Here is a 144,179-nt window from a genome sequence, read left to right on the forward strand (position 1 = left end):
CCCCCCGCCCCTTCAAGAAAGGGCCGGAAGGGCACCGGCAGCCCGCTTGCTGTGTGCAATGTCGGGGCAGGCCTCGTTGGAGCCATCCATTGCAGCCAAAGGTCCATGTCTATCTCTCCCTAAACCGCTTGACTGTCCTCAGCCATTCACGCTCTGAATTCCTCGTCATACCTCACCCATGCAAAACCCCCGAAACTCGTGAAAGCCTTCCTAATTACGTCCATATATTTAAGTAGGGCCACACAACACTCAGGAAATTTTTCACAATAAACACTGGCATAAATAATAAATGCCGACGTCCAATTCTCAATGGTCACTGGTACCCTAGGTCGCACAGCCAGTTCCCTCTCCTCTTCTTTAGACCCCTCCTTAGCTCTAACTTCTCTATGGAGCAATTTGAAAACGTCTACAAATTCCCCCGCCTGAATTTTCTCCCTGGTCGCCGCCATCAAGTGCGCCCCCAACGGTTTAGTTATCCCCATGTATGGCAATTTCTTTTCTTTTCCTTTCACCTCCACCTCCTTTTCTTTTCCGCCTTGCACCTCGAGCCCCAATGGCTCCACCACTTTGTCCGTCTGAATTTCCACTGAGCAAATGCTCTTTTCAACCCCCACGGCTCCAATGGCCTGTACCCCAACATCTTTCCTCATCCCTTGCAAACCCGACCCTTCGTTTCCCATCCCCCCTCCTGGGACCCCTCTCTGCCATGCAGATGACCATTCCCTTTCCCGCTCACCTCTTTCTGCACCCAGCCAACCTTTTCCCCTCCCGCTTGCCCCCCTTTCCCCCCTGCACCTGTCTTTCCATATCCCAAGCCCAACTTCTTCTCTCCTCCCCCCTTTCACCCGCCGGCCTATCGCCATCCACCTCCCACTGCCTCACATAATCCTCCAAACCCATTTCATCACCCATCAAATACCATTGCGGCTGCGAGCTCGTGCCCCAGTCGAGTTGCTCATCCTCTTGCGAGCCTGGGGTGTCCACCCCACCACTCCTTCGACGTCTTCTCGGCGGGGCCGTGGAAACCCCTGCCAGGTCCTCTTCTCTCGGGCGAGGCGCTCCGACCTCCACCCTGGGGTCCTCATTGCTATGGGCCGTGCTGCACCCTCTAGGCTCTCCGTACGCTGACCGAGTAGGGGCCGCTCTCAAACCCTCTACTTCCGTTTGACCAGCGGGGGCTGCGCAGCACCCTCTGCCCTCACTCACCCTACCCGGGGGGGCCGTTCCGCACCCTGCCCTATCCACCTCAATTGACGGGGACCTCCCTCTCCCACCAGCACTCTTCCATAAGTATTTCCCCCCTCTTCCCCGCTGCCTTTGCACCCCCTTCTGCACCTCCACCATAGTCCCTCCGTGGTTCCTTTGAGCCACCTCCCTTTGCGCACTCGCTGCTCCCTTAGTGCTATCCCTCATTACCTCCCCACGTGGCTGTCCACCTGAAATCCTTTCTTCCCCGGACGCCCTCCTGTCTATCTCCCTCCTCATTTTTCTGCCCCTGGATTCCCAAACCTCCCCTCTCCCCGCTGCGGAGGCGCAAGCCACCACTGCCGCGAGAGCCCCATCGGCTGCCGCTCTCCGCTGCGGCCTCACCCCACTTGTCTCCCCTTCACCCGTGACCTCCCCCACCACCCCCTCCAGCTGGGCCTTAGTTGCCCTGCTAATTATAGCCAGGGCCTCCCTCAGCGCCCTCGCATCCACCAACCCCTCCCTGCTTGCACCTCGCCCCACCATTGCGCACCCACCTTTCCGGCACCCCAACTATGCCCCTTGCCGCGCCCTGCTACCTAAGCCCCGGAGCCGGGTCCTACCCGAGGACAGAAAAATCCCCTAGCGCAGAGAAACCCCCCCAAACAAAAACGCTCTAACCACTAAATACAACAGGGGATAAAATAACCCCTGCTCCCAAAACAACCTAGTTATCTTACCAAAAATGATTTTTTTTTTAAACCCCCCCCACCTGGCCAAACACCCCCCTGGGCCTGGAGGGAAACCCCCCTACTAGCTCTCTTGCTAACCTGCTAGAGGGCCCCCCACAGGGTCCCCCCCACTCACCCCTGGAGCTGGGAACCCCCCAGAAAACCCCCTACTATCTCTCCTGTTCCCTTTCTGTTATCGTTACGTATTTATTTAAATTTCTTTTTTCTTTTTGTTTTTTTTTTGTGCCCCCCTGTGCCCCTTCCTAACCCTGCAGCCCGCCCCCTGCTGGCCCAACCAACGCACTGCAGCACACTGCCGCTCCCCGAGGGAAAACGGAGCGGTTCCTTTACGAGGACCGCTCCGCCCTCTACAGGCCAAAGCACGTCACCGCGAGCTAGGCCTGGAGAGGCCGATAACAACGGGCTCCGACAAACGGCCACCCACGGCCTCAGCACTGCGCCAGGCCAGCGACAAAGCCCGGAACGAAGAGGGGCCAGCCGGGTCCTCCAACACACCCGGGCCCCCCCTTCTACCTCTCTGATGACGGGTGTCCTTCTACGTCCACCCTGCGCGGCGCTGCTGCTCCCGCCCAAGAAACCCAGGCCCGGGAAGAGACACAGCGGCCCCAGCTGCACAAGCCGCCCGCCCTGATCAACCCCCACCTGGCCCCGGCGGCTCCGGTAAGAGAGGGGGGGTAGCTTATGTACGCTACCCCCAAAATGGCACTGCTAATTTACATGTATTATTTTTTTTTTTAATTATTTTTTTTTTTTTATATATACTAACGCCGCCGACCCTCTTCCCCCTATTGCTATACCCAAACCCCCAACTGTAGCCCTAACCACACCCCTACCTCACTTCTCCACGACACCCTAGGCCCAGCTACAGGGAGGGCTCGGGAGCAGGCGACCGGACTTCACAATCGCCAAGTCCAGCCGTCGCCTGCCTCCCGAACCTTCCCTGCCCCCTTAAATACCCCAGAGGGGCGCTCTGCCCCCCACGGCCACTCGCTGGCCGTGTGCAGCGGCAAAAATTTCCCCGGGGGGGGAAACGCTTCGCGTTCCCCCCGGGGCCCCCCTTTTCATTGGTGCCCGAAACAATTTGATCCCCCAGTCCGACCCTGAGTGCAAGGGTTTATCTAGAGATAATACTAGGCAGTGATTGCTGGTGTATTCAATGTACCAAATTGACAAGCAAAATGTCTATAGTTTTGTTTTCGTTTTAGGGGGGAGAACCCCAAAATTATCCCCAGCTAGCAGGTGGTCAGTTTCAATTATTGGGAAAAGGGGCAATGATGACAGTTGCTTTTGGAGGATCAGAGTAGGCTGGTGACTAGTTGTTCAGGAAAGCGGACTGGTCAACAAAGAGGTGAACCCTGACATAAGACTAACATGGACTTCTATGACCGGTTGACCATGAGAATAGGAGAGAGTCTAATGGGACACAGTTCACAGCAAACAGTAAGCACAGATGAAGGGGGACCTAGTGAGTGGGAGAGAGCCTAATGGGACACAGTGCACAGAGCAACTCTAACCGCAATTGAAGGGGACCTAGAAAAAAGACACAAAAACACCAAGTGCCGCTAACTGCTAAGGGGAGAGCCTACGGTTGCGCAGAGGCAGAGTACGTTATGTCTGACAGTTAGTTGGAAATACACGCAAGACCGGGAAGTTTAATGGAGAGCACTAGTGGCTGTTCCTACTTCCCATACCTTTCTTACCTTTCGGTCGCTGATGGTCGACAGCTGCATCGCACGCTCACACTCTGCGCCGCTACCCCTTTGTCACCAAACACCTATGTCGCACAACACTGCGGACTTGTCCTGCAAGGACTTTGCAGCACAGGGTCCAATCCTCGGTTCTTCAAGGTTTGGATGCGTGAACGTAGGCACAATGTATTACGTATCGACGGGCAGCATCTCCTGCGCACCTGTGTCGCACAACACTGCGGCCAGTGGGTGTGGTATTAGAATATGATGTGCTGGCTTACTGTTTAGGGCATGTCTGGCTTGTAAGAGGTTTGCACAGAGACTGCAGAATTTTAATCAGGGCGAACTTGTCTCCAATAAACGTGATATTTAATCAACAAGGTCATGTGGGAGTCCTGAGGGAGCACGTGCTGCACCGCTTTCCACAAGCGAGGTTTAAGGCGCAACTTGAGTCATGTTATGAATCGTTCATCACAAAGTTCCTGCATGAACTCGAACACAGACATGGACGGAGGGGGGTTGTTTACACACAGCATTCCTATAAGGTTGCCTTGCAGCGTGCATTTATTTTCATGCAACTGGGCTGTATCTGTCGACTGGAGTGTACACAACACTGAGCTTGTCTGGAAGTTATGAGGTTTTCCATTGCAGCTTCCCTGGTTTTGTACATTATTATATATATATATTTTTTTAAGCAGGACACTACAATCTTTTTTGATTGAGGCTACCAGGGAACGGTTACCCCCGGCCTGCTGTCCCTTCAGCGTGCTTTCATGACAGCCCTAGGAAGCCACTTGTAGTGTTGGAAGATGTGCCGTACCCTGAAAAGGCAAACGCCAGCATTACACACACGCACTCGTGAGAACCGCGGCGCAACTGCGGAAAAGAAGAGAGAAAACACGTGTTTGTTCTGTAAATCTCTTCAGCCGCACAATGCCACACAGTGGTTGTCAGTCCTGCACAGCGAGAGTTCAGGGACAAGACAAGAGGCCTGCAAGTTTGCTCATGTGGAAGCGGCCGTTAATCCCGGTGTTCATTCGTGTCGTTTATCTTGCACGCTATCTGCCAGCAGCACTACCTGTAAGTATCTCTTGGCAAAAGCGCGGGCTTTGCAAGTGGCACCCGATGAGAGAAAGGCATGTGTGGCAGCGCGCCATGTTAATCAGCCCCTTGCCATCCCAGTCCTTCCTACAGCACAAACACCCTCAGCGGGATAACAACGCATTCAATGAAAGTGAATGAAAAGTCAGTCAATGTTTTTATCATGTTTACGTTGCCTGTAGGAGATCACTTAACTTCATCGTTTTAAAATCTACTGCCATCCACATCCAAAACAGCAAGGTGCCCAAGTAGGATCGTTTAAATGTAACCCTGATCTACTGCTACCTGAGAATATGTACAACTGTTGAAAAATAATGTCTTTAGCAAAGTGTGGAAATTAAGTAGTCCTTTAATATAGCCTTATAGACTGAGGCAGAGGTCATTATCGTGGGATAATGACCCGCCACCGAGTTATGGCCCGAGGTGAAGCGATAAGGACCCCTGCCGAGGTCTATAGGGCTATTAGTACATGGTAGTAGTAGCAATACATGTTTTGGAGGTGAAGTAAAGCAATTTTACTTCAAGAGTTAGTAAAGTAAATACAGGTAGTAAACTACGTGTCATGTAAAAGTAAACATGTTTCTATAAGAAAGTGACTACGTGTCATGTAAAAGTAAACATGTTTCTATAAGGAACTGAAAGCATCCCCTGTCCCCTGCACTTGCGCGATCTCAATGACACCTGGCATAGTGATATCTTTGTCTCTGTCTTCCCTCTGTTCCCCCTCCCTTGCCTCATAGTGCTTTGAAACACTTGTGTATAGGCGCGTTATAAATACCATATCATATCATTTTCTAATGTTTGAGCTTTTTCTTTTGTGTGTCAAATAGCCTGTATCAGCCAAAAAAAGGTCCTTCCAGAGACGAAGAGTCGTGTTGAAAAGAATATTAGCTGAAAATTGCATTGTTGTTTCCCTGTCTGCTTCAGAAGACAGAATCTTCAGACTGCAGTCCACGCTAGTAGATATTGACTGCACTCTAAATATTCTGATTATCTGAGAGGAAGCCAATAACCATCTCCATGTACTAATGTAGCATTATTGACTTTAAATCCTGTCAATAATAGTAGTGATCTAGCTCACCCACTTTACAGGCCCGAGCTGCAATTGAGGTCAAATATTAAGCGTAAGAGATAGCAGCCCGTGCTAATGGCCAGCTCCGAGGACTTTAATGAAATGTGCACTAACTCCACCTCACCCCGAGCGATTTCTTCCTCATCTGCTGATAATTTGAGTGCTCACTTCTGAGATAGAATCCAAACAAGGCCTATACCACAATGTACAGACTGCAAACTGAGGAATCTAATTGGTTGTCCCACTCTCAACATTCTAGCTAATGTGCTAGTATACCATATAATAATCCGAGGTAAAATAGCCAATAGAGACTCTCTGACTTCATAACTAGGACTGGGACCTTTACCTGCACTCGCATTCCCAACATCTGCAAGCTCCACCCCACCTCACATTCCTCTCTACCAGTTTTATGCAAGGCAAAGCGTCATTGTTTTATGCCACGCCCTTAATTTATTATTTAACAGCAGTACATTGAATACAGAATAAAACAACTGGACTACTTGTCCCATAATTCCTTAGCACAATATTGATATTCCTAGATAGACCGTCCCGCAAGTCCTTCCATATTTGCTGGTCCCTGGCAGCAGCAGGACATCCTCGTTTTACTGCGCATGGCTATAGATTAGTATTTTTATTTTCTTTCATTATCATTTTCAAACTCAGGTAACATGGCGCGTGTCATGTGTGCTGTTTATATTGTATGTTGACAGAGTGGTGCACGGGCCGGTCGGTGACCACTCGCTGGCTCTCCATGTCTCTCTCCTCTTTAGTTATCGCAGCATTCCTTCCTGAGAGGTTTTAGACTGGGCCTCCGGCTCCTACTGCAGGATCCTTACTTCCTTTATGTCTCTACAATCGTGACCATATTCAGGCTCAGTTTTGTTTCAGCATGAAGTCTACTTGGGGGTGCGCGGCGCGGTGCATATGTGTGGTGTGGGAAGCACCTCGTAGTGCATACAATGTAACAGAGATTAATTCATCCTGGTCCTGGGCTGCGGGCGGCTTAAAACTTGACCTGAGTTGTCTGTGAGGTAAGGCAGCTCATTTTTAGTTACTTCCATAGAGTAAGATCATGAATATCTTGTGGAAGAATATCAGGATGATGTAGAGGAGGTCCTTCATCACATTCCTTGGACAGAGGACATTGTGCAATTTATCGGTCTGCGTCTAGATCCCTGTCTGGCCTTCCAGCAGGGTGGTCGGTCAAAATACCGAAAATAAAATCTCGAACTGCAAAAATCTCGAATACAAAATCTCGAAAAACAAAAATATCGAATTATTTATTTATTTATTTATATGTGTTTTTGGGGTCAGGTAAGTAAAAAAAAGTGTTAAAATAAAAAAAAATAGAAAAAAGGGGGGTTGGGGGGGAACCCCCCCATTTCGAGAAAAAAAACGTCATAAAAAACAATTCGATATTTTTTTTTTCGGCCTTTTGTTTTCGAGATTTTTGGTTTCGAGATTTTTTTATTCGGTATTATCACTATAAACCTTCCAGCAGAGATGGGCTGTGTCCCATCCTCCTCATAAGCCCACACGTATGTCCCTGGTAGCGGCCTTCCATTGGCTGTAAGCGATGAGGGATGCTCATACTGCCTCACGTCTACTATCCATGCTAAGGCACACATTTACGCTGAGGATGAGTACTGTCCATGCTTCTGTGCCCTCCCATCCTGGGCGCATGTGGTGGTTGCTCTGAAAATAAAAGGGGTGAATCCCGGTGATGTACTCTGGTGCCAGCCAAGAGAACGTAAGGGGGTCCTGCTCTAGTATCATTGCCCCCTCCCCCCGGGAAGTGTTGCTATCTATTATGATGTCTTAGATACCTATTTCTTTAGTTGAATACAATTCGTCTGAGTCACCCAGTATTTTATTTCCATTGGGATAGTAGAACTTAAGGATGGTGTTATGTGTGATTCTTCTTCAGGTGTACCTTCTAATTCTAATGAATGACTTCCCCCTTCCCACAACACTGAGTATGTTCAGGCCCATATTAATGCCAAGATGGATGCAGTTTCCAGATGCACGAATAGATCTGACTCCCCCAGACTTTGGGCCTCATCAGAAGTCGGCGGTGCGGTACACATGTGGCAGTAATAGCATTACCGCTGCATTACCGCACCACCCAATCACAAATTTGGGGGAAAGTCAGAAGAGTCACCTCCAGCTTTAAGCTGGAGGTGAATGTGCTGACTTCCGGCCATTTTTGGCACAATTACCGCCACACAATTACTGCTGCAGTAATTGTACCGAAAATTCCCCATTGAGTCCTATGGACTAAAAAATATGGGGACTTACCCCGCCAATGGTGATCTGGCGGTAATACCGCCCAACCAAGTGGCAGTAACGGTAATTGCGTTTGGTGGTATTCCAGCAGATTTACCGCCAGGATACCAGACAACTTCTGATGAGGCCCTATAGCTTCTAGATGCATCTGCTGCCACCCCTGATCGTAACATTGGTATGATCTTCTCTATGTTTGGAAAGAATCAGACCCAAATGCAGCATGGAAACGACTACCATGAAAGTGATCTCTGATGCCAATAACATCCTTGACGATAGTCATTTTTGCCTCCTGGTTCTCCCTGAGCTCTCCACAGTGTTTGGCACAGCAGACCACCACACAATCATCAACATGCTACATCGCTGCATGGGAACCAGCAAGATCGTCCACAGCTGGATCAAATCGGACCTTGCTAACCACCACCAGTACGTCCAAATGAATTCCTCCAGATCACAAATTATACCCGTCACCTGTGGAGTCCTGCAAGGAACCATCATTTCCCCTTGATCTTCAGCCTTTGCATGGACCCACTCAGAACCCTCCTGCCTCCACACAACATCCACATCCAGCAGTACGCAGATGACACGCAGCTCTACCTCAAGAAATCCTCCATCAGAAACATCCACAGGCTCCAGGCTTGCCTCACATTCACCCTGTGGTGGATGTCTAGGGCTTCCCTAAAGTTCACCACTCCATGACTGGATTTCTACTGTTGAGCAACACAACTGAACACTCTGACATCAAGACCTGGCCCTTGTCAATGGATTTTGAGGCCTTTACACCCCTGATGACCAAATGCAGAAAGTCTCTTGGGTTCCCCATCAACAGACACCTTTCTTACAAGGATCACATATCAGGAAAGACAAAAACAGCTTGGTACCAACTTCCACTCCTGAGGAAAATCAAGCCTTCATCCCAAAAAATAACTTCAGATCTGCTGTTCAAGCCTTGGTCCTATTCCACCTGGATGGTGGCAAAGCCCTTCTGGAAGACCTACCTTCTAGCAACCTCCATGGCACCCCTGAGATGTGTCCTACATGCTGTAGCATGACTCATTCACTACTATCATTCAATTTCTTTCAAAATTTTAGAAAAGCCGAGGCAGGCACACACCCACCATGCAGATGGTCGAATTCCTCACAGCATGGCAGTGCATGCCGGGCCGGAAAGATGTATCCGATGGTCCAGGTGACAACCCAAGATTTGAGGAGCCTTTAGTACACAGTAGTTCCACAGAGACAATACCATTCAGGAGTGAGGCGAGTAATGGGGCAAGGCCACCATTGTGGATCGGCCTGGTGACAATGGGAGAACAGTATTTCCATGAAGGAAATCAAGGTGCAGTCTTTGGAAGTGATGTGACCTGACCAACTTCGAAATTTGAAATCATAGGTATGTTTGCTCTTGTGGCCAGTGTCCACAACCTCAGGATGCCTCGGGAAGCAAGTTGCCGTTGACTGAAATTGTTCTACCAGGGGCAGGCCTTGATCCAGGTGACCAGGGGCATTAGCGCATATCAACAGTCCTTTGCTCCAATGTTGGAGGCAAACATTTGTATTAGTTTGAACTGGGTGTTTCTGGTCCACCCAGCCATTGCAAGCAGCAGCAAGCAGATGACCCTGCCAATCTCTGTGATTGCCATGATGAAACTATAGCTAGACAGAACAGCTATGTCTTTACAGGAAGGTAACCTATTGTTCCTCTTGCACCATGACACCCGGGGGCTTGAATGCAGTCCCTTCTTTCACTCGGGCCCCCCAGCATTCACAGACGGTGATGCACTCAAGTCCAGATATAGGTCACACATAAAAAATCTTTCTGTGCAAAGCATTGATCCAGGTAAGAAGTCTCTAATACTTTATCGATGCATTAGTGGTGAGAAGGACCAGGTGAGGTCCATTCCATCTTGGCTGTAGGCAGGTTGCACAGGAATGTTCCCTCGTAAATGTTATTATCTGCCACACTTCAATGGAATTGTGAAGGTTAGAAAGTGCCACACCTAGAATTGTGAACACTAGCCTGCGCCGCATCTAGACAGGATTGTGAATGTTACATGTTAAATATCACATAACCCACTAACCAAAAATACTTAACACCTCTACATACTTATCTCACTCAAAAAACTCACACAACCATCTCTCGCACAACAACCCGCACGCACTTCACAACACATAAACCGCACCAACAGCACACGCGGACTGACATCGATCCGATACACGCACCAAAGCTCAGCACCCGGTGTATACCGAGTTGAAGCTGCCAACAGAACACCACTCCTCTCACTATCCTACTCCCTCTTCACCTTACTAAGCCATCCCACCTTCTCGTTTGCAGATCCGCCAGAGCGCCTGGGGACCAACTCCATTGGTGACGGTGCGCGGTACAAATACCTTTAACATTTAACATTTAACATACACTAGATACCCTTGTTGGGCGTTGTGCCTCTTCCCTAAGGGTGCTTTGGACAAACCCTCCTGGCCCATTGAGTGGATAGAACTGAGACAAGCTGTCAGCGCTTGCCAAAAAACGAGCCGATATTATCATGCAGAGCCAAATTGGATGGGTTGAAAGTTTGAGGAGCGGCAACAGGAAGGTGCATTGGGTGGGTCATCTGTATTTCATATGGAGGAAAAGCAAAGGTTCTGTTTGCTGACCCCCTCATGTACATGAGTATTAATGGGAGGGCATCCAGGCAAGATCACTGAGTGTGTGCACACATTTTAGACAATTTCATTTTCAAGTCCCCATTCTGTCTTTCAACGTGACTGATGGACCTGGGTCGGTAGTGGACATGCAAGTTCTGATCGACACCTAAAGTTGTGAGCAGTGTCCATAAGACTTCAGTGACAAAGTGAGCCCCTGTATCACTGTACATTTAATTAGAAATACCCCAGCACAGGATGAAACCCCTTGAAAATATTTTTGCAACTGTGATGGTGTCATCATGGATATACAGATACACCTCCACCCACACATCAACAATCACTGAGAAATATTTCGAAAATGCAACTGGGGGCATGTAGACAAAATCCATCTACAGATTTATGAATGGGCATTATGGCAGTGGGTGAGCCGTTGACCATACCTTCATTTTTCTTCTCCAAAATTGCACTTGTGGCAGATGGGGCAAACCACTGTCACTCTTTCTAATATAGCAATGATACCCACAGCACACCGCTAGTCTTTTAGTTGGAAAGCATTACATCCTTTCGAACATGGGCAACTCCTTTCACCAATCATGCCAGATATGTATGAACGAATTCCGGGACTGCTGGTCTACCATCAGGGTGACTTCCAACTTGAGGCAAGACGAGAGTGCGTCCTTCATTCTTCCAGGCTGACATCTCTCTGTGTGCGACGCATGTCTGGAGTTCAAGAAGAAGATCAGCTTCCTGGGCTGAGGCCATTTTTTTCTGCCCTGCAGCCGGCACAGCTGTAAACCCACCCATGCCACCTGTACCTCCCTGTTTGCTGCCTCTTTTTTAGCCCAATCTGCCATCTCATTTCCATGGGAAATGTACCCCTCCTCATTGGTATTGGACTTTCATTTAATCACTGTCACGTTTGCAGACAAGAATACTGCTTTATTCAAGACCAGAACGCAAGTGGCATTAATAATTGGGGAGCTAGCAGAGATAAGGAATCCCTTTTCCCTCCCTGACACCCCAAAGGCATGATATATGCCAAATGCATATGTACTGTCTGTGTAAACCTTCACTTCCTGTTTATTGAACAAGATTCAGGCTGTGGTTAGCACCACCGGTTCCGCCGCCTGCATTGGACATGGCTGTGGAAGATGTGGTGCTCAAGTATCGCAAAAAAGAATACCCAGCAGATAAAGCTGAATTTTCCTGCAGCCTCATTGATGATCCGTCTACAATTATTGCATTTGGGATTGCATGTTATTGTGAGGTCTGGCCATCCATGTTGGTGGCGTATACCACATTTGTGAAAGAAATTGTTGTGGAGCTGGGATTAACTCTGCAATATCATACCTGAGAGAGCTGAGAGAGGTGCTACGTCTTATTTTTAGAAGAGCATGGACTGAGTGGGGAACACAACCAGTGATGGGGATACCCAATATGATGTTGGTATATTTTTCAATAAGGATCACTGATGCAGCCTTTGAATGTAAGCCTGGGGTTAGTGCTGCTACTACTGGGTCAATGCATTGCTGAAGTAGGCAAATGGTCTTGGAGTGTCCCTGTGTTCTTGTAGCAATACTCCAGCAGCCGTCCCTTATTTTCATTGCCTCCCCCCTCACGGTCTCGTGGAAAGGCTGTACAATAAATTCATATTCTGGGATCCATTGTCACCTGTAATCCGTAATCCCCAAGAAACCCCTGAGTCATTTCTTTGTGAGAGGTGTAGTCATTGAGAATATTGTGTGGATTATCTAAGGTTATAGGGCGCAGTAGCCCTGGTGTATGATGTGACCTTTGTATTTTACTCCATAAGACAGAGTTCCATGTTTTGACATGGACACCTTGTGTCACTGGATTGTGAAGTGAGTGAGAAGATATACTGTGTCCTCCTTGCTACCTAGCAGTGATATAGAGCACAGCAGGAGACCATTAACACACTGGACAAGGAGGGCGGTGTGCAGGAGCACCAGGGAAGCCAGATATTTATGAAAAATTGGTGAGAAGGTGTTAGATGAATCAGCATAGCCCACTGGGAGGTGAGCCCAAGTAAGGTGGAGTGTCCCAAAAGTAAACGTAAAAATGTGCTGGCTGTTACATGCCAAAGGAATTCTGAAAAGTGTACTACAGAGGAGAGAATATTTGCGTGATTCAGGATGACCGGGGCAAGTGACTGTACTACAGTACTGACTGGAAATAGGTCCTGAATAAAGCACTATACCTGGAAATGGGGCTCATTGACCAGAAGAAATGGCATGTTACAGGTGCTTTAATTAGGACAAGAATATCTTGTTCTAGTAAGGGATTGATAACAGAGGGAATGCCTCACTCTGCTGCCAGTGACAGAGGGTACTGCAGCACCCTTTGGAGCGTGTGAGAAACCTGAAGGTTTCTCGCCCGCTAGTCCCCGGGGACATGTGATCCAGGTGGCCAGGACACAGCCATGGTTATTGGGCCCGGTTCCTGGGGGTGGACCAGTGTGGGAGGATCACCTTGATGGGGGGGTCTTTGAGGCACAGAAGTCCCTGATGTTGGTAAAAGGAACTGTAACCGTGTGCTGTACTCGAGTGACCCGCCTTGCCCTGTGCTAAAAACGTGGGGAAGGGAGGCCAAAGGCCTAAACATCTTGACTTAGCATTCTGTGAACACTTCTTCTTTCTTTTTGTGAACATTATCCCACACTATTTTGTAGCATAGCTGTAAGGATTGGCAATCATTTTTTTTGTTAGTATAGGGCCTATTTATTTGCCTAGACTCCACTAGGACTGTATTATTATTATTTGATGGTTGTAGCTTAGTCCCATCTTAGATTTAGGTTTGGATAGGCATTTTCCACTCCCCTGATACAGGTTCAATAAACACCCTTGAACTGTGATCACTTGTGTCTGTCTTACTTTGATACTATGCCTTCCTTACAAGGGCCACACCTGACTTACGTATAATGTGGACTGGCTGTGCCAACTTGAGCAACCATACATCATTACTATCTTATACCATGGCCAGCCAAGAGGCATCCTCAGAGGTAAGGCAGACAGGAACAACGGTAGCTGATGAAAGGGGTGCGACAAGGAAAGTGGGACCTCAATATTGTAGCCAGGAATTTCTAAAGTGCCACCTTCTGGTTTGCAATACATCAACGATCCCACCTTCCCCATACAAATGAATCCCAAGAATGCCTGGGAAAAATAAATAGCCCCAGAGTGACAGACAGTGGATGTGATAGCGGTAGGGAAGATCTTATGCCCTGCAAACCAACTGCCTGATGGGAATTCTGGTAGAGGTGAGGGAAATGAACTCAGCAGCACTGAATGTGCTGTGAGTGGCTCCCATTTCCCTGAGCCGCTTTAGCTGTATGTTTTGTGTGTGTACAGTGAGGTATGGAGCAGGACGCTGGAGGGGAATGGAAACCGCTAAGACAGTGTCAACATGGTGGGATTTGAGGTGCCGAATGGGCACCAGGGACAGGAGTGGGAGGCAAAGGAGGAGGAGGTGCAAAGCTGGGCCAGCCAAGCCCTTGTATTAACTCAGGCGGACCCCATTGCTGGTCAGCATCATTTCGGTAGAGGGAGGGATGATACCTGGCTGCATAGGGTTGGTAGCCTACTTCCAACAAGTAATTAGAGCATTAATTCTTCCAGTGACCATAGTCTTTGCATTAGTTGCCTTGGGAATAAGAGATGCTGGTGCAGTTGGTGGGGGGGGGAGGGGTAGCACGAAAGGCCCAATGTAATTGACATCATGGCTTGGAGGAGCCAGGCCAACCCCAGGCAACACAAATGAAGGGACTTGATAGTATGCCCTGGGACTGGGGCTGAAGTCATTGGTATCTTCCCTAACCTTGTCATAGATGCGCCGGTAATGCTTAGCCTGGGCCAATGTGTGGGTCTTTTGAAGAGAATCCCATTCCACATAATTAGTTTTGTGGTCTGCACTAGCTTTAGAGTGAAAATCACCCACAAACTGAGACACTATCAGTTGATGAGCATTCTACACTGGATCATGCAGCCTGGAATGAGCTACAAAACTTTCCTTCACCCTTTCATTAAGGCCAGCTGGACACTGGCGCGTGCCCTGCTTAAGGAAATGTATGTTGTCCCAATTGGAAGTATAGGATACAATTGCCCGGACCACGGCAACAATGGCATTCTTTTTTCCCTTAACAGGGGTTGGGCTTGAGTCACAACCGTGTCACCTTAGTCATGGTGCTCGTCTTTAATATCCTACGTTATCGAGTTCTGGGGTCCACTGAGCTTCACGGGCGGCCCTGGTTAGTTTGTGAGGGGGCAGGTACATTGATAGGAAATGACAAAGTTCAGATAGGGAAGGATTAAAAGTTCTACTAGACGTTCCAAAGGTGGTCAACAAATACATTTTATTGAGTCCTAACGTATGTTGGGAAATTAGTCTTTTAGGGGTAGGTGTCCAGGCTGCTAAACCAGAGCCATCAAATAAAAAGGTGGGGCGGGTACGTCCTGTTAGTGGGACGACGCAATGGCGCATAAGAATTAGCTACCTCTGGGTCATTCGGTCATTCTCAGAATTGGACGTGTCAGTGGTGTTTGACGTGTCAGAGAAGGGCTTGGTAATAAGTTAGTAATCTTCCCTGTGTGGCCTTTAGGGCCATACTCCATTTTCAATTGTGTCCATAAAGGCCAAATCCTGTTTCTTTCTCCTATCTCCCTGGATAATGGTGACTCTGTTTCATAGCGGTTGCAGAGAGTATGCAAGCATGAGCATGAGCCCCAATCTTTATGCTTCGTGAGTCGTTCAGAAGATGTTAAGTGACTTCCTACTCTTTCCAGAACCCTCGATCCTCAGAGGTTTACTAGTTTCAGCAGGTTAGGGACAGTTGTGACTGTGTTTGTGGGGTGGGTGTGGGCCAAAAGCGAAGCCCCAGGGGGTATTTGGGGCAGTGGGGGTAATACTGGTAATGTTATGTTATGTTAGGACATTTCTTGAGCGCACGGTCACCCTAAGGTATCTTGGCGCTAGAGAGCAGGCACACAACCATAACCAAAAGCCAAAACCACTCTGCCTAAAACAGGGATATCTTTACAGCCTTTCTAAAGGCCAGATTGTTGGGTAGTTTTTTTATTTGCAACGGGAGCTCTTTCCATAATATGACTGCTACTATGGAAAAAGCACATCCTCCAATCTGCATACGCCGGCAGGGAGGCATAACAAGCAGGTCAGCAAATGTGGAATGCAACCGACGATTGGGTAGATAGCGAGTAAACTTTGCTTGGAGTAATTCTGCACCCTGGTTATGCAGCGCCCGATGAGCAATACATAAAGCCTTAAACCTGATGCGATGAGTCACCGGAAGCCAATGGAGGGACCGTAGCACTGGGGAAATGTGGTCTCCATAAGGTGTACCAGTTGCCACACAGGCTGCTAAGTTTTGTAGGCGTTGCAGTCGCTAAATCAGGCCCTTTGGCTGTGCTAGATAGAGAGAATTACAGTAATCTAACCAGGATAGTACCAAAGCTGCCACCACCAGGGGGCGAAGAGGGGCCTAGATCATGGGGAGCACTTTCTTAAGTACTTTGAGCTGAAGTGGCCGGCTTGGCAAAGAGCTGCTACTTGGCTGTCCATGGATAAAGAAGCCGACAGGACTACACCCAGATTTTTCACCCGGGAGTAGGGCAGCCTGATGTGATGGTGTCGGGGGACAGGGACAGTGGGGCCGGGATCAGATCATCTAAAATGTGTGGAATGGTGCTGAGGATTCTATTTGTAGGGGCATGAGCGTTTGAAACTGGGTTTCCTTATCTCATTTCTTCTTCTCATGGAGTTTCTGTTCTAACTTTCTTTTTCCTTTCTTCATGTCCTCTAACGTTTCCCTCATGGCTACATCTTTGGCCACCTCTGACCAATCGATGTAGCCGGCCAATCTGCCTGGGAGGGATGATATGACATCTGTGTCAAGAAGGTCTTCATAGCTTGACTACATCGTTGGTGGAAAGATCCACATAAAGGGAAGACTTTTCCAGAGATGGTAAGACTCATTATTCCACTTGATAACAACGTTGTGCTGTCTGGCCTAAAGCTATGGAACATATACTATGCTAGACAGCCAGGCGGGTAGTTATCTTCTCCTGCTTGTTACCCATTTTAGATCTCCCTTCTGCCCGTTTATTCAGGTGGTTTATTGTTACTATACTCTGTTAGGGGCAGAGACACTGATGGGTGTTAGCACAATAACCAGAGCAACAACAGGATTTGTTTTTGGGAGACAAAGACGGATCAGTGTGTTATTATTAAAGATGTAAAACAGATACGGATCCAGCGGGAGACTTTCCCATGCCATCCAAATACCCTTTTCCAGCCTGATGCTGAGTCAGTCAGAGGCGTTACTGGGGGCTGTGGGGACTATAGCCCTGGGTCTTTTGTCTGTAGCCCTGGATAAAAGCTCAGGAGCTACAACCAAAAGGCTAGCTAGCCCAGAGTCCCGACAGTTCCGACATTGGCCTAGCCCCAGATCTTTTCTAGATCTAGCTACACCCCTGGAGTCAGTTGAACAGATGTGAGAACCAGCACTCCTGTCCGGATGCTTGTACTTTGTAAAGTGAAGGCATATTGAAAGGGGGAGGTGATGATCCTATAATGGAATGAACTTTGCACGTCCATAATGAACCACAATAGGGAACAACACAAGGCCAGAAACGTGCTGTTCGTGCAGATAAGACAAGCACAAAGGTCAAGGACAGGCGAGACAGATAGGAAGAATGTAAACAATACAGATGGTTGGGGGTGTGTTAGTTGGAGAGACTTTCACAGTCTTCTGCAGGGTTGGAGGGTATCAGGTAATATTATCCCCACCAAAAATATCACCATATATATGGTTGTGGGGTAAAGCCATAGGCGATATTATTAGTGGGGATAATCTATGCAGTTATCGGGACCGAAGGTTGCATGGGTGTCCCCTGCTCCATTAAAAACAATTATGGGGGTTGCAGGTTTGTCCCCGTAGGTTCCATGGCTGAATATCACCAGAAAAATATGGCGATATTTTTGAATGGCGATATCTTTGCGGGGATATTAACACGTGGAACCGGGTTGGAGTAGAACAGCAACTATTTAGAGCTACTGGCAGGCTCCTTTGCAATAAAGACATCTGATCCTATTTCAGATGGACAGCACGTCAACGGTAAAGCACCCCAACCAGCTGGGAGGGCACAAATCCAAGAAGCTCTCAGCTTGTGTATTGACTATCTCAATATCAAAACCACTCAGCGATCTGGACTTTTGTCTCAGAATGTATTGCTGATGTTATTCGTCACATATGAATTTCCATTACCACAGTGAAACAGCTGAAGGTTTCGCCACTTCCTCCTGCACCCTAACTCTTCTTGATTTCCCTCCACCCCCACTTTTGAGGTTATATTTTCCTCACCCAACTGTCCTGATGTTCCTGATGTTGGCTCCTTCTTGACTATTCATTTACTACCCCCCCCCCTGTTCTCTTTTCCTCCCTGTTGTTACAACCTGCTCTCTGGTTGCTGCTGCCTGACCACCGTCACCTCTGCCTCCTCCTTCTCAACTGGTGCTGCCTCCTTCTAGTCACTCTCACACTCTGGTGATCCCACCTCCTCCTTACCCTCATACTCTCAACAACGTTATCTATTCTGCACTGCTGCCACTTATCCTCTATCTTCTGTCTCCATCATTTGCTTCTTCCATCGATCTACAGTCTGCAGCCTTCTCCAAACATAAGCCTCCTGTGATTCCCAACAGACATTACACCACAGCCCCTAGCCCCTTCTTTTGACTTTCTCCCCACCGCTATAAACTCTAGCACCTCCCCCCAGGCTGAACTTCCTGTGAGCACTTGCACCAATAACTGCAGTCAGGGTCCTGATTGGTTCAGCTTGACTGGTTCTGGTGTTTTCACGGGGCTGCAAGGGGATGGGCCATACTTATGAAAAGGGGATTCTCAATCTTTGATTTAAAAAGAAATACTCGTCTTTGGACTTCATGTGCCCTGGCACTCCCCACTCCCATGGTCATGTCTGTAAACATGTCTAGTGGTTTATTGGTACTCTGTATATAATGTAAATGTGACAAGGGGACATTCTCTGGAATCTTCGTTTCCCCGCAGTTGTTAGTTTGGCTGCAGCTGTGGAGAAGCCAATGTGGCATCCTTTGGTCTACCAGTGTCTTAGTTTGCCTGTCCCAGAGGTATGTGTTAGGATCCTGGCCTGGATCCCTATGGTGGGATGCTCGGAATCTCTCCCGGTAGAAGGATGTTTGCTGCAGGCCCTCAGGGCTGCTCGCACACAGTGTGGCCCTTGCTTCTTCGGCCCTCTGTGAGCTCTCAGGAATGGCGTCAGGGAAACGTTCAGTTTATGAACTTCACTATGGCAGCTCAGCGTGGCATTCACGTAGCGACTCTCTGAAATTCTCCAACATCAGTCAGTGTCTCTACAGCTTACACTACCACTCTCTCTTCCAGTGCTGCATGGGGACACTGCATGGCCTAGCGACCTTTGGGCTGGTGGGCATTTTGTTACAGTGAATCCCCTCCAACCATGTGTTGTGGACCAAAGTGGGGTTCCCAGGGGACCGTCACCATAACTCCACCAGGTCCACCCACCATCATTGGCTCAGGGTGGCAAAGGTCCCCCTAAGTCATCATATGTGATTGGATTATCCACAGGAACATATGACAGGTGAAGACTGTACGAAAGTCCATTAGATTTGGGTTGGAATCCCCAGAACTAACACTGGATATTTTATTAGGTATTGGAACTGATTGTCAGGTGTGGCCCTTAGGCCCGACCAACCACAGCGTGTCAGAAAAATGAAAACAAGGCAGACAGTGCTTGTTGGTGATAGGATATGTTGGGGAGTTGGGCCATGAGGTTTCCTTTGAATGAACAGAATTATCTTGTGCCGATGGCTGTTGCATTTAGGTTAGCAGTAGTACCGTTCAAGACATTCCTTTTGCACTACCAACGTGCACTAGGATTGTCACCATCCATTGGCCAGCTGAAAGGACAAGGTTGATGTGAGATACTGTTTAATTGATCAACCGTTTTGTTGCACCATTTCTTGAATGTACTCGACATTATGCCCAGGTAGAGCAGGTCTCTGATGTAAGTAGGCAAGCACACATGTATGGCACCGAGAGGGAAGCATACCAGACTGCCACCTTGTGCACTGCTTTTGATAAACTATGCATAGCTATGGAAGCTATCAGAAATCAACCTTTACCTTCCTTGGGAGATGCCATGATTATAATACTTACAGTACAGATTCTTGTGGCCAGCTGGAGATGCAGGTATTGTTTTAATCAAGGTTCAGTTAACTTCCATGCTCTTACTAACAAGCCTAAAAGCCCAATGCCCAAGTAGTCTCTGGCAAGGCCAGTCTCCTACAAAATCTTGACCTTGTTTTTAAATAAATATGGTCATGCAAGAATTGCAAAAGAAGGGTGGTGGGGGTATAACATCCTTCCATTGTAAGCGTTTCTTCTTTTAATTTGGCATGGACATTCAATCGTAGGAAGTCTGTCCTTTGGTCTGCTGGCACAAGGCAAAGTGCTGCGTTTGCTTGGAAGGCCTTGGTGCTCAGAGGCAGTGCCCTTAAGAACAACGGCAACTGTACATGTAATAATACAGGATACCAGGTTTTGGATAGAGTCAGAACGTTCGAGGTGACCGCTGATTCTGGACATTTTGAAACTCTTCACGTCACGTGACGGTGGAAGCTGCAGGTGCACAGGAAAGTGAGGATGGACAAGAAGGAATGTGCTTCCCGAGGCGAGAGACAGCATCTTCCCAGAATTGGCAGCCACTTCAAGGCTAGATGAGTTCATAGTGATAAGACGTTCATTTGCCAACTTTAGAAGCTGTGTATAAATGGGTGATTTGGGGGCGCTAGGGAAGGTTCCTGATTTGGACACTAGAAGGGACATGCTGCTAGTTTTTGCATTGCAGCGTAATAAACTGCCTGTGTTCCTTTCTACTCTTCCAAATTCTAGTTGTGTGTGCTCTGTTTATCTTCCACTATCACTTTTCCCTTCCTCAGGACTAGACTGGGAACTTTGTCATACAGTACATATTATGTTATAGCGCTTTAATCCAAAGCGCTTTAATGGTGAACCTTATTTTGATATCTTGCTCCACAATATGATGTGACTGGGTGGCCTTCTTTCTCTCCAACCATCGGTCTCCAGGTCATGCAACCCAAACGCCTCCTTCCCTGCGCTCCTGCCCATCAGGGACCTTCAAGGAGTATTTCTCGACCTACTCCTCTTCTCCCTTTGCACCCCCTCCATGGGTAAAAAACATCTCGTCCTTCAGTTTCCACTAACCCCACTTCCCTGATGCCACTCAGAACTGCTGCCTTACACTCAGCCTCCAGTGCTAACCATACTCTCCCACCTCCTTCCCTCCTGGCATCCTCATCACATCACCCATGGTTCACAAACGTGGGGTCCTCTTTGATAGCAATGTTAATCTCTATCAGTTCATAGCAGCCACGGCACCCACAGAAAGGATCGTCCTTGTCTACATTAGGAAGAGCCACTCGCACCTCACTCACCACTCAGCTAAAACTCGGGATACGGTCAAAATGACTGAATCCAAATAACCAAGACCACCAAATTACCGAAAATAGATACTACTAAATGTCCTACTGACTAAATGTTCATAAAACATTTTGTAGTATCCATTTGGTGGTATAGGTAATTTTTTTTTGGGCTCGGAACAGCTGTCCCTGCTGCTGACCCGGTTGTGGGGGACAACCGTGCAGCTGACCCAAAAAAGAAAAAAAAAGGACCCTGCGGTGGCGGTTACCGATCACGGAACTGACATGGAACTGGTATCACAGGCACAAGCGAGACTGAAGGAATGGTAAGTAAGGGTGGAGTGGTAGGGGGGGGTAGTTAGGGTTTCTTTAGGTTTAGGGTTGTTTTACCTTGAATGACCGAATGGGGAATGTACGAACAATTTTGCATTTTGTACATTTCTCATTTGGTCATTTCCGTCGTAGTTATTTCTGCCGCAGTGAAACAACCCCAGTTCTAAAACTCTTCTCTCTATGCTGGTGCTCAGCACACTTAATTACTGCTCAAGCCTACTGCTTGGTCTTTCACTCTACTCGTTCACTCTGCTAAACAAAGCTCTTAGCTTTGCTAGACTCACCCACTATAAGCTTTTAGGATCCTCTTCCACGTCAACATACCAGCACCAGAGAAAGGCCCTCCATGAAAGAAAGCACCTCCCTCTTTCCATTTCTACTCCTCATCTTCAAATCCAGCCATGGTCTTGACCCCACCACCTTACTAACTGCATCTCTCTATACTCTCGCTCTCGGTCTCTGCGATCACCTCCTCTCAACAACCTATCTTTCCCCGACCAGTGCACCTACTCCCACTCCTGGCAGCATCACACATGAATGTATATATGGAGATTGCGCGGCTCTGAAATGTCTATCTTATGTATGTCCTGCCTCCTCGTCATTGTCCCCGGTCAATGTTCCTTTGCATTATACTTCTACCACCTGATCCACACTTATCCATGCAACCAATGTACCCTGTAAAGGCACCCTACCTACCCACAGACTGCCTGCGCCATTTGTAATGTATGCTCCCTATGTCTTTTGTGGTAGAAGTGTCATCCTTACTTTTGAATGATGTGATATGATATGGCATTTATAATGCGCATGTACACAAGTGTTTCTAGGCGCGATGAATATTCACCTGTGCCAAAGATATTTTGATCTGATTTGTTCATGAGATGTTGGCTCCAGATACGATTCTGAAATGGAGGCACTCTTCTCTCCTTTTTCGCTTTGGCTATTAGGTGCTGTTGTAAACACTGCCTATGTGCCAAACATGTTTGCATTGAAAATGAAGATAAGCAAGAGATGTGATGTGAAGAGAAGTACATAGCCTGTGTGTGTTTGGCTTTTTATCCACCCATCAACCACCCATGACCATGTTTGCCCCTATCGCCATTTCCACCCACTACATACCCCTCCCCACCCGAACATCCCATCTCTTTGAGCTTTTGCTGAACTCGTAAAGGGATGCCAGTGTTATTCCTAAGCAGTCTTCTAAAAGGTAATGGCTTCACTGCAGCTATAAACCTGCCCCTGGTGTTATACAAATGCCTTATACCAGTGTGCCTTCAGCCAATTGATTTCTAAGCAATATGGGTGCCCTCTCATCTCTTCTTTGCACTGAGTTCCTGTTAAAAATAATCAATGGCAATGCCAACATATATGGCTCTTGTATAAGCATTAGATATACATATGCCAATCACTACTAGGTACTAATGCCATTTGCCAATTGTTGCCATTTTATAGCATGTATGGCAGGCGGTGACTGTACAATGCTAATGCCATGCCTGAGAACAAGCCAAAAATGTTGGTCTGCACTGACCCAAATATATCCAAAAACTGTGTAGAGTGGAGAAAGCGGCAGGCTCGTACGTGTCCGTTTTCATAGATTTATCACTGCCCACTACTCTCACCTCTCTTCCATTTTCATCCTCTTTGCCCTTTTGCTGGCTAGGAAACTGTGAATCACCCCCCACCCCCTTCAAACTCTTTACCTCTTTGGCTTCAAGGAAATCATACTAGAATGGGGGTCACCTCGCTCTCTGACCGCTCAGTCTCCATCACCTGGGACTTCAGTAACTACTCCCTGCCACCCCTTTCCATAGTGCATCCTCAAGGATCAATCCTAGTCCCACTCCTCTTCCCCTTATACACCTTCTCACTCAGAACGTTCTCTTCTTTACTGAAGATACTCGGATATTGTTCTCCTTCCCCTCCTCTGCACCTGCAATTTCCAAACACAGAACCAACAGCTTAACTAGTTCATCAGAGGCACTACCACCTCAGCCAGCCTCAGACTCATAAACATCAGAAATATCTGCCCACACCTCACACACCAATCATCCAAACTTCCTATCCCCCAAGAATACACTAAACCTCCCATCTCACACCAATCCACTAAAACTCCTATCTCTAGTTCTGTGTTCAGCAATCGGGATTACTGAGCAATCCTACTTCTTGCTCTAGCACCCTGCTCTCTTTCTCACTTCAACAAAGTGTCAAAGTTCATCTTTGCAACATGCACCTTTTCAACTCACTTAGCTCCTCCCCCACCTCTAAGTTCCAGCACTACGCTGGATGGCTCTACATGCAAAATCTCTGTTTCTTTAAATTCCTATGACTGGTCGATAAATTATCCACCCCCGGAACCAAACCAAGCCAAATGCATCTTGCTGTATTCTCCCTCGTGTACTCTGCTCTTCTCTTCAGAACATATCAGTCCATCTACACCCCTGCACCTCCTTCCATTTTTGTCAATTTCCCCTACATTCCCCCTTCCACTGGAATGTTCTCCCTCTCTTCAGTAGAACTCTTCAAAGCGAGACACAAACTCCATCTGCTAAGGGACTAAAGAGCTCCAAAGACCCCCCACCCGCATATCCAAACTAACCTCCAACCCATCATCCTGCCTTCTGCCCTTAAGACTACTCTTTGTAGATATGTAAATACTAAATACATGAAGAAGGAAAGCTAACCTAACCAGTAACAAGGATTTCTAACGTCAGGACACACTGTGCGCACTTTGTAACTTTGTAAAAATTGTAATACAATTAAATCAAATAAAAAATAAAAAATACTAAATACTGGTCTCATGCTGTCAATGTCAGAAGTATTGTAAGCCCTCCAGTCCATTATGAGTTCCTGTTCTTACTACTTCACCACCTGTCATTCAATCCAGAAATGGTCTTATGTTCAGGCACCTTACCCTAAAACCTCCTCTGCTCTCTGCTATTGTCAACTTTCTAAGTCATTTCTGTTCAATATGACACCCTGTTCTTAAATACAAAATGCACCTTTTTTTGGGCGTATTTTTACTCTCTTTCTTTTACCTGGAAGCATTTCTTTGTTTTTAGGAAGCAAAAGTGGCTGGTACACCTCTTATCTGCCGGGTTGAGTGCAACCTTGACTCTGAAGACTTGAGCCCTCAAACGAGCTGAGAAGAGGGATTGAGCAAACTAAAGGTTTCCTCAACTATTCAGTAATTGAGGCATTGCTAAGGGCAAACTTCTAGCGGTTCCATGTCATTTCGTTGCCTGATGTTTTTTCACTGTGTTTTTTATCCCGAGTTTTTAACGAAAAAGACCATCGTTTTTTTATTATTTGGGGGGGATCCCCCAATCCTCCATTCCCTTTAATTTTGTATGTATTCCCAAACACCCACACCACATATATATAATTTTCTAACCCACCTTAAAAAATTTGATGGGTTTTTTAGTTAAAAAATTTGCTGTAAAAAACCCAGCGAAAAAACATTGCGCGATGAAAGGACGTCGTACCCTCCTAGCTTATCTTCTACCAGGAGAAATCATAGGTTTTACTTGGAAACTAGGTTTACGGATACATGCTAGTGCTATGCTGTTTTATATTTAAAATGGAGATGCACGCAAGGGGGGGTCATTCATGGTGAAAACGTTAATTGAGTGTTTGAAAGCAATATTGAAGTCCAGGATTTGGAACATTATCGCAACATTATCTTAGAGGTCACATGGAATACAGTTCCTGAAAAGAGCACAGTCAAGTCAGGGAACTTTCTAAACAAGTAAATACGCCCTTGGTTGTTTCTTCTTAACGGCTGGCATATGGATGTTAAACAGTACCAGAATAAGAGATGCAAGGTCCCCCAAGAATGGGGCCGGTTGTCATGGGTGCAGCCTGCCACTTCAAGAACATACTGATGCATTCACATTTCACGAGGATAAAGCTGAGTGCATTTCACTCTACTCAGTTGTTGATCAGCAAGTGATTGACACTGTCTGGATGTTAATTCCGAATTAGAACTGGAGGAATATGAGGTCGTCACATATGATCATGCTGGGCGATACTTATAAGCACTGTAAAATGGTTATAATTATCCATCTCAGTGGCAGGCAGTGTGTCAACTTCAAAGGGTTAGTGGGGGGCTGTAAACAATGATGCTGCCCCGTGCAAATACAGCGTTGGGCTTTGGGACTTTACAATTGAGCTGGATTTGCACTTTGTAAACAAAATGTAGTTATGGTCTCCAAACATAAAGACATTGATCCGGCTGCTTTAACCCGCCCGCTGATGTACTGGAAACTACCCGTATGCCTTAACCTTCTCTTTTTGTGAAATCAATTTGCTTTTGCACCATGTGACTTTGCCCCTGGGTGCTATTTTGTCTTTACAACTTTTGGAAGAAGAACATTGTGGTTTGTGTATTTCTGCATGAATAAATTCTGTGAAAAAACGTAAGCTGCAAGGTAGTTGCGATGAAACAATTCAATGTAAGAAAACCCATTAAATGTGATATGATATGGCATTTATAACGCGCCTGTACACAAGGGTTTCTTGGCGCGACAAGACAAGGAGGGGGAAACAGATGCAGGGCAAAAACATCGATCTTACTAGGCCTTGTGTCATTCAGACCGTGCAAGTGCAGAGGAGTAGAACAGGTGAAATGCAGGGGGGGAGGAATACGTGCAGGTAACTCTATAATTACAGATAGTGTGAGGCTCAAAGGTGCAGAGAGGAGGGACTGTAGGGTTGCAGATACAGACTGCAAGTGCTAGGAGGAGCCTGCAGGCAGTTTGAGGGCAACTGGACATGTTGGAGCCTGGGCCCGAGTTCAGAGGGTAGCCAGGTGACCATTGTGTGGAGCAGTCAGGTACGTCAGCAGGGGAGAAGAAGAGAGAAAGCTGAAGTGAAAAGGAATGTCTAGAGTTGCTTCCGGAATCGTAGGTAGCTCTGCTCAAGTTTGAGAGGCAGGGAGGCTGTTCCAGAGTTAGGCCCCAGCCGAAAAGTGTCTGACCCTCAGAGAGTTGGAGGTGGAAGAGTGGAGAGCTCAAGAAGGGAGATGTTTAGGAAAAGAGTGTTGGAGGTAGTGCAGTCCCAGGCCCCAGAAATCCTTGTGGATAATGCAGAGGGCCTTGATCTTGATCCTTGCTGCCACTGGGAGCCAGTGAAGATATTTCAGAGCTGGAGAGATAAGATCCCTGGGCTTGAGGCCAAGGACAAGTCGTGCAGTCCTGTTCTGGATAGGTTGTAGAGGTCGGAGAGTAGAGGCAGGTAGATTTAGAAAGAGGCTATTGCAGTAGTCCAGCCTAGAAAGGACCAGAGCTCTGGAGACAGTAAGCTTCTGGGGGAAAGTGAGGAAAGGATGAACACCTGTGAGGAGGTGCAGCTGATAGTTTTACTTCTTAGAGACTTCAGAGATGTGAGGAGAGAAGGAGAGGTTGGAGTCGAAGACGGCACCAAGGTTCTTAGCCTCACAGGTAGGAGCAGGAAGAGGGCCCAGAGTGGGTGGCCAGAGAGAGACAGGAAAGGAGGGAGTTGGTGTTCCGATGATGAGGAGCATCTCAGTCTTACTAGCATTAAAGCAGAGATAATTAGCGACCCACCATTCCTGTATTGCGGCCAGACAGTCTGGTATGAAGAAGGGGAAGAGGCAGCTGAGGGGAGCTTGAAAGAGAGCTGCGTGTCCTCCGCATAATACTGAAAGTTGAAGCTGAAAGTAGCGATGCAGTGGGCAAGCGGTGCCAAGTAGTGGTTGAAAAGCCAGGGAGAAAGGTTAGACCCCTTGGGAACACCATAGGTAGAGAGAGAGATAGAGGAGAGGAAGGACCACAGTTGGACCTGAGAGGGTCAGTCAGTGAGAAAGGAGGTCAGTCAGGTCAGGGTCTGATCAGTGATACCCAGGTTATCAAGGAGGCGATTGAGCAGGATGGCATGGTTGACCGTATCAAAAGCAGAAGAAAGATCGAGGAGAATGAGAGCACTGTGCCAATTGTGAGAAGAAAAGCCATGTGACGGTGGCATCTCGGGAGGATAGCTCAGCAGCAACACACTCGCCTTGGAAGCAAGACGACGCAGAACAGATTTGATCCCCAGATCTGTGCTTAGAAACCTCTGGGTATTAAGCCTGTTATAAATAACCAATTATAATTATAATCTGATCCTTGTTTGATGAAATGGCCAATTCTTCTCTCACATTACATGGTAGATTTCTTTTGCATTTTTTAAACACACCATCTATTGATGGTGTGTGTTAAGTATTCATAAAAATGGCAACAGTCCAGCTGATCATAAGAATTGATAGCAGTGACAAGATGGCCACTTGTTTGGGACTAATTCCTCAAAGAGATCAATGGCTATTAGATTCCTAGCCACCGGCTTTGCAGGTACCAGTCAAGGGTGAATGCAAGGTAACATCACCTTGAAGCAAAGAGGACCAACATTATGAACACATGTAACTTTGACACAGTAGTATAGGATTAGTGGAAAGGATGATGTAAGAGAAATTAGGAATAGCATATTGTAACTGAGAACGTTTTGCAAGATTCTGCTTACAAATTAGAGAAACATTGTGACTTTGCACTGCCAACAAACACCGAGCGGTGCAAAGTGTATTTATGCAGTGCAAAGTCACTTTGCGCTCTGCTAAAATATCCATGAATTGGGCCCTCAATCTGCTATGCATTAGGGACAATGTATTGCATGCCGACTTATGAAATGGTGGCCCTCAGTATGAGCGTGGCAGTATTATCCTGCTGGATTCCCTGGTCCAGGACCACGAAGAGCACTGTGGGGAAGTGCTGCAGGTGATTTAGTGAATGTATCCCTCGTTAGACCTAAGATGGCCGCATTGCAGTGACTCCTAAATGTTCAATCACTTCCAAACATCATCCTGGTGATTTGGATGCACCTGCTAAGTATTAGGTTGAGGTGTATCACCATGTATGCAGGAGGAAGTTCATGTGTTGGCGCCTCTGTCTAATCATTGTGAGGACTCTGTTTGGGGCATGGTATACACAGCACGGAGGTCTTTTAGAGAGTGATTGCGTTGAGGTGTGCAGTGCCTCTCGTTAGTTCTTGCAGCTTTCTGTTCACGTCCTCGTGAAGCTCTTCCAGTCACGTGTGTCCATTGTTTGAGAAGCTGGAGCGAGCGGGAGCTGTGGAGGAAGACCTTGGTGGGTAGTAGTGCTGATCACTACCACAAAGTGAGCATCCTTCCATCCATTGGATCAGGCTGTGCTCATCTTTGCAAAAAATGAAAGGTGCTTTTGGCCTCTCGGCATACTGTACTTAATCCATTGTGATGTAATACATCAGGGAAAAATGAACAAACTCAGGGCCCGTCATAGTGTGTTCTTGCGTTTTTTGTTACCATCTAATCAGTCATTTGGCCCACTTACATTACCGAAAGTGAGCAAAATAGGCGGTAAATTCAAACAGATATGTCTGTTCTCGATGCGTATTTTACTGAAATACATGCGGTGATGCTACACCAAACAATTGTATTAAATAAAGTAAGTACATATAATAATTGGAAAAGTTACTCAGTATGTTCGGGCGGGATCATCAGGAAACGACTAGAAGGCTTAATGGGGCGATATTACCAGAGGATCGTCCGCCACCTCGGGCAATGTCGTCATTAGCAGCTGTGTAGTTTTCTACGTGGGTGCTAATGGTTTAATCATTTTTATTTTAATGAATCTTACCTTGCTGGACGGTCGGGCGCTTTGATGTTGTTTCCTCGAGCTGGTTTTCAATGTTGATGACCGTGACGTCAACAGCAATTAAACGGACTTGGGGAAGCATGGGGCGGTGCCAGGCCACGCAACGAGGTGAGAGTCTTTTTTTAATTTATATTACATACTCTTAGCACCTGCATAGGAAACTACGTGGGTGCTAAGAGAGGGGAGGGGAGGAGAGGGGGAGGGAAGGGAAAGTGGCTAGCAGCACCCAGGCTGCTTGAACGCAGACTTGTACCATACAATACAGCCTGCGTTCCGAGCATCCTGATTGGCCAGCACCTCCTTTGAGGGTTATAACGGACAGAAAGTTATCGTTTGCATCTCCTGCAGAGGTAACCCTTTTTTCTGAGTGATGGTTGATACCCAAGGGCTATATCTTGCTCTTGCTCCTCAAATCTTTACTCGGATCCCTATTACAGAGATACCTGTTATTTGTTGCAAGCATCCATGCTTTCTAGCTCAGTAGGTGGAGGGATGAAGGAGGAGAATATCGCAGGTCATTGTGGTATCTGAAAAGGTTGCCCTCTTTTCTAGGGCAATTGTTGTTCTATTGGTCATTTCTTCAAACCAACAGAAGCAGGTAGGAGATGGGGCCTGTGTATCTCCTGCTGTGGCACAGTGGCAGGGAGTTCAGAACCAAAGTGAAAACAGTGCTTCTCAGGGATCCAGGTAACATTTTGGAGTGTGGGGTATTTTACTCCCTATTTTTAGAGGTAAAGTGATATTTGAGGGATCAAAAATGTAATTTACGTTCCCAATGGGGTATTTTTAGGTGATAAATGATATATTGATACCCTACAAAATATACACTTTGTAATCAATCCTACTTTGCGCCCAATAATTCATGCAAATGAAAAAAATGTTTTTAAATGTTCACGTAAGGTCAGAGAGTAATATGTATTATCCCTTCTTCCGCCGGGCGCAGTGCTCTGCTAGCACTGCTAATCCGTACACATTCACGGGACTGTTTGTGTGGAAGTAGGGGGGGGCGGGCTTGTTTGTGACCACCGTTTCTTATTTTTTGATAGGAGTATTTTTGTCCCCTGTTTTCTTTTGTAGGGAGTATTTGCCTATTACAGGGGTTCCATGTGTTAATATCCCCGCAATACTATCACCATACAAACATGTCGCCATATTTTTGCTGCAATATTAAGGCATGGAACCTGCGGGGGACACCCCTGCAACACCTGCATTATTTTTAAAGGAGCAGGGAACACCCCCGCAACCCCTGCACCCAAAAACCCCCAAAATTATCCCCCCCAAAAATATCCCCTATGGCCGTTCTAGACGACCATATATACGGTGATACTTTTGGTGGGGATAATATGTAGTGATACCATTACAGAGCTTGTAGGTAAGCAGGCTGCCAGTGCCGCAGCCCGCAGTGCAAACGTGGTGTTGCAATACACCTACGCAGTTGTGTGCCATTTAACAGAAGTTCATGAATTAATTTCAAATGAGTCCCATTTTCGAATTGCAAAGAATTGTAAAAAGAAAGAGTAGGAAGCAATGTAGAGGGAATTAAAGAGCAAGGGATATATTCTTTTATCGCCCACATTTGTAGAGGTTTGATTTCCTGAATGAAACCTGTTTCGGGTCATGGGCTGCTCATGTTAAAGAAGTAAAACAAATCACACTGTAAAATCTTTATTAAGAATGGAGAATGTTGTCTTCGTTATTAAAATACACTTGACCGGAAGTGCCCTTTGAAATAATTAAAACTCTAGGAAATGTTAACGTTTGCTTTACTTATTATACATTACATTTACAAAACGTGTAAAATACCACATTTCTTACAAACCTTTATTTTTACAATTCAAAATACTTTATTCCCCAGATCAGATGTAAAACAATGTCCACATATTTAAATTTAACTTATTTCTCTTTACAAGTAAACATATACAAACTAGTTCTCCTGAATTTCACCAGCCCTACGCAGGAGGTGGCCATGCCCGGCTGGCGCAATAAGGTCAGTGCACCTCGGGAAAGTAAGGGGTACCTTGCCCTGGATCTGACTCAGAAGCACACATGTTCCTGCAGAACGAGAGCATGTTCCTGTGCTGAGGGCCTGGTGTGAGGGCTGGAGGCCGGGCGACTTCAAATGCACAAATGCTGAGGGTGGTGTGGGGAGCGATAGGGCACTGGGAAGAGGACTTTCCACTGGTGCCAGGCACATTTCTACCCACATTTGAAGTGTAAAGGGGACATTGGCACCGACTAACAGTGCAAAACCGATGCCCACTTGTCAGGCATCAGTGGAAAATTGCTCGGCACCAGTAGAAAATTGCCCAGCACAGGGGAAAACGCATCAGGCATTGTAGGAAAATTGCCCAGCACTGTGGAAAACGCACCTGGCATTGTTGGAAAATTGCCCAGCACTGGGGAAAACACACTTGGCATGGTTGGAAAAATGCTCAGCACTGGGGAAAACGCGCCTGATATTGTTGGAAAATTGGCCAGCACTGGGGAAAATGCACCTGGCATTGTTGGAAAATTGCCCAGCTCTGGGGAAAACACACTTGGCATGGTTGGAAAATAGCTCAGCACTGGGGAAGACGTGCCTGGCATTGTTGGAAGATTGCCCAGCACTGGGGAAAACGCATCTGGCATTGTTGGAAAATTGCCCAGCACTGAGGAAAACACGCCTGGCCTTGGAAAAGTTCCCAGCACTGGGGGAAACAAGCCTGGCATTGTTGGAAAATTGCCCAGCACTTGGGAAAACGCACCTGGCATTGTTGGAAAATTGCCCAGCACTGGAGAAAATGTGCTTGGCATTGTTGGAAAATTTCCCAGCACTGGGGAAAACGCGCCTGGCATTGCTGGAAAATTGCCCAGCACTGGGGAAAATGTACCTGGCATTGTTGGAAAATTTTCCAGCACTGGGGAAAATGTGCCTGGCATTGTTGGAAAATTGCCCGTCCCTTGTGCCAGATATGTGATTTTTCCCTGGTGAGTTGTGCACTAATCCTATACACAAAGGTACTAGCATCATGCCCTCTGAGGTGCCTGGACAGTGATTCTTTTTTCTGCCCCATGGATGAAGACCTCTCTAGTTCCTGCATGTATTTTCTAATTTTTCTTGTAAGTATTTACAATTGAATTTGATCTTTTTTTCTGGTAGATCATCCAGTTTATTGATAAATACAAATGCATGTTCAGCATCAGACGCAGAGGCATATAGTTTCCGTGCACAATTGTGTGGTTTTGTTTTCAGAACTCAGGCCTTATTTAACTCTTCACTGATTTTCACCTGGGAGTGGTGTCTCACACCCTTCACCGTTTAAATGTCAGTGCTTTAGTTACTGCATTGTATCCCAGCTCTCCCACCCTTGCATCCTTGCACTATGCTACACATGGAAGTATAAGTGTCACTTTTGGTCCACCGCCCAATCCTAAAATGTAAGCGTTTTCTATTCGCTCACAATGTTTGGTGAATAAGGGAAGGAAAGCACAAGAAGATACAGTGCTTTGCCAAGAATCACGCAGTTTGGTCAATTGGGGAAAGTGCAATCAGAAGTAAGATCTCATACTTCCAGAGCAGGCAAACTTGGTCACTACAAAATGTGCATTGTGACTGGGTAGAGAGAAGAGTTTTGTAATGCATCAATTGTTAGCAAGCACGGAGAGATGAACCTGCCCTGGTAATTACATGTATGCTAGTCTGTATCTTGCAATCTGAGGGTCTGATGGAAACCTGATAATGTGACATGTGAGGGTATAAGACGGTCCACTCCCTGTGCATTGATCATCAGGTCAATGGGTGTGTTAGGCAAAGGGTCAATGTGCTACAGTTATACGTCCAGTCAACAACTCTTGAGCCATTATGCCCTTTGGTAGAGAACCAAGCTTTGGTCATCGAGTTAAGATGGAGCACCTTTCAGCGGAACTCTCAATATGTGGTTTAGGCCATTCCTCTTAATAGAAATAGCCTTGGTTTTCATCTATAACCTTTGGCCGTCACAGATGTTTGCATCAGCGAAGCAATAGTTCCGACAAGAATGAAATCTCCCATCATGAAACGCATTCTCCCCAACCCTCACCCTAAATGAACTCCTAGCGGTGGAATGGAAGGTATCCATCTGAGTCTGAGTAGCATTTGTATCTGGAAGGGTCTCTGTCTCATGGCTGAGAATGTCTGGTAATGCACTGAAAAGGGGGGGGGGGGGTCACATAAACGTAAAGGGCTTAGGCTAGCCGGGTGAGTAGGGGTGCATATTTAGCGTTGGTATGACAACTGGGTGGTGGGCAAAGAAAATGCAGGATGACATCATTTAGACACTTCTAACAAAAAAAACACACACCGCCTTTATTTTTCTTATTAGAGGCTTCAGAGGTACTCTATTATCTGAGGATAGCCATCATTCCAGCAGAGCTGTGATATGCACATGGATAATCATTCCCCATAGGGGAACACGGCCCAGTCAATTTTCCATCATGCTAACCTTAGCAGTTCCTCACTCCATGTTTGCCTGCATTGGCATTGCTATCCTGATGTTACATGCTATTCATATCCTAATCACAAAGAGAGACTATACAATCAATTTGATTGGTCTGCCCCAGCCAATACTTTTGGCGTTTATAGAGGCAACCACTTCAGGGCATGAGGAGGAAAGATACTGCCAATGCAGGTGTTTTGGGCAGAAACCCCAGCATGTGATTATTATCATGCCCAGGCAAATTACAGCACATCCATCCCCTAATATGAACCTCTCTGCTTGATCCAATGGAGCTCCTCTTCTCCCTCCTCCTAATGGATACAGGTGCGAAATTGTTATTTATTTTTTCAAACAAGCCCACTCAGAGTACAGAAACATTGCAACCTGTTTACAAAAATACAAACATGAAAAGGGCATATGGCTTCACTTTAATCAACAATGTGTAAAAAATAATCACAGAACTCCTGGTGGAAAGGAAATCGGTGTCAGCTCATGGCGGCATTCTTTCTTCAGCTTTCTTATGATTGTCTGCAATATTGAACAGATCTGGGGATTTATGATATGAAAAGATCTGGGGATTTATGATTGTCTGACATATTGAACAGACCTGGGGATTTATGATATTAAAAGATCTGGGGATTTATGATTGTCTGAAATATTGAACAGATCTGGGGATTTATGATTGTCTGAAGTAATAAAGCAGACCTGGGAATTTATGACTGTCTGAAATATGACCTGATATCCTCAGTTATTTACCTAAACATTTTATTCAGTTAATTTACACTAAGAAAACACTTGCACTGACAAGGAAGAAAGACTTCTGCAGTAAATGAAGGCTCCTCGATGGCTGGGCGTTAACAGTCATGTAAAAGGCCTCGCCATCTGCAGCACAGTTAATCCTGTTCTGCTGTAAATCCCACATTGGAATGAAAGCCTATCTTGAAATGTTGATTCAGAAAGTCTACAGACAGTTTTTGGCAACCAAATCCAATGAAAACAAGAAACGCTTAGCAAGCTCCTCCTGACGTGCCAGAAGTCCACTTTCTGCAGTGCGCGAAGCTCCCTCCCAAGGTGTCCTCATAGTGTTCTGCTGCCTTTCAGGGATCAGACACTATCCTATGACTTCATACAGTCACGGGGGGATACTTCATCTGTTCAGGGTTGCTGTGGGGGTAGGGAGACTGCATTTGCCTGTATCCACCTTGCAAACCATCCAGAAATTGTGGCATGGCAGTCATTTGCATTGAGTCATGTGGTACGGCGTAGCCTACAAACTGCGGGTGCAGGTACTGCCCTTGATGTGGCACAAGCTGAGAAGCCTGCTGGCAGTTCATCACGGAGAAATTGGTGGGGATGTTGACATAGACGTTGTTCATGGTCCCCTCTGGCAGGCAGCAGTTGGTTTGGGATCTGGTAGGGGGAGGCCGAGCGGCAGAGTTGGCGCTGGAGCTGGAGCTGGCTGCCGTGCTGGACTGGCGCGAGGAGGACCCGCGGGAGGTACTAGCGCTTTGAATCATGGGAATGGTTTCCATCAGCCGGTTACTTCCAGGGGCGCGGCTCTGCTGAGGCTCCTGCTTAGGGCGCAGACATCGGCAGCAGCAAACAGCCACGAGGGAGCCCAAGATGATGAAAGCGACGAATACGGATCCAACGATAAGGAAGGGCACATAGATGGGCACTGTGGGAAAGAGACATAGATTAATGAAGTGCCCATGTATTCAGATTCATTCATTCTGAGAACAATTCTAAAGATGTGGCATTTATCATTTGTAAGTTTCCAAATATCTATTAAATAAAAATAGAGATAGCAATGTCAATTCATATAGCATCATGGTTGGCAGCTTCACAGAGTTCTTTTAAGCATTACAGTACTTGACAGAAGATTACAAAATCTCATACAGCCCAAAACATGTGTTTTTCATTTTGTTAAGAACCCAGAAACAAGACAGGCAGGAAAGAGACAAACAAAGACCTATGTACCATGCTCCCCTTCCCGTACACATATGCAGCCATTCATTGAACTTCTAACACAGCCTACTACTAAAGTTAGAGTTATTAAAACGTTAGTTTAGGTTTTCTGATAGTGCTAAAAGCCACACCTAGGACCAACCGTAGGCATAGGCGACCTGGACGGCCGCCCAGGGCGACACATCACAGTGGGCAATTCGAGCTGCATCATTTTCCAGTGCATTCTGTGCATTCAATACAAAGTGTGAGTTGGTCCCTCCTCTAGCCTCTATGGCACTGTGAGTTGGTCCCCCCTCTAGCCTCTATGCCACGAGCAGGGAGGCCAGTGAGTCTGATGAGGCTCCAAGAGCGGCTCTCTTTTTCTGCGTGGCCTCCAATTCATGAGTTTACTTTTTAAATGCTGTACGGCCCTCTGGCCAGCCGGGGAGAGGGAGGAGCAGCATTTTTCACCCCATAAATGTGTTGCAATGGAGTGAAGATAAAGTGCATACAGGTGTCCGAAGCCATGTCATCTGTGAGCAGGCTTTTTCAGGAGTGGTCTCCTTTTCCAATGTAAGCTGTACGTCGTCACCTGCATTGAGATCTGGAGTACCCATTATTTCATCATGTTTGTCAACATCAGAAATCTTAATTCACAGCTTTTTCTTTCCTTGCATTTGACATTTCACTTTGTTCCATGCCATGAATGCAGTTCTACTGTTTCAGTACACATATTTTACTGCATTGCCTTTTTAAGATATGCATTGTCTTTTGCGGCCATTCCACCTCTAAATGGGAGCCATGCTTGTGTTACCTAACATGTTTCTATGATGACCTTTTATATGTTGTCTGGTTCACCTATGAGCCACAGTTCTTTTGCAGAAGATTAAAACAAATGACAGGCTACATCCTTTGGTGATTGGGAAAATAGCCGCAGGAAGAGTCTAAACAACACAACAAAGAGAGATGTATGTGTTGCAAACTGTCCGAGGTGACATGCACTGCTGCCCGATGCACAGTATGTCTGTAGGTGGGGGCGTGGCGAGTTTGCTTTATAAACTGGGCTGATTTAGTTATTATCAACTAAAAACCCCTAATTGAATGAGGGGAAAATATAGATGCAGAAATGTAGAGATGTAGCTAAAAGTACATCTCAATTGATGACGGAGCTTGGTGAGGCATCCCTGCTGTGAACTGTTTCCCTCACAAACCCATGTGTTGGCGTTCACATGCCTGCACTACAACCAGACTTTCTTTCGCTGGCAGTAGATATGCTCTTTCGACCAGACTTTCTCTGGCAGCAAATATGCTCTTTCAGTATCAGTTAGATTGTGTGACTTGCATATGGAACTTTTTTCCTTTCTGAATATGGCCTTCCCATGCTACGCAAAGTTTTTTTTTACTTCTACACATCTCTCCTTGTATGATTCAATTTACCGGTCAAAGCGCTCTACCAGGCGGTTGGTTGTATCCCGGTGTTAATTCCCCAGGGATACCGCCAACGCAATAAGCGTTACCGCTACTCGGTCTGGCACAATTTGAAGTAGTAGCAGAGCTGTAATTCCCCATTCCACATTGGGTTCGTTGAACCAAATGGGGGTTTCATGGGGCTATTAGCATCACCACAATTTGTGCCGCGCTAATAGCGCCCAAAACGAGCAGTAAGTGGAGATTTTTACCTCCAGCAAAAAGCTAAACGTGGCAGTAATAGCGTGATGAGGCCCAAAACATAAGGTGCTGCCGTTTCTGGGTGGGACTTAATGTGCCTTAACTCAGGCACGGTTTATGCGCTTTGAGACTACTACTGTGGTCAGCTGACGCGATACAAAAAAACTGAATGATAATATCTTACTTTTTATTGCAGCTGATCTTGACAAGCCCTTTAAGTGCTGTCATGTTTAACTGAGCTCCCAGTGTTGCTGCTTGAAGCCTAGGAATACATTGGTGCACAATACACTCAGCCAACACTAGTGTACCTCATGCACCCGAACAGCCCCTTATGTGCCCTTTGCGAATTCAGTAACTTGCAGGTTTCATATAATTGGGAACTTGAGAAAAATGCATCCTGCACTCTGTTATCCCAATCAGATGACAGCTCTGCCGGGTGCGTGTGTACTCTGCCTTACCCATAGTAGAGGACCTATGGGTGCCCGAGACATAAACCTATCAATGAAAACTAGTGTCTGAAATATCATGTGCCAAACTAGTTCTCTTGAGTTCTCGTTCTCTCTCTCTCTCTCTCTCTCTTCCCCCCTCTCTCTCTCTCTCTCTTCCTCCTCCTCCTCCTCCTCCTCCTCCTCCCCCCCACCCCCTTTCGTGGTACATCGTCAGGTACACATTAGCTAGAAACAGCCCAGTAAAAAAACAGCAACTGTTACAGTGGCACCCCCTGAGGTGGGGGCCGGATAGGTATTTCGAGTCAAACATTGTCAATGTGTGTGTCCTGCAGGCCTGTCCTAATCACACTGAGCGTACTGACGGGTGTGATGGAGATTGTGGATTGGGTCTGTAAGTGCTGCTGTGTTTCCGACCGACCCAGTAAGGGACCAGAGTACCAGTCTGTCTAAAAATGTTTTTCTATTTTTTGTTAATTATTCATGTTTATGCATACTGTAACCAATATATAGGTTCTTCAGCACTACTAACCAATTAGGGGCCAGGGCGCAAAATTAAGCATTGCCTTGGTGCTCACTGAAGAAATAGATCATTGCTTTTAATCGGAGCGAAATGGCATGTGTTCTCTGCAAAAGAAGTTATGAAAAAGGAAAATATTTAATTGCATTCACATTGCAAATATCCCTTTTTTAAAATATGTGCATTTCTAATGATCACTTCCAGCATACGCTGTAATCATAATACAAATGCAAATGTTAGACATGTCTTACTGAGCCAAGCACAGGAGCAAAACCTAGGATAACCGTATACATTATTTTCTGGCTGAAGGTTCTCATTCCAAGATGGACAGTCTAGTAGAGTCCTACTGTACTCTTTCGAATTTTTCCCTATGAGAATGGGGTAGGTGACAAATAGAACTTACAGGGTTTCCTGGCTGCTGGGCATAAAATCCAAGAGCATTTTGGGAACATTAGAATGCCCACAGATGTTTATATTCCATCAATATATCAGTGATACAATATTTGTATGCTTGAAGCACTAAGAACATAACACACACAATGGGCTCATTTCATTTTCTATAACTCTCACCCTGATATTAAAGTGTTTGTAACCATGATCCAGCAATTCTCTCAATGGTGATTTGTTACGTAGGTAAAGCTTTGGTCTCTCACATGAGAGCAGTTTGCACTTCACAGTCTTTGATCTTGCAGGCAGGGCCGACTTAGCCTTTCGTCCATCAGAGGTTGATGGGTTAATGGTCAAGTAGCATAAAAAACGCCTGTTTCTTGAGGGCTTAGAAGCGGGAGAATTCGGGACTGCGGCGCTCCGTATGAACACACTGTTACTCATTCACAAAGCCTCCAGGTTTGGATGTGAGGATACAATGGTTCCAAGAGCTGTCCTTCTATCAGGCTCCAGAGATGCCCGCTTTTCCTCTCCAAGCAGGCTCGGGCTGGCCTATCGGGTAATAGGCCCATTGCCGAACCAAAAACGCAAAATCCTGCTGTGGACCCATTTCTTGGGTCAAAGTGGGCCACTTTTATGGCCAATGTGGGCCAGTTTGATGACTTCACTATGTGGCTAATAGTTTTGACCAGTTTTGCTGAATAGATATTCTTTAAAATGCACAATTTGCATCACATTTTATCAACAACAAAAAAAAACTGCCCCTTGGGTACTATTCAAACAGTGTCACCAAAGGAATGCGTTTTCATTTGCACCTGTGGGCCACTTTTTCCTTGGTGCCCGAGACAAGTTTATGGCTCAGTCCGACCCTGTCTCTAAGGTACTGTTCCTCTGCCATGTGAGGAGAATCTCCGAAGTTTAGAAGAGGAGAGGTTGGGTCTTAGGATAAGGATGCCCGTGTGCGTCAGATATGCGCGTGCCCAGTTACCAATGCCAACGCATGCTTGGAGAAGGAAATACATGGCATTGCTCAAGCCCTTTCAAAGCGTATTGAACTTTCTGTAGGTGTACACAGGCTTTGCCAGTGGGGGACTTGTACAAACAGAGGAGCTACAAAGCAGCTAATCCTTTATTTACAATTGGATTCCAAGAGACGAAAAAGAACATCAGTTCAAAAAACGTTGCTTTGCAGAGACAAGGACCACGCAGCACAAGCATTCATCCACAAAGGGGGAAACCATCGTGCAAGCATCATGGCGGACAACCGGTAAAACGCCACCAGATCAGGAAAGTGCAGCAGGCCGCCGCCAGGCGTGTATGGGCAACGGCTGTGCTTTCAATACACTCCCATCCAGAGCAGTGATGGCTGTCTTTGCTGCCTGGCACGAGGCGTTGTTTCTAAACGATCGCGGCTCGTGGGGGGGAAAGCTGGGTCAGAGACAGCATAGCTGCTTGACAGCCCCCAGGCACCTGCAAAGCCTACACCGATCCCAGTTAGGGCCATGCGGGGAGTGCAATGTCATTCTGGGAATGGAGAAACGATAAGCCACTGGACAGAGGTGGCCAGTTGGCCAAGGATTGTGGCTTGTCATTGCCTCCTAACCAGGGCACATTCCGTAGAAGCCAAAGGTTTGCAAGTGCAATACGGTCCAAACTGAGTGCTTTCTTTATCATAGTATGGGCCTCAATCCAAACGTTCCCGTATCCTGGTAGTAGAGCCGCCAGGATACCAGCATTTGGTACTTACCTTTACCGGCACTCGGTCCGGTGGCATTGCCGCTGGATTACAGTTGCCGGAGTGATGGTGTAAATCCCCATTCATGGAGTCCCATAGGACTCCATGAGGGGATTTTCCATCAATGACGGCTTTTTTGGCTGGTAGGGCGTCTGGCTTACCTCCAGCACTTAGCTGCATGTAACGCAGGTGCCCCACCAGCAAACCCGTAGTCGGATGGTCCAGTGAAGTGCCGGTATCCACAGATACGAACACCTTTTTACCAGAACGCCCGAATCGGAATGAGGCCCAAAGTGCGCACGAGTAAGTAAAGTGGTCTGCATAGCATCCTTCTGCCATGTTCCTGTGGCCTCACGAGATGCATGACAGAATGCAAAGCTGCCCAGCTGCAGGGCTGCTTCTATGGGTAGACTTAAAGCAAAAGTAAAACCCCATTGGAAGCAACATGGAATCACCTGCTTCAGGTCTAACGGCCTTGCCCTGCCGGAAGACGCAGCGGGGCAGGTAAGTAGGCAGAGCTGAGGACCACCTTGCTCCTTAGTTTGACCTGATTTACCTCGACTATAGTACAATGGGGAATGGGAGACTGAAGTAAGGACTTCATTGTTTTGAATGGGGGTTCTAGAGGTAAATAGGATGGAGGAGTGACCGATTACCCTCTAGAACCAACCCGGAAAGGCAGACCTGGATGACCTTTCCATCTCACCCGCCGTCTCTCAAGGAGTCCCCTGGCTGTGACCAGTGCCTGCAGGCTTGCGCGCTGTCACCCGCGTTCTTCTGAATGGATGCTTGCTGTATCCCGCGATATCTTGGCCGACCTGATTGTTTTACCACAAAGACGGACCTGCATTTGGGCATTATAGGAGGCTTCCTGGTCCATCATCACTCACACTTTATAATGCCAGTGCTCTCAGAGAAAAACCGGCGCAGAATTAAATGCCTTCATGCATGGGAGCCGATTTGGGCGCAACATCAATTTTCATACTGAAAGCGCGTGGGTGAACCGCATCATAAAATGAACACCCACGGGAGAGGATCACTCGCAAAGTGGCTCTGGGGAAGACTTGCAGGCTGCTCAACTCTGAGTGCATTCTGAAACTGGTACATTTTCCTGGCACTGATCCTTGGTTCTAGTGCCCAGACCTGATATACCTGCCCAGCTCATGCAACGCAAAAATGATCATGGTGTGAAAAGACATGTGATCAATATAGCTAGACCCCCCCGCCCCCCGAGCAGAGAAGAAGCAAAGGGCCATTACAGGTAATGGAGCCTTGTCACACCGTCTGCTGTCACTACCTGCTATTGCTTTACCAGAGTGGGCCCATCTGCTAGATTCTCTAATTGATGTAGGTTCATCAAATGTCATCATCGATCTGCAGCAATCCTTTACTCTGGGGCTTTCAGGGCGAAGAGCGGAACCTCCCTTTCCCCCCATTAAGGCCTAGGTCAGTAATGTTGACATCAGAGCAGCATCAGCCTGCAAGAACCTTAAGGAAGTTCTTGGACTAACCCTAAGGAAGTTCGTGGACACCGCATGGCTAATCATACCATCGCAGATCAGAAGAGCTAGGTCAATAATGTTGACATCAGAGCAGCATCAGCCTGCAAGAACCTTAAGGAAGTTCCTGGACACCGCATGGCTAATCATGCCATCGCAGATCAGAAGGCCTAAGTCCATAATTCCATACTGTGAACATCAGAGCGGTGCGTGCCATGATTCCGGATCACAGACAACAGATGTTAAAGACCATCAGGTGAGTAGTAAACCTTGCACTGATAATACTGGATTTGGGGAGAACAGAATAGGATTTTCACCTTCCTACGTTATTCCAAAAATAAGACAAACAATCCGACTGATTGGTTTCACATGGGAGTCTGCAGCCTAAGATTCTGAATTGGAATATTGCGGACTACCATAATCAATACCCCGGATAGACCCAAATCACTTGAGTGGCAGAACAGTGCTCTCTCTCTCTCAGGGCTGGGCGAATCCCTGATTGGGGTGCGCCATGCGGCCTATGTTCTTACTATTGTACCTGACCCTGTCCACAGTGTTCTCCTCCATGTCCATGGTCTTAGAAAGTGTGGCCAGGCTCACCATCGGACAACCACATTGTAATGATGTTGCATGTGATATGAATTTACTGACATATGTATTGACTGATGGACTCGTAGAAAGCAAATGGCTCTGTGCAACAGGTGCAAGAACTTACTGAGCTATCTTACTGTATCCTTAAAGCCTCGAAGGGTGTTCAACAATGGTTTGCTGCATGTTGGTAGGGCAGCATGCGGCCAGTGCCATATTATCCTTGGTCACTGGAGAAACTGAATCATGTGGGTTCTATTGGCATCAAGTACCATCCTCTGCGGAATGAAAACTACGCCTGCGCAGTGATTCTTTAGGCCTGTTGGTTTTTAACCTTAAATAAATAGCAGGATCTATGATCAAGAAATTTACACTACAGCACTTACAGTACAACTGTTTCTAAAATAAAATCATCATAGAGCAAGAACTTGCATGGGTTATACTTCCCAGAGGAGATGTGGCATTCTGGGATATATAATGTGGAACATCTCATTAAAGCAGCCAAAAGTATGATTGCCAGGGCCTAAGCACACCTATGACAGTGCAGCGGAGTAAACACCTTGTGCAAAGGACTGAACCATAAAACAGTTCCTTCATGCAGGGCACTCTTAAATGCAGGGATTTTAGTCAACAGGTTCTGCTCAGAACATTTGCAATGGCTGGATTCAGTAGTGGATCTGTATGTACCACTGTAATCTCCAGGCACTGAAGCAAGAACCTCTGCATGCAGCCAGGCTCGGACTGGCCCATGGCCGGACCAAAAACGCAAAAGGCTGGTGTCTGCACGTTTTTTGGGTCCAAGTGGGCCACTTTTGTGGCCAATGTGGACCAGTTTGATGAGTTATTTTACTATGCGGCTAATAGTTTGGACCAGTGTTGCTGAATAAATATTCTTTAAAGTGTACAATCTGCATCACATTTTATCAAAAACCTCCCCCTCGGGTACTATCGAAACTGTGTCACAAAAGGAAGGAATTCCCATCTGCAACTGTGTGGCACTTTTTCGTTGGTGATCGAGAGAATTGTACGCCCCAGCCCGACCCTGCCTGCAGGCCTTGTGCAGAACCACAATGCTCTGTTCCCCTCTGCAGCGCGGCCATTTTATAAAGCACAAGACACGTCTGAACTCACACTTATTCTGGGTCACAGGGTCTGGGGGCTGTTATCGCCCACTTTCAAAAAGGCTGTGTTATCTGAAGGGATATGTCTGTCTCCAAAGACCCTAATCTTAGCAAGATCTGTTTGCTCAAAACTGCCGCTTCTTTGATAAAATTCATTTGATGGCAAATGTCATATTTCGTTTTTGGCTCACGGGTGTTGCTTTACCGATGCCTATTGGAGCTAAACCACGATAAGTCTGGATTACAGTAAAGAGTCCTGGGGGCGCGGGGGAGTGGAGAAGGGGGCAGGTTTGACAGACCCGTGTTTATTTTGCTCTAAGTTTTTTGTTTGAAGTGTGTGTCTGTTTTTGTGTTAAGTGCCTTCACGATCGTTATCACTAGTAATGGCGTGAGCTTTGTTTGCTGGCCTTTAGTTATGGCACTTGCTTATTTTATTTATTTATTTATGTAAGTGTGCTGTCTAAGAATGGGCTCCAAATGCAGCCAGCAACGTGGGATTGGATCTGCTAATGTGAGCAGTTAACTCGATGCTGTTGGGAGGATTATATCGGTAAACCGTTTAATACTGAAAGGAAAGCACTTGATGAAGAAAGAGTGCAATTATAAAGCCCATCTTACTTGTGGGAACTATGCCAGGCTTCTGGTGACATTATTGGGCATATGCTGTCAACACCTCAGATTGGGGAGCTAACTTTAACATATAGCACGGTCTCCAAATTAAGATTGGATGCACAGGAGCTAAAAGCGGCCCCTGGGTAGCAGGCATTACCTGCAGGTGGGAATTGCCTTCAGTGAACCAGGATTGCATACCTTGCTGCAAATCTAACTTCCATATGCCATGCAAACTGTCGTGTTTTGGCCATTATGTGTGCTCCGCCAGGCTTCAAATGTCCTCTAGAAGTGACCGTTATTATCCTTCAAACATATTCCCTAACATAGAAAGTTAATTTCACACAGAGTGTTTGCATGGCACCAGTTGGCTTGGGGAGTCGAAAGTAAATCCTGGTAACAAGTGTTGGCGTGGAGCCAACTAGGCTCTCCTAGGATGCAAGCAGGAGCCCGACAGTTCCCAGCGCCCTGAAGCTTGGAACCCTGCATATAGTCACTACAGTAAGATTATGGTGGCATTATTGATCCGTAAGAGGCTGCATCTGTCACATGATGGCAGCACCTGCCATGTAATACTTTACAGATGGTGACTTATCAGGCACTCGCCTAGCAACATACCAAAACACAGCCAATGGATTCTACCAATCTGCATTCATCAGCACTTAAGGTTTTACATCTTGCATCCCTCTCCTCCCAATCGGTTGCCCAGCCCTTCCTTGAAGGACGAAGAGCCAAGAGGCTGCCAAAGTGCCAGAAGTTGTGCTATGCAAGACCACTTTACATTACATTACAAATGAGGGCATTATCAGGCATTCAAGGCTGCACTTGCTCCCTCTTGGCAGATGGTAACTAAACCAAGCATATGCTGGCATTAATGAGGCATAGAAGCTGCACTTGTCATCTGAGGTTTATGGTCTTTGCATCGAATGCCATTCCATCAAAATGTTTCCATCTAAAAAATGTCCAGCTAACGCATTTATTTTTGGGGGGTCCACTCCCAAACCGCCGTTTTTTCACCCTTTAAAATGAACCTGAACAAACATTAACCCTTTACCCCCCAAAAATATGCATTAGATGGACATTTTCTTAGATGGAAAAATGTAGATGGGATGGCATTAGATGCAATGGCATTCGATGCAATGACCAGATACCGTCGTTTGACATCCAAAGCCCATCGGCTTTGCCAATGCTTGTTTAAGGTGCCAGAATGGATTAGATCCCCAATAATGGGCAATGCTTCAGTGACACCAAATGAACCTAAAAGTCTCAAATTGTTCAGAGAAAAAGCAAAACATGGCCACTAGCCACTGCCCTGCCATCGGTAATCACCCCTTTGTCAAGGCTCCATATTAAGAACACAGCCAGTGGGCCCAGTCAGCTGTCAGGCAGGAACAAGTTAAGTGAAAATCCTGGGAGACTGGCTTAACCTTTTACCCTTCTGTATTCGATAAAGTGTTTGTACAAGATTTTGTACAAGATTTTGATAATGTTTACACTTTTTATACACAGCTCTATACATTCTACATATATTGTTATGCTATAACACTAATGGATTGTTAGTTTACCCTGAAAATATGATATTGATTGCAAAGTTATATTTTAAATGCCTCATATTTTAAAAATGTCACCTGATTAATCCCAGCTCGTAATTAGGCGGCCATTTAACAATATATATTTTTTTAATGGCTCACTTGTACTTTTAACACCCTACTTATAATGAGGCCCTACACGATTGTTACTGGGCAAATACCTGTTCTGCTTACCAGGGTGTGTTTTTTATGTATGCATAGCTTTGGAAGATTGCTAATCAAACATTACCTAATGGAAAGGGCAGGTTTGAGCACTACTTCCAGGGGACAGAGGTTCTCCCACCCTGCCTTTCCTAACTGGGTCTCGGCAGCAAACTAGATGGGGCCGAGGTGGAAGAAGTGCTTGAAAACAGTGTGCAACTCTGCAGAGCAGGGCAGTGTGGGATGCATCAACCCCCTCATCCGAGCCCTGCAGCATCACTGGGCATTGCTGGTAGCAGAAACATCAGAATGGCCACTGGAAAGCATGCTGCTCACCAGAAATCACCAGAATATGCGCAATGAAAACCTGAAAAACAGGCCACCATCCACTTTTGCCTATCTTAGTGAGCACAGGAGATCACTGCCTAAAACCACCATTGGGCTACCCACAAAGTAGCCTGAAACCACTTGGAAATAGCAATGCTGATTGTAAAAGAAACAGAGCTAGTTTTAAAAAAATCAGTTTTATTTGGTGTCAAATTTTCTATATCTGGATAAAGTATACTTTTGAGGATTGCTTGCTGGAAGAAAGCTGTCAAAAATGGGTGCAATACCGGTACTCACCACTACCAGAAGCCGGCGTTTTAAACCATTTCTTTGTAAAAGTTGAACAGGGAACCCCAAACTATGCCAAAGAAAGACTTGCTGAGGGGTGGAGACATTCTGAAATGACTTGACGGAAGCAATTGTTTAATGTATGTATTAAAAATGTGGGTTATATTGTAAGAAGAGACAATTTGTAGACATTGGTTGCAGAGTTAAAAGTTTCCCACACTGGGATCAAACAGATTCCACACCTTTTCCCTGGACGAAATAAGCTTCCTTCTGCCCTTGGCCAAGAGATTGACAGACTGATGTGAACAGGAACTAGCCAAGGCACCCTGGCATGTTGCTCTCAGTCAAGACAATGGATTCTTTGGGATGAATAGGAATATGCTGATTTTGGTGTGACTGATCAACAACTGCTCTGGGAGAAACAAGACATGTGACCCTCTGAGTCAGCCAGCTCTGGGGGCGGAGACAAACCATTGTGGATTCAGGTAGCCCAGCAAATATATGTTTTATAAAATTGTGTATAACAAAGTGTACCAAGCTGACAAAAATATGAAACTTTGGGATTCTTAAAATGAAAAATTCACTCACAATTTAAGACTAAGCTGGACGCTGTGTGATGTTCTGAGACCAAACCCTGGAATTTATTAATATCACAGCTGCAGTGTTGTTGCTATGAACATAAGACCTTACAGTAATATGCCCAGAGAGACATGCATGTGTAAAATGTGGTGCAGAACCAATACTGGGAAACCCACCAAAAGCGCAAATAAGTTGTCATTTCTGAGCTAAAGCTCTTAGGAAGATCAAAGTTGGACAAGAATGTACCTTAAGTAATTTGTGATGTGTATATGTATTATGAACAAGTTGTGCACGTTGGAAATATGTTTGTTATGAAAAACTGATTTTCTAAGTAAAAGCAAAGGGGAGTTTCATCCCTAGATGGTAAATGGCAGCATCATGATGACACCTCATGACATGCTGATCCTTTCTCCAGTCATGGGACAGAAAATCCTCTAACCTATCAAATCCTTAGAGGGTTGGGCATAGAGAATCAGCCTACCCACCCACTTTGGAAACACATAAATAGAGACTGTTTAGGACAGATAGGAAAGACACTTTTTTTCCACTACTCACCGATTCCTGCGAAGCACTCTGCCAGACCAGATCCAGACAATCTCCAGACAGAGACTCCAGACTCCAGATCTAGATCCAGAGACCAGAACTCTAGAACCCAAACTCTAGAACCTTGAAGCAGAGAGGCCTAAACCAAAAGCTGAATCCTTTTCAGCAGGCTTTAGAATCTTTTGCAAACCTGATTCTCACATTCAACAGCCGGGCTGAGCTGTCTGCTTCTAGCTAAGAACCCTGTGCTAGAACCGAGGTCCAGACCCAGAAAGCAGTGCTGTAATCCAAGACCCGTCAGATCCAGTTCAAGAGGCCGCAGACCTCTGTGCAGTGCTGAATGCAGAACCCAGAGGGCCTGAGACCTGTCCGGTGGCGAGAGTGAAGCCAAACACCTTGACCAGATCTTTGACAAGGCCGATTCCATTCCCAAGCCTAGGAGTGAGTATCTAGTCTAGAACTGTCCTTAACCAATCTCTTAATTTAAAGTAATCCTCTTCCATCCATTTCAACCTGTCCAGAACTGCATTATAGAATCTTGTGTCCATCCTGTTGATTCCAAATCTGTAACGCGCAATCTGTCATTCGAAATCGTGACTTTATTTCTGAAAATCTACCTTCACAAAAACCTCTGTAACTTTCGAACTGCACGTCATAATAGTTTTTCTGTGATCGCGATTTACGCACGCAGAAAAATTGCAGCGAATTGCAATTTGGCTCAATTTCATTTTCTGTCAAAATAGCTGTTTCTTGCTTTCCACTGCTGAATTTTGTTTTCAATCTGATAGTCATTCATGAATCATTGCTAGTGTTGACCGGAACCAATCCAAAGTAACTATCACTTAGTCTGAATATCCTTTGGTGAATTAAAATCAATTTGGCATATTTTCCCATTCATTGCAATCACATTCAAAAGTATTTTTGCCTGTTTTAAAATCACACCTGTTTTCTCTAAGCTTGCTGGGGGAACTGGGATTGACTTGCATTGTTGATTAATATTCCTGAAACCTGTGTGCCCTCATTTTCATCTCTTCATATTGCATGGGGGGGGGAGTGAGTAGTCGCAGTGGAAAAAGTGACCATATTATCTTTTGATTGAAATCATATCAAGTCTATTTCTGTGTTGCATTCTTTCCTGTTATTGCATTTCCTTGAACCATAAAAGTATTTGCTGCCACCTTATCCTTCCTATTACTACTCCTAAGTGATTAAAGAGATTGTCAATTTTGTAATATTACCCATTGTTGATTACCGTCCATATTCATAAGTGTGCTATTCAGATATTATTTGGTTCATAAAGTGTGATATATATATTGTTTAATTCTTCAAATAAATCTTTTAATTTGCAAAACAAACCTACTTCTTGGCTCAGTGAGGTCAGGGGGATTCAAAGAGAGGGGCGTTATATAAGGGTTCATCATCCAGATTTTAAAAACTTTGACATAAAAATATATAAATAAGGGCTTCCATTGGGCATCCCAGACTAGGCATTGACTTAGTTGGAGTGCTGAATTGAAGTCACTTACAGCAGTCACCGCCGAGGAGCATTGTGGGAGTCTTGCTTGGAACAGAAAGAGCCCAGATCCTTTCAGGAGCTCCTAATCTGATTCCAGCATCCACCAGCAGAATGATCCAGCAAACAGGGGAGCCACACGTCACAATGTTGGTCTCTGTCCAGGCAAATGCAATGCCAAGCCCTCCCCACCTCAGACTTGTAATACTATAAAAGCCAACATTGACCATGTATGATCTTTCCTGTCCATTAATCATCATTGTCTTTGGGGGTCCTCCATATCTGCGTTGACCCTGCGGGTGGCACCCTGCCGGGATACCGAGTCCTCTTCGGTTATTAGGGGTTTGCTTTCTCTCATCCCACACATTTACTAATCTGTACATGGATCATGTATGTGCCAAGGCCATCCAGCTGTGCTTTCGTGACAGCATATCTGCAAGATGGTTCATTGGCCATCAATAGGCTTCATGCTAAGATGTCCCATGGCTCCCAGCCTAGTTATTCATTTATTTGTTAACATTCTTTGAAGCACGCAGCAGCGCGGGGGCATACCTAGCCTACCTACGTCTAATGCTGATGTGATGCATTACACATGATAACCACGCTGGCATTCACATGTGTGATGAGCTCTAGTTACCTATGATGCATGGAGCTTTGGAATCATCAACAGGATTAATACAAAGAATGACTGAGGGTTACACTATTGCAATTGGACTATATTAAAAAAGCTCAGAATGAAAAAATAACATTGATGTATTATGAATTGAATAATGGAGTCGAATCACTTTCCCCATAATCCCAAACTATTCGTTGAAGTTTGTCCCTTTGCATAGAAGACATTGGGAGTTCTCTAAAAACCTGTGCTTGTGTTGTTGTCCTGGTTGAGCCTTGAAGAGGGTACGGAGTCCTTCTTTTGTCCATGTCCACTTTGTGGTTTTCTTAGCAATGATCAAGCAGGCCTTTGGCTCCTGGCCAATGCTGCTGCTCCCTGCTTTCTTTGGTTTATGGGCAGGCTGGTTTAACACTTCATTTAATAGCACGCTCACCTGCCCCTGCCAAATTTCTATTTCCTCCCCAGCCTGATCACCGTTAAAGCCCTGTCTCTCCCAGGCACCGCAGCAGGAGGTCTGCCATCACCTATGCTTCTGTGAGCTGGGGCACATCTGCGTCCAATGGCAACGGGGTGTCCAATAACAGTCACTGCCATTGGGTGACAAAGGAGCGAGGATGGTGGCGGGTTCAGGGCACAACGGAGTGGGATAAAGCCACTGCAGGGGAGCGCGTGCTTATCACAACCCTCTGCTTCCTGCCTCAGAGAAAGAAGGAAATCCACCACAAAGAAACTCACCAATTAACCCTGCACGCCAGTCCAGCACGCTGCTTCCGTCTTGTCCGACTCCAGGCCTCGAGGGCCGGATCCATGTCGCGTTTTATCCCTCATTAACATTCATGAGATGATTTTGCATACAATGATTCTAAATGTATGCACATTTGTCCTCATTAATATTAATGAGGGATATCTGGAAAGCCCGTCAGGATTTGGCCCTCAGGGCCTGGAGCTGGACAACCCTGGTTAGCACGTAATGGGTCTTTACCTTCATGCTTTTGCATCGTTATACATCTACATCGAAGCAGTAGCATTGGTGCACGTGCATCAGTTTTGCTCGTTTTAAGGGAAACAAGCAAAACAGGTGTAGAAAAAAGGGGGGTGAAGTTAAGGTGGAGGTGGGAATGGGTGAGTGCTGTCATTTGTAAAAAGATATAAGGGCAGGTTTACACCGGTTTTGCTCATTTGTGAGGGAGCAAGCAAAACAAATGTAAAAAATGGATATGGGGGATAGTGAAAACAGGAAGGAGGAGGTAGAGTAGATAAAGGGAGTGGTGGCGTGCATGGGAGCCTCTGCCCCGTTTTTTTTAAACACTGCTCATGCATTGATGCAAATGTATCATTGTAAAGACATGGACGCATCTAGTCATGTCTCCTGGTGCACAGGGCTGCCATTGGGCTGGGATTCGGCAACAACATGTCTCCCCAGATCTCAGAGACACAGAAATCCATGTGCACCCTTCAATTGGTTTAGTCTGGTTCCGCCTGCTTTAAAGGGTGCCAAAGTCAGGATTCGAACCCAGGTCATTAGACCAGGGGCCAGTAAGTACTCACAAGACCACTTCTGGATCTGATCAGGATGCCAGCGAAATCACTTGTTAGGAGTGTACTCTGCAGCAAACACAGCTTTTTAGATTTAAAAGGTGTGCACCTTTTATACTTTGCCAGCAACAGTCTAGAAAACGGTACGCTCTGGGGTTATTTTGTAAGTGTTCATGATTAATCTTCTGAGAGGAAAATGTTTATGCAGGGTGGTAGAAACAATACTCCACCAACAGTAAATAATTACTATTTCCAGCACTGGTGATGCATGATATGAAAGCCATGTCAAAAATGTACAATCACCAACACAAGTATGCATCTCTTGCCCTGAACTGCGGCCCTCGAATGCAGGGGTGCTCTGCTCCACCTAACATCCTCAATTCTGCCTGAAAAGGTGGACTTTGAACAGCAAGCAGGAACAGACAGCCCTGGGCGCCATGGAATGATATGATAGGTTATTTATAGCACGCTTAATACCCAGAGGTTTCTAAGTGCTGACCCGGGGATCGAACCTGCGTTGCTCCATGTCGTCCTGCTACCAAGGCGAGCACGTTGCACCTGAGCTATCCTCCCGAGACCTAATGGAGTTGATTGCAATGGAGTTTGTTGATGGTGAATGGGCAACTGACCGAGGTCTCTTTTTCAATGTATGACCTCTCATTGGTAGAATACGTCCTAAAAGGTAAGGATGTGACTCCACATCGATACACGAGTGTCATGTTGGATATGGGTAGTCAACACTACTCCTATGTTGCTGCTGGTAGCGTATATTCACTGGTTTGCTACCACCGTCATTGGATGTATCTGAATCATTATTTGTGAAAGGTAAGCTTGACATTAGCTTTTTCAAGTTTTAGTAGCTGGGGTCCTGTGTTCTGATATCAGTCACTGCTTATTCACATACTGCAGCCTCGAGATTCAATAAAGCTTGTTTTTAAAAAAATTGACTTGTGACGCCATTGTCAGATCAAGGAGTATGCAATGTCACTCGGACTACCTTGGTGATTTTGAACAAAGGGCGCCACTAAGAGCCCATGAAGATATACTGCCTACAAACATCGACATGGGGAAACAGTCACCTCAACCTAATTTTTTTTTACCACAGAATTCAGAACGGGAAAATGTCCACTTTACTGTTCTTCTTTTAGTTAATCCACCCATAATTACTCATCTAAGACTAGTTAGTAAGAGGAATCACATCTGCTCTATAGTAACAAGACAAATCAATGTACTAGTAAAATGAAAGCTGAGGTTCCCCTTGGCCGCTCTATGTGAATCCACATGCTGCTCAGTCTCCCAGCGGGTAAGTCCTCCCTCGCTGTCTAGCACAGAAGAGACATGAACAAAGAAAGGGAGAGCATCAACTGGCGCCAAGCTCAGTCTCCCAGGGTGAAGTCCTTTCTCGCTGTCTAGCACAGAAGAGACAGGGCCAGAGAAAGGGAGAGCATCAACTGGCGCCAAGCCCAGTCTCCAGGGTGAAGTCCTTTCTCGCTATCTAGCACAGAAGAGACATGGGCAGAGAAAGGGAGAGCATCAACTGGCGCCAAGCCCAGTCTCCAGGGTGAAGTCCTCTCTCGCTGTCTAGCACAGAAGAGACATGGCCAGAGAAAGGGAGAGCATCAACTGGTGCCAAGCCCAGTCTCCAGGGTGAAGTCCTTTCTCGCTGTCTAGCACAGAAGAGACAGGGCCAGAGAAAGGGAGAGCATCAACTGGCGCCAAGCTCAGTCTCCCAGGGTGAAGTCCTCTCTCGCTGTCTAGCACAGAAGAGACATGGCCAGAGAACGGGAGAACATCAACTGGCGCCAACACGGAAGGAAAAAAGTTAGATTACAGTTAGAGCAAGGGGGTACGCATCTGGAGGAATAGGGTAGGTGAAAGACACATGGGTATACGTAACACAGGAAGGGAGAGGAGAAGCAAGGAAAGAAGGGAATGGAAAATGGAGCAAGAAGTTAAAGATGAGGCAGAGCAAGGAGGTTAAAGAAAAGGCTGCGGACAGTGAAGATGGGGAAATGGGGGAAAGGGGGCACCAGGGCAAGAAGGGGAGGACGCGCTGAAGCTACAGATCCAGGAGAAGCAAGAAGAGAGGGAAATCCCGTTTTTCTATAGGAGTGGTTGCACAGAAGGGGACGACGAAGAGCGATGGGTGAGGCTAAAAGATAGAGGGGGTTGGTTGTCCCCCCAATTACCAAGACACACATTGTGGCTATAAAGAAGGGAGAAAGTACACAACAAGTAAACTTAAGTAAAATGACAACTACATTTAAAAGGAAACTATCCAAAAATACATTGCATGCAAAACAGATATGATATGATAGTTCTGCATCTAAGTAACGTTCATCAAATTTATTATGTAACAAAACAATCTGTACTAAGTAATATTCTGCTTGGGCCGAATGCCTGTAACCCTGAATCAAGCCCTCTTACGTTTCCTCATAGCGCCTCGATGCCCATGGGCTGTAGTGCGCTCCACAAATCCAAAAAATAAAAATAAAAATAGTTTATTTATATAGCGTCTATACACAATGTGTTCCAAAGCACTTCACGGCAAGGGAGGGAACAAGGGAAAATACAATGACATTCTTACAGGCAATAAACAACAAGAATGTGAAATTAACTATCGTACTCAGCCTGAAGACATTTCAGATAGTGCAAGAGCTAAGACACAGATAGGAAAGAAATGGGAAAAAGACAGGCGACTACCGTACTAGGGCTGACGACATTTCTGGTAGAAGGAGGAAGGTAAGTAAGTGGGCACCACTTGTTTAAATTCACTTTCAAACAGATCAAAAAAGGTTGAGGTTATAAATCATCTTTCAAAAAATTCACAGGAGCTGGCTACGATGAGTCTGGAGACACCCTGACTCGTGGAACACAAAAATATGCAGAAGACCAGGTAACAAACCTGGCCACACAGCCGCTCTCTCTATAAGCCCTACCAAGGGCAGTGCAATTTGCAAAATTAGAATCAACTAGTAAATGTTCACTGTATTTACAGAATGTAACTCATCCAAATAAATCTCTTAGTCGGATCCAAAAGTAATATGAGTTTATCAAAAAGAAAATTCCAAGTTGGTCACTAATAAAATCTTAGTGAGGCCGCGGCTAACTCATCCCATAATTGTTATAAACATAAAGTGCCAATGCATTTCGGAGCATACAGCTCCTTCATCAGGGCAGGTCTAATTTACACAAAACGCGGTCTTCCACTACCAAACACGGTTGCCAGTTCCTCCTAGAATATTTATGTCGCCACCTTTCATTTAGACTAAGTCGCACCGTTCACGCCCTCGTTCTTCCCACTGCTCAACGACAGCTTTCGGACGTATGGTGCCCGCGTGCCCTCTCTCTTCTCCCAGTAGGTAAATCAGTTCTGGGAGAAGAGAGAGGGCACGCGGGCACCATACGTCCGAAAGCTGTCGTTGAGCAGTGGGAAGAACGAGGGCGTGAACGGTGCGACTTAGTCTAAATGAAAGGTGGCGACATAAATATTCTAGGAGGAACTGGCAACCGTGTTTGGTAGTGGAAGACCGCGTTTTGTGTAAATTAGACCTGCCCTGATGAAGGAGCTGTATGCTCCGAAATGCATTGGCACTTTATGTTTATAACAATTATGGGATGAGTTAGCCGCGGCCTCACTAAGATTTTATTAGTGACCAACTTGGAATTTTCTTTTTGATAAACTCATATTACTTTTGGATCCGACTAAGAGATTTATTTGGATGAGTTACATTCTGTAAATACAGTGAACATTTACTAGTTGATTCTAATTTGACATTTCTGGTAGAGCCAGAGAATTACACGAGGTGAGGGAGAGGGGAGGAGAGTGGAGGGAGAGGAACAAAACAAGCAACTATCGTACTAGGCCTGACAACGTTTAAGATAGTGCTGGAGGAGGGGGGGACAACTAAAGGGAGGGGGGAAGAGGCAAACATGTGTTGCTATCATACTAGGTCCAGGGACAATTCTGATAGAATAAGTGCATAGCAAAAAGTAAAGGAGGGTGGGAAGGGAGAAAGGAGAGGAGGAGAAAACAGAGAATTAAACAGTAAAAAAAAAGTATATATATATAAATAAATAAAACGCAGATGCCAGTGGGTCTGCAGCGCTGTTGTCATCCCAGGCAGTTCCTAGTATAGATTTGAGGAAGTAGTGCAAGCCTTTTAGTCCTTGAATGGCCTTCAAGGCACCAAACCATTAAGAAGCTCCTCCCACATTTGTCCCGCTCTTTTCTGAACTGGTCCAATGAAGATTATACAAGATTATACACATTTAAAATATGGAAGTGTATATTAAAAGTAGCAATTATAAATTACAAAATAAATGATCAGATGCATTTATAGGCAGATAAGGTAAGGACAATGCGACCCTGAACCCTAGTTTATAAAGCTTGGCAAGAAGCCTATCAGAGTAGAGAATAGGCTAAAGTGGCATGTGGGTGGCGTGGACTGACCGGGCTATGCTCCACTCGGGAATACCTCGCCCATGTTATCAAGGTTACTGCAATCACAAATAGAGATTTCAGCCAAAAGGTCTGCAGCGCACCAGCTGTGACCCATGGAGGCTCTCTGGAATTGACCCCCACCTGGTTCCCGTCATGGACACTTCATAAGGCACTGGTTATATGCGGCTGTCATGGACAACAGACCCCCAAAAAGTCTGACTTAACAGTGGACTTCAAAGCATTACCCCCGTTCCTCTAGTTGATTGCAAGACGAAAGTCCAACTCTTGTGAGAACAGGACACATCCATTCTTCCTGTCCAACAAGGATAAACCAAGGTGTTGTATATGGGACTGTTTTTTTTTTTTATTTAGATCATAGTTTGAAAAGCTGTATATATGTGTAGTATAGTGGTGATTACATGCATTCATTTCCACAGTTGTTCGGCTTCGCGTTAATTGTAACCTAGAACCAAACCTTCTTATAATCTCATGCAACAGCGCCTCGATGCCTCTGGGCTGTAGTGCACTCTACAAATCCAAATAAATAAATAAATAAATAGCAATAGCATCTTTTTTACAGGGTATACGGCGCTGTACATTGCACCTTTCTAGGGTTTTGCACACCCATGTTACGGCTATATGAACTTGGCAGCATCTTTTGAAGTTGCTTACCATGAATATATAGTTGCATTTTTGTCTTCAATGCAGTGTTTTCAGCATCTTTTCAACTTGCAGCATAAAGAGAGATCGGAAGAAGCACCATAGAGTGATGTTTCCTCAATCTTTCTTTCTTTCCATCCTGTCCTTCAATGTCATCTCCTTTTTCCCTTCCCCTTTCCTTCAGGGGAGGGTTCCGACCATGCTCCTTCTGCACTACTGTCTCCCCCAACCCTATTCATCCCTTGCTCCACTCACCCATATCTCTGTTTGGTCACTTCCCCACATTCGCAATTAGGGTACATGCTGTTTGTGGATGCACCAGATTCTAACGTGCACCCTACTCAGCCCTCTCGCCAGTGCCGCGCAAAGCCGTGTGAATGGAGCGTCTCACTCGGCCCGTGCTGCGGGCGTGCCTCTACCGGCAAGAGCAGCATATACACCAGTCCCCTTCACGCCCGGAGTGCTCTCGGATATCGGAATGGAGGAGACCATCCATGCTGGCCGATCTCCTTAAGCATCTTCATGTCTAGGTCAAAGGATACTCATAAAACCCAAATCTCTAGTCAGACACTGGCGCTTCCTGAGCCCATCTTTCACCGCAGAGATGGTAAATTGGGGCGTGGATTTCAGGGGCGCCTGGCTGTCTGCAGAACAGTCAGCAGGAAAATGTGCTCAATGTTCCTAGGGTTAATGTGGAAGATTCCCCAGGTACTGTGCCGCTAATCTGAAGTTTTCCGGGAAATCTGCAGGTCCTGTGCCACTAATCTGAATATTGTTGGGAATTCTGCAGGGCCTGTGCTGCTAATCTGAAGTTTCTCTGCAGATCACCAGGTCTTGTGCCGCTAATCTGAAGATTGCCGGGAATTCAGCAGGGCCTGTGCTGATAATCTGAAATTTGCCGGGAGATTAGTAGGGCCTGTGTTGCTAATCTGAATATTGCCAGGAATTCAGCAGGGCATGTGCCGCTAATCTGAAATTTGCCAGGAGATTAGCAGGGCCTGTGCCACTAATATGAAATTTGACAGGAGATCATCAGGTCCTGTGCCACTAATCTCGATACTGCCAGGAATTCCGCAGGGCGTGAGCCACTAATCGGAATATTGCCAGGTATTCAGCAGGGCCTGTGCCGCTAATCTGAAATTTGTCAGGATATTAGCAGGGCCTGTGCCACTTATCTGAAGTTTCTCTGCAGATCACCAGGTCCTGTGCCGTTTATCTGAAATTTGTTGGGAGATCACCAGGACCTGTGCCGCTAATCTGAAATTTGACAGGAGATCACCAGGTGCTGTGCCACTAATCTCGATATTGCCAGGAATTCAGCAGGGCCTGTGCCACTAATCGAAATATTGCCAGGATTTCAGCAGGGCCTGTGCCACTAATCTGAGGTTTCTCTGCAGATCACCAGGTCCTGTGCCGCTAATCTGAAGTTTGCTGGGAGATCACCAGGACCTGTGCCGCTAATCTGAAGTTTGCTGGGAGATCACCAGGACCTGTGCCGCTAATCTGAACTTTCTCTGCAGATCACCAGGTCTTGTGCCGGTTATCTGTAATTTCTCGGCAAATCACCAGGTCCTGAGCTGCTAATCTGAATATTGCTGGGAATTCAGCAGGACCTGTGTCGTTAATCTGAAGTTTGCTGGGAGATCACCAGGACCTGTGCCGCTAATCTGAAGTTTGCTGGGAGATCACCAAGACCTGTGCCGCTAATCTGAAGTTTTGCCAGTAGGCTGTGTTCATACTTTCTCTTCTTGCAGTTCAGTGTTTTCAGATGTTGCTGTTTGGTTTAGGTGGAGGTTCGTCCGTCAGCGAGAGTCTGTAGACCAGCTTCTGGAACTATCCTCAAGAGCAGGGGTTCATTGGGTAACACGGCAACAGGATGTACCTTGCCACTGCATGTAGGGAAAAAGCTCAACTCTGTGTTGTAGGAGGTGGGCTTCGAAGAAGGCCAGTGGACCGCCGAAGAACAGTACGTTTATTTTGGAAGAACTTGCAGCGGTTGCTCAATGGGGGCTCCCCGTGCAGCGTGCAAACTAGCCCAAGAAGGGTCCCCTCTGAACGTATCCTCGCGAGTTGCAGCATGCATGCTGGCTGCCAGTAAAAGGTTTCCACATCTGCTGCATGAATTTGCATCGTGTGCATTCGCCTTGGAAACGCGAGCTGCCAGGCTGTGTGCACCGCCCCTCCTTGGGTTATTTCACTGAATGATACTCTAGGGCATTACTGCGTCTTTTAATGTAGGAAGATTTTCTTTCCCCAATCCAAGATGGAGAAAAAGAATGGCGACAATGATTGGGCAGAACTCGCTTAGAATGTTTAAGGCATGTTAAGCCGCCTTTAGATCCCACAGGGCCAGTTTCAGGAAGGCTCCTTGAGGGCCTATTCGATTTAGAATATAAAGTATTCCTCTAAACTCTTTTGAACAGCACAGCACCTCTGTATCATGTTACCTGTTCCCTTCTTTAGGTATTAATTTTGACGTGTTGATGATGTATTTGGTGCACCGACGTGCTTAGGGGTGTTGTCCAAGCCATCAAGAACGGCGAGAAGCAAATAAAGAGGCAGCTGCCTTGACGTGGCTGCTTTAAGGGCAGGCCAAAGGCATTGACAGCACTTAATATTCCTCTGCGGGTTTTTCCAACCACGCGCTGCTTGCTACATAGCCTTGGGAGCCGCGTCATCGGTGAAGGGCTCTGGGGCGACCAATGCGCAGCAGGGCGCCCCGACGCGCAGCCTCGTGCTCACCGCTACTGGGCGGCGCCTCCTCCCGCACGGGCCTCCGCGGTCGCGTTTCTTGGCTTGACTTCGAGGAGACCCAGCGCGCAGCCTTGTGGTCACCGCTATGGGAGACGCCTCCTCCCGCACGGGCCTCCGCGGTCGCGTTGCTTGGCTTGACTTCGAGGAGACCCAGCGCGCAGCCTTGTGGTCACCGCTATGGGAGACGCCTCCTCCCGCATGGGCCTCTGCGGTCGCGTTGCTTGGCTGGACTGCAAGCAGACCCAGCGCGCAGCCTCGTGCTCACCGCTACTGGGCGACGCCTCCTGCCGCACCGGCCTCCTGGCCGCGTTCGCGTTGATTGGCTGGACTTCATTTCTTCGGCCAGGCTGCCGGAAGTCACAGAGGAAGTGGGAGTAACGTCTGTGAAGTCCAAACATAGCGATTGGGACTTTGGCTGTTTCATGGATTGGATCCCCCTTATTTCAATGTGCAAAGCGCCTTGAATGCAGGCAACTGAAATGTGAGCTGTTCCTCTAGTGATGTTAATGGTGTTGTCATTGATTCACAGCTGAACACCCAGCCAGAATGAGTCTGCATTTTAAATGCACAGAAAACATCAATACAATTGGAGGTCTGGTCTTGTAGGCAGCCATGAGCTGCGGTTACATATTAATTCGGGTAAGCATTCTAGATGCTTCCGGATTTGCTATGCACCATCTGATGTAACATGCAACAGCTCTCCTTTGATCTTTCTGCAGAAGCGCACAGTTATAGGTGGTTTCTGTGGCTTGCTAAGTGCGGCAGTTCCTGCCCCGGGTCTGCCAGCACCATGTGCGAGATTTGCGTGCCCCCCCACCACGACTCACCCTCCCCAACATTCTGACAGCACTGGTCACCTTGCGCTGTGACTGAATTGTACCTACCTGTAACTACCAAATGTGACACACACAGCCCTGCACTGTACCTGATTTTGACCTACCTGTAACTACCAAATGCGAGCATGCACTTTCTGTAAGTAGCGCCTAGAAGCCTCTGGGTTTTGTGCACTGAAATAAATGCTAAATAAATAAGGGGCGGCCTGACTGTAAGGAGGCTTTTCACTGCTTTTTTGGCACGAACAGAACAGAGAGTGTGTTTAAGGGCCACGCCCTGTGCAGCCCGATTCTTTAATAATTGCTGTTTACATGACACTGAGCTGGAGGCAAGGTGCCCTTTATTTACAGCTCAGGGGGGGGGGGGGGAGCGGTCGTCCTTGTGTGACCGCACCCCCTGAGTGCACCTTGAGCCGGGCGCTGAAGCGCGGTCTGCAAATTCAGTACATAATGAAAGACACTCCACTGAAGCTACCTTTGCAGTGGTCCCCACTTTTTCTGAGAGTCAGGATGGAAAGACTGCAACCCCCTTTCACCCACTACAGACGTGCCCACCAGAGAAGGATGGTCATGAGCAGTATGCCTACAGGCCACTGCCTGTGCCTGTTGTAGCTTATTTTGGAACAAGACAGTGTCAATGTGCTTGTGCTTAGGGCAGTGTCTGTGCTGACTCTGGGGGGCTCATTTTCAACATCCCTGTAATTTGACGGCAGGGTCCTGTTACCAGTAGATGTAGCGGCAGAGAACAAAAGGGCAGGGATAAAGGGGGCATAGGCGCATGTGCGCCACCTTTTGCCCTGCACTTTTGTACTCCGTGTGCAAATGAAGTAAACACTGCCTTCCATGTGCGCACAGCGCGTGGCATTTACAATGGATCCAGTGGTGGAAATGGAAAAAATGTAAAGGGTGATCCCCAAGGGCCAGGGTTGGGGTGGAGTTTGGAGGAGGGGGCGGAGTTACGACGAGGCATAGCTGGTACTTGAACTCCACTCAAAGAAAATGTTCAAAATAATTATTTTAGAATGGTGCAATTTCTTTCATGCTGCTTCTTTCCAAACTCCATACTCTAAATTAATTCCACTTTAAATCACTTCCATGGCATTGGTGCACCCAAAATACTGTTGGTAATGCAGTGATTTTTAGTAGATTAAGGGATCCATAGACACGCTCTACAGTAGAAGGCTACCAGGATAGCTCAGCAGGTTGAGAGACTATTGCTGAGATGTTATATATTAAAACACTGGTTGTTAATCATGTGACTTTTTGCAATTCCTTATTAAAAAAAGACAGGTGCTATAAAAATGTATTTGGCCAGAGGATGGGCTGTGCGGGTCGCTTGCTTATATTCAGGGCAGAGGTGGCGGTATTTCTGCCCCTGGAGTGAAAATCAAAAGTTGGCACCCATAAACCCACAGTTTAATTCGCTAATAACTGCTGTCAGCACAACAGAAGCATTTATTTGTGAGTAAGCAGTTTTGACAAGCATATAACATCTTTGTAAATATAACCTGTGATAAAACACAAAGTAAGGGGCACACAAATTACAGGGTATTTGTGTGGTAGCCCAACAAAAAAAATATATATATATTTCTAAGAAAACTAGTGAATGCAATTTTAAGCAGCATGTTTAAGTTTGGAAATTACTTTTTTTCCTCTGAAAGTGTAAGTTGCACATTTGGAAAACAATAGTGTGCCCATCATGTAGGAAGGCTGCGTTTAACCGTGATGGCCCTCGCCCCAGTGATAGTCATGGCCCATTGATTCCCGTGGTGTCCCTTTCAGGCGAGAAGAAGAAAAAGTGCTCAACAAATAGAATCTAAAAACGCATGAACGATGGCTCAGGAAAGGAAGAGAGAGCATGTTATATCACCGAGGTCCCAGCTCCCCTCATCGAAGCTGGGGGCCCGGTAAAGCCTTGTCAAGGCTGCAGTTGGCCGGGTCTGAGATCCGGGCAAGCATCTGATGCCGGATCTCGGACCTGGCAAGAGTCGGCCCAATCCTAGGAGTAATTTTATGGTGGCGAGGGGAGCAATGGCGCACGTTGCGTTCCGCTCCTCCCCTCCGCCATAAAAATGATTGAAAATGGGGCGTGACGTGAATGAGAGGCGTAAAAGCCTTAATCGAAGCTTATATGCCTTACATTTACATGGCACACCTCACCTCACGACAAGGAGCCCCCGTGCAATGCGTGCAGACAGTGAAACATCGGTGAGCTTGCGCAGCCGCAGCAGAGGCTTCACGCTGCCTCTGCTTCGATTGTAGATACTTCATTTTTGGCAAGCTTGCGCTGACATTACCTGCTCTTTGTATAGTTGGGAAATGCTGGTGCACTACCGCGAAAGCTACCTGTGCTTTGTAGATAGTCAAACTTGAAATGCATGCACAGGTGCCCTGGTCTCGCAACCGTTTGCAGCCTGCAGCCACAGGTCTAAATCCCAGCAGTGCTGACTTAGCACTTTATTCATACAAGCTCCATAACATAGGCACCATTACAATGGATAACAATAGCACCGATTGTTACAATGCATGGAAGAAGGAAGAACTTAGCATGAAGCACTATATGGATTGAGATACTATTTAAGCAATAAGCCATGGGGTGGGAGTGGGGCATTACCACCTCGGCATGATTTCTGCGGTGTTAAATAGATTTGACAAATTGCATGGTTGCCGTTTCTCAACTTTAAACTACAAAACAAAATGATCGTCATTGACGCAAGGAGAAGGGGACTACCTGTAGTCCCTTCTCCCTTTCCATGATGGCAATTGGTGTGGAGGGGGAGGTGTGGGACGCAGCAGTGACAGCAAGCGGGCGGTGGGTGATGTGGCTGCAAGTAATTTGAGCCTGAGACAGGATGGTGCGGAATCAAGAGGGGGCGTTTAAGGGGGCACAAGGGCGGACTAAAGGCTTCCGCCAACGGGAGGAAAGATGGCGACCTCCCGCTTCTCAGGAGGCTGGGAAGGCGGTCAGCACAATGAGGTAAAACCTGCCTGCCGAGCTCCCCGATTGGCTTGGAGGTGCCATTTTATCACCTCCTCGGGTGCTAACATCAAACACAGAGAGGAATGCTTGTTTTGAGAAGGTGTCTGCTTTTTTGTTGATAGCACATTAGTGCTTACAACTGTTTCTTTCTCCCTTTGCCTTGCCATGCAGAAATGGAAACGCTCGTAATCTGGGTTGAGGTCGGGTTTGAACATGTTAGTGAGCGTGGCTTTGGCTGCGTCATAGTTGTAGTTTCCGCGGTTCGGGGTAGCGTTGAATAGGCGCAGGGTAGCTGCTCCGATGTTGAGTAGGAGGAAGGTGCGCTTCTTTTTCGCCACGATAATGTCTCTGGCGTCCAGATGCATTTCGAATTGTTGAAGCCAGATTTCCCATCTGATAGCAGCTCCTGTGGTGAATGGGTCGAATGGTGGCATAAATGTTGTCTGTGTTGGGTCAGGGTGATCAGTGGTGAGACTTCTCCTGGAGGATGAGGTTTCGCTGGCCCTCACGGGGCTGGTACTTGGGCTGGACATGTTCTTAGCCGTTTCCGGGTGTAGTCTTTAGGTGGCCGTGTGGCACGTGTTCGATAGGGTGCCTGCGCTGTTCCTGTATGGTCTTCTCCGGGAGATGCATGCGATGAGTTGCGGCCGATGGTTACCCTTGTGATGTGTAACCCCGTAGATATTCCGGCACGTGAATGTGGCTGCAAACGGCGTGTGGTGGTGGGCCGACACACCGCGTAATATGCGGTTCGCCTGGACTTTCAACCGAGGTGCCGGCGGGCCGTGGGGCTGTCACGTGGTTTTGCGGGGTTCAATGTTAGAGGTGTGGCGCTGGTGCGCGGAGGAGGCGCGATTCTGCGTGGCTTCCTCGTGTTGCCGCGCGGCTCTGTGTGTGGAGGAGGCGCGGTTCCGCGTAGATTCGTCTACCGGCCTTCGTCGCCAGTGTGATGATAAGCGTGGCGGTTCCCGCCCGGCGCTGGTATTTGGGCAGGCCTGCCCAACGACGCTGCGCAGGGGCGGGTCGCAGCACAGAAGAGACATGACTCACTCGGGTGGTGCTTAAACCCGGACTGGCGTCATACCACCAGTTCCGGTGATTCCTTTATTTTTACACTGCGTCACGTGACCGTGCCGTAGCCAGGCACGTGACACCACAACCTGGGCTGTATTTCTACAAAGGAAGTTGTGAATACACGTGGCATGACACTGCAAGTGCAATGTTGGTTACGCCTGAGCCGGGGTTACCTCGCCTTTATCTGTATATAGAACTGTGTCGGTGTGCATGTTTGTGGAAAGGAAGGCGGAGGTAGGCCTGCACTGACATGGCCTACACTCACTCTTGCACTGACAACGCCTGAGATTAGCTTGCCCTATGCACTGTATGGGTCGGCTTGCAGTGAAACAGCCTCTTCCTTGTAGCTTTGTGAGTACATTTATTTTGGTGCCGGCTTTGCTTTAAATGACTCAAAAGAGTAGGCAAAGCCATTTTAGGCGTATGCTTTCAAACTAGGACTGACAATACCTTTCTGAAGTTCACAAACGCGAATTGAATTGCACCAGAAGTAAAGCGGCCGATGGGTATAAGCGGGAACTCGGCAGTTCCATTGTAGGGCAGGTGCCTGTGGCAGGGCCAGCGATGGGAGAGTGCAGGAGCAGGTCAAGGTGAGAAATGTTCATTGTTAAAGGTATTTGTACCGCGCACCGTCACCAACGGAATTGGTCCCGAGGCGCTCGAAAGTAGGTGAAAGAAGGCAGAAACGGTCAGAGTACTGGTGAAAGGGGAGTTCAAATTAAGGTAGGGGGTGGGGGGGGGCAGTGAAGGTTGAAGCGATAGGGAGTTGGGCATAAAGTGAAGGAGACCGTACGCGTGAAGGCGGGAGGGCGTGTTTGAGAGTGGAAGCTGAGGTGAAGTCAGCAGGGCTTGCAAAGGTGGGAGGGCCGGTGTAGTTCAGAGGCGAAAAAAGAAGGCGGGACTTTGGGTAAAAGTGCGGGAACGCAGGGATCCACAATGGTGTGTGGCCTGTGTGAGGTTTGTTGCCTTTCACGGTACATTGTGCTTTAAATCATCTTGTCTACATGAAGCTTGCCTGTTTCTTTTTCCTTCCCATGACCATGCTAGTCACACAAGGAAGGATCCGCGCCTCAGGAATCCGAGGCACGCCAGATGTACCACATTAAAGATCCTTCGCAAGTAGCCATTATGTCTGTGGTGGCAGTTTTCCTGGGAACAAGATCCTTCTGCAAGGGCAGAGCTGTGTTTAAAATAACACTACATCAGATGGAGCTCTGGTATAAGAGGAAAGCCTTTGCATGGGAAAAGAGGGCGTGACTTAGAGGACGCACCAACGCCCACTGCTAGCCTACGCAGTTACTCGAGGAAAGGACCACACCTGGATGGGCACCAGAACAGTCAGTCTAGTGGTTACCTGCTGGCTGGGTTTGGAGGGCGAAACTCGGGCACACAATATATATCAAAGTGGTTAAACTCTTAAAAAAAGACAAGCTCTGTTCTTCATCACTGTAACCCGACGTGGATCATATATTCACCTTTATGGGACCAACGAACTGTGCCCAGCAAAGTGTTTAAGTATAGTCCCAAAAAATTCTGAAACTGGGGAAAAGGCAGCACTCAAACCCAGCTAACAGGCCGGCTCCCAAAATCTCTTAAATGACACCTATTCATAGCATTTTTCCAGAGTCTCCACAAACAATGTTTTCAGATAATGCCCGGCCCGTGTAATTAGCCAACCTAAGCCAATGGCATTGCCCCAGGCTCCGGGTCGTACAAAGTACTGCGCGATGAAGGGCCTGGGGGGTTAGGCGAAGGGTGGGGGTGTAAAACGTGCAAAACAAGGGGAGGGGCAGCCAGGTGGCACCCCCCGCCCTGAGTATCCATAGCAGCACTCACCAAATAATGAAGAGGGAGATGGCAAACACTGGGGGGGCCAGGGGAGGGCCCCCCCCCCACTAGAATAACAAAGAGAGGGGGGTATAAGAAAGGGCACAGTATGAGGGGGAAGGCACAGCCAGGTAGGAAGCCCACCCCACTCGGGTAGGCTTCTGAGGTCCTGGAAAAGGGGAAGGAAATTGTTTGCCCACCCAACCCACCCTGCAATGAGGGAAGAAGGAGACGAAACAAGGAGGAGCTGGAACGCCGAGTACTCACTTCGGTACACAGTAGAGGAAAGTCGTAGGCGGCACGTATCCAGGAGCCGATGCCCAAGGGAAGCATAGACTTGCCAAGACGAAGGGTGGCATCTGCAACCCTGGACACGGTGTGCCCAAAAGCACACCTGTTTGGTATATAATTTTGGTTGTGCAATTTCTGTAGAAAAATAAATGCCTATGGCCAATAATTTGTTCCACAACAAAACTGTCTGTACTCATTCCATACTAGGAGGTAGGAACCAAGAGCAGGGGGAGGCCCACACTACTCAGCCTATAAGCGGCGCGATTCCAAGTGATAATGACCACCCTTGAGGCCTACAAGGCTACTAGCACTTTGTGGCAAACGGAAACTAGCTGTACCCGGTGTATCATACGTCAATCTAGCGTGTGTTCTTGCTACGCTCCCTTTCTCTCTCTATTGCTTTTCTTTCTCTCTCTCTTTCTCTTTGGGTGAGTCACACTGCCAGGGGCTCACTTGCTTGAGCCACCCCAGCCATTGATAACAGCAGCAAGGCCACACACACATACACAGCTGCCTAAAAGAGGGCTAGAGGGGGCATTGTTATTTTTATGGTGAAAATTAAAATGGGAGCTGCAATGCGAGAGTCTTCCCTGATGCGGGCACAAGTTGGTATTCAGATAGAAGCATATCCATCCAAGATGGACGGCCGTATACACGCCTACTATTCTCTTTTGAAATACTCCAATGAGAAAGGTGATGGGGAGACAGAGAACCAATGGGGTATCCTGGCTGCTTTGCATAAAACCAAAGGTCATTTTGGAAGCATATGAATGACCACAGATCTCTTTATATTTGACACATATTTCTGTGATAAAAGAGTTGCATACCTGAATCACTAAGTGTATAATGCATAGTGGGGCTTGGTCCTCACTTTACTTTTTCCTAAAGAGTTGCATACCTGAATCACTAAGTGTATAATGCATAGTGGGGCTTGGTCCTCACTGTACTTTTTCCTAAAGAGTTGCATACCTGAATCACTAAGTGTATAATGCATAGTGGGGCTTGGTCCTCACTTTACTTTTTCCTAAAGAGTTGCATACCTGAATCACTCAGTGTATAATGCATAGTGGGGCTTGGTCCTCACTGTACTTTTTCCTAAAGAGTTGCATACCTGAATCACTCAGTGTATAATGCATAGTGGGGCTTGGTCCTCACTGTACTTGTTCCTAAAGAGTTGCATACCTGAATCACTAAGTGTATAATGCATAGTGGGGCTTGGTCCTCACTTTACTTTTTCCTAAAGAGTTGCATACCTGAATCACTCAGTGTATAATGCATAGTGGGGCTTGGTCCTCACTGTACTTTTTCCTAAAGAGTTGCATACCTGAATCACTAAGTGTATAATGCATAGTGGGGCTTGGTCCTCACTGTACTTTTTCCTAAAGAGTTGCATACCTGAATCACTAAGTGTATAATGCATAGTGGGGCTTGGTCCTCACTTTACTTTTTCCTAAAGAGTTGCATACCTGAATCACTAAGTGTATAATGCATAGTGGGGCTTGGTCCTCACTTTACTTTTTCCTAAAGAGTTGCATACCTGAATCACTAAGTGTATAATGCATAGTGGGGCTTGGTCCTCACTTTACTTTTTCCTAAAGAGTTGCATACCTGAATCACTAAGTGTATAATGCATAGTGGGGCTTGGTCCTCACTTTACTTTTTCCTAAAGAGTTGCATGCCCGAATCACTAAGTGTATAATGCATAGTGGGGCTTGGTCCTCACTTTACTTTTTCCTAAAGAGTTGCATGCCCGAATCACTAAGTGTATAATGCATAGTGGGGCTTGGTCCTCACTTTACTTTTTCCTAAAGAGTTGCATACCTGAATCACTAAGTGTATAATGCATAGTGGGGCTTGGTCCTCACTTTACTTTTTCCTAAAGAGTTGCATACCTGAATCACTAAGTGTATAATGCATAGTGGGGCTTGGTCCTCACTTTACTTTTTCCTAACGTTCACCCTATCATTAACGTGTTTGTAACTATGGACCATATATACTCGAGCAGACAGCCTTACAACTCAGGAGTCAGGATTAAATGGCTGCAGGATAAAGCTGTTCTGATTTTTGTTTCTGGTGATAATGTTTCCTCTCGCATATGAGAACCCTGCGCAGAGGTTTAGCGTGCGCAAGTGCAGTCCCTTTTGCATAGACAGAATGATCTATGTAGCATAGTGTATGTATTGTTGTTTAAGCTGCTCCTCATTGTTTTGGTGGGATGTATTCTTGTGATAACCTGCCATCTATGAATCCTGGGGAAATGGGGCATATCCTGCTTTCCTCGCGGGACTATATTGTGTGATTCTGGGCCAGTAACTTTCCTGCCCTCTGCCTCATTCCCCACATCTGCCAACTCTGGAAGCACTGGGAAATTAGCTAAATGCTCGCATGAAGCACAACATAAATAACGGAACATTTTCATTACATCCAAACGTAGAAACTTTCCAGCAATGTCAAGCATTCCCTGATCTCCCATCAAATAGTTACAATTAATGTGCCGTTCCGGGAAGAAGTACCCATCTGCTTATCTGTTATGTAAAGAAAGTGGGAACCGAGCAAATGCGGCAAGACGTTTCCAAAATCAAAACGTTCAAACCAGACTTTTAACAGAGAAGACGTCTTATTGTGTGACATCTGTTTCCCCCTGTCACCCTAACACACTGTATGTATTTTGTGGTCAGTCAGGGTTATTTGCTGGGGATCGATATTAAGACTTATTGGTTTCCCTCTTGTGAATTCGAACACTCACAGAAGATCAGTTTGCTCTTTCAGGAGAGCAGAGGGTTTGCGGATAGTATTTTGACCCAATTACATGATATAATTAGGTTACATCTACATAGTGCTCCTCGGTGTCCATCAGTGACAGCAGACTGGAGCGGAGAGGGATGGTAAGTGGCATTATCTGTGCATATGTGGCACGCTCTGCATGGGTCATGTGTGGGTGTCGAGTGATCCTGCTGCTGTGCTACGGGCACCATCTGCAGCCCACGGGTAACATGATTTACAGGTCGAATGTGGAAACGAGCAGCTGGGATTCAAACAAACCATCCTCTTCTGCCTCTGACCCCAAACCCCGCCAAAGCTCTGAGCACCCCATTGACATGTAGTATGCGTCCTTAGAGCCTGCACCTCATGGCGGTGGTGTATGTGTTGAGGGCAGTGCAGCATGGGCTGCGGTTAAGGCCAACCTGAAGAGCCCAGCTCGCTGTGCCTTCCTGGAAGGCCTTGTTGACTCCCTGAATTTTGCAAATGTTAATTTTTGGCAGCTTCTGATAGGAACTCCTCCTTTCATGCTTGGAGTACTTTCATCCAACCGCCTGCCATGTGAAACCTCTCTTTCGGGGCCAGCAGGCGAGCACAGGGTGTATTTGGGTGGCAGTAAATAGTGTGCCACCGCCATCCTTGCCCTCATGTCTCTTAGCAGAAATGTCTGCACCATGCAAAAGACCAGGGGTGCTGGTGAATGTAACGGAAGGAATGTGATGACATCATGATGGCCGAAAGATGAGCAGGGGGCTGAGCAGTGTTTTGATTTCACACGAAGGAGGCAGGGCTGAGAAATAAGTATGAGAAAATGTCTGAAAGGAGAAACATGGCGACTTCATACCGATGACGAAACAGTGTCTGCGCTGGATTCCATGACCACATGTCGTCTGCCCCGCATGGCTGTCGCTAGGTTAGGAAGTCTTCCGCTGTTACACCAATATCATGACTGTCGGGACTCGGGGCTAGCTAGCCTTTAATTGGAGCCCCTGAGCTTCTATCCGGGCTACAACCGAAAGACCTGGGGCTACAGCCCCCTCAGCCCTAACCCCAGCGAAACCTCTGTAGGGTCTGCGCAGTGGCCCAGCAACCTCATGCCTTGTATAATGCCTTCACCCCGTCCACATTTTTTTTTTGCCAACTGCCCTTTGCATGCTGGCACTCGTAAGTAGGGGGTGGGATAAATTTCCACCAAACGGGCAAAACTCGCCTCTACTTTTACTTGCCGGGTGGGGCAGATTCTTTCCTCATTTTGCCATTTTTGGGCAACTTTGGTGGGCAGACCCTTTTGTAGCGCCCCCAATTCATTGATATATTAATTTGTTTTAGGAGAAAAGTTTCCCAAGAATGGACATTTTGGGTAGAAAATTGGGAAAAATAGCCCATTTTGTTCTGCAGCTAGAGTTTGCCTAGAATTCACCATTTTCACTGTGGAGTGAAATTCTGTAAACGTGCCCATCCCCGCTAGCAAGCGCATAAGTGTAGTGGGGAAAACCACTGCAGGTCAAAGACACCAAACAGCTGATGGCTGAGTCCAGGACTGCACTGGTGGAGGGGTCACCTTCCTCGGGGGCTGAGGGACCAGAACCTCAGTGCAGTCACGGGGGTGGACTGGCGCCTCTTCCGTTTGATGCATCTGTCTGCACCAGGGCTTTTTGGGGCTTTCCTGCGCGCTACAAGTGCCTCAACGCACAGCACGCAAGTACGACAAAAAGCGCCAAAAAAAAAGAAGCACGAGGACACTTAGCAGCTATCCGTGAGTGGTGAATAAGTCATGATCGAACTGTTCTCGCTACACTTCACTCAGGAAGCATCTGACCCTCAGGCAATGTAGGGACCAGAGATTCATACAACAGGTCTGGCTGAACCTACTGACTGACGCAACAGTCCTTAGAGGCTCACACCATTAGCCTGCTTGATTATCAAGAAGAGTCACTTGGGCATGTCATTGGGGGATGGGCTTCATATCATACAGAAGGGGAGTTACCTGAGTGGGCAGTCCCAGGGCTCACACAGCGCAATGATCTACTGTTAAGGCAGAACACGAGGGAGCGCATAATGGGAGAAGCTCCAATTTAGGTGAAAAAGAATCTTGGAAATATGTAATGTTTGCATTGTGTTTCTGCTAAAGGTGGAATTATATAGTGTGACGGGATAGTGGCCAAATAATGATTCATTCCAGATGCTTTGGCAGTTCTGAAAAAGAGTGGGGTGTTTTAGGTTAGTGGGGAGAAATGGAAATGCAAGATAGCTTCACTGATGCGTTGAGGCGTGCAGTTCAGAAGTACCCAGGTTCTAGGGGGTCTGTGTCTAGGGCAGACAGAAATGGTGGGCAAGAGACAGCGCCCAGATGTGCCAGCACACAACTCCTATGATTCTCCAGCATTGATAAGGCCAGCTAGGGCTGATGGGAGGGATTGAATATGCCGGCTAGGGCTGATGGGAGGGATTGAATATGCCGGCTAGGGCTGATGGGAGGGATTGAATATGCCGGCTAGGGCTGATGGGAGGGATTGAATATGCCGGCGAGGGCTGGGCTGATGGGAGACATCTCATCCGCCCTAGCCGGCATAATCAGTGATGGGGGATCATGGGCGTTGTGGGTCGAAGGATCTGGTGGTAGTGTCTTGCCTACCACTTCTCTATGCCCTAGACACAGACAACCTAGAAAGAGATACAGACACAGTACATGGGTCCGCACTGCACACATCAACACAGCACTGTGGTGGGTTTAAAAGGCTTGAGAAACAAAAACTTCAAACGGAAGTGTGAAAGTAGAATTAGCCATTTCGGCCAAGTCACAAACAGCACAGCGCCAGCTAGTACTCCTTCAACGCCGGTTCAGAGCTTGGGGGACTATGCATTTTGGGTATGCAAATTATATCAAATGGCAAGCCGTTGTTCCAGGAAAATGTGTTTGTCTATAGAGCAGTGCTATTTAATGCATAGCATATGACATTTCAGCTAATTTGCATACCTGCCATGCATTGCCCATCTCATCTGACTCTGAGATAGAGTCAAACGTCTAGTGATGGCTTCAGAGTGGCGCTATTCTGTGTGTGACTTAGCTTGAATGGCTAATAAAAAACCTATGAAATTCTGTGAAAAAGGGACGTTATGGTTACAAGTAAAATTGAAAATCCCCAGAAATTCGCCAGGTATGGTAAGCTAAGCAACCATAACTCGCGCCTCCACAGTGCACTGTTAAGACTAACACCCAGGACATCAAAGATAACATCACTAAGGAATTTCTGGGGATTTCGGTTTTACTTATAACCATAACGTCCCTTTAACAATGTTTTTTTTACTGAATTTCATGGGTTTTTTTATTAGTACACCTTAACCATAACCTTCCTTTAACAATGTTTTTTCACTGAATTTCATAGCTTTTTATTTGTGCAACTTGACCATAACGTCTCTTTTCACAGAATTTCATGGGTTTTTACCAGAGCACCTTAATTTACTACAACTTCCTAATATCATACTTACCCTCAATATAGCTGCACTTTTGACAGATGTACAAAGTTTTCACTTAAAACGGTGACATTCCCCACCTCCTAGCAACATTTCTAACACCTCTATACACTTCTTGCAACTTTTTCCATAGTTTTTGTGTTCGCCAATGTTTGTGAACGTTTAATGCCACCGCTGACTTTCTGGACAATGTCACATGAATACGCCTGGGGCATGATGACATTTTCACAAACTTGTCCGCATTTCGCGAACGGGTCCGTGCTTCGCAAACAGTTTTAATAATAATAATAATATTATTAAACTAGTTTTAAACTGCATTTTTAGTTCATCTGGGAATTTTCAATTTTTAAAATGTACCCTTGCACACCTCCTACACCTATTCTTACTGATTATCCATTTGCAATCTAGGACACGGCACATTCTTGGAACAATATTAGCAGAACTGCTACTTATCTTCAAAAATGGCATCAGCTATTGCCATCCCTCCTCCCCAGGAGCCACCACCAGCTGGAGGGCCTAGACAACGGAAGAAGCGCAATAATTAATAAAGCAATTAAGAGGACCAGGAACATGAGGTACAGGAAATATCTATCTCTACCCTCCAGAGAGAATCATGGGTGTGGCAGTTCTTTGCCACCAATTGGGGGTGTACCAAAGGCTAAAGCTACCAATGTAAAATCCACTGACTGCTCAGTCGCGGACAACCTGGGCAGTACTCCTACGGGACCACCTCCATGCACTGCCACACCAAATCCAACCTCCGGGATGCTCTGAGAAAGGCTGTTCCTTTCTCAGGAAGTAGTAGGCTCTCTTCCTCTACCTCCTCTTCCTCAACCAATACTGCCACCAGACAGGCTACTCCTGTGGGGCACAAGATCCCGGCTACCTTGCAAGCTATAAAAGAGGCTGTTGATCCATATCTTTCGAAGACAACAGTACTCTGTATATACTACAACACACCACTTTGCAGGGCGGAGCAGTTTCGCAGTGCTTTCGAGGCTGCTATCAAGGAGCATGAGAAGAACACTGCCCCCCTACCTTAGATTTAATGCACGTCCAACATCTTCCCCTATTTAACTGCCCATCCAGAGCTTTGCTTGCTGGCCCTTTCCTTACTTACCTCCCTGCCTCACCCCCTGGCCTCTCCTACAAAAAATGAATGAAAAAAAGAAATAAAATAAAAAAACACCCAAAAAAGGTTCCTTTAGGAAGCATTTTTCACAGTTAGAAAATAGAAGCACAAAAATATAAGCTTATAGACTCCAGGTACTTTACATTTTTCAGTAAAGTAGTTAGACTCAATAAGATTCTCCAACAATCCCTTTGACATTTTTTACTATTCTAATGGAAACAATGCACAATTGTATACTAGAGAAAAAGAACAAAACACAGAAACAATTTTCTGTCCCACATACTTTTCTCTAGCATACAATAATGACCATAATCCATGGCTTACGGTCAAGGATATGTATTGCAGCCCTATTCTAGATCAGCCGAAGGGGGACAGCCGCCTGTGTCCGTGCTTCCGCGGACACAGGCGGCTGTTCACGGATCCAACATGGCAATTGTTTCCATCCAATAAGCGGACACGTCTGATGTCCGCAATATCACAACAGACACTGACTGCTCCAAGGGGGTGTCCGCGGACTGAATAAGGAAGTGAGTCCGCGGACCGGACCCAGATATCACAAATTCTTTTTACCTTTCAAAATGACTGGACTGATTTACACCAAATTTACAAAAGAATGCTTTCGGGACCAAGCCACTGCTCCTGGCATTAATGATAAAATCCGTCCAGCGCTCTGGGCTGTAGGCATGAGCAAAACATGTTTTCCATTGTGTCAATGAGGATTTCCACACATTTTGGGACCCTGCCTATAACTATGCCCCCCATTGACAAAACCGTGCCAAACCTCGCAGAATCATTCTGGGAAAGCCATATACTTGTTTTGCAAAGTTTGGTGAGGATTCGTCTGGGGGGGGCGGAGTTCTAAACGGCCCAAAAAGTGCTTTTTCTATGAGTAGAGCAACTTAACCATAACTACAAGCAGGCCCTGTAATATATATACACATACATATATATATATATACCTAGCAGAAAGGAGACACGCGCTCGGTTTGCAAGATGCAAATAAAAACAAATAGCGTTATGTAAGCTACTTGCATGTCATTCGGTCTGTAAGTATTGTCTCCCTGATATGTTCATGGTTCACTTCCTAGTTGGAAGCGTCTTGGAGACGTAACAAACATAGAGAGAGAGAGAGAGAGAGAGAGAGAGAGAGTGGGCCTCATTACAACTCAGGCGTTAAGGGTTAACGCCGTCGTTAACCCTTAACGCCTGATTCCAATTTTAACGGCTGCTTTTAGCAGGCGTTAAAATCCATGGCGCTAAACCGCCTTGGTGCTAATTACGGCACCGTAATTTACGGTGCCGTAATTAGCGCCTTCCCCACTCCCATTATGCCCTATGGGGCAAAAATGGGAATGGGGAAGGGGAAATGGGGATTTACCGCCCCACTCACCTTGGAATGGGGAGGTAAATCCGCCATCCATCATGGTGTAAACGTAGTTTACACCATGGTGGTAAAGTTGGTGTACTTACCGCCTGGGTCGTAATGACCCCCAGTGTGTGTGTGTGTATGTGTGTGTGTGTGTGTGTGTGTGTGTGTGTTTATATATACATACAGTTCTTAGCGTGAGAAGAATAGGGTGTGTTCATTCTGACAGTATCACCAAATGAAGAGCGCAGTTTACAGTTTCTGAAGCCTCTCTGGGAACGCGCAACAGGAGATGCTGGATTGGGTTCCTGACAAGCTCCGAGTTGTGTCCCTCTAACGATGAACGATTAAGTCAGGCTATTCTCCTGGCTGGTTCTCAGTGCACACGTGACCCCACTACCAGGGTATGTGGAGTTAAAATCAGAAACGCCACCTGTTCATTGCAGCAGTAATAAAGCGCCCCGGTGTCTGCGCATGCCTGCATTGTTCCTGCAGAGCCTGAGCATGCCTGCATTGTTCCTGCAGTGCATGCGCATGCCTGCATAGTTCCTGCAGTGTCTGCGCATGCCTGCATTGTTCCTGCAGTGCCCGCGCATGCCTGCACTGTTCCTGCAGTGTCTGCGCATTCCTGCATTGTTCCTGTAGTGCCCGTGCTTCCCTGCATTGTTCCTCCAGTGTCTGTGCATGCCTGCATCGTTTCTGCAGTGTCTGCGCATGCCTGCATTGTTCCTGCAGTGCCTGAGCATGCCTGCATTGTTCCTGCAGTGCCTGTGCATGCCTGCATTGTTCCTGCAGTGTCTGTGCAAGCCTGCATGCCTGCATTGTTCCTGCAGTGCCTGAGCATGCCTGCATCGTTCCTGCAGTGTCTGTGCATGCCTGCATCGTTCATGCAGTGTCTGTGCATGCCTGCATCGTTCCTGCAGAGTCTGTACATGCCTGCATCGTTCCTGCAGTGTCTGTGCATGCCTGCATCGTTCCTGCAGTGTCTGTGCATGCCTGCATTGTTCCTGCAGAGTCTGTGCATGCCTGCATCGCTCCTGCAGTGTCTGAGCATGCCTGCATTGTTCCTGCAGGGCCTGCGCATGCCTGCATCGTTCCTGCAGTGCCTGTGCATGCCTGCATTGTTCCTGCAGTGCCTGAGCATGCCTGCATTGCTCCTGCAATGCCTGCGCATGCCTGCATTGTTCCTGCAATGCCCGCGCATGCCTGCATTGTTCCTGCGCATGCCTGCATTGTTCCTGCAGTGCCCGCGCATGCCTGCATTGTTCCTGCAGTGCCTGCGCATGCCTGCGTTGTTCCTGCAGAGCCTGCAACCTCTAATCCGGAGGCTCTGTGAGCAGGTTTGTGTTTTTTGCGCGACGGCTCCTTGAGCAAGCCAAATCCAGGGCAGACGAGATCAAAGGAGGCCTGGCGCACTTTTCATACAGCAGAGTTACAATTGTGACACTCAAAGAAGGGGCCTGTGATAGTTCTACGTGTAAAGACCCACCCAGCCCCCCACACACGCACACCGACCCCTTTGCAAGTCCCCTTTGAGAGAGGGAGAACTGCAGGCCTCTAGCCTGGGAGCCGAGTAAATGCTATGAGGGCCACCCCATGTTCTGAAGCCCCACTTTAACGAGCGGGGGCAGCTGAGCACCCTACCAGCTGCCCACTTAGCGGGCCTACAATGCGGCGCTCGGAGGCCACGCCGGGGTAGCAAGGCTACTTTCCCACAGCCGACAATGCCGCAGCAAGGGCATGGCAAGGTCGCACGCAACACGGCCAAGGTCGCACGCAGCGGTTCCAAAACGAAGTGTGTGCACGGCGCAAAGTGACTTTTCACTGGTGTAAAGTGCCTTTGCACTGCAAAAACACACTTTGCACTGCTCAATGAATCAGGGTGTTTGTTGGCAGTGCAAAGTCACTTTGCACCAGTGAAAAATCTCTTTGCGCCGGGCAAAAAAAAAATCTATGAATCAGGCCCTTAGGGTGCACTGACTGGTGTCTGCAAAAGCACTCTTGCACCCCCCTAAAATCTGTGCAGTGCGCAGCAGCTCGCCGGATTCCAAGCACCCATTGCAACTATCAGACCACCCCAGTCCTGGTGTCCCCTTACCTTGCATCCTGTGTGACGTGTGATCAGTCTTAAAGGCAGTCTACCCTTCTTGTGAAATATCTGCTCTATTCCTGGTCACAATCCCCGCGTGAATTGCCACGAAGTTATATTTCTCACTTCTACTCACTATCTGTCTGAGTCCCGCATGTACACAGCGATTTGCCTGAAAGACGTGGCGTGCGCCTTGTTGCCTGCGTGTTGCCTGGTGCACAGATGAGTTGTCTGATGTGCACAACTCGTGGGCTTGATGGACAGCGCATATTGACTTATCCAGGCGGACATGGGTTGCTGCCTGATGTATAGCGCTTGGTTTGCTGTACACGGCTCATTGCTGGCCTGATGTGTACTGATAGTTGTCTGGAGTATACTGTGTGGCATGTTGCCTGATGGAAATGGCTTGACGCTTAGGGCCCGATTCATGGCATTTGTGGCACGGTTCAAAGTGACTTTGCACTGCTGAAAAGTGACTTTGCACTGCCACACAAACCCTGATTCATGGAACCGTGCAAAGTGTATTTTTCAAAGAGGCTTTCCTATGACCCAACCACACACTGGGAACCTAACAGTCATTATTCTTAGTTAATGACCTATTGAAAAGCTCACATCCCCACTTCCAAAGCAGGCAAACAAGAACCTGGTTCAGCAAGCGGGGTCATGGCACACCCGCCTCCCTGGTGGCGCTAAATGCGTTAAACGGAAGTTGTAAGAGTAATCCAGAGAATACTCAACTTCACAACCCACCGCCAGCATCTGGAGAAAAAAAAAAAGTACTCCTTCCTCAACATGCTTGCCAGCGCATCTAATCGTGCCACCCCTGCGTCTCAATGTAATATGCCGTTAGACAAACTTGCCCCCCTTCAGGGTCCCAAAAATGGAAAGCGGCCTCTCCCACCAAATGTAATTATTCCTACAAAAAAAAACTCCCTGCAACCCTGTGTCACCCAGCGACGAGTAAACATTAAAATCCCCCATGTTCCCTCAAACGCTCAAAACGGCATAGGCCTCCCAAGTTTCTCAAAGTGTTAGCTCCTCCCGCAAGAAAGTCAGGGTTCCTGGCGCCGCAGTGCTTGTGAACTCACGAGTAATACGAGGGGTCGGTCTGCGTCACTAAACTGTCCCGGGCACCAATAAAAAAGTGGCCCACCAAAACAAATGGCAATGTATTTCTTTTGTGACAATGTTTGAATAGTATCGTGGGGGGAGTTTTTTGATAAAATGTGACGCACATTGTGCAATGCAAAGAATATGCAACACTGGTCAAAACTGTTAGCCGCATGGAGAAATAACTGATCAAACTGGCCCACACTGGCCAAAAAAGTGGCCCACAGCAGCATTTTGCATTTTTGTTCGGCCATGGGCCTGTTGCCCTACAGGCCAGTCCGAGCCTATAATGAGAAAGTGGAACTAATGGAGTAGCAGCAGCAGTCGGCGTGCAAAGGTGCTCAGGATCCTATTGGCCTGTGTGTGTCTCATTACATGGAACTAATAGGGTCTGTGGAAAAGCAGACTGCCAAGGTCGAGAGTGCTCTGCATTTTCTGAAAAAATAGAGCCGGAACTTGAACTTCTGCTGCCAGTCAAAAGCTCTGCTACTTCCGGCAACGTTATCTTTCGTCTTGAACCTGCGTACAAATGACAAAACCTCAAAAGTTATCCACACCGGCCAGTCACATTGAAGAGTTTGGCTCAGGGTCTTTCCTAACCAGGACTTAAATGTCATCAAGCCCGTGTGCTTTGCAAGGCCCTGCCCTTTTCCTTTTCTGGTTCCTCGAAACACGACGGACTCGTCTGAAGAGAACAGCCACCGGGGTAGGTGGTTATTTTAATAATTTATTTTAATAATTTTGGTGAGAATACCACCTTGAGGAGCGGTAACCTCAATGGAAATTTAACTGGGTGATATTTCTCTGTGAGGCTTTACCGTGGGGGTTGAGGGGCGGAGGGGGGGGCGGAGGGGATTAGGGTGAAGGATTCTGCCAGTGTTAGTTAATACTATTAGTAGTAAAAAAAATAATTTAAAAAATCAACCTTACTTGATTTTTACCGCAAAAGGATGAAAGGCTGAATCGTCCTGTCAACAAGTACTCAATCCACTGAACCGTCTTACTGAATAAGGTACACATAGGGCAAGATAAATGTATATGGCAGCCTATAAATATATATATATATATATATATATATATATATATATATATATATATATATATATATATATATATACACAGCGAGAGAGAGTGATTGGATGGAGCTGGACGTGCGTGTTGTATAGTTGTGCAGCATTTCCATACTCACGACTGCAACAGCCCCTGCTTCTTCGTGTTAACAGAAAACCCTCCTAGACTGCAGTTAGCCTAGAAAAAGGAACTCGGACGTTCAATCAATAATTTTTACTCGGCCTCCCTAAGTACTGCAGCTGCGCCCTGCTCTGCGAGGCTGTCAGCTTGCACCTGGCCGCCTTCTTAGAAGGCCTGCGACTAATGGTACGCCAACTGTGCCCGAGTTGTCCACACACCACACCGGAATACGTGCGTGCGTGCTCTTCCTGCGCACATTTTTTTTAAAGCGCCTTTGAATTGTCACTTAACCATTCCCAAGTATCCTTCAAGCTGATTGGTAAAAAGTTGCCAGTCCGCGTGGGCGATTTAAGCGAAAACCTGACAGCTGAAACAGCCAAAACGCCTGCAACAGAAGCCATTGCATCCTCGTGATTTTGGAGATCGGCCACGAGGAAGGCGGGGCGTGGGTGCCCCAGCCCGAAGTTGCCTGGCAGGTGAGCCCTCCATTGGTAGAGAGTGGCAGGTGGCAGGCTGCCAGGCACTGATCTGGGCTAATACTGTACAGCTCAAATACCTGCTATGCAATGGCACTCATGTCCATATCAAGACTCGAGGGGGCGTGTATTTAGAGCAATGCTAGAGATGAGATTTGCAGGGAAGCAGAGAGCTTCTGGCAACGGGGTTAGTTTGAGTGGTGGTCTCACCAGGTTGTAGAGGAGAGTAAATGGGACAGTCACTGGCGACGGGACATGGATGGACATACATATATTAAGGCCAATCAACACTAGACATGACCTGTGCTTAATTGGTAACAAAAAAAATCAGTGCCAGATCCCAAATATTTTCTAGCCCTCCTGCGACACTGCGGGTGTGCACCACTGCTGCCGCCACCCATAGCTGCTCCCTACAATGTCGACACATTTGGGGTTACCCTAGAGCTCACAGCTGCTCATTGTGGTTGATGGATGCAGCGACTATCACCACTTCATAATTAAAGTGAGTCTCAGACACTAAGTGCAGGGGCTCAAAAATAGGTGCAAGGGCCGAGCCCTGGAACCCCCCCCCACACCCCACCTCCCACAAATTACGCACTGGACATGACCCAGCAGGGTCCAGCTGGAAAACAATGTGATGAAATAAATGTGATGTCACAAGCGTGTATGGGGCTGCATTTATTCCAGTCCATCGTTTTATAAGGTCGCCCACCCAGCACGCATGAATAGTCCCTTTTTTCTAATTATCAGGATAGTTATTGGCTACAGCCCTAGCTTCAGGAGGCAAGAGCTTGACAAGTGAGTGGGGGGGGGGGGCGCAGAGAGGGGGGGCACTAGTTAGCGCTACTTAGTTCTTATAGGCAGGTGTGTGGGGTGGACATGGTTGGACGCAGCTAACGGGGCGGGCTTCGGTGGAAAGTCATGCTTTTGGAAACAGAAGAATGCTAGGGACTGGCCCCGAGAAACATACCCCTAACTTCCAAATTGGGGATCTACAACACAACTGGGGGTAATCTGTACCGTCAACATTTGGTGTATGTTCTGGTGCTGTGCCTCTCAAATGTCCATTATGTTCCCTTCCCTTTTCTCGTGGGAAGTTAACTCATTGTTCGGACAAGTATCATTTGTAAAAATATGTTCCTCCTGTGTATTGTTCCCATCTGCCCCTTGAGTGCCCTCCTGTGGCCAATTTCCGTATTGCACTAGCTGAATCACTTACCTGCAGCCGAGTCCTGCTCGTCCTTGTCTGGGCGGCCGTGCTCGGGCGCCCCCTGCTGGCGGTCGTTGCTGCAGCTGCCCTGGTCTAGGCGGGCATCACCCGAGGCGCAGCAGTAGCGCAGCACGCAGGTGCCGCAGCAAATGGTAGCGTCCTCGGCGTCGAAGCGCTCTGGGCACTGGAAGCCGTCGCGCCAGGCGCCCTGCGGATCAAGCCAGCCGTGGCAGTACTCCCCGGAGCCAAGGGCCGGCGCCACCAATGAAGTCAGGAGCAGCAGCAGCCCCGGCGCCCATGGAGGCATGCTGCGGGCAGGGTGCCCTGCCACTCCGGGCGAAGTGACCTGCGCTGTCCGGTGCAGGAGGGAGGGAGGGAAGGGGGCGGGGGCAGCTAGCTCACTGTGACAGGAGGTCTCAGAGTGAATCCGACTCTAGAGGCTGTGGTTCAGAGGTGTAGAGGTCCCGGAGTCCACGAAAGAGAAACATTAACGTGTTCACCCAAAGCGTAATGGCTTCTTAGACAAATGACGGTCTCCATGTGTCAGATCCCACGAAAGTCAACAACGGGACCGTTCAGACTGGCCCGGGGAGAGTGCGGGGCGGAGGGGTTGGCATCTGGGGGAAATTGAGGCGAGAGGGCTGGAGGTATTCCCCAGAGAGGTGCGTATTCCGCAGATTTCGAGGTTCACTTTCCTGCAAATCGGAGGTTTGAAGAATGTTCAGCATAACAGTAGCGTTTACTATGTTAAAAGTTAGGGTTTCCGAGTTTGAGCCTCGATTGAAGTCAGTGGGCCCATTAAGACTGTCCGCGTTTCAGGCTTTGCTGGTGGGTGGGGGATTCGGGGTGTGCTGGGTTATCCGTGAGCCACCTGGCACCCCCATGCTGCCTTTACTGAGAATCCATCCCAGGGCTGGGGGCACCGACTAGCGCCAGCACGCACGCACGCACGCCTCCACTCCGCCACTTGTTCCTCCTGAAAGGTGGGGTCTAGGGTGACCCCCCCACCAGGGTCAACAGCCCCCCTGCCGAAGCCTTCCTCCACAGCCCTCTATGCCTCACAGGTTAGCAGGCAACTAGGGAGAGGGGGACATGGGGCACCCCCGCCCCCTCAGTCGCCGGCTCCCGCGGGACATCCCCGAGCAGAGACCCGCTCCATCTCTTAACGTGAAAAACACAGTCGGCGGCAGGAACTTCAAAGCGCCCCCGCCTCCTCCTCGCGAAGTTCAGTCACAGCTTTGCAAGCACTTTCCCCGTGCCGCGGTGGTGGGAAGCACTTTCCTCGGGCCGCGGTGGTGGGCACCCACGCAACGGGCAGTGGAAACTCTCTGTGCCGCAGCCTTTAGAGTGCTGTGTTGGCTATTGCTGCGTCCAGTGTCCTCACTGAGGGGATCAGAGAAACATGTCACGCAGGGCGGTCTTCAGGTGCGCGGGAGAGGGTCCACACACTACTTCTGTCAGTCCAGAAGGAAGGCGCGCGTGTGGCAGCAGCAGCCCACTTGGCGTGTGGGGTGCGGCAGTCTCGCTGCGGTGGCGGCCAGGGGCGCCCAGGTGAAGGTTTCCAGGCCGGGAGCTCGAGGTGTGCAGCCCGGGAGCCAGCAGCAGCGAGTGAGCCAGGCTGAGCAGGAGAAGTGCAGTAGCCGGGGCCGCCTCTCGCCCCCTCGCGTTGGCTCTTCCTCTGCCCCCGCCTCTCTCCCCCCCCCCCCCCCCTGCTCAGGGAAAGTTGCACACACCAGTGGCTCTGTCTGGCTCTTTCCCCTCTGTTATCATAAGCGCCCGGCTGCCCCCTCCGTGGAGGGGAGGGAGGGAGGGAGTCAGCATGCCTGCCCGAGCTTTCAGAGGGGCAGTGGCGGGTGAGATCTGATCTGCTGTGGTCATCGGCGCGGGCAATGCTGCCAGCTTCGCCCATTGCCTCGGATACTTCGGATTTTTAGCCACACGTGTAAAGGTGTGCACCGATTCATTCAATGCAATTCATCAGGAAATCATCACTTACACAATGTCTGTTTAAACTCCAATAAATAAATACGAAGTTGTAGGGTCCACTTTTCCTAAACTTGGGAATCTTGCTTCATGTGTGGAAAAAGGCCTGTGCAATAATCATTGTCTACGCTGTGAGAATCGAGTATACACGAGAGCTGTTTTATTTTGTGTATGTTGTGCGGTGGATTGTTTTTCAAAATACAATCAAACACAACAGCATGAAGTTTGAGTGCACAAGATCGCAAACTTGTTGAAGTTGGCGCTGCAATTCCCCAGGACAGCGGTCATCACACGTTGAGTCCGATGTCTAGAGGTGGGGGTAAAGGGGTGTTTGGGAATGTGCAAGGCTCCGTGAAAAGGTGATATGATCGGGGGGCGGGGGGAGTGGTGGCTGGTGATTTCCTTTTTATTGCAGGGGCGTAAACAGTTCCCATAAATATGGGGGTGTGGCAGCATGCACCAAGGACGACTCAGCCAACCAAGACGGGGTGGCAGGTGGTCTCTTCCCTAAGAAAATAGTTTCAATAATTGTTCAAATGGTGCATTTTAAACCACACTTTCTGTGAAAAATTGGGTAAAAGGCCACCTTTTCCAGTTTTGAATGGTAGCACATGAAAAAATACAGTAGATGCCAAGTCACCAACAGTGCACATGAGCATTTTGCTATGCGCTATCATAATGCCTTTGTCCACAATGTATGCCACTATAAAATATGTTTATTTTCATGCTTGCTATGCCCGTACATGTCCATTCTTGTGCATATCTTGCTTTATTTAATTAGTGTTTTTGCCAAAGCGTTGTACATATTTCCATACAATTATCACCCAACCGAAACTGATACTCATTTATCAACCTTGTAAGGATAAAAGGCTGACTTGGCCTTGCCGGGATTCAAACCTGTAGATCAGAGCAGCAAGTGCTCAACTCGTTGAGCTATTTTACCAGCATAATGCAAGTAATCCCACGTCAGTGCATGCTCATGTTTTCTTTGCCCATAATTACAGTAATGATACTACAAGAAAGCAAGCTCCTGCTGGTTCTGCCACTATGTGCCAGTATTCCCATGTAAGATCATACTCTTGCTAACTTTTAACATTAGTCTAGTAAAACATACAATGCCTCTGTAAGAAAACATGCCTATACTGGCAGCACCACTGAAGGCCAGTATGCACATATAAGACTACTCATGTTGGTTTTGCACATAAAACCAGCAAAAATGCTATGCAACTGTAATAAAACATGTCCACAGTGGCTGTGCCATTCTAGGTCATTATGAGCACATGCAAACACTCAGTCATAGTGGCTTTACGCATAATGTCTGTAAAACATGTCATGCAATTGTCAAAAACATCTCCAAACTGGCTGTACCAATGTAGGCCTTTATGACCACATACGCATCATGTTCACTTTGCAAACAAGTTCATACTCGTTGCACCAATGTAGGCCAGCATGTCCATGCACTCATTATGTTGGCTTTGCCCATAATGCCAGTAAAAATGCATTAGATTGTAACATGAAAGAGTGTGTTCAATGGTTTAAATCATGTAAATATTATTTAATTTGATACATGCTCAGCGAGCTATGTGGATATTTTAGTAATTTGGCACACTGGAGGTAGCATTTCCCATCAAGTATTTCATTATACAAAACTTCATGATATCATTCATAGACATATAAATACTATAGATTTTAAAAGTTTAAAACATCAGAACCTTTAACATAGCATAACAAATTGCACATGATGAACTGTTCAAAGTGCATATTTTATTAAATATCAGGTAAAAATGAATCTACCCAAAATATAAAGGCATCCTGCCATCACATCACACAGAAAAGAATACCTTAACTAGACTATACTACAAATAGTTAAAATACAGTAAGAAACAATGTCCATTCTGGCTGCACCAGCGTAGGCCAGTGTGGCTATGTAAGAACACACATGTTTGGCTGTTGCCCATAATGCCAGTAAAAATTCCCAGGCCACTGTAAGGAAACATGTTCATACTGTCTGCAACAATGCAGGCCAGTGTGCCCATGTAAGAACACTCCTGCTGACTTTGCCAATAATGCTAGTAAAAATGTCATGCCACTGTAAGAAAACATGCCCAGACTGGCTGCACCAATGTAGGCTAGAAGAAGCCTATAAGAGCACTCATCATGTTGGTTTGGCAAGCAAGTCTATATTGGTTGCAGTAATGTAGGCTAGTATGCCCACGTAAGAACATTCATCATGTTGGCCTTGCCCATCATTTTAGAAAAATAATGCGATAACACTGTAAGAAAACATGCCCATACTGGCTGCACTAATGTAAGCCAGTATGCCCATGTAAGGACACTCATCATGTTGGTTTGGCTCATGATGCCAATACAAATGCTATGCCCACTGTAAAAATATATGTTTATGCTGCCTGCACAAATGTAGCCCCAGCCTACACTCCCGTGTAAGAGCACTCATCATATTAGATATCCCCTTCATGCCGTTAAAAATATGTCACAGTAAGAAAAGATGTCCATGCTGGCTGCTGCTGCAACAATGTAGCCCCACTCAATCAGAGGATCACTCTCTGTCCCGGCACATATGAATGCACAAACAGTAACACACACACACAAACAAAATGCACACTGCTCATTCACAAGCTCCCCCTACACTACAACATACATACTGACTACACTTTCATTCATACACACGCATACACAGAATCCCTTGACTGCATGTATACAAACAAATACATAAATAAATGTTTTTTTTATCTGCAGCTCCAGACTCAAGACATCACCTAATATGATCCCACAAAGGCTCTGCCGGTCCTGCACACCACACAAACAGGTACCAGGAAGCAAAGAGGGCTTCCTGGTTATGGATAACCGTGATGGGGCCAGACTGCTACCATTTCACTGCCCAGTGGCCTCTAAATGATTGGGTAGGTGCAGGAGCATCCCCTACACACACTTGGCCTTGCAGTACCCCAGCCAGCATCCCTGACTGGCCATGCAAGGCTGGGAAAGCAAAACAGCCTTGCCTTGCCTTGCCCATGGGGCATACCCGCCGAGGTACTGCATTGCCAAAAATGAAACCACCTTTCCCTGCACAGTTAAAGCCAGCCCAGAAGCACATCCTGAGCTGCAGGGAGTGCTCGGTGGTTCCACTAGCGTGGCTTGGCTTCTCCATAATTGGTGGAGGGTCAGTGCATTATGAACAAGCCAGCACTGGTGTACTTCAATGAGTACATATGCACAGTTGCAGCATTTAGGAGCTTGTCCCGCATTTATTTTTCCTAAAGGGGAAATCAGCATAAAATGTTTGGAGGAGACTGACAAAGGTGACTTAGGTAGTCACTGATTAACCCCCATGAACAAAAAAGTATTAACAAAGCCCATAGTTCTACTCGGTCCTAAGATTTGTCAGGCTATTTGCAGCAATGGACATTAGAGGCCTCCTGATTTGCGTATGTGGTGATATTAGAAAGAACTGCACCGAAAGTGATATCAAAATTGCTGTAACGGAAGTCTCATCACAGTTTCTGATACTTGGGCGTACCCCAGGCAGTGCCATTACAAGAAGTGGAAACAACGCAAGAGTCATTAGTAACATGGAAAAAATGCATGACAATGATAAATGCACTGTTTCCACAGATCATTAAGAGATTAAACATTGTTGTATTAACTACTAAATGCTTAATAATAAAACTGCTCTTTTGTCAGCAATATATTGTTACCAAGCTGTACGTTCCCCATAGGGTGCTGAGGGTATATATCGTTAGAAATGTAGCTGCTAAGACCTCTTTCTGCTTAGTACAGAAATTGAGGTAACCTTTCTGACTCTTGTTTGTACCAACCTTTCAACTTTCCATTGTTGATAAAAGGAGGTGTCATCCTAGCACTAAGAGAAAATTAGGGGGCTCTTTGAAATTACTAACTACTGTGATGATTCGGTCCAACACAAAATCATAGTCACGTAACAAAAAGTTGTAGAGGAGCAGGCAGACTTATTTTCCCTAACTCCTGCCCCCTTACCATCGTCATACTGGAACAGCAGAAGAGCCCTGTGTGAGACTCCATGTCTTATGCCTACACTGTATCGAGTGTATGAGAGACAATTTGCACTCAGACAACCGTATCAAATGTAGCTTTGCACTGAAAGTGTAGAAGGACGCCGTATGGAAGGATGTCAGCACGCACCATTGGACATCATGGAGCGCTGAGTGCACTCTGAAAAGGCCAGAGTGATGTCATAAAGAAGATATACAAAGCCATGATGAAACAATATGAAAGTACTTAAAAGTGATAGTGTAACTGAAGCGATAAGAGAAACAAGTATGAAACGATAAAGTAATCATGAATGTAAAAGCCAAAGTAACTTGCTGACCAATAAGTGTAAATACGCAGTAACGCAAGGTAGAAAAGGTACCTAGAAGCTTGCTATAGAGGAATACATAACGTGGCAAGGACGGCCACAGCTGGAAAATGGATGCCAGCTTGTGTAAATATTAAATTCAACTACCTCAGAAGCCGATCCGGGTTGCAGAGTCAGGAGACGCTGGAAAAACAACTTTGTGTGCAAAACAAAGAGTCAAGGTTGGCTTGGGGTGAAGGACGCTATTTTTAAGGAATAGCTGCAAAGTATTCCTCATTCCTCTCCAACAGACCCTTCCAAGTGCAATTTGGTCATTTTATCTCCTCCCCCTCGCTCTTTACCTGTGGCATCCCTCAGGGCTCTATCCTACCACCATGACTTTTCAACATCTACCTGGCCCCTCTGGCCCACCTGATCTCCACTTTATCCCCTCATTTCCAGTGTTATGCAGACGACACACAGATCTCTTTTCGGCTGCCTTCCCCCACCTCCACCTTCTCCTCTTCCTCCCTCATACCTGACTGCCTGACTGCTATTCCGGCATGGTGCTCTGCCAACGACCTCTGCCCGAATGCCAGTAAGACAGAGATCCTTCTCATTGGGATGCCTGCTCCTTCTTCCCCCCAATCTCTGGCCAGACTCCTTGGGTCCGCTCCCCTCACCAGCTATGAGGCAAAAAACCTTGGGATCATCTTTGACTCCTCTCTCTCTTTCTCTCCACACATCATGGACCTTGCCAAGAAGTTCAATTTGTAGTTTCATCTCCTCAGGGGTATTCTACCTTTCCTCACCTTCCCCCAGAAGCTCAATGTCTCCAGAAGTCTGGTTCTCTCTATGCTTGACTACTGCAATAGCCCCTTACTCAACCTTACTATTTCCTCCCTTTGCCCCTTCCAACTAATGCAGAATAGGACTGCAAGACTTATCCTTGGCCTCAAGCCCAGGGTGTAACGCTCACCTGGTATCCACGGGGACGTCACTCAGCCTGTTCTGACCTCTTACAACCTCAAACCCTTCCCTGGAGGCTATTCGACTGCAGACTGGGCCTGAAACACAGGATTGGTAGAGTTTAACTCCCTATTGTCTCTGTGTGCTTGAACCCCTTCTTCCCGGGGGTCCAACCCTTCCCTTTGATCCACAGCTCACCTTGTTTTCTTGGATAGTGTGCTCTCCATCCTGCTTTCAGCGCAGGGGCGCATTGATTGATGCGGGCTCGTTGCTACCTAGTTACTTCACTGGCAAGAGTCCGACAGGTAAGTATAATGAGTCTTTCGAACAGTTCTCTAACTTTGTTCCTTTCTTTCCTTAGATGATGGCCGGCATCCGGGGATGGAGGCATGCTGCTAAGATGAGTAGCGCTGAAGGTGAGTGAGAGCGCGATGCGCGGTGCACCCCTTTTGTATTTGCATTGAATTGAGTTCTTTTTCTGTGTCTTTTAGGTGCTGCAACGTTTTCATCGTGGATGCTGGTTATGAAGAACAAATGCAGTGGGTAAGCGCGGTATGCAGCGCCTCTAGATGTTTCCACGCTAACCTGGAGTGTCTTTTCCCTCTTGCAGATGGATGAGAAGTTCCGGAGACAGAGTTCCCCCAGAGCGGCTGGGATTGAGGTAAGCATTTGAAGCTCGTACAGTATTTAAAAATAAGCGAAGATTTGCAGAATGCTTACTAATGCCTTTTTTCTGTTCTTTTCCCTTTTCCTTAGGAAACGGCGTGCCGGGATGGGAATGACACCGCCAAAGATGCCCGCAGAACAGAAGGAGCGATGAATGATGGGCAGAAGCACCGCAAGGTAAGGCTGTTCCTAACGGTGTTCTTGATCTTGCAGGAGCTAAGCGCACAAGAAAGATGCATACCTACTGGAGAGCATTCCGAACACGGTGAGTGTCACGCTGCAGGTGCAGAAAATGCAAAGCATGTTTCTCAGCCTGGGTGTGGCTTAAATAGTCTCTGGGTATCCCAGGTGTCTCTGGGTTGAACCACACCCAAAAGACTAGACCGCATATGCAGTTCTGGGAACCGAAATATGTGGGGGCATCCATCTTGTCCCCATCAATGCACTACAAGTCCAATCCCCAATGTTATCCTATGGGAGTGAGTGAGTCTGGTGCCACAAGCGCCAAGTCTGACTCCAAGTGGGTCTTTGGAGGGATGGAGAGGCCCTTGAGGGCCATGTAGGTGATCGTGGCCTGGCTCCAGCCTGACATCCTGGAGGGCTGGGGACATGAGGGGCAGGAATCATGACAGCACCCCCCCCCCAGGGCCCCTCTCAAGGTGGCTCTTCTGTCTGGTCCTGGTTTGGTTGGATGGTTTTGATGAAATCGTCTAAGCAAGCGAGGTGCATGGATGTACTCACAAGGCTCCCATGTCCTGTCTTGTGGACCATACCCCTTCCAGTCTACTAAGTAGTATAATTTGGATCTGACGTACTTTGAATCTAGGATGTCCTTGACTTCGAATTCTGGCTCCCCGGCGACTACTACTGGCTGCGGTGACGTTGCTACCCGGGTCCCAGGTTGAACAGGTTTAAGGAGAGACATGTGGAACACAGGATGAATCTGCATGTTTGACGGCAAAGCTAGTCTGACCGCCACAGGATTTATCACAGAGGTGACGGTAAATGGACCCAGGCATCTTGGACGGAAAGTTCGGGCTCCTTTAATGGACACGTGTTTAGACGCCAGCCAGACTTTTTCTCCCACTTGGTAGTTGGGGGCCTTTGCTCGGTGTTGATCAGCAAACTTCTTTTGGCGATTCTTAGCTTGAAGTAGGTGTTCAGCTGCCCTTTTAAAGGTTTGAGAAATGGTCGTGTGCAAGGTTTTGACTGCTGGCATTTCCAGGGTTGTAGGAACATCCAACTCAGAAGTACGTGGGTGCCTGCCATACATGGTATAAAAGGGTGTCTGCCCAGTGCTGGTGTGTAGGGAATTATTATAAGCATATTCAGCTATCCATAATAGGTCGAACCAGCTTCCTTCAGCTTGGTGTAACATGCAACGCAGATACTGCTCGAGCGTCTGATTTGTCCTCTCAGTTTCACCATCCGTTTGGGGATGGTGAATGGTGGATAGCCGGATGTCGATCTGGGCCATAGAGCAGCATTTTTTCCAGAGGTTAGATACAAATTGAGTACCTCGGTCTGAGACCAAAACTGAAGGAAACCCATGGAGCCATACGATGCCTTCAAGAAATACCTTTGCCAGAGTGGAAGCATTTGGAAGCCCCTTAAGAGGAATGAAATGTGCCATTTTTGAAAATAGGTCCACAACCACAAGAATAGTGTTAAACTCTTGACTGGGTGGTAAGTCAGTAATAAAATTGAGGGAAAACGTGTGCCAGGGTGCTGGTGGGATTTCCAATGGTTGTAATAGCCCAACCGGTTTCTACTTGGATGACTTGTTTTGAGCACACACTCCACAAGATAGGATGAATTGGATAATGTCTTTACACCACGTGGGCCACCAATAATTTCGTTTTACCTTGGCTAGGGGTTTTAGCGATTCCGGGGTGGCTCTCGATCAAGGAATCATGATAACCGGACATGACTTGTTCTCTTAGTTCTTGGTTTGGTAAGAATAAACGATTCCTGAAGTAGGGCAACTGATCTTTTATCATGTAATGTTCTCCTTGTACACTCCACGCTTGTAATTGCCCCAGACTCATCAGGTTTTGGATTTCTTCATGTAATTCTTTCTGAGTTATGGTTGCTGTGATTCCTAGGAGCTTGTCACTCAGGATGATTGCTATTGGGTCAGGGGTCTGATACCCTTGCTCTTCCACCCCCATATGGGAAAGGGCATCGGCCTTCCCATTTTTCACCCCTGGTCGAAATGTAATCATGTAGTCATATTCAGCAAAAAAAAGAGCCCAACGTAGTTGTCGTGAAGATTGGGCCTTTGCCGTTTTTAGGTACTGGAGGTTCCGGTGGTCAGTTATTACGGTGATTGTGTGTCTGGCGCCCAAGAGGTAGTGCCACCATGCCTTAAAGGCTGACTTAATGGCCAGGAGTTCTTTGTCTGTGATCGCGTAATTGAGTTCAGGGGGTGTGAATTTACGCGACCAGAAGGCAACAGGGTGTAACTGGCCCGTTTTGGGGTCCTTTTGTGAGAGGACGGCTCCCATAGCCATGCTTGAGGCGTCCGTTTCCACCAGGTATGGGAGATCAGGGCGAGGGTGGCGTAAGATTGGGGCAGATGTGAATCTTGCTTTGAGTTCCTGGAAAGCCTCCTCAGCTTCTGTTGTCCACTGGAACCTTTTGTTGCTTTTCCTTAGCAATGACGTGATGGGATGCACGATTTGCGAAAATCCTGGGATGAACCGGCGGTAGAAGTTTGCAAAACCCAGCATACTTTGAACCCCCTTGAATGAATTTGGGGATGGCCAGTTCTGGATAACATCTACCTTGTGTACATCCATTCGGATTCCATTTGGGCTGAGAATAAAGCCCAGGAATTCCACCTCGGAAACGTGGAATGAGCCCTTTTCGAGCTTGGCGTAGAGCTGGTGTTGACAGAGTTTCTCCAATACGGATCGGACGTGTTTAACGTGGTCCTGCTTTGATGCAGAATATACTAGGATATTGTCGATGTACACTAGAGCACAGACATCAATCAATTCCCGTAGGACATCGTTCATGAAGTATTGAAATGCAGCAGGAGCGTTGCAAAGGCCAAAGGGCATTACTTGATATTCGTACAAGCCGTATTTGGTGCAAAAAGCGGTTTTCCAATCATCCCACTGTTTTACGCGAACAAGGTGACATGCCCCCCTCAGGTCTAGTTTTGTGTAGATTTCGGCATCTTTGACTTGATCAAGCAATTCAGGGATCAGTGGCAGGGGGTAGTGATTTTTTACGGTAATCTGGTTCAGTGCGCGATAGTCGATGCACGTTCTCAAGTCCCCCTCCTTTTTCGGTACAAAGAATAGAGGACTGGCTGCTGGAGACTTCGAGGGACAGATGAACCCGTTGGCCAGGTATTGGTCAAGATAGGCCTTCAGGTGCTGGTTTTCTAGTTCCGTGAGTGCGTAAATTCGCCCACAAGGGATTTGTGCGCCGGGTATCAGGTCGATTTGGCATTCGTATGGTCTATGCGGTGGCAGGGTATTAGCCTGTTCTTTCTGAAAGACATCTTGAAAGTCCTGGTATTCACTTGGTAGGGTGTCGATTGCCACAGTCAAAAGCGTGGAGGTTCTGGTGTCTATTGGTTGTTTCTCTTGGCGATAACATGTGTGGGCACAAGTTTTGGGAAAGGCCAATTCTTTTGCTTGCCAATCGATTCGAGGATTGTGAGCTACCAACCATGGCATTCCCGAAATCAACCGGAACTGTGGTGCCTTAATGAGGTCGAAAACGATAGATTCTTGGTGTCCATCCTGGCACAGAAGGGTTAAAGCTGCAGTACATTGGGATACTGGACCAGAAGCTATTTCCGTGCCGTCGACAGTGGTAACAGCGTCGGTGATTGATTTAGGGCATAACGGAAGCCCCATCTTTGCCGCAAGATCCTGGTCGATGTAATTCTCAATGGCTCCACTGTCTATGTACGCTCTTACTGCGTGCATCCGAGATGGTTGTTGGTGATTGACCAAGACCACAGATAGTGCAAAATCGAGGTCTGTAGTTCACTTTCTTCGCTCGACAAGTGGACCCCTACACTTGCCGGGCTGGGGAGTTTTCCGATTCCTTGATGGTATCTTCCTTGTCCCTGGCCCCTACCGTCCTCCTCGGTGGCTTCACAGGGCACTCTTTAAGGAAATGACCTGACCTACAGACATAACTGCTGCTGTCTCCTTTTATCCCTTTCCGCTTTAGTCAAGGGGGATCTGACCCCCCCGATTTGCATTGGTTCTCCTGAACCTTCCGTCGTTCGGGCAGTATTGTCCTTTGAACACACATACATAGAGCGAGGGTCCGGTCTGGTTCGATCTGCTCTTCGGTCCTGCAAGCTATGATCCAGTTGAACAACAAGGTCAATGAATTCTGAGCAGTCTTTCGGGGGGTTCACTACTTGTGCGAGAACATCCTTGAGCTCCCCCCCCCAAACCCCCGATCAAATAACGTGGTTCTCTTCTCCACTGGCCATTCTGCTTCAACTACTAGTCTATTGAACGTAGCTATATATGTTAATAGGTCTTGATTCCCTTGGCATAGGGACAGAAGTTTGTTGTCTAATGCCTGCCCATGAGTACGATGGGCGAACAGCTTTTCCATCTCCTGCTGAACCCCCCTGAAGTCATGCAGCAAAGGATTGTCTTGGGCCACAAAGGGTACAGACCAGTCCGCGGCGCTACCACTCAGGTAGGATAGCACAAAAGCGACCCGTGATTGGTCATTTGGAAAGGCCCCTGGCCTACAAAGGAAGTGCAGGCAGCACTGGTTCATGAACGTTGCAAACCTCTTGGGATCCCCGTAAATCGTTTGGGCGGGGCCAAGAGAACTGCCCCAGGAAGGGTTATCTGAACGGGATTGGCTGATGGCGCTGACATCAAGGGCACGCTTCCCGGTAATGGTGCATGCCCTGATTGTGACTGGAGAAGTTTACGGCTTTAATCATCAGTGCGTTCTTTGGCTACTATCAGCTCTCTCCTCAGGGTGTTGGTCTCCTGCCTGGCTGCATGTACTTCGGAACGTAGCTGCCCCGAAATGTGGGCTAACTGGTCGGTTTCTGACGTTTCCATGAAGCCCAGGTGGATTTTGATGGGAGGCTTTGCGTTCTGTAACGCTCACCTGGTATCCACGGGACGTCACTCAGCCTGTTCTGACCTCTTACGACCTCGAACCCTTCCCTTGAGGCTTTTCGACTGCAGACTGGGCCTGAAACACAGGATTGGTAGAGTTGTCTCTGTGTGCTTGAACCCCTTCTTCCCCGGGGTCCAACCCTTCCCTTTGATCCACAGCTCACTTTGTTTTCTTGGATAGTGTGCTCTCCATCCTGCTTTCAGCGCAGGGGCGCGTTGATTGATGCGGGCTCATTGCTACCTAGTTACTTCACTGGCAAGAGTCCGATAGGTAAGTATAATGAGTCTTTTGAATAGTTCTCTAACTTCGTTCCTTTCCCTCCTTAGGTGATGGCTGGCATCCGGGGATGGCGGCGTGCTGCTGAGATGAGTAGCGCTGAAGGTGAGTGAGAGCGCGATGCGCAATGCACCCCTTTCGTATTTGCATTGAACTGAGTTCTTTTTCTGTGTCTTTTAGGTGCCGCAACGTTTTCAGCGTGGATGCCGGTTATGAAGAACAAATGCAGTGGGTAAGCACGGTATGCGGCACCTCTAGATGTTTCCACGCTAACCTGGAGTGTCTTTTCCCTCTTGCAGATGGATGAGAAGTTCCAGAGTCAGAGTTCCCCCAGAGCGGCTGGGATTCAGGTAAGCGTTTGAAGCTCATACAGTATTTAAAAATAAACGAAGATTTGCAGAATGCTTACTAATGCCTTGTTTCTGTTCTTTTCCCTTTTCCTTAGGAAGCGGGTGCCGGGATGGGAATGACACCGACGAAGATGCCCGCAGAACAGAAGGAGCGATGAATGATGGGCAGAAGCGCCGCAAGGTAAGGCTGTTCCTAACGGTGTTCTTGTTCTTGCCGGAGCTGAGCGCAGAAGAAAGATGCAGGCCTACTGGAGACCGATCCAAACACGGTGAGTGTCACGCTGCAGGTGCAGAAAACGCAAAGCATGTTTCTCAGCCTGGGTGTGGCTTAAATAGTCTCTGGGTATCCCAGGTGTCTCTGGGCTGAACCACACCCAAAAGACTAGACCGCACATGCAGTTCTGGGAACCGAAATATGTGGGGGCATCCATCTTGTCCCCATCAATGCACTACAACTCCAATCCCCAATGTTATCCTATGGGAGTGAGTTAGTCTGGTGCCACAAGCGCCAAGTCTGACTCCAAGTCGGTCTTTGGAGGGATGGAGAGGCCCTTGAGGGCCATGTTGGTGATCGTGGCCAGGCTCCAGCCTGACATCTTGGAGGGCTGTGGACATGAGGGGCAGGAATCATGACACAGGGACTGCATCTCTCCAGCCCTAAAATCTCCCCACTGGCTCCTGGTGACTGCAAGGATCCGAATCAAGACCCTTTGCATCAGCCACAAGACTGTCTGGGGTCTGGGACCTCTCTACATCCACCTTTCTCTTCTGAAATACCTCCCTGCCAGAGTACTTCGGTCTTCTGGCTCCAACTCTCTGCTTGTCAAACATTTCTCCAAGCAGAGAGTGAAAGGTAGATACCTTTCCTCTGCTGGCACCTCCCTCTGAAAAGCCTTCCTCCCCCACTTAGACTTGAGCCGGATCCTCTTAAGTTCCGGAAACTTCTCAAGACCTTCCTTCTCTCCTCTTTCTTCCCTCTCCCCCTCTGGTGCTAAACTCTCCATCCTGTCATACAGGGGCCAGACCACCCTCCACCAGCCCCCCATGCATCCCTTGCCAGCACTTGCCCTCGGTCTCCCTTTCCTGGACTATCCCAAATTAGTCCTCCCTGTCCACTGCACTCTTCCTCCCCTCCCCCTCTTTTCCCTGGCACCCGCTGCCTTGACACGACAAGCACTTGCCCGTCCCATCTGTGGGGGTACCCCACCCCTGCACTTCTCCCTCTTTCGCCACCCCCTTTCACTTATCACATTGTCATGCACTTGCATGGTAGGAATGTCACAAGGCCAATATAACCATTCTTTGTTGTTGTATTCTTATGATGTCCCCTCCCCCCTCTTGTCTTGGGGTGCTTGGAAAGACCTCTGTATAGGCGCCATACAAATGTCCAATATAATTATTTTTAAAAAGTACAAAGGGGGGCAGACAGATATCCCATAGATGAGATACATTTCTCTTAGATTAAAGAAGAAGAAAACATCTTCAGGAGCCAAGTATTGGATAATTAGTAGTGTATAACGTCTATACAAGGTAGAGCGAGCAAGTCTCTAGAGGCGAAGAGGAGCAATGGAACCCAGTATAATTAAATCAAATAGCAGTAAATAAGAGGCTGAAATGGACAAATTTGGGTCTATTCATATGTGAGTCAGAAGTAAAGAAAAGGCAATTGTTTTTATTTTAACCTTTTGTTTATTGGCAGAGGGTCAATACAGGTATAGTACATTTGCACGGCGATGCAAAAACATCACAATAGCACAGTTGGGAATTACATCATGAATTGGAGATGGTTCCAGAATGAAGGGGCTATTGACAACTCAAAAGGAGGCAAGGTGTCTAGTGATTATGGCAATGTGCTCGGCCGATCCGGCGGGGGAGGGGGGCCCCAATCAATCTCATCTCTATTGTTCAGGTAAGTGCAGAATTCTGTCCACACATTTTTTGGACGAGATGGCGTGGACAAGGATCCGATATACTCCTCCTCACATGTCTGCACCCAGGTGAGGGCCTCCAGCCACATTTCAAAGGTGGGGGGAGAGCGGCGTTTCCAACCTTGCAGAATGCATCTTTTAGCAACAATAGCACATACATTTAAGACATTTTTTTAGCATTTGCACCAGACCATATCCCGAACAGTAGGGCCAGCGGGTCGGGGTCTACTGGGGACCCTATTATCTCTGTGAGCACATTCGTTACTTCCAGCCAGAACGCACTCAGCGCAGCACAGGACCAAAACATGTGCATATGATCCGCCTCTTCAGAGCTGCATTTCGGGTACCTGTGGGTAGGGGAGCGTGTGAAATTTGCCACTCTGAGCGGTGTGTAACAGTCTATTGAGTAGTTTATATTGTATACAGCGGAATCTAGCATTAAGGGAGACTCTGCACGTGTGCGCACACATGTTGAACCACATGTCATCAGTGATTTCTATTTCCATCTCTCTGGCCCAGGCTTCCCGTGGTTTGAGGGAAGTGTTTTCTCACTTCGTTAGCTGCATTTTATACAAGGAGGACACTATACCCCTACAGCCCCTGGAGTTTGCTATGTACTGGAGTTCGGGTGAGTCTTGGGGTTCATTAGGGTATGACGGCCATATCGCCCGAACCTCCACTCTTAGCCTAAAGTATAGTAGAAGCTCAAGCGCTGAGTTAGAGTGCCCGGGTCTCCATGTTTGGGGGGTAATTAATTTACCATCAGGGTAAAGGTCTGTAAGTGCTTGGTATCCCAGGGCTTCCCAATGTTGGATGAAATGGTGATCATGCACGGAGAAAGACCTGGGAATTGGCGTTGGGGTAGCCATTTGTAATATGGGCAATTCCCTTGCACTGGGTTCAAAATCATATTCCATGCTCGAATCGTGGTGGCAACGGGGTCTGCAGGTGCTTCGGTCTGGAACGTATGTTGTAGCAACAGGGTCATAATGTTAGTCCCGTCTCTCGCCAGTTCTTCCAATTTGACATGTGGAGGTGGGTTTAAGTGTGCTTACCAATGTGTGGCATGATGGGCCTGTGCCGCAACCCAGTACAGGGTTATGTTTGGGGCTGAGAAACCTCCTTTATAATAGGGGGGGGTCATGTGTAGCCACTTTTTGCAGACTGCTCCGGAGTGCCAGAGGAACTGGGCACATATAGCGTGGAGTCTCTTAAAATATTGTTTCCCGGGCCAGATTGGGACATTAGCAAAGATGTAGAGGAGCTTAGGGACATTTTAACTAGTGACAATCTGCCTGCCAGAGACAGAGGGAGGTTGCGCCATTTGAGCAGCTTAGATTCAATGAGCTGTGCCATCCCCCCTAGTTATCAGCCAGTAAGGAGACTTTGGTGAGTGAGACTTGTACCCCTAAGTACCTGATGCCTTCCGGGGACCATCGCAGGTGAAATTCACATGTTGGCTGCTGGGTCGCCGCAGTGAGGGGAATATATCAGACTTAAAATAATTGATGGTAAAGCCAGAGTACGTTCCTATTTTAGTTATGTCCCGGATAATCGGGTTGAGATGTGTGGAGGGGTCCCTGATATATAGGAGCACGTCATCGGCATATAATGAGATCATTTCTGGCTTGCCCTTTAGGCGAATACCTTTGCAAGTATGTCTGTCCCTAACGTGATCTGCCATGGGTTCAATGGCAAGCGCAAAAAGGATGGGGGAGAACGGACATCCCTGACGGGTGCCTCTGTGTAATACAAAGGGGGACGAGACGATGGAATTCACAAGCACCCTAGCACTTGGGTTAGTGTATAACAATTTTATGTAGGAAAGCCTGTTCGGACCTATTCCCATTTTTCCCAGCACGGCCCATAGGTATTTCCAGGAGATCATGTCAAATGCCTTCTGGGCGTCTAGTGTGACCACCACTGCCTCCGCCCTTGGGTCAATCCTGGACATTATATTGAATAATCGGCGGATGTTAAGAGCAGTGGAGCGGCCAGGGTCAAAACCGCTCTGGTCTGCATGGACCAGATGGGGCATAATTGGAAGGAACCTATTCGCAATTATTTTGGCAAGAATTTTCATGTCTGTGTTGATGAGTGATAGGGGCCTGTAGGATCCACATTCGTCTGGGGGTTTCCCTGGCTTGGGGAGAACAGTGATTAGTGCTTCCCTTAAGGAGGGGGGAAGAGAGGCCAAATAAAGGGATTCCATCCAGACCCCCAGACCCCGTGTAGTATGGGGGCTAGGATGGCAACGTGTTCACGGTAAATCTCAGAGGTGAGCCCATCAGGACAAGGAGCCTTATTCCTTGGAAGGTCGGAGATCACCTGGACTATCTCCTCCAGGGTGAACGGGATATCAAGTTGTTCCCTGGTGGCCTGGGAGATAAGGGTCATGGGGATACGTTCCAGCAGGTCATCAAGATCTTGAGCGTTGTGTTCGGGTTGGGGGCCATAGAGCCTGGCATAAAAGCCAACGAAAACGTCCATTATGGCCTGGTCGGACCAAAGTCGGTGTCCCTGTTTGTCTAGGATACTGTCTATTCGGGATCTGCCACCCTCCACACGTACCAGTCTGGCCAGGGTTCTGCCCGGTCTGTCACCCTCACTGTACCATCTGGCGGCCACTAGGTGAGCAAAATAACGCACCTTGCTCAGGGCGTGGGTTTCAAACCTTTCTAGTTCTGCTCTGATTTTGGCCAGGGTGGCCGGGGATGGGGCGGAAGCATGTTGTTGTTCAAGAATTTTGAGTTTCGTTTCAGAGCAGTGTAGGGCTTGCCTTATGGCTTTAAGTACCACGGCCACCCTCGAGATGCACATAGCTCTGATAAAAACTTTAAATGCTTCCCAGCGGGTCCCCTGAGATGTGTCTTGTGTATTATTATTTTCGAAAAGGTGTTTATGTCCGATAATATCTCAGCTTTGAAGACGATGTCAGACAAGGCCTCCCACTTAAAGCGCCAGGCTGATCGGGCGGGCACAGTGTCACCCAGTTGGACCTGCAGCAGCACGGGGGAGTGGTCTGAGATTGTGCGAGGGAGAATCCTAACCTCTGACACCCTACCAACCCGGCACCCCGACAACAAGAACATGTCTATTCGCAAAGAGCTATCGTGCCCTGTGGAATAGAAGGTATAATCTCTGTCCTGGGGATGAAGCGTTTGCCACACATCATATAAGTTCAAGGAACTCATAAGTGTGAGGAGCCGTTTGGCGGCACGGGACACGCCTCTACGAGTCGAGGTTGTTCTGTCCATGTCATTATCGAGGATAAGATTCATATCACCGCCCCATATAATGGGAACTTCCACATATTTCATGATGATGGCAGCTACAGCATCCATAAATCCGGGGGAATCGGTGTTAGGGGCATAAGAGTTCACAAGAAGGCATTCGCTGTTAGCTAGGGTGCAATGAAGGATGACATACCTGCCCTCTGTGACAATGTGGGATGCATGGAGTTTAAATTTCACCGATTTGTGAATGAGTGTTAGGACTCCTCTCGATTGAGTGGAGAATTGGGTATAAAATCTATTGGGTCCCCAGGACAGTGCGAGATTGGATGATAGGAGTTTCTGAGCATGTGTCTCCTGCAACAGGAGTACCTTAATCCTGTGTCTTTGTGCATATGGTGTGATCCTGCGGGACTTTGTAAAATTTGTCAATCCCCGAATATTCCATGTCATCATTTTAATAGCCATGCAGACAATTCATGGGACATCCCAGCTGTAAGAGCTTAAGGGTCTGTGTCTGTTCACCAAGAGATGTGCAGCTGCAGTGTTAATGTGCCACGTTTCAAACCTAGTCAGTACTTTCGTGCCGGTTTTCTTATAACTTCCCACAACATTCCCCCCCCCCCACCCTCACCGCCCGGAGGAAATCAGCAGTGTGATAACACCCACCCCAAATACAACCAACCGCGTACCATTCCCAATTTGGCAACGCTTAACCAACAGCCCAACAGGGGCACAACCTTAAACATTTCGCTCAGAAGACATTGCAGTTGCAGTGGGGGCTACCGCTGCCGATGACCCACAAAGGTTAACACATGTCATGATGGTACATCAAATATATTTTACACGGCTGATGAAACATAGGGTTACAAGGAAGGCAAGTATGTACTAAGGTCTTGAGACCAAGCCATTGCTGGAGTGGTCTGGCGTCTAACTGGTAGGTCAGGGAGGCGAGGTTCAAGACCAATTGGAAGAAGCATAGTTAACCAAATACATAGCAAGGCCAAGAAGACCTGGGTATCAATCATCGTTCATAGGTTCCTCTATTTGGTCGGCTAACAGGATTTGCATCTCAATAAATTTAACTGCTTCATCCGGGACAGTAAAAAAGTATATTTTGTTGCGATGGGTAAATTTTAGGCGACCTGGGAAGAGCATCGCATACTCTATTTTCCTCTCTCTCAGGACCTTTTTGACACCTCCAAATTGACGGCGCTCCATCTGCACTCCCACAGAAAAGTCAGGGAAGATTCTAATTGTTTGTGAGTCAAGCCTAAGTTCCCCTTTCTCTCTGGCCAGGCGCAGGATATGGTCTCTGTCTTTGTAGCTGAGCAGTTTTGCAATTATAGGTCTGGGAAAGTCGCCAGGTTTGGGTCGGGGTGCCAGGGACCGATGCGCTCTTTCCACAGTGAAGAAGGGCGATAGCTCTGGGTTGCCAAGTAGGTCTTTAAGGAGTTGTTCGACTGCTAGTGCCATGCAGCCTTTTAGAGCTGTCTCGGGAACCCCCACTATGCGTATATTGTTTCTTCGCGACCTCGATTCGAGGTCATCACACTTGGCTTTGACCTGCTTCATATCTCTGACGAGCTCTGTGACAGTGCCCTGTAAGGTGTGAACATTATCCTCATTGGTGCCTATTCTTTGCTCTGCCTCTGTGATTTTTGCACCATGTTGGTCCAGTTTGGCTCTCAGGGAGGCTACGTTAGCGTTGATGTCGTCTAGTTTTTCATGGAAGGCTGCAAAGTTTTTGGCCATAGACTCCATCATTACAGTTAAGTCAGACTGGGGTGGATCTGGCAGGGCATCGCCGTCCTCTTGCTCCATGGAGGAGGATGCCTGTTCCAACCTGAGCGCGGCCGTGGGGAATTTGTCCATGGCGCCTTCCTTGTTCGCTCCACGTGCTCTGTTCGACATTGCTGTCTCAGATGGGCAGAGTGGCAGTAAACTCAGTGCCGGAGTGCAGTAGTGAGGGGGGAAGCTGGCCAGTAGTATTGGCGTGCAGATTGAGCGCCTAGTAATATGGGTATTGCCCCAACCCGCAGACAAAGGCCAGCACCGGGGTGGCCAGTAGTGGCGTGTGCACAGAGGAGCGAGGTAGGACAGAGGGTGGCAGTGTAAAAGTGGGGTTAGCAGGAACACCGTGATCGCCGCAGGTGCAGTTGGCGGGGAGAGCTGGGGAGAGGTCTGACGGGCTCCAGGGCAGCCAGGGGCGTCTATGTTGGTGTTGAGGCACACAAGGATAAGATCAATGCAAGAGGTGAGTGTGGAGTCCTCCTGGGTGTAGTGTTGCTTTAGCTACCAGTCGTGGGCACTGCTAGTGAAGGGTGCCTTCTCCCCCCACGGTTTGCAGTGTTATTTCAGCCCTTTGGCTGCATATGGCCCCCAGGTGGATAAGAGGGTCCCCCGGCTTGGGGAGGAGTCGCACGGAGCAGCCCGCAAGTGTCGGCCGCATCCCTCCCGGACCGTGAAGTGGAGCTCCAGCTCTCGTGTGAGGAAGGGCTGGGGGAGATTTCCTGCAGCAGCAGTCTTCGCCGTCTTAACGGCGTTAGGATTTAGGAGAGGCCAACTCCGTGGCCAGCAGGCCCAGCAATCAGCGATCGCCGCCGAGGCAGAGGCGGGCTGCGGCCAGCACCGCAGAGGATCCGGGCACAGGTGCCGGCAGCCACTGAGCGCCGCAACCTCCAAAGGGGAAGCAACGGAAGCAACAGGCAATGTCGGGGCGGAGGAGGGAGACAGGAGCGAGCTGCAGCTGCCTCAGCGGTAGAGCCGGGCCTGCAGGAGCTCTGGCGAGGCAGCGGATGACTAGCGGCGTGTTGGTCCGCCCCTGATGCACTCACCTCCTCCGCCCGTGGTCAGCGGTCCTCACGGTGGCAGTCAGTAGGGGCCCCCAATGCCATCCCAGGGCGGCAGCGCGGCCCCCGCCCGCGGCGGCGGCACGCAAGGAGGCCCTCAGCAGATCTCAGCTCTCGGCCCGGCAGCGGTGCACTTCAACGCCACAGAGCCCCGCTCCTCGAGGCAACAGAGGGCAGGCCCAATGGCCGCACAGGGTAGGTTGGCGCAGTCGGCCATATCTCGGAAGCGGTCGAGACCCAGGCCACAGCTCTCCCACGGCAGACGCTCCACGGCCAGAGGATGTGATTGGAGCAGTTATCTGGGTAGTAGATGTTCGGATTCCGCTGTTGTCCGTCAATACAAAACTGTGGGTCTCAGAGCTCCGTAGCTAAGCGGCCATCTTTTCGGCTGCTCAACAGCACCCCCCTAAAAAAATTTTAAAAAAATGTATTAAGCCTCAGATGTAGATAGTGATGTGCTTTCACTACCTTGAATGTACTAGAACAGAGAACAGGCTATAAGGTTAACTACAGATGGGAAACTTTGGCTCATGGCCGGACTGATGAGAGATGATAGACTCATTGGGAAAGTGGGGAGTAATCTGATGTGATGCAAGCACCTGGGTTTTGGTTTCCTTAGGTGCTGCTAGCTGAGCCAAAAATCCAAGGTTGGGTAAGAATGCCAACCAATATGTGGGTCTATGGGGAAACCTGCTATACAATGTTGCATAGCGCAAACTGCTGCCATTTTGTTCGCTATAATTAGTATTATACATATGTAGAGGTCGTTTGAGGGATGTCTTTCAGATAAGATAGAGCCAATGAAGTACTAACACATATATATTCTATAAGTAGATATGTTCCCCTAACCAATCCCTCCCGCTAATACGTTTTATGGTTTGTCACGTAGGATGATGTCATAGATGACGCATGTTGCGGTATAAAACCCCTGTGTAATCAAGTTTGTGTGTGTGTGTGCAAACATCCATCTGGTGTGTGCCAGTTGACCCTGCTTTATTAAACTGAGAATAAAGTAGTACTTTGCCATATTCCTTGAGTCTCCCCAGTTATTTGGTCTGAGATCTTTATCGGTAATATCATCGAGCACAAGGCACACTTCAAGGTGCTAGAGCACATGTTGGTAGCAGTGCGGATGGTCCGTTCCCTGCAGGTGCCCCATGGACAGAAGGTGAACTGGTCAGTTGAGGGAGAGTCGGTGCCGATAGACTCGAGCTGAGCCACGGACGTAAGTAGAACAGTGAAAATGGGAAAAATAGAGGGAGGGATTGAGTTGTTAATAATGTTTGTATAAAAGTAACTGGATTTCTTGGGGATTATAAAGAAGAGAAGTAGATACCTTGATTCCCGGTTCCAAGGGGACATAAGGGTATGCACTAAAAACACTCCAAATAGGTGTGTTAAGGATTCCTGAGGTTTAGCCAACAAGAAGAGAGTGCATCAAGATCCAAAATGGGGCAAAATGAGATGAGATGCATTTACTAAAGATAGTAAAGAAAGGCTTACGCAGGGGAACATTTATTAAAGTGCACATAGGTGGCGTTATAAATATGTCGGCACAAAGCTTTTGTTGTATTTAAACTGAGTAGATTTATAACAATAGTAAAATATTAAGGTGAATTTTTAGATTTTTTGATCAAGAGATTGATGTCAATCAGAAAGATAAAAATCAAAGGCAGCTAATAAATAAAGAACAGGCTCTTAAAATATCAATGATAGAACAATGAGAGGTTAGAAATTGCTAGAAAGTGTAAAGGAAGGAATAAAAAGAACATTGCTGTGTAGAGTTTCAAAAGCGGATACAATATATTTATTATCGGATGATCTAGCGACAAATGATGGTGCTTGCTCAAATTGATCAGTGTGGTATATTTGTTAACATAAGGAGAAGAATAAAAAATGGTGTAAGTACGAACAGTCGAGATCGATTTGTCATCATGTTTGTTTATGTTTATGTTTATGAATTTGTAATGCGCTCCCGGTACCCGAAAGCTTAAGGGTGCAGACAGAAAACAGCACAAATGAAAAATCATGGGAGATGCTCCTCTTCTACACTTATACTCTTCTACACTTATCGTATTGCCAAGATACACAGCTAAAATAAGGAAATATCATTTGGAATGGGCCTGAGGCACGACTAATAAGACACTCATGCCATGGCCTCAGTAGGGTTTGTTGTCAAAAACAGTACTACAACATGTGAGAACGTATTTGCATGCTACATATAAGGCAAAGAAGTTACAGAAAAGTTTGGCTGTTTAGAGCTATGGAAAATTTATCAGAGTGAGACCGAAGATCCAGCGGAGAAGGAGTGGATGCTTAATCAGCATAAAGGGGAGGATAAAACACCTTTGGCTCTGCTTTCCCCTCCTGAAAACAAGAGCTTACATACAGAGGAGAAGGGATTTTATCTTTTAAAGGAATTAAAAGGACAACATGGAAGAGAGAAAAAGCAGAGAACGCAAATATATTTCGACACATGATCAAAGTAAATAGCTTGATGAGAGGAAGGACAGACAGAATAAACAGATGGAGAGGAAGAAGCAAAGAAGCAGAATGAAATGAAGGGCAAAGCTGAGGGAATAACAATAGTACAGAACAAATGGATGGGAGGACAGATATTACTCAAGCTGGATGATAAGGGTATTGATGGGGTTCGAGAAAGAGAAGATCGGGAAAAGAAAGGAAAGGAAGAAGAGAAGACATATAAAGAAGAGAATGTAAGCAAAGGGAAGAATGAAGAAGATATGAGGCACGGAAAGAAAAGCAGAGACTAGAAGAGATGAGAGGAGGTAGAAGCGCAAAATAAGGAAGAACGCAGGTTGCAAAGAAGGCGAGAGGAAGATACATTAAAGGAGATGAGGAGAAGGGAGGAAGAAATTAACAGGAGCAGGGAACTAAAAGATGATGAGATAGATTATCTATGTCATAGAAGCATAGTGCCGATTGAAGCACAAGAACGATTTGAGGAAGCAAGAGGGTGCCAACAGTCATGCAGGGAGCTGCAGGTGATACCAAGAATACCATCATGGGCAGATGTGTGAGATACAGAAGGTGTAGAGAAAAGGCTTGGGGATTTATATAGGCAAATGAGGGATAAAGAAGGGCATAAAACCCAACAGAACATAGAAGGATCTTTTTTTAAGGAAAGTGGGGGTAGGTCAGATGACATCATAACAGACGAGCATAGAACGCTGTATTTAAGTAGACTAGATCTCGTTGATGAGGAAAAGTATAACATTCATACAAGCTGGGGCATATTAATGTCAGACGAAGCAAGGGAAGAAAACGAAAGAGCGCAAATGGAGGGCGCATGCAGACTTTCAAAAGAATTGAATGTAGAAAAGGGGGTAAAATGGACAGAATTTGAAGACCCCAAAGAGTGAACACCAGAATCAACCCCATAGACTAAGCAACCAGAAGCATGATTGCGCAGTGCAGGGGATGTAGCCCCGCCTTATGTAAGCAGATTAAGGGCACTACCAGGACGCAGACAAACATGCAAGACTAGCCCTGCATGGAAGACGAGAAGTGTAGGCAGGTATGATTATGGACTAGGATTTTCACAATTCCCATTATTAGAGAAAGGGGAGGACAACCACAATATATACTGTGACCACAGATGGATAAAGACAATTTAAGATGTAAATTACAGATTTTAACTTTCGGTACAGGAAAATTGATTTATGAGTTAGAGAGAATGACATCAGGAATGACGTTAGCTATAGGTGAAATAAAAGGCCTGCTAGGAACTATCCTAGGGGAGAGAGCTGACAGCATTTGGAAATTAGCAGGATACGCAGGTGGGACTACACAAAACATGACACACGATAGGGCACCATTTAATAATTGCAGAACAGATGTATGGCCTGCGCTCACAGTGGAATACACCAATACATCAGATATCGGTGCAATTATGACTAGAAAAATGGGGGAGAATGAAGACTCTCTTGCTTACATTCAAGATATTCAAGAGAAATGGCACCTTGAGACGTGTGAACAGTGGGATAAAATGTTAGTATTATTTTACCAAATGTTGTGTCAGGGACTGCCCGAGCCAGTGCAACGGCAATTGAAGAAACAGGTGGGGATGGAAGCGAAGCCATGGCCAGAAATACAATTGACGATTGTGCATCACTGCCAATTGTTACAAGAGAAGAATAGGAAAATGAGTCCAGAAAAAGTTGTCAAAAATAGCAATAGAGGGAGCAGTATTGACGAGTACTGAAGGTGGGGTGACACAGGAAATGCAACCAGTGCAGCAAAATAACGTAGGGTATCCCACAGATCAGAGTGAGTGCAATTTCTGGCCAAGAGGAAGAGGAAATGGGCAGAGAGAAGGACAACAAGGTGGATTTCAAAACCCTCAGGAAATAGGAGGATTTAATGTTGGACAACCGCAACAATGCTGGAATTGCAGAAAAAAGGACACACAGCTACAACATGTAGAAGCAGAGGAGGCATGCAGCAAAATTGGCAAGCTCCACAAAGGTGGCTGGTGGGGTGGGCTATGCTCCACAATATAATACAGAACCACAGGAATATTATGCCCATGATCACACGCAAGTTCAGACATATGTTAAATGTTAAAGGTTAAATGTTAAAGATATTTATATAGCGCACCGTCACCAACGGAGTTGGTACCCAGGCACTCTGGCGGATCTGCAAAACAAGGAGGCAGGCAGGGGATTGGGTTAGTCATGAGGAGAGGGAGTAGGAAAGTGAGAGAGGTGGTGTGCTGTTGGAGGCTTCAGTTCGGTATACACTGTGCTCTGAGCTTTGGTGTAAGTATTGGACCCAGGGCGAGACCTTGTGTGCTGTTGGTTCTGTTTATGTGTTGTTGGTTTGTTGTTGAAGCGGTGTGGTAAAGTGTGTGTGGTTTGCTGGGTGAGAGTTGGTTGTGTGAATTTTCGGGTGAGTTAGGTATGCAGAGATTTGAAGATAGGGTTAGTGGGGTGAGAATCCTGATAGTGGTACCTCTAGTTTGATTTAATTGTATTACTATGGGTGGGATTAGTTGCTACTATCCTTTTCTAACCGTCTGACTGTTGTGGGTGTTAGCGCGGTGCACTCCCTGCTGTATTCTAATGAACTTTGTATAATATGATTGGGTGTGTCTATTCTCCCCATTAGGTATGGGAGCAGGGGTTGGTGGCCCCTATTCCTGGCTATCTATGTGAAATAGGTCTGTTGGAGCTTGGTTGTGGTACAGGGCCCATATTCTATTGATGAATCGTCCAAGTGCTTCCGTCTTGGTCAGCCTACATATTCAGTCTTTAGTGTCCTCCTCTCATGGCCTTCTCTCATTATGTGGTTTGGTATGGCGTGGAGAGTCTTCCTTAGATTCTGTTTGTAGTCGATTGCTTGGTGGGAACCGGGATCAGTATCTTCATTCATCATTGTTTTAGCTGTGTGTGTGTCCCTGTGGCTGCTCTTCTAGTTATGGAGTGAAGAGCCAGGATTTGAGCTGTTTCCTGAATAGTAGGTGGTTTCTTGTGTTCCGTATGTTCTTTGGTAAATTGTTCCAAGTTTTCGGTGCCTGGTGAGAGAAAGAGGATCCTCTGAGTTTTCTTTTGTTGTAGGGTTTCGCTTCCAGGCGGATGTTGTTGCTTGATCTGAGCTTTCTTGTTGGGTGATGTGGGCGTAAATTGTCTCTCAGGAATTTTGCTCCTTGGTTGGGTATTGCTCTGTGCGTGATGCACATTGATTTGATTTTTATTTCATGTTGTATTGGTAGCCAATGTAGTGTTTTTAGCGCAGGTGTGATGTGTTCTCTTTGGGGTAGTTTGAGAAGTAGTCTGGCTGCCGCATTTTGTACGCGCTGTAGTTTTTTTTAGAAGTTGTTCAGGCATACCCAGGTATAGGCTATTGGTGTAACATACTCTGGACATGAGAGCGATGATGGTAAGTGTTTTGTTGGCGAATTACAGGAACGGTAGGATCCTTTTTGCCGCTCGCAGGAGAAAGAAGCATTTTTTGAGTAGAGCGTTTAATTGTGGTTCTAAAGTGAGAACGTTGTCCATCAGGATCCGCAGGTTTTTTACAATCGACGATGGGGCTGGGGTTGTACTGAGTTCTCTTGGCCAAGGGACGTAGTTGTTGTCTCCTCCGTTCTTTGTGACAATCATTATCTCTGTTTTGCCTGGGTTAATTTTGAGGTTGTCTGAGTTCATCCAGTTGAATACATCACGGCGGCAGTTCTCTAGTGTTGTGTTTTCTTCTTGGGTGTCTTGTATTTTGAAGATTATTTGTGTGTCGTCGTCGTAGTTGTAGAAGGTGAGGCTGTGTCATTTGATGATTTTGATTAATGGAGATAGGTAGATGTTGAATAATAGCGGGGAGAAAGATGATCCTTGTGGTACTCTGCATGTGGAGTGCCTTGGGTTGGACTTGAAAGGTTTCATCCAAATGAATTCCATTCTATTTGTTAAGAAGGATTTGACGGTGTCTGTTATTCCCAGTCCTTATAATCTCGTTATGAGGATGTCATGGTTGACTGTGTCGAATCCTGTGGATAGGTCTAGACTTACCAAGGCAGTACTGATGTCAGAGTCTGTGTTTGCTTTTAGGTCATCCCATATTGAGAGGAGAGCTGATTCCGTTCCTCTCATTGGTCTGAAGCCAACTTGTGCCTGGTCTAGTAGGCAATGCTCTTCTATGAATTCTTGGGTTATTTTGTATATGTGCGTTTCAAGCAGTTTGGCTACGTACGGGATGTTGGAGATGGGTCTGTAGTTGGAGAGGTCCTCTATGTTTCCTGCTGTATCTTTGAGTAGCGGCCTGATGTATGCTGATTTGAGGAGTGTGGCACTTTACCTGTTGAGATTGAAAGGTTGAAGACATTCCTGGGTATTCTATGGGGGTTCCTTGCTTGAGAATTGATTTCTATATGTCCGGGGGGCAAGGGTCCTCAGGAGTGCCTGATTTGTTGCTTTGATTTACCAGTTTGACGAAAGTCTCCACTGATAATTCGGGGAAGCTTTGTAGTTTGTTTGGATGATCCTCGTGAGGATAGGTAGGGTCTGTAGTTTGACCGCGTGGTATGCTTTGTATGGTTTGTTGGATGGTAAAGATTTTGTTTTTGAAGTGGTCTGCTAGGTCATTGCATAGTTTCATCGATGGTATTGGCGTGTTGGTGCATCCCGGTTTATTTTTTATTTCATTTATGATTTTGAAGAGTTCTTTTTGGGTGTTTGGTGCTTTGAAGATTCAGTTGTCGTAGTGTCTCCTCTTTGCTTTTTGTATTTCCTTTTTGTCTGAGCAGATATGTTGCACACATTTCAGTTTATTTGCAGTGTTGTTTTTGATCCTCCATTCTAGTTTTAAATTTCGTTTTTTTCTTTTCATGGCACTGAGTACTGCAATTGTTCTTTTACGTGAAGGAGTGAAGGGTTTTGCTTTGGCGATGTCATCTATGGTTGTTACGATCCAGGTGTGGAGTAGGACTACTTTTTTGTCCAGGTCATCTTCTTCCATAACTGTTGCTTGTGGTTTGCTGAGTTCCAGGAGTTCAGTTAGGTTGGAGGTTTTGATGGTTCTCCAGGTTCTTTTCATGGCGATCAGTGGTTTGTCTTGTTGCTTGTTTATTGGAGTGGTCATTGTGATTATGAATGGAATGATGAGGTGGTCGCGCCCGAGTATTTGTATTGGGGGTGTCATGATAATCAGTTCTTTATTGGTGAAGATTGCGTCAAGTGTATGCCCTTCCAAGGGGGTTGCTCCTTTGACTAGTTGTTGTAGATTCATTGCTGCTAGTTGGGCGGTTAAAGATTTTTTGTGTGGTTGTGGTTTCTTCATCGAACCAGATGTTGAATTCTCCGAGGATGATCAGATGATTATGCTTGATGGGTAGGATGGTGATTGCTTCCGTGAAGGCATCTACAAAGGTTGCATCGTAGGTTGGTGGTCTGTATATCAGTATGAATTTCAGGTTTGTTTTGGGGTTTACTGATAAGCAAAGTATTAAAGATTCACATTATTCAATGTTTAGTGGGTCTTCTAGTTTGATAGCCAGGTGTTCCTCGTGGATGATTGACAGTCCCCCCCTTTTGATTTTTCTGTTTGCTTGGATGCATTTGAAGTTTTCAGGTAGGCAGTTGTTGAGGGTGATCTTGTAGTTGTCGTCTAGCCATGTTTCAGTTACAAATAGGATGTTGATACCTCCGTCTGATAGGAGGACATATATTTTGGTTGAGTGTTTGGACATTGACATTGCATTGATGAAATTACAGTGGATTTGTTTGGTGTGGTTTAGTTTGGTGGTTGTTCCTTGTTTTGGTTTGTAGTTGTTCCGTCGTGGTGCTTCTGTATTGATGGGGATTGGATGATGAATTGGATGAAGAACAGCAATGGCTGCTCCTTCATTGAAGCATTACACTAGGTTGATAGCATGGCTGTTCAATCGTGGTGTTTCTCCGCTGATGCCCATTTGTTGAAGATCAGCAATGGCTTCTTCTTCATTGAATCGGTCTGTTAGGTTAATGGTTGGGTTGTTGGTTACCAGGGCTTTGTCGTCTTGTCTGGTATGTTGTGGGGATCAATGGTGCCCTTCTGTCCTTGTGATGCATGGGGTAAGGGGGTTGGGGTCATCCCACTCTCTTATTGCGTGCTCCCATCTTTTTTCTGGTTGTTTGGGGGATTATTTGCTTGTCTCGAGATTTTAGTGCCGTTGAGGTATCGAGGCTCCATGCTTGTCGTGAGGTATGGTGTAAGACATAAGGATGTTTCTCGTACGTAGTTTGTTCTGGTGATAACGGTGTTAGGCGGGGTGTTTCCTGCATTTGAGGCCGCTTCTACTGGGGGCAGTTGGTTTTGTGTATCCGTGTCCATTGTTGCATGATCTTGCTCTCTTTCTCTGCATCCATTTCTGCGTCGGGGCATGTGGTTCTTGGTGCGGAGGTAACAGGGCAAGTGGTCCTCTGTGATGTACTGTGCTAGGACAGTATTGATGTTTTCCTCTAGTCTTGACATGCTTGGATGCTCTCAGGTTCTGTCTGTCCTTCCTGTCAATGGGTCAGGTGTGTTTCCCACAGGTGCACTGTTTGGGGGTTTTGGGGGAGTGTTAGGCGTTCGGCTGTTGGATGGTCTAGGACTCAGTTAAGGAAGGTAACGATGGGTTCTCAGGGGTTTAGGTGTCAGGATAGTGGAGCTTGGTTTCACTGATGTTGGCGGTAGATATTGGCACACTGCGCTTAACACTTCCATTGGGACCTGGGCGGCCAGATAGGGCCGTGTTTCAAACGGTCTCGGGAGGTAGCTCGAATAGCTGGTTTCGAGGCTGCTTCATTACTAGAAGAAGGTCTCGTTTTTAGAACACAGTCATACAACACCCAGATCTGAAACGACTTGACAGCGGGAGAGGCCTAGGCTTCAGATAGTAGTGGTAGAGTATGGGATGTCTAGGTTTAAGGTAGGTATGTTCGTAATCATCGAGATTGACGCACTTTCAAATTCAAAGCACTATCACAGTGTGCACCTTTCTGGATGTGAATCAAGTTAATCTCATGGTCTGTTATCCGGGTACCTAGTGTGCGATGCAGACTAGCCACTACAATGCTATCACAGTATTTAGCAGGCTAGCAGTTACAACACTATCACAGTGTGGAGCAGTCTAGCAATGAAGATACTATCACAATGCAGGGCAAGATAACAATCACAATACTATCACAGTGGGGACCCTTCTAGTACTATCACAGTGTGGAGCAGGCTAGCAATCACAGTGCCATCACTGTGTGGACCCCCCAGATGTGAATCAAGTCAATCTCAACAGATTCCTCAGTGTGCGATGTAAGCTACTAATCACAGACTATGGTAACATTGAGCCGGCTAGCAATTGTAATACTATCATAGTGTGGCCAGGCTAGCGATCACAGTACCATCAAAGTGTGCAGCAGGCTAGCAATCACAATAGTATCACAGTGTGGATCCTTCTAGATGAGAAGTTAGTCTCAGCTGATTCACAAGTGTGCGGCGCAGGCTAGCAGCCACAATACCAATACAGTGTGGACCCTTCTACATATGAATCTAGTTGACCTCAAACCGGTTCACTAGTGTGTGACGCAGGCTAGTAATTACAATAGTATGTCAGTGTAGAGCAGGCTGGTATGTACAATGCTATCATAGTGCAGAGCAGGCTAGCAATCACAGTAATATCACTGTGTGGACCCATCCAGGAGTGAATCATATTGATCTCAACAAGTTGAATGCGAGACTAAACACATACTTGAGAGTCCTGTATAGTGGGAGAGAGGACCATGCCTAACAATGCGATTGAGTACAAGGCTAAACACAGCTAGATTTGAGTACAAGACTAAACACAGCTTGATTACAGAGTCCTGTATAGTGGGAGAGAGGCCCACGCCTAACAATGCAATTGAGTACAAGACTAAACACAGCTAGATTTGAGAGTCCTGTATAGTAGGAGAGAGGCCACAGGAAATGCAGCAAACACCATTACAAATGAAATTGCCACAAGGGTAATCACAGCCAGTACCCCTGCAAGCACAGTAGGTACAAACGCAGCAAGCACAGACACTGCAGGCCATGGTGCCACAATGGAATATGGCTGCAGGAGTTCAGCAAGCACCTGCACCCAAATTAGGGAGTGTGACTGTGGTAGGAGGAAATCCTTTCACAGGTACAGGGATGAATTTATATCACAATAGGACAGCCCACAGAGCGACCTGATGTGTTCTGTACTATCAGTGACACCATACCGCCATGAGCAACCAAAGGTGAAGGTGATGATAGGAGGCAAGACATTTTCATTTCTTGTAGCCACCGGAGCACCTAGTTCCTGTGTTAGTGAAGGGAAATATCCAGTGTCAGGTATTGCAATAAATGTACAGGGATTCTCTTGGGTGATGAGTTTAGTTCCTGTTACAGACAAATGACCAATCTCTATAGGAGAACACAGCATGTCTATGCCATTACCATATTGCAGACAAACGTCAGTTAACATATTGGGGGGTGACTTAATGATGAAACTTAACATAATATATTTGACTGTCGAGGGAATAGTGTGTTCCACTCCAGGGATACATTATATAAATGTGAGAGAGTTTATATTAGCTTTTACAGGCCAGAGAGCATTACGAGGGGTTCCTTTTGACCCCGAGTATTTATGTATGGAGTAACTGTTTTATTATTGTGGTTGCCCAGATTGATAGGTAAACTATTAAGAATACCTGATGAGTTCAGACCAGAAATCCCTATGGATGATGAAGACGGGCAGATTATCCCTTTGGAGTTAGAAGCAGCAGCGGTCAGAGAAGAAAGGGTGGTTCTTCATGGGACAGAGGATGGAGAACAGTGATAGCCCTTAGCAAAGAATACAGGCTGACCTGACAGATTTGACAGATGAGGAGTTATTTAAGGATGAGTACTCACATGATGAATTAGGATTTTGCATAAGTCTCACTTATTGGATAAAAGTAGAGAGTGGAGAAATACCACAGAGAATGGCGCTGGTAAAAAAGACAACGTCATTATTTCAGGAAGATTTAGAGAAAGTTCCAAAGATTTTATGGATAAGTCCATATGATGTAGGTCTATTAAAAGGAGTAGGAGCAGTTAAAATCAAGCTCAAACCAAGTTCACTTTTGACACGTGCAAAGCAATACCCCATGTCCAGAGAGGCGGATGAAGGTATATTCAAGAACATTTCCACTTTGATGAAACAAGGAATATAGCTACCATCCGATTCTGCATGTAACACGGCTGTGTACCCAGTGAGAAAACCGATAGGGGGGTGGGGGGCGTGGAGATTTATTCAGGACATTCACCCTCTAAACAATATAGGCGAAGCTGAGTTTCCTCTAGTTCCTAATCCTGTGACAATATTGTACAACTTCCCATCTAAGGCGAAATATTTTACATTCATAGATTTAAAGAATGCATTCTTTTCAATTTCCCTTCATGAAGACTCACAGGATTTGACTTCCTTATCGTATAGAATGAGCTGCATGAAACATACTAGATTACCCCAGGGGTACTTTCAGTCCCCTTCAATCTTTAATAGAGTCCTCCAGATGGATTTAGGCAATGTTCAGCTAAAAAGTGCAATGGTTCAATATGTGGATGACACTTTGGTGTGCAGGGAGACAAAAGAAAGATGTAAAGAAGATTCCAAGAAGCATATGACTATCCTCTCAGAGAAAGGATATACAGTGGACAAAGAGAAGTTACAATACTGTCAGGAAGAGGTCTAGAATATAGGATAGTTGATTTCTCATGAAGGGAGGAAAGAGATGCCTGAAAGAGCAGATGCACGTATGAAGACCTCACAACCTAAAACAGTGAGGGAAATGCAACAATTTGTAGGCCTATGTAATTATTGCAGGGCCTTGGTTTTTGATTACAGTACTTATATTCAACCAATTTTAAAAAGGCTTAAAGAAGCACATGTGGGTAAAAGTAAAATAATATGGACAGAAGAAATGACTGTAGGATTTGAAGAATTAAATAAGAAGATCAGTATAGCCCTTGTGTTGGGACTTCCAGATTATCATGAAGAATTGTATTTATTTTCTCATTCAAATGGAGTAGTCATGACAGCAGGCCTTACACAAAATATGACATTAGGACATGGACACAAACCATTAGCCTATTATAGTGTGATTTTAAATCCAATTATGAAAGGGAATTATCCTTGTGAGCAGTCTTTAGCTGCTGCTGCTGCTGCATTCGTGATTGAAAAAGCTTCAAGTATAACAATGGGGTGTTTACTGACATTATTTGTTGAGCATGCTTTATTTGCAATTTTTAGAGAAACCCAAAAGTACATTGACCACATAGAGAGCATCAGGATACGAGGTAATAATATTGAATCCTGCGATTAAAATTGTCAGATGCAAGACAGTGAACCCAGCAACATTCATAGCTGAGCCAGCAGGAGTGGATGATTATGTACATTATTGCACAACGTATACTGAGAAAAAGAATGAGAAAATACCCCCAGGATGGGGGAAGTTGTTTTCATTGATGGGTCTTCAAAATTTGATAAAACGACTGCTGAAAGGCATACTGGATCAGCAGAAGAAAAGCTGAACTGAGAGTGTGAATTTGAAGTAGTGACAAGTGCGAGATTGCCTTTGCATTGCTCAGCACAGGCTGCAGAATTAGTGGCGCTTATCGCCGTGCTTCAGAGATTTGAAGATGAGGAAGCGACGGTGTACTCACTCCGCCTATGTGATGTCAACCATACACAAAGGTTTATCATGATGGAAAAGGAGAGGCTTCCTCCGCTCAAAAGGACAGATTTAATTTCTCGCGGAAACAAAGCCGCCCTACTTTTGTCTGTGGCGCCCTCTGTTCCCCTCCTAAATTTTATTCCTGGAAATGCCACCTCTTGCATCTGTCCATACCCTTAGTAAGGGGGGAAAGCAGAGAGAACGCATCAAATTAGGATCCATTGTACACAAAAGGGCAAGCGCTGCAGAGTAACATACTTTTACATACATCTAAAACAATAATGCCATTGAATGTTGTAATACATAATTTTCCAGTGAGGTTGCCATAAGAGAAACAAGATGCAACTGGCTTTGGTTATGTTGGTTGATTGTAAAGCACTTGACACCACTGTCAACGAGCTGAAGGTGGCGAGAAAAATTATATGCCTAGAGACTGCGAGGGGGAAGCACAAATAGTGGCATGTTAGGTGGGTTGTTTTCCCAGCAGTTTACACTCCAATGATGCCCTTTTAAAGCTGTGAGCATGAAGGTCAGGGGGCGGGGGTGAAGTGGGGCCAAGAGAGAGACGGAGATAACTACGTTATTGTATTTGCTTGTAACATTACTTTACAAAACTGCCAAGCTCTCCCAAAGCACAGAGGGAGAAGAAAAAAGTGGGAGAAGAAGTAAGGAGAGGGTGAAACAGAGATAAGGTGACAGAACTATATTAGGTTGTTTGTTTCTTGCACTGTATAGTTCTTTTGCAACTGTAAGGCCACCTCACAGTTCTGAGAACGAAGAAATTTGTTTGGGGGTGCGGGGGTCAGAAGGAACAGTAGTGGAGAGTGCAGCACACCAGAATAAGAACTGGTGAGCCAAAAAGTCTGCACTGGGACTCCACATTCCCAGTGGCTTCTTTACTCATGAACACCCAGACCCGGGAGAACTGGATGAACCTGAAGACACTTCCATGTAAGAGTGGCCTCCAGTATGCAGGTTCTCCCCTGAGAGTACAACCCACTCTACTGCCAGAGCAGCCCATTGGCCTTGTCAGCAACCAATGGAGGGCCTGTGGCTCGAAGGCATTGCTTGCTCTTCAGCACATAGTCTGCATAAGGCAACCACCCATTTCCAACCACTCTCCCTGTGCTTCAGTTACCTACTTATGTTAGCAGGTAGCAATTGGGTATACAATTGTACCAGAGACAGGGGGTGGGGGCTTTGCAGGGTGGTAAAGGCCCCAGGAACACCTTTGATCGGGATGTTAACATGGTTTTGGCAATGTTACCATCCATAAAAGCCCCAATGTTGTGGGGCTATAGCTAGTAGCATGCCAGGACAATAGATGCAGGTACCCTCAGGTAATGCACCCCACCTGTAACTCCCGGCCGGGGTGTGTTCCCTCCGTGCTCTGTTGCTTCCCAGCTAGGTTTGTGCATTATAAAGCTCTTCCATCCGTACATTGGCAGTTCACACAGAAGAAGATGCACACAGTATATCTGGAGGAACAGCACATGTTATTAAAGACTGCAGACTGTGCACTGAATCCCTTTTAGTGGCTCCCATTGTTGGCAGGTACGGTACAGTGAGAGTAGACAAAATGCCCTTCTCTGATCGTCCCTTTCTTTTTGAATACTTTACAGCCCAATGTGCGTACACTACAGGCCCTTTGTTCCTTTCTCAGACAATTAAAAACATTTTTCTTTTGCTAGGAACTAGAATGCCTCACTGTTATGAGCTGCTGCTCTAAAATGAGGGTGCCATCTTTGCCTAGAGGCGATAATACTCCCTCCGGCACTATTAAATACTGCAAATCATGTGGTGAGGCAGAGAATTGAGGCCCTGTCACCAGTTCAGGCACGTTTCCACATTTCGTGCCAGTTCTTGGTGTGCAGTAAGGTATAATACTTTGTGAATAGTTGGATTTCAAGAGTTTATCGAACTCTGTTTTGTAACAATAACTTGCAAAGTACATAAATCACATGGATAACCAACCTGACTACCCATGTCCCGGGAGGATAGCTCAGCAGCAATGTGCTCGCCTTGGAAGAAGGCGACAGGAAGCAACACAGGTTCGATCTCCGGGTCCGCGCTTAGAATTAGAAACCTCTGAGGATTTAAGCGCATTATAAATACACAACTAAGACAAAAAACAATTACGCAACTAAAAAAAACAATTCCTGTAACAGCGCCTCGATGCCCGCGGGCTGTGTGAGCGCTTTGAAAATGCAAAATAAATACATAAATAAATGTTAAAATCCCCATAGAAACATATTAGGCAAAAAGTGATTCATTATCAAAAAAGTGATAAGAACAAACAACACAGAGGAAATATCTGTAAAATTAATATGTCTGTAAAATCAATATGCGTCATTGCTGAAATATCTTGCCGTAGCCCACTTCCCCCACCTGCTTGCCCAGCTCTCTTCAGAATGAGCTCTTTGATATTCATGTAGAGCCTGCTACCTCCGTTTTGATCCCTCATCGCATTGTAAATAACCGTTGTTACTACTGTCAAGTTCAATGGCACTTGTCTCAACAACCTCAGAAAGGAGAAAGCCAGGGGGTGGGGGGCGTGGAGATTTATTCAGGACATTCACCCTCTAAACAATATAGGCAAAGCTGAGTTTCCTCTAGTTCCTAATCCTGTGACAATATTGTACAACTTCCCATCTAAGGCGAAATATTTTACATTCATAGATTTAAAGAATGCATTCTTTTCAATTCCCCTTCATGAAGACTCACAGGATTTGACTTCCTTATCGTATAGAATGAGCTGCATGAAACATACTAGATTACCCCAGGGGTACTTTCAGTCCCCTTCAATCTTTAATAGAGTCCTCCAGATGGATTTAGGCAATGTTCAGCTAAAAGGTGCAATGGTTCAATATGTGGATGACATTTTGGTGTGCAGGGAGACAAAAGAAAGATGTAAAGAAGATTCCAAGAAGCATATGACTATCCTCTCAGAGAAAGGATATACAGTGGACAAAGAGAAGTTACAATACTGTCAGGAAGAGGTCTAGAATATAGGATAGTTGATTTCTCATGAAGGGAGGAAAGAGATGCCTGAAAGAGCAGATGCACGTATGAAGACCTCACAACCTAAAACAGTGAGGGAAATGCAACAATTTGTAGGCCTATGTAATTATTGCAGGGCCTTGGTTTTTGATTACAGTACTTATATTCAACCAATTTTAAAAGGGCTTAAAGAAGCACATGTGGGTAAAAGTAAAATAATATGGACAGAAGAAATGACTGTAGGATTTGAAGAATTAAATAAGAAGATCAGTATAGCCCTTGTGTTGGGAATTCCAGATTATCATGAAGAATTGTATTTATTTTCTCATTCAAATGGAGTAGTCATGACAGCAGGCCTTACACAAAATATGACATTAGGACATGGACACAAACCATTAGCCTATTATAGTGTGATTTTAAATCCAATTATGAAAGGGAATTATCCTTGTGAGCAGTCTTTAGCTGCTGCTGCTGCTGCATTCGTGATTGAAAAAGCTTCAAGTATAACAATGGGGTGTTTACTGACATTATTTGTTGAGCATGCTTTATTTGCAATTTTTAGAGAAACCCAAAAGTACATTGACCACATAGAGAGCATCAGGATACGAGGTAATAATATTGAATCCTGCGATTAAAATTGTCAGATGTAAGACAGTGAACCCAGCAACATTCATAGCTGAGCCAGCAGGAGTGGATGATTATGTACATTATTGCACAACGTATACTGAGAAAAAGAATGAGAAAATACCCCCAGGATGGGGGAAGTTGTTTTCATTGATGGGTCTTAAAAATTTGATAACACGACTGCTGAAAGGCATACTGGATCAGCAGAAGAAAAGCTGAACTGAGAGTGTGAATTTGAAGTAGTGACAAGTGCGAGATTGCCTTTGCATTGCTCAGCACAGGCTGCAGAATTAGTGGCGCTTATCGCCGTGCTTCAGAGATTTGAAGATGAGGAAGCGACGGTGTACTCACTCCGCCTATGTGATGTCAACCATACACAAAGGTTTATCATGATGGAAAAGGAGAGGCTTCCTCCGCTCAAAAGGACAGATTTAATTTCTCGCGGAAACAAAGCCGCCCTACTTTTGTCTGTGGCGCCCTCTGTGCCCCTCCTAAATTTTATTCCTGGAAATGCCACCGCTTGCATCTGTCCATACCCTTAGTTAGGGGGGAAAGCAGAGAGAACGCATCAAATTAGGATCCATTGTACACAAAAGGGCAAGCGCTGCAGAGTAACATACTTTTACATACATCTAAAACAATAATGCCATTGAATGTTGTAATACATAATTTTCCAGTGAGGTTGCCATAAGAGAAACAAGATGCAACTGGCTTTGGTTATGTTGGTTGATTGTAAAGCACTTGACACCACTGTCAACGAGCTGAAGGTGGCGAGAAAAATTATAGGCCTAGAGACTGCGAGGGGGAAGCACAAATAGTGGCATGTTAGGTGGGTTGTTTTCCCAGCAGTTTACACTCCAATGATGCCCTTTTAAAGCTGTGAGCATGAAGGTCAGGGGGCGGGGGTGAAGTGGGGCCAAGAGAGAGACGGAGATAACTACGTTATTGTATTTGCTTGTAACATTACTTTACAAAACTGCCAAGCTCTCCCAAAGCACAGAGGGAGAAGAGAAAAGTGGGAGGAGAAGTAAGGAGAGGGTGAAACAGAGATAAGGTGACAGAACTATATTAGGTTGTTTGTTTCTTGCACTGTATAGTTCTTTTGCAACTGTAAGGCCACCTCACAGTTCTGAGAACGAAGAAATTTGTTTGGGGGTGCGGGGGTCAGAAGGAACAGTAGTGGGGAGTGCAGCACACCAAAATAAGAACTGGTGAGCCAAAAAGTCTGCACTGGGACTCCACATCCCCAGTGGCTTCTTTACTCATGAACACCCAGACCCGGGAGAACTGGATGAACCTGAAGACACTTCCATGTAAGAGTGGCCTCCAGTATGCAGGTTCTCCCCTGAGAGTACAACCCACTCTACTGCCAGAGCAGCCCATTGGCCTTGTCAGCAACCAATGGAGGGCCTGTAGCTCGAAGGCATTGCTTGCTCTTCAGCACATAGTCTGCATAAGGCAACCACCCATTTCCAACCACTCTCCCTGTGGTGCAGTTACCTACTTATGTTAGCAGGTAGCAATTGGGTATACAATTGTACCAGAGACAGGGGGTGGGGGCTTTCCAGGGTGGTAAAGGCCCCAGGAACACCTTTGATCGGGATGTTAACATGGTCTTGGCAATGTTACCATCCATAAAAGCCCCAATGTTGTGGGGCTATAGCTAGTAGCATGCCACGACAATAGATGCAGAGCAGAGGGGTCACAGGGTACTGCTTGAATGAGTTAGGATTAAGGAGGGCTTAAGCGTGTCTGTGTATGTGTGTCTGTGTAGCATTGTGAGGGAGAGCAGACTGGCAACAATCATGACTAGAAAATATGGCGGTGTGTTGCTCAATGAGGAAACAGACTCACAGGACAGGGCATTCTGTTCAAGGAACGGGGCAGCTGGCATGGTTCATAGTGATAATACCGAATACCAAAATCTCGAAAACCAAAATCTCGAAAACAAAAGGCCGAAAAAAAAAATATCGAATTTTTTTTTTATGAAGTTTTTTTTTCGAAATGGGGGGGTTCCCCCCCCCCAACCCCCCCTTTTTTTTTTTTTTTTTTTATTTTAACCATTTTTTTTTACTTACCTGACCCCAAAAACACATATAAATAAATTAATACATAATTCGATATTTTGGTTTCGAGATTTTTGACATTTGGTATTATGTATTCGGCCTTTTGACTGACCACCAGCTGGCATATTGCTAAGGAGCAAGGCCTGGGGTCGTGTGAGGAAATCTGGAGGAAAGAACATGCCGAAAGGGGTGAGCAGTGCAGTGCAGTGTAGGGAATAGGTGTTGGGTGCATGTACAAGCAACACCAAGCAACCAGGTAACCCCAGTGGTGTTACCAGAACGCAGTGAACGTGTGAGCATTACCCTCAGGTAATGCACCCCACCTGTAACTCCCGGCCGGGGTGTGTTCCCTCCGCGCTCTGTTGCTTCCCAGCTAGGTTTGTGCATTATAAAGCTCTTCCATCCGTACATTGGCAGTTCACACAGAAGAAGATGCACACAGTATATCTGGAGGAACAGCACATGTTATTAAAGACTGCAGACTGTGCACTGAATCCCTTTTAGTGGCTCCCATTGTTGGCAGGTAAGGTACAGTGAGAGTAGACAAAATGCCCTTCTCTGATCGTCCCTTTCTTTTTGAATACTTTACAGCCCAATGTGCGTACACTACAGGCCCTTTGTTCCTTTCTCAGACAATTAAAAACATTTTTGTTTTGCTAGGAACTAGAATGCCTCACTGTTATGGGCTGCTGCTCTAAAATGAGGGTGCCATCTGTGCCTAGAGGCGATAATACTCCCTCCGGCACTATTAAATACTGCAAATCATGTGGTGAGGCAGAGAATTGAGGCCCTGTCACCAGTTCAGGCACTTTTCCACATTTCGTGCCAGTTCTTGGTGTGCAGTAAGGTATAATTCTTTGTGAATAGTTGGATTTCAAGAGTTTATCGAACTCTGTTTTGTAACAATAACTTGCAAAGTACATAAATCACATGGATAACCAACCTGACTACCCATGTCCCGGGAGGATAGCTCAGCAGCAATGTGCTCGCCTTGGAACAAGGCGACAGGAAGCAACACAGGTTCGATCTCCGGGTCCGCGCTTAGAATTAGAAACCTCTGAGGATTTAAGCGCATTATAAATACACAACTAAGACAAAAAACAATTACGCAACTAAAAAAAACAATTCCTGTAACAGCGCCTCGATGCCCGCGGGCTGTGTGAGCGCTTTGAAAATGCAAAATAAATACATAAATAAATGTTAAAATCCCCATAGAAACATATTAGGCAAAAAGTGATTCATTCTCAAAAAAGTGATAAGAACAAACAACACAGAGGAAATATCTGTAAAATTAATATGTCTGTAAAATCAATATGCGTCATTGCTGAAATATCTTGCCGTAGCCCACTTCCCCCACCTGCTTGCCCAGCTCTCTTCAGAATGAGCTCTTTGATATTCATGTAGAGCCTGCTACCTCCGTTTTGATCCCTCATCGCATTGTAAATAACCGTTGTTACTACTGTCAAGTTCAATGGCACTTGTCTCAACAACCTCAGAAGGGAGAAAGCCAGGGTCGCCCTTACAGGAACTCACGTCTAGGCATGCAGGTTGCTCACAGATTTCACCGATCACTCTGTGGTGTACACCTGGCCATAGGGGATGAGCCCACTTGATCACTTCTATGTTGTTCTCTTCTGCCACACTATTGCGCTATTGCATTACTGCGTACACACAAGGCAGCTGCTGAGTAAGAGCACACTGAAGCCCATTAAGCTAGTCACGCCGACAAACCACTGACCCCCCTCATCTCACCTAACACCTTTTGTTAACACTCTTGTTCTCTCAGATGCATCCAGAAAAGGCGTGTTCAAGTCATGTTCGGCATATCAATAGCAATTTTTGAATGCAATGTACTTGTCAGATCATTGTGTTTGTTTGAATGTAGGTACTGTTATTTCTAGTTGCACTTTGTGCGCTTACCCTCAAGCCCCTCGCAGTTTTCTTAACAATTTTATTAATATTATTGTTGGCACCTTCATGGAGTGCTATACAATTTTTGCCAACATAAAGAAAGTAAATATAAAGAAGTCTTTCAATGGGCATGTGCTTTTCTATTTACTTCAAAATAAATCTAGAAATATAAAGTCATACATTTTCTTTTTTTATCCGCTTGCACTTAATAGAAACAGTTGTTAATGTTAACGGGTCTTGTACCGCACACTGTTGCCACTTGCGTGGTCTCTTGGTGCTCTGACGGCTCTGCAATGGAAGGGTGCTGGGGGCTTGGTTAGTGGGATTGAGAGGGAGAAGAGCAAGGGAGCATTGTTGTGCTGTTGGCAGCTTCAGTTCAGAGGAACCGGTCACTTAGCGTAGGGGCGTTTTCGTTTGGTAGCCGTCATGTGGTGTTGAGGTATGATTGTGCGAGGTTTAGTTTAATTTTGGGTGTTGTGAAGTGCGTGTGGTTTGTGGTGCGGTAGAGGTATGGTTGTGTTTAGTACAGAGTTTCAAGCTGAGTATGCAGAATGGTGAGTTTTTAGAACACTTAGTTATGAGCAACACATTTCCTTCGTCCAGCGAACCATCTAAGTGCAATACATTTCCTACCCCCAATACTCCATCTAATGTGAAAAAGCTTTAGCCATGAGTACAAAGAATTGATTTTCTTTGGAACTTTGAACGCTGATTGCATGGGAGCAAAATGTTCCATTGACATTCACACCGCTAACTTACGCTTCAACCCCAACCAGGCCCGTTTATTTTTAAGGTTTTGGATAGAGTAGCTAAAACAAATGCTATAAGTGTGAAGGACGGGATTCTCAGATGGTTACCAAGATGCTAGTGCTTCGGCTGTGTCCCCAACCCTCCACACTCCTACTATGCAGGCATTGGAGGCCAAGACCTGGGCACCATCTGCCAGTTGGCTCTTTCATGCCGTCATACATATTTATCAAATCAAAGGTATGGAAGAAAGGGGGCGTGGCTAGGCGCTGACGAGGATGGCCACCTAGATCCCAAGCTCCCGCTTTGGTGGCGTTACATTTTAATGTAACAAATCTTCGTGTATAAGCCTACGCTTATGAAACTGTAAAGAGTGTACCTACTTCGTCCCTGGTTGTCCATGGTGATTTCCCCGGCTGAATTCGGGTGAAGAGGCCCCTTTCAGCGGCTCCATAGGCTAGGCCCCCAGCAGCGCCATCGCGTAGCAACGGTGCCGGAGTTTCCTGTCAGATGCTCGGGTCGTACACGACCGACACGACGGACACGATGGACACAACGCGAGCAGCGTTCTACTATACCATATCACGTTTTGACCACAATACAGGCCTTCTCAACGAATGCAGCCATATGGTGGGTTATTTTCACTTAATTTCGAGCAGACTAAGGGCCTCATTACGAGGTAGGAGGTAGCCATGGTGCTATTAGCACCATGGCTACCCTCTTACCGCATTCCGGGTCCGGGTTCTCGAAATAGGGACTTACCAGGTCATTCCAACCTTGGAGGACCCGGTAAATCCCCATTCTGAGAACCATTCCCCATTCCCATTCGAGCCCCCATAGGGCTCAATGGGAATGGGGATGGAGCTAATAACGGGCCCGCTAATAGCAGGCCCGTTACTACCTCCCTGGCCCCTTAGCGGCTCCCGCTAAGGGACCTCGGAATACGAAGGTAAGGGGTTACCGGCACCGGCATCCTTATAGGTGCCGGTAACCCCTTACCTCCAACCTCGTAATGAGGCCCTATGTGTTTTATGAGCCCTACCATTATTGTATGGTCCAGACAAGCTGTGGCCTCATATTCAGTAATACTAGAAGACTAGTGGCCTGTAACTTGTGGCATCTTAATAAAAAGGTTTTCCATACAACACTGCATATTAATATAGTAGCAAGCAGCTTCTCAAGCTATTTTCCTGTGAACTGATTTATAAAGTACCTCAATCTGCTTAAGCAAGCCCGCAGCATAGGCAAGAAGTCGTTTACCACAGATGGACAAGCCAGGCCACGCCAACTGCATCTCATGTTTTAATCTAATATGGCATCAAAAAAAGGTCAAATTAAAGATTTTCCTTCTTCTCCGTCCAACACCCTTAAAAGGCAGAAAAGTGAGTCACCTACGCCGAAGGAAGAATCACTTGACCCAACCATGCATGTTATCCATACTGAAATTAGGCCCTTGCAACTATTTATGGAAGGCACAAATACCAAATTGCAAATGCTTGACGACAAATGGTGTGCATTTGAAACAAGGATAACAGAAGTTGAAAGAAGAGTTAGCAACTCAGAATATGTTATAAGTAAAGTACACAATTTGGAAAACCACAATAGAAGAAATAACCTGCGCGTTGTGGGTCTTCCTGAATCCTGAAGGTATTGAGGGAGATAGTGCAATTCTATTCCTAAACAACATGCTTACTAAGCTTCTGGACTTACCAACGTCTGCACAACTTAATGTCCAAAGAGCCCACCGTGTGGGTCCAATCAACTCGGCTCACACCTCGAGTATTTCATCCAGAACCCTTATATTTGCATTGCTAGACTACTCACATGTTATGTCTCCCCATCTTCCTCTTGTGCTTCCTCCCTTTTGTTCTTTCCATATGTGCTTGTGTATCCAATTTCTCATGCAAGAAAGCTATCTATTAGGATATTTATATCATTCTACTGTAAATAATGACTATAATGTTACTTCTTGGAATGTTAAAGGACTTCATAACCCGGTGAAGAAATGGAAAATATTATCACACCTAAACAGGACTAAGCCATCTATTGCCTGTATCCAGGAATCACACCTCTCACAAGTAGAAGCTGCTCAGCTCAAGCGTCATTGGGAGGGTCATGTTTTTTCTAGCGCAGCTAATGGGAAAAGAATGGAGTTATTACTTTGATCAACAAGAGTTTCAACTGTAAGGTAATAGGAAATTAATCTGATGACTTTGGTAGGTGGGTTTCAGTTACAATATTAGTTGACTCGATAGAATATACAATTTTAAATGTTTATGGTCCAACCTCGCCTGATCCCTCATTCTGAACGCAACTTAAAAATCACTTATTTCGGTCCAATCCTAATAACCTCATCATATGTGGTGACTGTAATGACATTATGAACCCGTTCTTAGATAGGAAATCCACTGTCCAATTCAAAAACACCAAATCTTATCTGCAGTTTACGAATTGCATCTCAGAGTTAGGCCTAGCTGATGCCTGGCGTATCACACACCCTTCTGATGTAGAATATACCTTATTTTCTAATCCCCACAAGACCCAATCAAGATTAGATTACATATTCATTCCACAATCCTTAACAAGCTGTATCATAGATGCCAAAATTGAAACTATAACACTATCTGACCATGATCCAGTGCACATGCAATTAGCAATTTTACAAGATACATGCAAGTCCAATAGATGTAGATTCAATTCGGCCCTCTTCAAAGATGAATTATTTACACCTTTCATTACCCAACAGCATCACAACTTCTTTCTAGAAAATAAAAGTCAAGACACATCGGTTACTAACAATTGGGACATGTATACAGTGGTTCTCAGGGGATGTATTATATATCCTTTGCTGCGAATAAAAAGAAGAAACTCAAACAAGAATCAGAAAATATTCTTAAACAACTCAAGATCCTAGAGTCTCAATATACATGCACAAACTGTGAAATAACTCTGAATACTATCATGAAACTCAGACTACAATACAATAAGATGGTTATGCAATACTACTGTGCTAATCTCTTAAAATCAAAAGCAAAAATCTATCAATTCGCCAATAGGGCAAGCAAGTCTCTAGCATCATATTTGAAGTTTAAAAGGGAATAAAACAGAATTGCAGTTATTAAGGACAAGTTGGGAAATAGTGTATTTTCAGATGAAGAGATTATTAAGGTCTTCTCTAACTTTTACCAGGAATTATCTACGTCTGAATCTCTGCCTAATAATGCATATAGTTTAAAAAAATCATAATATACCCCATAATTCGTACCCTGAAGTTAACTTACAAACTCGTAATGCCCCTATTTCATCTAGCGAAATCCAAAAAGCAATAAAAGATCTAAAAAAAAAAGTTAAATCTCCAGGTCCTGATAGTTTTTCTGCTGATTTATTTGTGTGCTTTAATAATCTTTTGGTACCCAAACTTAGTGAGCTTTTCTCTCATTTCACTCTAAACAATAAATCGCTAGGTTCTTTTTCCGAAGCCCTGCTCATAGTTTTTCCTAAGCCCAACAAGAATCCCAAAATACCTCAAAGCTATAGAGCTATATCCCTGATTAATACAGGCTGTAAAATGTTTGCTAAAATTTTATCCAATAGACTTCTATCCCTATGACCCGGGTTAATCAAACCAGACCAAGTAGGCTATATCAAAGGCAGACTATCCTCTTAAAATATAAGACTATTTTTGAATATCCTGGATAAGATACATGGCTTCACAGATCCGTATGCTGCAGTTGCTTTAGATGCTGAAAATGCCTTTGATCGGGTTGAATGGAACTAAATGTTTGAGGCTCTAAAGTGGCATGGCTTTCAAACCCCCTTTCTCCATGATTAAAATACTCTATTCAAATCCTAAAACAGCTATCTTTATTAATGGCCAAATGTCCCCATACCTCCCCCTATTTAGGGGCACTCGCCAAGAATACCCCTATATCCCCACTCCTTTTCATATTAGCTCTTGAACCCCCCCTTGAAGGAATTAGACAAAATAAGTACATAAAAGGTATACAGAGTGGTGACACACAGGTTAAATCTGCAGCATATGAAGATGATGTGCTATTATTCCTTAAAGATCCGGACAAGTCCTTGCCACACCTTCTAAACCTCATTCCCCAATTTTCCTTAGCGTCAGGATATAAACTTAACACAGACAAATCAGAAATCCTACCTCTTAATGTACACTGTCCTATACATCATGTTCAGTCCTCGGGCATGACCTGGTGTCCGAATGGCATCAAATATCTTGCCATCCACATCTCTGCCTCTCTCAAAAATATTACCAATTGTAATATGGAATCTATAGTATCTAAAATTAATGAACTTACAAACTCCTGGTCCCCCCTTTTCTTTTCTGTGTGGGGTAGACTCGAATCTATTAAAAGGATGATCTCCCCAATCATTCTATCCTCTCTTTCTATGCTACCAATTCCCCTTCTTTCTTTCTTCCTTTTTTAAATCTATAGATTCCTTTCTGGCAAAATTCCTCGGGGGGGGAAGAGACATAGAATTTCTCTATATAAACTGAAGAAACTGCGGGTCTCTGGGGGTGTTGGTTTTACAGATTTGAAAAAATATCATATGGCTTTTACTCTTAAACAGGTACAGATGTGGTTCTCTTCTGAACTAATGATGTTCCCCACTGGTTATGTCTGGAGATGGCCATGGTCCACCCCTTAGATCTTGCTGATTGCCACCTTATCAAGACGAAAAGCAGATTCATCAAATGTACCACTACTATTCTATCTGCTCAATATTTTAGAAAATATTTGTTTGCAAATACCCTTAAGTCCTCCCAGTATATCTCACCATTCACATGGTTCAACCCATTAATTAAAATTAAAAAAAGTCAATCTTTTGGAAACCATGGCTCTCTCTTGGCATAATAAATCAATTATTTGTACAAGGTATTCCTGTTTCTTTTGATCAATTTGCAACCTACTTTAGTGCTTCGATCTCCGTTTTGCACCAATTAGTATCCATTATTGATGCAATTACGGAAAATTATAATTCCTTGATCAGTACAGATAGTATCTCTAATTCTGTTGGGTTACAATCATTACGAGATTCTAATATCTATGCTTCAATGTTTTATAAATTCTTTGTTGAAAACTCCTGTATGGAAAATATGGAGGATTGCCACATGGCATGGCAGCAAGACTGTGCTCTCCTCTGCAATCCGCTACAATGGCCTAAAGTATGGTATCGCATATCCAAAGTGACCACTTTAGCAAGTCTACTACAAACCCTATATTTCTTCCATCATAGAGTCTTTGTTACTCCCTTGCTACTATTCAAATGTGGCCTTATACAAAATGATAACTGCTGGAGCTGCCTGCAACCTTCAGGATCATTTAAGCATATGGTTCTAGAAGGAACATTTGTTCACTCCTTTTGGCTTAGCATATGGAAGATTCTGAAAGACATCTTCAAATTACAAAATGAATTTCAACCACGGGTTCTTATTTTAGGAAGTGTTTCTCTTAAATATTATATTAATGTAAAAAACTGCTACTTGTTTATTTTTTTCTGTTAATAGCCATCAAAACCCTAACATCTAACTGGAAAAGCCTGGATAAGTTGAATCACAAAATGTGGTGGAACTCAGTTTGTAACATTCATAGATTGAAGAGGTGTAACGCCACAACCCTGTATCTATTATCCCAACATGAACTCAAATGGAAACAGTTCACTGAATTCTTAACTTGTCAAATTCCTGTATGATTGCCTTCTTGCCCCACCAATTTGTTCACTAGGACCCAACTCTCCTTCCCTTTACGTCCACCCTTCCTTGTGTTCATGTGCTGTTATTGTTCTGTTCTTAGTGTATGTCTTGTATCCCCCACCCTTATTCAAAAACTTAAGTTGTTATTTTCATGGTTCTTGCTCTCATACTAGGCCTCTGATTGGCTTGCATCTTCGTTCGAATATATCTTTGTTATTTACGTGCTCATTGTTATATTATGTTTGTTTGTTTGTTTTATTCACTTAGAATGCGCACCAGACCCGGAGGTAGCCGGGCGCAGCAGTAAAGAAAATGCAAAGCTTAAGTTACAGGGTAAGGTCATGGGTTGCATACAGTGTACAGAATACACAAACAGTATATCACAGATGGGCGGCAATTGCAATTTACACACAAAATACAAGCAAAATGAATACAAAATACAATAAAGACAGTATATATACAGGCACTAGATGGACGTTAGCTCATCAGCCAGGTGGGCAGAGTAAGGGGGTCCATAAGATCTCAACAGATGACTGTGGTTGGTTCTGCATTTAGGAAAGGGCTGCTCCTCACTTAGAGAGTTTGGCAGTGAGTTCCATCATTGGGCCACTTGAACCTGGAAGCTGCTATTATAACTCTTTTTGGTGCCATGTATATTTTCAAATTAAGAATATAATCTTTAAACACAAAAAGGCACTGAAGAAAGCTGTGTTTCATTGATTTATCTTTTTGCTTGCCCCATTAACTTGATTTATATCCTGCTAGCCAGCTGAGTATAAGTGGACGTAGCTAGGAAATCAATCTGCCGCTTTATTGCCTCACTATATAGATGCTTAACTTTGTTTCCCTTTCTATTGGCCATTAATGATAACAAATTGTGCATATGCATACACACCACACAGAGCCTTACACAACAGCACACAACGTACTCCGACCGGATAACATACCAAAAAGCTCAGCAAACGGTGTTAACCGAACTGAGGCTGCCATCAGAAACTCACAGTTCCCTTGCTCCGTCTCCAAACTGTGTCCTACGAACGCGCCTTAACCTGCCCCCTCCCCCTTTCTTTCAGTTCTGCCAGAGTGCCAGGGGATCACTATGGAGGTGAGAGTGCGCCGTATACATATCCTTTAACATTAGCATGCACATTAACCAGCGCTTTAAGGTCATACCAATCATATGTAAGGCGCTATATAAATGCCAAGTAACATAACATAACATAACATACAGATAGACAGTTTCTTGGTTCCATGCAAGTATGAAGTCGTGTTTGCGATAATTGCAAAATTAATAATGTGCTTGAAAACCTTTGTGGAACTAAACGTGCAAGACACTGGCATTGAATGAAACTGATTTCTCGATGATATCAGCGAAAGAAGTGGGTGGATCCAGTAGTTTCAAAATATTCGGTTTTACATCTGTCACATAGCAGAGAAACGCAGGAAAAGGATTATTGAAATGTTAACTCAGCCAATAATAGGTGTACATTGTGTGTGGCACATCTTTGTGAAGTTACTAATTTCAGTGACTTTTGGATGGAACTATCACTGCAGAAAGAGGAACGCAATTTAACAATTAATGTTACCTGTTTATATCATTATTAGCTTGTTAATCAGAATCCAGGAAAGATGTAATTTGGGTGACATCGCTAACTCAATGAAGAAGGGATTTCTACACAAATGCATGTCAACAGTGCATGTGTTGCTTTTGGTTAATGTGTAGAACATATAATGGCCTTCTACTGGACTCAGGTGCTTACGTATAGGCTCATGTACGGCCACTGAATAGCTATGAGGGATGGCCAGAGGAGATTTTATTTTACGAGTTGAATTTTGAATGTGTCTTCCTTATGCTTCATGTGTCTACATGATGCTGGGAGCATAGCAAGAAGGGCTTTGGGATTTGTTTCACTAAGTGATTTGCAGTCAATATAGTACAGAGGGTTCCTCCTCCACGTTCCCTGAGAAGGAGGGGCGCAGTCTTCATAGAGCAAGGAGCGCAGCACACAGCGCTGCAGTAAGTGTTCCGCAGTGAGTGCAATACAGAGTGTTGCTTGCTTTTCCTGAGAAGAAGGGATATTGGCTGATGCTGGATTAGTGTCTCCTTAAAGCTTGGGGCATAGCTCGAAGCATCCTGCTAAGTGCTCTGCAGTCTATGCAGGACTGCAGGTGCAATGTGGCTATGAAATAACAAGGCCTGGCTTAAGACTTGAGAAGATTCCGTTCATTTGCACTATTGGCCCCCGCCTGCTTGTTTAGGCAGTGGTATAAGCAGAGGCGTTGCTAGGGGGTGGGGGGGCTAAGGGAGCTATAGTCCCTGGTCTTTTGGTTGTAGCCCCGGATAGAGTCTCAGGAGCTAAAACTAAAAGGCTAGCTAGCCCCCAGTCCCGAAAATCTGACATTGGCATAGCCCCGGGTCTTTTCCAGACCTAGCAACACCCCTGGGTATAAGTGTCCCTTTGTCAATGGCACCCAATTTGGTCAGATCTTGGCCGACTTTACAAATGGTCGCTAATAGCACTAAGTTGAACTTGGAGGGATATAACCTCTGATGAAAGGTGGGAAGCAGTGGGAATTTCCAAGTGCCTTATAACTTATTGATTTTTTAATAATAATACTGCTTTGGAGTCTGGTATTGACAAGCCAAGTGGGGCAACCAGATTAGAAACTAACCAAGTCACATCCAAAGGGGGAGTGTGCGTTGAAGCATAAAAAATAAATACATTCAAGTTACACCTAAACTGAAAGAGACACGCCTTCGTCCGATATGAATTAAGTGCACATTGTACACAGGAGCCTCTTTCATGTATTTCAAATTTTCAAAAAAGAACACATTCACTGGCATCTGACTTATCTTTCCTTTGCCATGTTTAAGCTTGCAACAAGCGGCCAGACAGTCTCCTGGGGAGGAATTAGAATTCAATGATGTGGCAGTTTAGATGCCTTTTCTGATTAATTAGTGACTCATAAATCAAGCACGGCCTTACCGCCATTGCCCTGTTTTGGATTTGACAAACGAAGCCATTTTTCTAATCTCTGTGTTCACCAGCATATTTGTAACTCTGGCTCCTGCCTCACATGGTGCTTAACATACTGTGTCCTCTGGTTAAACTATATGATGTTCTGTACACGTTCCTTCACACAAGGAGTTAATGAAACATTTTTTAAACATTTGTACAAATGTTGAAAATGCCTGATGAAATTTCTTGCTCACCACGCTCCAACACATAATGCACCTTTATCAACAGGAGACAAATTAATATTGTTTACAAATGTACCTAGGAAGACAATCTTTTTCATAGTCGTTTAACTGGTACACCAGAGTAGATTAATGTATCTGATAGACTTGGTACTGTATTACCTGATAGCACTCATGTTTCGGAAGAAAGCGCGTTTGGTTGAAAGACTGAAATCTTCTGGAAGACCATTGTTGATAACTACAAAAGGAAATAATATGGATGTAATTGAATGTACTAATTTGGCTTGTCCTAAGCAACACACCATCAATAAGAAGGGGTCCAGGGGATGGGCGAAGTCGGGCACCAACCTCCAAAATAGAAATAGATGTAAGGAGACAATTGTTAGCAGTGCCTCAAATTTCACTCTGATAACCAATGCTGTTCAGCATTTTGATCAAACAGTGTCTGAAAGCTCAAGTCGTCCTAATAAAAAGAAGAATACATCTAAATAGTTGAAACAGTTACGTAATGGTGATCAGAGGCTAAATACAAATAACATTCAAAAATCTTTGGGAAAACAACAATCATAACATGTGGTAGATATGAATGACTGGTGGTCGTGAGCAAGTGTCACAAAAATGTCTTACTGGTAAAAGATTTGAGAGATGGATCACTAAAAAATGACAGGGCCATCAAATGAAACCAATAGTCTGAAAATCCACACAGAAGTTTGGGATTTGGTTCTAATGATCAATAATGAAATTGACTACACTAACAATTTTAAATTACGTTTCAGTGAAAAAATGATGTTTCGTCAGTCACTAACTTCTAACACAGCATTATTATCTGCTCCTAAGGCTCTTCAAGGAACAAAAATAAAAGCTGGAATATTGGTGACCCTCCCGTTTTAAGTGTGGAGTCAGTATTTTGAAGCAGCAGAGGGTTTATCCTCCTTGTAAATGAGTACTTCAGGTTTCAAACAAGATTCCAAATTTGACAGTCCTTACTACACGTGACATAGGTCTAAGGGAATGTTTGCATCATGATGTTTCTTTTCTTCTGTTAACATACATTTAACAAATTGGGCAATCATCAAGACGATTCTTTTGGAGGTGGATTAATTCCCAATTCATACTAGGAGATGGGCGCTCAGCCAATCAGGTGGCTGGAAGAGCAGGCGAAAAAACACTGTATACCACCCGCTCTTTCCAGCCACGTGAGTTCCTTCCGCAGATGGTGCCATCTTCATTGTGGGAAGGCAACAAGGAGCTTCTTCCTGTTGCCTCCCCATCTCCAAAACAAAACATACTCTTACCCTAGCTCCTCCCTCCCTCCCCACTTATCTGCTGGACCAGAGCGTTGTGCTCCAGTCCTGGCACTCCTCATGCCACAGACGCCACCATAGAAATGGAAAAGGGACTGTGTCCGTTTTCCTATGGCAGCAGCCATATTATTTTCCCATTTCTCTGGAGATTGGCATCGCACAATACATGCCCAACGAATCTCCAGAAAAAAAATAACTATTTGCACCCCGGACGAACCCTGGGGTGCAAATAGCTATCACCCCCTCGTCTGGGGTGCGTACATGGCCAGTAACGACCCGCAGCCATCGCCGAGGCCCTTTCTTTGCTTGAGTCTTCCAAGGCTCTGGCTGAAGGGCTGTTACCAACCATGTACTCCTCCTGACTTGGGGTGATTGATATATTGTGGGTTATGAGGTATCCATTGTCAGATAACAGTTACCTTAGAAAACATAGTCGCAGCATAAATGAAAGTGTGTCCGTATTTATAGTCACATGCAGAATTTGGTGGTTGGGGTGTTGCCCTATGATTTCATTCATTATTTATTTAATTGCGATAATAACTGCATGGGTAAAAAGGTTGCAAAATTTGAGAATGTCCCAGATCGCTTACTGCCTACAACCATGCTACAATCATTCCCGAAAAAAGGCCCTTGGGGAAACACTTGGGGAAACCCTGCTCCATTAGTCTAGTCTAAGAATTCTTGTGGTTTCAATAGCTATTTGAATAAAAAGGAGGTTTTAGAATTGTTCAGTCAGCATGATCGATTCTTTCAGGAGGTCTGGCTAGGTGAGCTTCCTTTCACTGATGCATATAACTGCATATTGAATTCCCCTACCAAAGGATTGAAGGGAGGATTACTAGATGCTATTCTTTTATGGTGCTAGTTCACCAAAACAAAGAATAAAGATTGTGAATGAGATGATATCAAAATACTTGTAAATATACTTGAATTCAAAAACGAAACTTAACTATAAGTTTATGTTGTTCTTATTTAACATCCAAAAAATAATGGTTATTCATTTATGTATATAGTACACCAGAAAATAATAGGAGTTGTTTGCTTAGGGTTCGCAAGGCTAATTTATAGAACATTGGACTGTTGTTTCTTCTTCTAAGGATATAATACTTGTAAGTAATCTACACACTAAGAGGCCGATTCGTGGAATTAATGTACGCTGAAATTTTCAGCGCAAGCGAGCGAATCGCAGTGCCAGTGCTAAAATCACAGCGAAACCCCCGCACAGCGATTCTTGGAAGTCCGTACACGTGGAAATCCATGGATGTGCGCTGAAATCCTGTTCGGTGCACGCTAGTGCACATGCCTTCAAACAGCACGCACTAAGCGCACAGCGAAAGCGCACATAGCGTGGCGCACACAATAAAAGTAGGCGTAACACGGGGCGTGACACACGGAATGGGGAACAACGCGTGAAAATGTGGGCGTCACAGGGGGAAGTACAGGAGGCAAGTGCGCGGAACGGCCACACGCTCGCCTACAACACGTATTCATGGAATTGAATAGGGCAAACCAGCGCACAGGCAAAGACGCGCACAGGCCTAAACACGTCCGCCACACGAAGGCAGGCGGTAGCATCCCTGCGCATGAAAAAATGTGCGCTAACAAAAAGCACGTACATACAGCTATGATGAATGTCCCATACTGTGTCCCTCTAGGACAAATGACGTGCAAAGGGGTACGCGACAAACACGGACACCCGCTGTGTGAAAAATAGCGAGTGCGTGTATTTCGGGGGTGCCCGGGAAGTTTCACACGCGATAGGCCTTGGGCGAGTGGGGTATGTGTATAACTGGGGTTCGCGTGGAGTTTCATACGCGATTGGATCCGGGTACATGTATGTCTGGGGTGCGCGGGTAGTTTCACACGCGAAAGGGCCTGTGCGAGTGAGGTACGTGTATAACTGGGGTTTGCGTGGAGTTTCATACGTGATTGGCCCTGTGCGAGTGGGGTACGTGTATTCCTGGGGTTCGGGGAAGTCTCACACACGATTTCAGAAGGGTACGTGTATTTCGGCGGTGCCGGGGAGTCCTACACGTGAATTGGCAGTGTGGGTCCTCCCAGGTGTTCCCCTTACACCCTCCACAGCCCCTGCAGGCAGCCCACACCACAGGGGACTACCCTGCACCCCTGGTCATGTCCCGCAGGCAGCCCATCCACCATGGGCATGCCCCCCAGCCAAGCCACATGTCACCTTGCACTACTGATCACCAAGCATGACCCCCTGCACCCCCACCCCCCAACAGTGCAGGGCACCTGCCAACAGGCCCCCACACATGTCCCCCATCACCCCCACTCCCCAGCAGTCAGGGGCAACTGCCAGCAGGCCCCCAAACATGTCCCCCTGCACCCACACCCCCAGCAGTGCAGGGCACCTGCCAGCAGGCCCCCACTCATGTCCCACTCATGTCCCCCAGCACCCCCACCCCCCAGCAGTCAGGGACACCTGCCAACAGGCCCCCCACACATGTCCCCCTGCACCCCCACCCCCCAGCAGTGCAGGGCACCTGCCAGCAGGCCCCCACTCATGTCCCACTCATGTCCCCTAGCACCCCAACCCCCCAGCAGTCAGGGGCAGCTGCCAGCAGGCCCCCCACACATGTCCCCCTGCACCCCCACCCCCCAGCAGTGCAGGGCACCTGCCAGGAGGCCCCCACACATGTCCCACTCATGTCCCCCAGCACCCCCACCCCCAGCAGTCAGGGGCACCTGCCAGCAAGCCCCCACTCATGTCCCACTCATGTCCCCCTGCACCCCCACCCCCCAGCAGTCAGGGGCACCTGCCAGCAGGCCCCCACTCATGTCCCACTCATGTCCCCTTGCACCCCCACCCCCCAGCAGTCAGGGGCACCTGCCAGCAGGCCCCCCACACATGTCCCCCAGCTGCCCCACCCCCCAGAAGTCAGGGGCACCTGCCAGCAGGCCCCCACTCATGTCCCACTCATGTCCCCCTGCACCCCCACCCCCAGCAGTCAGGGGCACCTGCCAGCAGGCCCCCACTCATGTCCCACTCATGTCCCCCTGCACCCCCACCCCCAGCAGTCAGGGGCACCTGCCAGCAGGCCCCCACTCATGTCCCACACATGTCCCCCTGCGCCCCCACCCCCAGCAGTCAGGGGCACCTGCCAGCAGGCCCCCACACATATCCCCCCGACAGGTCATCACACTCCAGACCCATGCCCCTCATGGCCACCCAAATCCCACCCCAGTCCAAACACCCGACATTGAATTCCCAAAGTCATGATAGAAAATGCATAACCAGCATGGCCATGAATCAATGTCCCTCAGACCCACGCAATGGTGACACATGACTGTGAAAAGATCAACATTGTGACATGCACAAAACAAATGAGATAAGACCACATCAGTAAAGTATATAATAAATGTATATTCAATAATTAGCCAAATGAATAAAAACAAATCACACAATAATGGAAATAATGAAGAAAAAGCTGCATGTCCAAAATATTCAAAAAAAATGTGTGAAACCAGAATCCAAATCAATCCAAAATCAAATGGGTCCAAAGAGTCTGTCCGTCCAACCAAATCCAAAGTGTAAAAATAAGACACATCCATTGATCCATGGTAAAAAAGAAACTTAAATAAAGTGAAATCCAGTGTAGAACTATATACAACGTACAAATCCAGGGTCCATGAGCCCAACCATTGAAAGGAAACCTACAAAAACCCTACCTAATGAACAACTATATACAAAAAGGTGGGGCATTGTCCAAGCGCCCCAAATTAAATGAAAACCAAAAGGAAACCTAACACTAATTAACTATATACAATGGCAGCGGGCCAGTCCGACGGCTCACTTCCTGATTTCCCAGGCCAGGGCATCATCGAACTCCTGCTCGATGTCCCGGAGGCGGTCCTCTTCTAAGGCCCCGAGGGTTCGCAGGGACGATGACATCCGGACCTCCAGATCCCTGCGAATTGCCTCGGGGCACTCGGCCCGCCTCAGAGCCCTTTGCATGGAGTTCTCTGCCCTGACCATCGTGAGCCGTGCCTCTTCCGCCCACTGCCGCTCCGCATCTATGGCATGGCCTGACCGCTGCCACACGGAAGACACTTCCCGCCCTCCGGCCGATGCCTGCCCCTCCGATGTCGAAGGCCCTGAGCCATCATGGCTCCCACCTTGTTGCTGCTGCTGCTGTGGCTGTGCCCGTGCCCTGGCTCCTGCTGCCTGCACATCCTCCTCTGGCTGGGGTGCAGTTGTTGAGGTGGCCGCCCCTGCTGGTCGTCCGACTCCCGACTGTGGCAGGGATGTGTCCTCCATCAGCCTGGCCGCACGGTTAGAGGCAGCTCCACAGGGAACCCAGGTGATACATGGGTGGGAAGATGGCACGGAGGACGACTGGTGCATAGGGGGTTCAGGTGAGGAGGGGGTCGAAGCAAGGTTCAGCAAACGGAGGAATCCGGCCTGGGTGACCTGTCACAGTAGGCTGACATGGTCAACGAGCCATTCGAGATGACGTGCAGTCTCCCCATGAAAAGACTGCAGGTCACCTCGCATGTCCCGTTGACACAACCCACCCCACCCAGGACAGGCTCAACCCGGTCCTGGATAGCCACATCCACAGGGAGAGGAAGGCCAGTTGTTGTAAGCGGATCCCCTCCCTGAAAACGGGTCTGGACGTAGGCATCCCTGCTGGTGTGGGATGATGCAGTCACAGGATCGGGGACAGGATTACACACAGGCACCTCCGCGGCGGCCTGTGCTGCCTCCTGCCCCTGCCCCTGCACTGCACCACTGGCACCAGTGGAATCCCCACCTCCAGACCCCGTCTCTGTCCCTTGCGTGGCCTCCACCTCCACCAAACCCCCCACCAACCTGGATGACTCCGTGCCATCTTCCTTCGTCGGACCCTGTGGGGTCTCAGCTGCCCCTTCTGCTGCTGAGGAGTCCAACTCCGACCTCCGCCTCCTGGACCTACCCTCGGCAGCTGTGACCTGGGATGCGGCACCAGACTCCTCACTCCCTGACAAGATCACAACCTGGGAAGGGAGCCGGGCCTTGTGTCTCCGGCTGGTGGTGTGATCCCCGCCGCTGTGCTCCACAGCACCCTCTCCGCCCTCTTCATCAGTTGACACTGCAGACAGGGAGAGATAGGAGACAGGCATCAGAACACTGTACAATGGACATGAGTGGCAGTGTCAAACTTCAGATATGGCATCACAATCCCCAACACACCTGGCATGTCAACTCACACACCTAAGCAATTCCACAGCCATATGGCAACAGCCAGCACCATCCATACACATACAACAGCATGAGCAGCCAAAGGTGAGCCAGACATCACATGAAACACAGGGAGTGCACTAGACATGCACACACGCCACCACACTTACATGCATGTGTACACCTCCACCAACTGTTGCAGTGATGAGATCGGCATCCATGTCACATCTGGCAATCAGTCTTCTACATATCAGTGTCCCAAGCATCCATGTTGCATCACTGTTGCACCCTTGTGAAATACACACACATGCACATGTACACGGTGCAGATACATGCAGCTGGAACCGACATCCATGTGTGACACTACAACCATGCCAACTTACATACACACTCATTCAAGCATGTGTGCTCACACATCTGCATTTGGCATGCAAGCTTACACACACATGCACCATCCATGTGTCTCACACATGGGAGGACTCGCATGTGTTAGCCTCACGGCCCTGTACATACACATCCATACATGGCCCTACAAAACCACACGTGCAACCTGCACACTACTGGCACACCACCACACGCAGAGCTTACAATCAGTATGCATGTACACTTACCGCTCGACTCCAGACGGGTCTGCCTCTCAAGGACCTGGACGTGGAGCGCTGGGGATATGCGTTCCAGAACCCTCATTTGATGTTCCGACAAGTGGCCCCGGCGCCCCTTAGCATCCGCTGCCTTCAAGAGGCGCCGGGCCTTGTTGAGGGTCCTGGACCTGAAGTCCTCCCAGCGCTTCTTGACATGTTGGAATTTTCGGACTGCCACCCCCTCCGCGTTGATGGCAGTCATGATGTCTGTCCAGATCCTGGTCCGTCCTTCCTTGTCGGCGCGCAAACCTCCGAAGAGGGCATCATACTGCCCCAGGACTTGCTCCACCAGGACACCAACTTCGGTGGCAGTGAAGCTGGTGGCCCTCTGCCTCTCTGGCTGGGGGTTGCCAGTGGTCTCAGATGGTGGTGTACCCGACATGGCAACCCCAGAGGCAGGCGTGGGTGGGCAACTGGGTCCTGGGGCTGGGCTGTGGATCGATGGTATCCCAGTCGGGAGTCCTCAGTTCCAGCAGGGGTGGTCACAGCAACTGCACCCCTGCAGATGGCTGATGTGCAGGCAGCAAATAGCAGGGCACGTGGGCAGCAGGCAGGCAGGCAGCAGCAGATGGCAGATGGGCTCTTGGGGGCAGGAAAATGGCCTTCAGGGCAGGAGCGTGGTCTTCCGGGTGTTTTCGCGTGGCCAGCTTGATACGTAGTGATTTGTCACATGAAGAAATTGCACATCAGCGTGTAATTCGAGGAAAGGCCCTTGGCGCGTGAGCGCGTCAGCGCATGCACGCGAATCCATTGGACCAAAGGCCCTTAATGCGTAAGCGCGTCTGTGACGTATCGCGCACGGGCGTTGCCCTGGCAGGGCTTGAAGATCCCACGTGGATTTCCATTGCTCTGTACGTGCCTTTCGTGGGGTGCGGTGCGTGTGTTTTCCAGGCATTGGGGTTCACACACTATTACTTCACAGCGGGTAGGTGTTGGCTACGCGTTCGTCTACACGCAAGGCAGATGGTGAGTGGTAGCCCGCTCACCCAGGCCCATTCGCGTGTAAAACTTCCCGCGCACCCCAGAAATACACATACCCCGCTCGCCCAAGGCCTATCGTGTGTGAACTGACAAGAAGTACAGATCAGAAAATGGCGTCCTACACGTACCTTTTAAACCGGCCCACACGTACACTTCACTTACGCGTGTACGCGCCCTTTCATCCAATTACACGCGATGCCACTCGGACGTGCAGTTTTTCCACGTGTGCTCTGTCATCACGTGCTATGAGGGAAACGCCCGCGCGCGTAATGTAACTTACGCGCTTACGCGCTAAGGGCCTTTGGTCCAATGGAATCGCGTGCGTGTGCTGACGCACTTACGCGCTAAGGCCCTTTCCTCGAATTACACGCTGACGTGCAATTTTTTCACGTGCCAAATCACTCCGTATCAAGCTGGCCACGTGAAAACACATGGAAGACCACGCTCCTGCCCTGAAGGCCATTTTCCTGCCCCCAAGAGCCCCGAGCATGCTCCCACCTGCCATCTGCTGCTGCCTGCCTGCCTGCTGCCCACGTGCCCTGCTATTTGGTGCCTGCACATCAGCCATCTGCAGGGGTCCAGTTGCTGTGTCCACCCCTGCTGGAAGAGAAGACTCCCGACTGGGATACCATCGCTCCACAGCCCAGCCCCAGGACCCAGTTGCCCACCCACGCCTGCCTCGGGGGTTGCCATGTCGGGGCAAACACCATCTGAGACCACTGGCGACCCCCAGCCAGAGGGGCAGAGGGCCACCAGCTTCAGTCAGAAGGAAGTTGGTGTCCTGGTGGAGCATGTCCTGGGGCATTATGATGCCCCCTTCGTAACATCACGCGCCAACAAGGAAGGACGGGATAGGATCTGGGATGACTTTGTGGTTGCCATCAACACGGAGGGGGTGGCAACCCGCAACATCAAGCAAGTCAAGAAGCGCTGGGAGGACTTGAGGTCCAGGACCCTCAACAAGGCCTGACGCCTTGTGGAGGGGGGCCGGGGCAGCATGAGTACCATCCAGATGAGGGTCCTGGAACGCGTAGGCCCAGCGCTCCACGCCCAGATCCTTCAAAGGCAGACCCGTCCAGAGTTGAGGGGTAAGTGGCCAAGCATTGCTGTGTGAGACAGGGCATGTTCAGGGTGCTGTTTGTCTGATACTTGCCTGTATGTGTGACATAGGCCATGTACGTATGTGTGTGTGCAGGGACATTATGGTCATGCATGTGAGACCAGTAATGTGTGAACCACATGGTTGGTGCATGTGTTACAATGCAACATGCGGAGCAGCATGGGGAATGCACACATTAATGCATGCCTGTCTCTGTTATTGGACATGAATGGGGTGTGAGAGATGGGTGCTGCTGTCATGGACATGTATGGTGTCCATGTCTGTGTGTCTGACTTGCGTGTCTGTGACTTAGAAATGCCATGGATGCATGACACATGTCTGTGGCAATGTTCAGATTCACTGATGCAACCTACTCATCCTTGTATCCACTGTGTCTGGGGTATACGAGGCCAGATGGATGAAACTAGGGTGAAGTGTGTGCATGTGATAGGCATGACCCATGATGCATGTGAGTTTCATACCTGCATTGTATGTTTCAAGAGTCCCTTGGACATGTATGCTAATGTTCATAGCATGCGCCATGCCTGTTACTGCATGTGTTTTGCCTGCACTGACCCATGTGTTGTGGAGGGACATGAGGCAAGTGATGTTTGACAGTGCCACTCATCTGCTATTGCTTCCTGTCTAGGGGACCATTGTACAGTACCCTGATGCTTGTGTTCTATGTCTCCCTCTACACAGCGGCAAGTGATGAAGAGGGCGGAGACGGCGCTGTGGAGCAAAGCGGCGGGGATGCCCCCACCGGCCGGCGACGCAAGGCCCAGTCACCCTCCCAGAATTTACCATCGTCTGGGAGTGAGGGGACTGGTGCTGCATCTGCCACTACGGGTGCAGCTGAAGGGGTGGGTGAGCCCCCACAGGGGCTTGCAACGGCAGAAGACGGTGTGGAGCCATCCAGGTTGGTGGTTTCCACAGAGGAGGAGGAGGCCGCTACTGAGCCACACATGGGGCCTGGTGGGGGTGGTACCACTGGTGCAAGTGGTGCAGTCCAGGGCCAGGGGCAGGAGGCAGCACAGGTCACTGCGGAGGGGCCTGTGCATGTCGCTGTCCCTGACCCTGTGACTGCACCACCGTGCACCAGCAGGGATGCCCCATCCCAGGCCCGTCCGCAGGTAGGGGGGATGTCCATGTCATCTGACACTCCTCTACCTGCAGACGAGGGGACCCCTGGCCGTATGGAGAAGGCCTTGATTGGTGCCGCGTTGCGCACGTGTGACATTCGTGATGACGTGCGTGCTTCACGGGTGAGCACGCACGTCATCACGAAGAGCAGCGTGCCAACGTGGCCCAGTTGGGAGTGTCCATGGTCGGGGGTTTTGTACATGTGTCGGCCACTCTGGCGGCCCTCTCCTCCTCTGTGGAGAATATGCGCCAGTCGTTCTCCATGCCGTCTTCTGGCCCAGATGCCACCAGGGCCCCGTGTGGACCTGCCCTGACCAACGCAGCCCATCTCTGCCACAGTCGGGAGTCGGAGGTCCAGCACGGGTGGACACCACAGCAACTGGACCCCAGCAGATGGAGGATGTGCCGGCATCATCGAGCAGGGCACATGCACAACGGTGTCGGTGGATTCCATCAGCCTGGATGCCGTCGTGCTGGCAGAGGCAGTTGCGTCGGAGACAGCGGCAGGCTCAACTTGGGAGGCATCATGGCTAGGGCCAATCTACATTAGAGGGGCAGGCATCGGCCGGAGGGCAAGAGGACCCTGGAATGGGAGTGTCTTCCGTGTGGCAGCGGTTGG

The 144,179-nt window shown here is 46.9% G+C and overlaps 1 protein-coding gene across 1 annotated transcript; it reads right to left on the minus strand.

The window, feature by feature from the left end:
• Window positions 1–30,918: 30,918 nt before the first annotated feature.
• Window positions 30,919–82,693, minus strand: SHISA2 (shisa family member 2). Its single transcript, XM_069640795.1, has 2 exons — window positions 81,053–82,693; window positions 30,919–35,401 (listed from the first exon to the last, which is right to left on the minus strand). The coding sequence occupies exons 1-2, from the start codon at window positions 81,348–81,350 to the stop codon at window positions 34,848–34,850; spliced, it is 852 nt and encodes a 283-aa protein (XP_069496896.1). The 5' UTR covers window positions 81,351–82,693; the 3' UTR covers window positions 30,919–34,847.
• Between the last annotated feature and the right edge of the window lie 61,486 nt (window positions 82,694–144,179).

The sequence above is a fragment of the Ambystoma mexicanum genome, chromosome 7q (assembly GCF_040938575.1).
Source record: "Ambystoma mexicanum isolate Mex_15411 chromosome 7q, UKY_AmexF1_1, whole genome shotgun sequence".
Taxonomy (NCBI): Eukaryota; Metazoa; Chordata; class Amphibia; order Caudata; family Ambystomatidae; genus Ambystoma; species Ambystoma mexicanum.

Bases quoted from the DNA above. Each gene is read 5' to 3' on its own strand.
- SHISA2 (XM_069640795.1), bottom strand. From the start codon at position 81,350: ATGCCTCCATGGGCGCCGGGGCTGCTGCTGCTCCTGACTTCATTGGTG. The intron at 35,402-81,052 runs GTAAGTGATTCA...TCTTTCCCACAG, and splicing joins CGAGCAGGACTCGGCTGCAG to TGCCCATCTATGTGCCCTTC.